Raw genomic sequence first — 101,247 nt, forward strand, 5'->3', positions numbered from 1 at the left:
GGGTGCATGGGGGCCCAGCCCTGGCGCAGGGTGCCGCCGGTGCGTCGAGCCGCCTGGGGGGCTCTTCAACTGGTGAGGGAGGTTGTCACATCTTGCAGCAGCTTTCCTCTCTCAGGAACTCTCTCTGCAGGAGGGGGAGATACAGGAGAGGTGGAGGAAGATCTCAGTCTGGGCGTCTATTGTCTTATGTAGTCTGGAAGATGAGTGGATGACGGGGTGGGTGCAGTTTTCTCTGTGGTGGGGTCAGGTGGGCTGTCCCGGGTTCTGCTGCACTGGGCCCCAGTCTGGATGGGCCTGGGCCCCCTTTCCTTGGCGGGTCGTATGGGGGTGCCTACTGGGGTCAGCGGGGGAGCTGGCCCCAGGGAGGGGTCACTTGCCCCTCCCTTCCTTCCCTCCCCATCTCCAGCTGCCTCCCTCTTCCCGCTCCACCACAACCACTCACCCACACATGCAGGGCCTTGGAGTAGGGGTGTGTCACCAGGGTGCAGAGGAGGCTACCCCCCCGTCCCCTTCTGGCTGCCTCAATTTTATTCCACAACTTAGACATTGACATTACTCACACTCTCATTACACATACATATAGGATCTTGGGGGTGGGCACGATACACGGAATCCAAATTACCATCAGGGTGTACACCTCACCCCTGGCGTCGCTGCCCACCAGGGGCAGAGCGTGGGGGTGGCTTACTGGGCTTAAGCCCGGGTTGTTTTGTCAGAAGCCTGGGGTATTTTGGAGTGTAATTTTTTCATAGTTAGATGCCTGGCTGACAACTGTATAAAACAAAAAGTACACACAATATTCGAAGCACATAGTGCACACTGTGGGAATTTACGACTGTGCGTGAATCCCCCCCTGATATTGGTATGATCCAAGCTCAGGCACTAAGCGACTGAGCGAGGGGGCGGGGCAGCTGCTGCCTGTGAGTGCGCTGTTGGAGAGACAGAGCCAGCCATACTAAGGAGAGCTTAAGTTTGACCAGGTACCAAAGCAAATCATTCGTACCGTACAAATAATGTAAATATGACGGTGCATCACGAAAGATTGATATCAAACTGATCACTTGACCAATATTACGTTACTTGCTCTTCAAGTGAATCAACAAATGGCGAAATGAAAAGCCGAACAAATGCTATTTTTTTTAGAGAGTCTTAGCTTACGTGTGTTTATTTCATATTTTCAGTTCTTACCCTCCCCGACTAAATCGGTTTCAGTAATGCACTGAAATATAAGAATGGACATTAGAGGGTTCTTTCAAAGAAAAAACTCAGGTAAATGTTATTTTATATATTATACTTTGTATGTTGTTCAGTATATTTCTATGCAAAACAAGAGGAATTTCAGTACACAGCAGGATATTCACATTTGTAACCAGATATTTACATACACTTTAGGGATAAAACATACAAACATTTTTACTGTACAACATCAATTTAGAGTAAACTTTTGTTTTAGATAAATATTGAAATATCTTTTGAATTAGTTAAATGTCAGAATAAAGAGAGACAGAGCTTTCTGTTTTTTATCACTTTCATCAAATTTAGGAGTACATGTACACTAAGTTTATTGTTAATTAATAAGAAAACTCCAGACGATTCCATTCTGAGCTGAAGAAGCTTCTGATAGGTTAGTAGAGTCCATGTGAGTAAATTGGTGGCACACCTGTGGATGCATATAAGGCAAAACACAGAGCCTGTTTCTTTGACATGGGGAAATCAAGAGATGTCAACCAAAACACCAGGAAAAGAACTGTGGAGCTCCATAAGTGTGGCTCAGTTTTGAATACAATTTGGTGCCATTTGCAATTAAGAAATACAGATAGTTTCTCTCTTTACTTTTAAAGTTAACAAATATGTTTTTTATATTTATCAATCTAAAAAAATAAACATTTAGTCTGATTTGATGTTACAATTAAAAAAGTGTTTGTGTTTTTATCTGAAGAGTTTGTAAATATCTGTATATTTGATGATTGTCAGCACAAAGAGAGAGAGAGGAACAGAGAGGGAGATGGAGAATGAGGACAGAACAGAGATGAACAAGAGCAGGTGAGACACACATGTTAGTCAAATGGTCGTTTGCCAAAAGTATCACCGTATCATAGGTACTCATGTACCTAGTACTTAGTGTTTCTTTTTAGGTTTGTTATTTTTCAAATTCTATATTTATTAAGTAATGCAGGCTTGTTTGCACAACAAGGCTAAATAATTATATAAACTTTTCTCAATCTAAATATTGTACTTTGGTAAAATTAAAAAATAAATGTAGCGCAAGTCTATGATGATTTTTAGTGCTACTATCATCTAGTTCTGATTCTGGTTCTGTCTTGGTTAAGTCCCAAGTAGTCCTGATTTTGAACTGTTGTAGTCCTGTTTTAATTCTGGATCAGTTCTGGGTCTGGTTGAATTGGGGCTTAGTCCTCGTGTCTTGATACGGCCCTGATTTTGTTCTGCCTTGCTGCTTAATTAAAAAACTAGTTTAAGGTGTCCTGCACATGTGATATATATTTTTCCCTATATGAAGTCATTCTTTTTTGAACAAAACTCAAAACAGAGCCAATTAATCTTTCAGTCATTTCTACCCCCCCCCCCCCCCCCCCCCCCCCCCCCAAGGGAAAAAAAAATTCTCACATGCATACTACCCTTTTGGGCTAAGCCCCGGGTGGTTCAAATGTCTGGCTCCGCCTCTGCTGGCCACCTCTCAATTTTAAATACACGTAGACATTGAGGGCTAGCAGGAGGGACTATGCGCTTACCTGTTGCTCTCTGGCAGGTAGCTCCATGCCCTCCTGGGTTTCAAATGCACCTTAGAACACACATGCATCAACACTACAATGAGCGGGTTGAGGGAGGTTTGGAGTCTTCTCTCACCCCCGTTCTCTGTGGCCTGCTGGAGCGGGTGGGCTAGGAGGAGGAGTTGGTCGTCCGACTGCGGTCTGGAGTGTGGGGCCTCCCTGCTGCTGTGGAGTCGGGGCGGTCTGCCTCTCCCCACCGCAGGGGAAAAGGGTAACACCACCTGGGTCTGGGTGCAATTCCCCCCTCCAGGGGCAAGGGTACTTAGACCCGGTTCGTAGAGTACGCTTGGGGAGTGTGATCGTGTGTACAGCGTCTCTTTTTTTTTTTTTTTTTTTTTTTTTTTTGTGTGTGTCCCGTTTGGATCTTTAGCCATCAGAATTGTTGTCTTAAGGCCAAGAAAGATGCCAAGCGGATTTATTTTACCAAGTGGATCATCATGGCCTTGCCATATTGGTCCATTTGATTGACCTTTATTATAATTATGAATTTATTTTATTTTCAGTTGCTACAAATGGGACAAACATGACTGGGGGATAGGACAGGGAGAAAGAATGAAAGAAAGAGAGGGAGAGAAAGAAAACCAAAGGGGAGAAGAGACGGTGAGAAGAGGGGGAAGAAAGAAAAAAAACAACAACAAAAAAACAAAACACCTGGGTCACCTGTATGGAGAAAAAAAACAGAAGAGAAAGCAAACAACAAAGAGCAACATAATAAAAAAAAAAAAACGGCACCATCACAATAAACTAGCTAGCAGTAGATATCAGTAGATACTAAATAATAAACGATATTGTGCAGCACGCAAGATAGACAGCGCTAGGGATGGGTACCGGTGTCCGGTGCCATGATGGCACCGGTTCTGACATAAACGGTAGTAACCAGACCGAAAAGCAGCGCACATTTCGGTGCTTTATTTCGGTGCTTTTTTTTCCTGAGCTGTGATACACTTCTAGCCAATCATTTTACGTTTCCCAGGATAGTAGGCGGGGCCAGGTACGTACGTTCAGTTAGAGCAGAGCTACAGATTAAAAATGTCCAAGGCGAAGCGGTCAAAAGTCTGGCTGTACTTCACAGCAAAATATGCAAACTCAGCAGCCTGCAACAAGTGCTTTAAGCTGATACTGTGATACTGTCAAAGGAGGTAACACCTCGAATCCGATGAAACACCTGGCGACGCATAGCGTTTTTTTTTAAAAGCCGAGAAATGCGCCGTATTTGATAGCTTGCTGCGAGACCTCACACTGTGCACGTTGGGTGGGTTGCCAGTTATCGGACCCGGAGCAACATCCCCCAAAAACCCGAAGAATAGAGTCCTGGCCCCTAGCCCTGCCAGTGTAGCAGGGATGATGATGGCAGCAGAAGCCGTTCTTCTCTGCGTGAGTCGCTTAATGTTGTTCGAGTGTAATTTACGTTGAGTAGGTGAACTAGCAAACATCATCATAGCTACATGCGGCTGTCTTCTTGTTTGATGGCAGATACTCCCTTCACCCTGGACAAAAAGGCTAAAATGACCAAAGAAAAAGTGGGAAACAGCTGAACATGAGAGGTTTTTGGACAAAGTTTGTGTTTTTTTTCCATTGATTAAGCACTGCTTCCAGCCAAGAGTGATACCATATATGCCCCATAGCTGCAGAAAAGGCTAACCTTGTTATCTTTTTACAAAAAAAAACAAAAAAAAACAGCTGAACATGAGAGGTTTTTGGACAAAGTTTGTGTTCTCCATTCTTTAAGCACCGGTTCGAGCACCGTTTAAGCTCCGGCACCTTTTCAAAAGTACCGATTTGGCACCGGTATCGGATAAAACCTAAACGATACCCATCCCTAGACAGCGCACAATGTGCTTTGAGGCAGCAGCCAAGAAAGCTGTAGTCCACGTCTGTGAATACCCGTGTGTACTAGGGGTGCAACGATACACAAAATTCACGGTTCGGTTCGGTTCGATACTTTGGTGTCACGGTTCGATATTTTTTCGATACAAAAAAATGTTCATGCATTTTTAATTTGTCATTTATTAAAATTATAAATATATATTTTAACTCAAAAGTACAGTTTTTAAATTTAACCCTAACCCTTGTGCGTGTTTTTTATTTTGACAGTGAATGCGCACCTGCGGACCACTTATGTGCAGCCCTGGTTATTTAGCTCATCATATTGCAGCCACAGAAATTCTTTTGTCCATGAAACCATAAAGCTCCACTTTCTTTTTGCCTTATAGTCTGATTTGTCATAACTTCTCCGTTTTGCGGTAAGCTTTTCTTTGGCTGTCACTTCTTCACCCTGACCTGTCTTATTTGGCTCAGCAGAACTGAAATGCTTTTACACATGCTTTTACACATAAGCTCAGCGATTCTCTGCGCGATCAACCTCTCACATGTTTAAGCTGCGGGAGATTTCACTTGTCATGTTTGCATAGTAAGCTAACGATTAATAAGACGATGTCAGAGGAATTGGTGCACAAATTATCATCACTCACAGATCAGTGCTGTCGCTCTCTATACACAGTTCGCACGATTGCAAAGTGAAAGCAAAAAAACAAGCGCAAATTCAAACGCGACTTCAATATGTCACATATTGACAGTGGCTCACCGATGCCAATGACATAATTACCCAGCTACATTTCTGAAAGAATGCAAAAGCATTGACATATATTTTTCCTACAATAGCCCGACGGGCAGGGCAGAGATAGATTTTGGTAGCCCGACTGAAAAAAATCGCTAGCTCCGGGACGTCGGGCTAGCGATATTGCGAGCCCTGTATCTGATTGAGGAATCACTCATCTTTGGAAAAGAGAGTTTATTACAGAGAAATGGCTCTTTCCAAAATAAAAGCTATACTATCCGCTTCTTCTGGGCTATATTCTCAGCAGCATAAGGAGAATCATGTGCTAACAGCTGTCTAAATGACTCGGCTAAAGTTAGTAGCATGCTTGTTGTTTTTGTCTTTGCACTAGGACAGGGGTGGGCAATCTCAGTCCACGAGGGCCGGTGTCCCTGCAGGTTTTAGATCTCACCTTGGGTCAACACACCTGAATCACATGATTAGTTCGTTACCAGGCCTCTGGAGAACTTCAGGACATGTTGAGGAGCTAATTTAGCCATTTAAATCTGCTGTGTTGGTTTGAGGACACATCTAAAACCTGCAGGGACACCGGCCCTCGTGGACTGAGATTGCCCACCCCTGCACTAGGATGATGTCGGCGTAAATGTGCAGTCATATTCGTTGTGTTCCCACTAGTGCTTTCAGGTTAATCTCGTTGAAATGACCTTAATGCCACAACACGGCAAATCTCTGTTAACGAGCTACCGCCGATCGCTCCGTGCATGGGGCTAGACGGCCAACACGTTAACGAGCTAACTGCGCTAACACACTAGTTCACACCAATGTAATTGAGCATTGCATGGCACATCCAACATACTGTTTTACTTTAGTCCATGACTCGCTTACCTTCAGGGTCATACGTCACATGAAAACCAAAATAATTCCAAACGCCAGATCTGAATGAGAGTGGGGGAGGTCCATGTTAAAAGGAGAGCTTAACTTCTGTCTCGCTAGCTTGCCCTGCTTCTCTTCCTTCTGACTATGCTGTCTGTGTTGAGCGCTCAGTGGATCTGCGCTGGACAGTGCAGCCTAGGCGGAGTAGTCGAACACAGATTCACTGAGCGCTCAACACAGACAGCATCGTCAGAAGGAAAATTGATAAAATGAATTACAAATGTTGTATTGTTCGATACATATGCGTACCGAACCGAAAGCACTGTATCGAACGGTTCAATATCGATACGAATATCGTTGCACCCCTAGTGTGTACACCTGTGTGCATACCTGTGTGGATCAGCATGCTTGCATTCCAAAGGTTTCTCCATGTAACAATCTGCTAGGGAGTGTGGGGAGCCACAGCCCTGTCCTCCAGGGTATGAAGCAGGTATGGAGGAGATCAAAACTCCAGACATCCAGAGGCCCCCAGAACACAAGAGACCAAGGAAGACCAACAGAGGGGCAGCCGCGCCACTGTCCCAGTAAGAGCTGAGGAGAGTCCCAGATGAGGGCTCACTCAGCAGCCGCGGAGCAGAAGCCAGGGGGAGTTGCAGTGACGCGCCCGTGAGCTCCGCCGGCAGCCAGCTGTGCCTGAGTGACCGAGCCCCAGGCCGAGAGGCCGGGGGCACCCCACCTCCGAAGTGGCCCGAGCGAGCCCCAGGCTCCAGGCCCCGATAAGCGGCCGCCAAGGAGTGAGCCGGTGTGTACCCGGGCGCCCACCCCCAGACACAAAGAACCACCAACGCACCGACACCTGAGGGAGTCCGCCACTGGCAGGGGAAGTGGTGGTGGGGGGAGATAGGCCTCCAAACCTTGGAGGGCCTGAGATGTCCCCAGAGAGGTGGCGTCTGATACCCAACCTGACATATAGACACAGACATACAGGCACACACAGACACAAACATCCATTCCCACCCTCATGCTCTCATATGCACTTACTCCACACTCAACCAACGTGGAGACAGACATAAAGAGACGCTGTACACACGATCACACTCCCCAAGCGTACTCTACGAACCGGGTCTAGGTACCCTTGCCCTTGGAGGGGGGAACTGCACCCAGACCCAGGTGGTGTTACCCTTTTCCCTGCGGTGGGGAGAGGCAGACCGCCCCGACTCCGCAGCAGCAGGGAGGCCCCACACTCCAGACCGCAGTTGGACGGCCAACTCCTCCTCCTAGCCCACCCGCTCCAGCAGGCCGCAGAGAACGGGGGTGAGAGAAGACTCCAAACCTCCCTCAACCCGCTCATTGTAGTGTTGATGCATGTGTGTTCTAAGGTGCAATTAAAACCCAGGAGGGCATGGAGCTACCTGCCAGAGAGCAGCAGGTAAGCGCATAGTCCCTCCTGCTAGCCCTCAATGTCTACGTGTATTCAAAATTGAGAGGTGGGCAACGACGCCAGGGGTGAGGTGTACACCCTGATGGTAATTTGGACTCCGTGTATCGTGCCCACCCCCAAGATCCTATATGTATGTGTAATGAGAGTGTGAGTAATGTGAATGTCTAAGTTGTGAGATAAAATTGAGGCAGAGGCAGCCAGAAGTGGACAGGGGGGGTAGCCTCCTCTGCACCCTGGTGACATACCCCTACTCCAAGGCCCTGCATGTGTGGGTGGTTGTGGTGGAGTGGGAAGAGGGAGGCAGCTGGAGATGGGGAGTGAAGGAAGGGAGGGGCAGGTGACCCCTCCCTGGGGCCAGCTCCCCCGCTGACCCCAGTAGGCACTCCTATACTCCGCGACCCGCCAGGGAAAGGGGGCCCAGGCCCATCCAAACCGGGGCCCAGCGCAGCAGCGCCCCCCGGCCCCACAGAGCCCGGGACAGTCCACCCAACCCCACCACAGAGAAAACTGCACCCACCCCACCATCCATTCATCTTCCAGACTACATGAAACAATAGACGCCCAGGCTGAGATCTTCCTCCACCTCTCCTGTATCTCCCCCTCCTTCAGAGAGTTCCTGAGGAGAGAGTGTGGAGTAAGTGCATATGAGAGCATGAGGGTGGGAATGGATGTTTGTGTCTGTGTGTGCCTGTATGTCTGCGTCTATATGTCAGGTTGGGTATCAAACGCCACCTCTCTGGGGACATCTCAGGCCCTCGAAGGTTTGGAGGCCTATCTCCCCCCACCACCACTTCCCCTGCCAGTGGCGGACTCCCTCAGACATCGGTGCATTGGTGGTTCTTTGTGTCTGGGGGTGGGCGTCCAGATACATATCGGCTCACTCCTTGGTGACCGCTTATCGGGGCCTGGAGCCTGGGGCTCGCTCGGGCAACTTCAGAGGTGGGGTGCCCCCGGCCTCTTGGCCTGGGGCTCGGTCACTCAGGCACAGCTGGCTGCCGGCGGAGCTCACGGGCGCGTCACTGCAACCCCCCCTGGCTTCTGCTCCACGGCTGCTAAGTGAGCCCTCATCTGGGACTCTCCTCAGCTCTTTTCAGCTGCCCCTCTGTTGGTCTTCCTTGGTTTCTTGTGTTCTGGGGGCCTCTGGATGTCTGGAGTTTTGATCTCCTCCATACCTGCTTCATGCCCTGGAGGATGGGGCAGTTGCTCCCCACACCCTCTAGCAGATCATTACATGAAGGAATCTTTTAAAAAAACAAGCGTGTCCATGCTCACAGGTGTACACACGGGTGATCACACCCACAAACTACACTCTTTTTGGCTCCTACCTCAAAGCACACTGTGTTCTGTTGATCTTATGTGCTTCACAATAATGTTTAATATTTAGTATTTACTGTCATATTCCCATATATCATTGTGATGTTGTTTATTCTATTTGTCATGGTCCGCGGCCCGGCGTCCGAGGTGCTGATGGGATGCCCACGCCCACGGGCGTGGCTGTTAACTCCACACCTGCACCCCATCCCAGGGGATCATCTGGTGAACTATTTGATCCAGCCCAGCCTGCTGCTCCACGCCAGTCCGTAGTCGTCTCACAGCGGTAACGTACACCTGGGGGAAAGCGATTGTGAAAACTCATCTGTCTGAACTAGCACTAATTCTGTCCTGTGCACTCAGATAACAACTCGGCGTGTTTTTTGAGCCACCTGTTTGTCCACCTGCCCGCCTGGAATTTGGATCGCCTTCAGTACTCGCCACCTCGACTTTCCTGGAGCTCCCCTGCGGACCCTCACCCCTCCCTCCGGCTCCCTCGGCCCCGCTGTCATCGTAAGACTCATACTCTTCCCCCACTTATGCTGCTATTTCCCCGCGCCCCAATAATTCTTTTCCTTTTTCTGTTGCAGCCTCCCACAGTTTTCGGCGTTCCTGCGTGACTCATCTCCCGGTCCCTTGGTTTCTCTAGTTTCACACGTGTTTTCCTTCTACCCTCCCGGGACACCTTCAGTTAAAATAAAGTTTATTTTCTCATACTCCGGTGTGTGTTGGCTCTGCTTCTGGGTCCAGCTTGTGCGCTGAACTTCGGTTTATGACACTATTACTCTTGTTCTCTTCTGCTTGTTTTCTTTTTTCTTTCTCAACAGGTGATCGATATATGCATTTTTTTCTTTTTTTTTTCTGCCCATTCTTTTGGTTTTTGTTATTTGCCCTTCTCCCCCGTCCCTTTTCTCAGCCGTTTCTCTTTCCCTCTTTCTTTCACCCCTTCTTTCCCTCAGTCAAGTCTGTCCCGTATTCAGCAAGTGAAAATAAAATAAACAATAAAAGGTGAATCAAATGGACCATTACGGCAAGGCTGGGATGGTGAATTTGGTAAAGTAAATCCGTTGGGCATCTTTTTTTGCCTTTAGACAATAATTCAGATGGCAAAAGAGCCAAACAGGACAGGCAAAAAAAAAAAAATCATGAAGCTAAAACAATCTCTCAATATACCTACAATATTGATTAGTTTCCCTGTGCGCAGTCGATCTAGGGCTTGATAAATTCTTCTATTAAACTCGCACCTGAGTGAATTAATTGTCTCTATTTTTTTTTCCACAGAAGAGCGCTGACTTCACCCTATACACCCACTACCCTTTCACAGCTCTTTAGCCAATCACCTGGCAAAGAGCAACAAACTGCCAGGTGACACTTGTTACATAATGTAGGGTGTACTCTACATTCTATTCTCTGGAGATAAGACAGATCTCTCAGAGAGATTATGCCCTAAAGAGTGGGCTGGGCCCTTGGCTGCCCAGGTGGGTTGGGTTGAAGTGGGTTGCTCCGTGTTAGGTTAGCTTGAACTGGCAATCCTGTTGGCTGTCAAGGTGACTGTTCAGTGGGGACCATTACACTTTGTCTAAGTCTTTTACCAAGCTACTCATAACTATTTAACATCTCCTGCAGCTCAGCGTTAGTGATATCAGGGATGGAGCTGGCTAGGCCAGTCTGACTAGTTGTACCTGCAGCCCCAACTGCAAGGTGGCCACGATCTTGGACGAGCCCCCAAGATTTGTTACGGGTCCCAAGGATGAAGACCATGATGACAAATATGTTACCTGTAAAAACAGGTGAAGAGCGGAGTAAGGAAACACAATGCGCCTCTGTTTTCCTCCAGAACGTGTCTGAGTGTGATTTATTTCACACAAACAAATACCATATAAACACTACCATAAGCTTTCAATATACTATTCAGGTGGTTCCTCATTCACATCAATTACATTTACTTATTTCACATCCTCAGTGAAATATACTCTCTTTACTGGTTCATTTTCTCTAATTAACATCTTCTTTCATAACAGTTGCATTCCTTACTCATATCAATAAACACATCACATTGTCTTCTACAGTGTCTTATTGGCTAAACAGTTATATTCAATACCAGCATCGGTAAATCTATCACATTTGTTCCCGTCAGTAATTTACTGGCAAAATCACTATTTAGTGCATATTGAAACCCAGCTTCAAAAGACCCTTATGAAAAGAATATCGAGGGAACAGTTTACCCTGCCCGGGATAGGGTTACCGGGGCCCCGCCCTGAAGCCAGGCCCGGGGAGGGTGCCCGAGGGCGAGCGTCTGGTGGCTGGGCCTTAGTCCATGGGGCCCGGCCGGGCACAGCCCGAAGAGGAGACATGGGCCCATCCTCCCGCAGACCCACCACCCGCAGGAGGCGCCATAGGGGTCGGGTGCATTGTGTGCCGGGTGGCGGCCAGGAGCGGAGGCCCTGGCAGACTGACCCCCGGCTGCCAAGACTGGCAATAGGGACATGGAATGTCACCTCTCTGGTGGGGAAGGAGCCTGAGTTAGTGCGTGAGGTTGAGAGATACCGGCTAGATATAGTAGGGCTCACCTCTACGCATTGCCTGGGCTCTGGAACCAGTCTCCTGGAAAGGGGCTGGACTCTGTCTCAGTCTGGAGTTGCCCCTGGTGAGAGGCGGCGGGCTGGGGTGGGTATTCTAATATCCCCTCGGCTTGCTGCCGGTACGTTGGGGTTTTTCCCGGTGGACGAGAGGGTTTGTTCCCTGCGCCTTAGGGTCGGGGAATGGGTCCTGACTGTCATCTGCGCTTATGCGCTGAGTGGCAGTTCGGAGTACCCAGCCTTCTTAGAGTCCCTGGGGGGGGGGGTGCTGGAAGGTGCTCCACCTGGAGACTCTGTTGTCCTGCTGGGAGACTTCAATGCTCACGTGGGTAACAACAGCGAGACCTGGAGGGGCGTGATTGGGAGGAACGGCCTCCCTGATCTGAACCCGAGCGGTGCTTTGTTATTGGACTTCTGTGCTAATCACAGTTTGGCCATAACGAACACCCTGTTCGAACATAAGAGTGTCCATAAGTGCACGTGGCACCAGGACGCTCTAGGCCGTAGGTCGATGATCGATTTTGTAATCGTATCACCAGACCTGCGACCATATGTTCTGGACACTCGGGTAAAGAGAGGGGCTGAGCTGTCAACTGATCACCACCTGGTGGTGAGTTGGATCAGGTGGCGGGGGAGGACGCTGGACAGACCTGGTGCACCTAAACGCGTAGTGAGGGTGTGCTGGGAACGTCTAGCAGAGGCCCCAGTCCGCGAGATCTTAAACGCACACCTCCGGCAGAGCTTCAACAGCATTCCGAGGGAGACTGGGGACATTGAGTCCGAATGGACCATGTTCAGCGTCTCCATTGCCGAAGCTGCTGCATTGAGCTGCAGCCGCAAGGTGGTTGGTGCCTGCCGTGGTGGTAATCCCCGAACCAAATGGTGGACACCAGAGGTGAAGGGAGCCAACAGGCTGAAAAAGGAGTCCTATCGGGCTTGGTTAGCCTGTGGGACTCCGGAGGCAGCCGACAGGTATCGACAGGCCAAGCGGAATGCGGCTCGGGCAGTTGCTGAAGCAAAAACTCGGGTGTGGGAGGAGTTTGGAGAGGCCATGGAAAAAGACTTTCGGACTGCCTCGAAGAGATTCTGGCAAACCGTCAGGCAAACCGTCAGGGGACAGGAAGAGACTGAACAGGGTGATCCGAAGGGCCAGCTCTGTTCTAGGATGCCCTCTGGACCCAGTGGAGGTGGTGAGTGACAGGAGAACGGCGGCTAAGCTGTCATCCCTGATGGACAACATCTCCCACCCCATGCAGCAGACTGTGACAGCACTGAGCAGCTCCTTCAGTGGGAGACTGCGGCACCCACGGTGTGGGACGGAGAGATTTCGCAGGTCTTTCCTCCCCACTGCTGTCAGACTCCATAATAAAGACTTTAACTGATCAAGCACACACATCCATACATATGCAATAATACTAAGTGCAATAATCCTTTCTGTCATCGTTGTATTTTTACTCAGTTGTATATAGTATTTGTATTTGTATTCTATTTTTATCTTATTGTATATTTATTTTATTTTATTCTACTGTATATAGTTTTATTCTATTCTGTACAGTTGTGTACTGTATTTATTCTTATTGTATTCTAATTTTTGCCTCATAACTTTTGCACTGTCCACTCCTGCTGTGACAAAACAAATTTCCCACGTGTGGGACTAATAAAGGTTATCTTATCTTATCTTATCTTATCTTATCTTATCTCAGGAGGGGAAAGCGGTGCTCTACCTGCGCTGCTGACGTCCACTGAGAAAATTGTCAGGTGGTGGAAGGAATACTTCGAGGACCTCCTTAATCCCACTGACACATCTTCCGAGGAGGAAGCAGAGTCTGGGGATGAGGGGAATGACCCGCCAATTTCCGGGGGTGAGGCCACTGAGGCAGTTAAACAACTCCGTGGTGGCAGAGCCCCTGGTGTTGATGAGGTCCGCCCCGAGTTCCTGAAGGCTCTGGACGTTGTAGGGCTGTCCTGGTTGACACGCCTCTGCAATGTTGCGTGGACATCAAGGGCAGTACCTGTGGACTGGCAGACCGGGGTGGTGGTCCCCATCATTAAGAAAGGTGTGTTCCAACTACAGGGGGATCACACTCCTCAGCCTCCCTGGGAAAGTCTATGCCAGGGTGCTGGAAAGGAGAGTTCGTCCGCTAGTCGAACCTCGGATACAGGAGGAACAATGCGGTTTTCGTCCTGGTCGCGGAACACTGGACCAGCTCTTTATCCTCTCGAGGATACTTGAGGGTGCATGGGAGTTTGCCTAACCAGTCTACATGTGTTTTGTGGACTTGGAGAAGGCATTCGACCGTGTCCCTCGGGGTGTCCTGTGGGAGGTGTTGCGGGAGTATGGGGTGTCTGGCCCATTGCTACGGGCCATTCGATCCCTATACAACCGTTGCAAGAGCTTGGTTCGCATTGCCGGCCTTAAGTCGGACTCGTTCCCGGTGGGTGATGGGCTCCGCCAGGGCTGCCCTTTGTCTCCGATTCTGTTCATAATTTTTATGGACAGGATTTCTAGGCGCAGCCAAGTGGCAGAGGGCTTTCGCTTTGGTGGCCTCAGAATCTCATCTCTGATTTTTGCGGATGATGTGGTTCTGTTGGTTTCATCGGGTGAGGGCCTCCAGCTCGCACTGGAACGGTTCGCAGCCGAGTGTGAAGCAGCGGGAATGAGGATCAGCACCTCCAAATCTGAGGCCATGGTTCTCAGCCGGAAAAGGGTGGAGTGCCCACTCCGGGTCGGGGATGAGTTCCTGCCCCAAGTGGAGGAGTTCAAGTATCTCGGGGTCTTGTTCGCGAGTGATGGGAGAAGGGAGCCGGAGATCAACAGACTGATTGGGGCTGCAGCTGCAGTAATGCGGACGCTGCACCGGTCCGTCGTGGTGAAGAGGGAGCTGAGTGTAAAAGCGAAGCTCTCAATTTACCGGTCGATCTACGTCCCTACCCTCACCTATGGCCACGAGCTGTGGGTAGTGACCGAAAGAACGAGATTGCGGATACAAGCGGCAGAAATGAGCTTCCTCCGAAGGGTGGCTGGCCTCTCCCTTAGAGATAGGGTGAGAAGTTCGGCCATCTGGGAGGGGCTCAGAGTAGAGCAGCTGCTGCTCCACATCGAAAGGAGCCAGCTGAGGTGGTTAGGGCATCTGACAAGGATGCCCCCTGGGCACCTCCTGGGTGAGGTGTTCCAGGCATGTCCCACTGGGAGGAGGCCCCGGGGCAGACCCAGGACACGCTGGAGAGATTATATCTCTCGGCTGGCCTGGGAACGCCTTGGTGTTCCCCCGGATAAGCTGGAGGAGGTGGGTGGGGAAAGGGAGCTCTGGGCCTCTTTGCTTAGGCTGCTGCCCCCGCGACCCGGCCTCGGATAAAGCGGATGAAGATGGATGGATGGATGAAACCCAGCTTGTTTAATTAACCTGCCATGCATCTGTTAGCTACACAGAGTTGCTCAGAGTGCTTGTGTTACACTAGCTAATCTACTTAGTCACTATTAACATTCACATCTCACAGAACTGATTTGATTGGAGCATTACAAAAAGTTTGCAAAGAGCATAGAAGCGCACTGACTCTGCTTCACGAGCGTTCCACCTAACGGGCGGGGCTCACGATGTGGCCGTGCGGGACATTCATCTGGTTTCTCCCCTGTTTATGGTAAATGGTAATGTTTACATATAAATAACTCTGGCGGACCTCCTTAAACTCTCCCATTCACATTAACGCGGTTAACCATGGTAACAATAAACAACATTTTCGGTACGAGCACCATTTACCGACCTGTATAAGCAGGTGAAGAGAAGAGTAAGGAAGGCGCGCTGCTTCTCTGTTTTCCTCCAGAATGTGTCTGAGGAAGCAGCGAAAGGTGGGCTGCACCCCAAAACCCTGGAGTAACCACCAGCGTTCCACCCTCACGGCTTTCTAACATAATATGACTCCCTTTTACAAGGATTTCGATTCTTTTAAAGAAACCGAATTCAAATGCATATAGTAATAAAAAATGTCCCATAATACAAATGTTTTACACAAAATGATATTAATGTGGCCATTCCCTCACAGGGGTACCACAACAACATCATCCAGGTAGGAAACAGCATATGCAATTTGAGGAAGCAGCTACCGCTCCATGAGGTGCTGAGAGGCTTCAAATAAGCCAAAGGTAAGTGTGACAAATTGGTACAAACCATACAGAGTGGAGAAGGCCGTTTTTGTCTTTGGACTCTGCAGACAAGGGAATCTGCCAGTAAGAGTTGGTTAAATCCAGCATCATAAAAAAAGACAAGCAGTGCAGGACAGATGGAACAAGTGACGAAAAATGTGTGGACTTTATACCAGTTTTTAAATTGTGTTGATAGGCCACGTAAAAAAAAGTTGTGATAAAAAAAAAAAAAATCTGCAATGTTTGGTTTTCTTCCAGAATACTATTGTTGCTTATATTTACTGGGGGAAGAAAAAAACTGCGTTTTATAAAGAAAATGCTCTAAAGCACTCTCCGGCTGTGAGCAAAGACAAAACCAAAACACCCCCACACTTTCCCATTGGTCAAAAAATGTACCATGTCAACCAATAAAACATGGCATTTGGTTGTTAAGAAACGGAAGTTATTAAGAAGAGGAAATTTTAGGAGTGACGGCAGTGTTTTGGGATGTGAGAGATTTGCGACGTTTAGTGCAAATCTTGTGTAGTTAGTGTGTAGTGTAGTCAATAGTTTTGTTGTGTGTGTCAGAACAATGAGGCGACTGCTAAATGTTACAGGAGTTATAGATCTCCTGTTGTCAGGCCTGCAGGTATCAGGCTTTTGATTTAGAAATTATTTTTTGGAGAGGCACAAATAATTTGTGTGGTATCAGATTTGATGCAGAACAGCTGATTGTTCTGTAAATAGTTTGAAAAGTTTGTTTTAAAAAAATGCCTTAGCAGCATTTTTAGGTAAACAGCTGCAAAAATCTTTGTTGTATGCAATACTCAGTAACTTTTTTGAAGAAGTAACTATATAATTAATTGCCCAGCATTGGATTTTATGTATTGTATTTTGTCATGGCGCAGTGGCCCGTGGAAATGGGATAGACTCAAGTGCAGTTCAAAACCCGGAGGCCAGAGGTGTGGTGTAACGAAAAGAGAATTTATTTACAATGCTCAGAGGCTAACAGAAATTGCAGACTAGAACTAATGAACATAAACTGGATGTCTGAGGCGAGAGAAAATACTGTGACGATAACTAGATGGCAGGGATAACTGGGTGCAGGTACTGGGCAGGGGAAACTGTGGCGGGCCAGGGCACTGAAACAGAGGGAAGAGCAGTCAGGGGAATCCCACAGAGGGCTGCGAGTGAATCTAAGGATAATACAGTCAAAGGAGCTTGCAAAGAAAAGCGTCTGGACTTCTTCTAAGGATAATACACTGAGCTGTCTTACAAGCTTGCAGGTGGGGGTTGCGTGGAGGGGGGAGGCAGGAGAGGTCCAGGTAGGTGCTGCATGCAATGCAGGGAGGCAGGCAGGAGAGAATGGCAGTTCCAAAATGGAGAGGGATTACCGGCGGCTGCAAACTGGTCTCCAGGAGAGCTTGGTAGGTGGGTTTCAGAGGCTGACGAGAAAAACAGAGGAAATAAGGTCAATACACACGATGAGTCACCAAGGAACAGACGTGAGGCCGAGAACTGACTAAAGTTGGCAGATAATCTGGCGAAGACCAGTTGAGTGCGCCGGTCATAAATACTGCTGGTACGATTGCCATCAGGTGAGGAACAACAAAGACTCCACCCAGTGGGGAGGAGCCGATGCTGTGGAAAACCACCCAGACCACGACAGTATTTTGCAGAAAGAGAGTTACAAAGTGGTACTCCATGAAAGTCCTGTAGACGAGCAGGGGGGAGAACGCAACTGCAAACCGCTGTTGCAATGTAGGAACATCTGCTTTATTGGAATGTGTGAGATGTTAACCACAATGACTCTTAAAAGCACTGTCTGAAAACTTCATGCCAACAGCACGTTTTTAAGGAAAATCAAACATATTTTCCTTAAAGATCATTTTAGAGTTTTTAATGAGCTGCAGGATCCTTCTTCAGTGTGAGTGGAGAACAGCCAAGTCGCCTCCTGTGATAAACCTCCACACGTACCACTGAAAACAGTTAAGTTAGTTTTAAATCATGGCTCAAACTACTTGTTCTGAGACCATTTCTTTATTTTTTACACCAAACTGTTTAATAAGATAAACTCTACACAGACTTCATCAAATATAAATAACGCTTTAACATTTTTAGGATTTCATAATACAAACTTCAAATCAACAAGAAAACAGCTGCAAACATGTGGATCAAAATTCATTAAAAAAACAACATGTGGACTTCAAGGACTTAATACACTAAAATGAAAGGAGGAGCAAAAAATAGAGGTTTAACAGAATTTGAATTAAGTAAAAGTAGTCACCTGTGATCTTTAAAATGGTCCTGATGTGTGCTGCTGTTTTTAACTTTCAACATTTCTTTGCTGCCACTGTGAATAAGATTGTGTTCTTTGCCTAATTGAATAAAGGTTACACTGACTTACTGCTCCATCCTCTGGTACAAACTGGTATTACATGGAAGTACAGCCCAAAACCAGTTTAGCTTGAGTTTATTTTTTCAGGACATAAAGTTTTTTCTTTAACATTCAAACGTTGTAATGAAGGGATATTTTAACAGGCTGTTCTCGTTTATATGACTTCCATAAAACAACAGGGTTAGAACACATTGTGACGAAGTAAGATGTTTGTTTTGTAGTCCATCTTCAGCACAATGTAGTTTCAACAGGCGGACATCCGGTGTCACATTGTTACAGAGAGACGAGTGTAAGGCTGTTCCAATTCTCAGCACCGCTCCTCTCTTTCCCTGAGTCCTTAGCAATTCTCCTTCCCACGATGACGTTTTCTTCGAGCCCAAGGAAAAGAGTTTGGGAAAATGAGATAGGCCCTAATTTTGAAATTTTAAATAACACCCACGTGGTTACGTTGTCCAGCTGAGTCACGTGGCCGCACAGCAACAAATCACAGCAGAGCCGGAAAAGGAGGCGGAGCAAAGTGTGTGTGCAGGAGAGGAGTCGAGCAGAGAGAGCTGCTTTTTCCATGAAACGGGAGTAAAGTAGTAAACGTACAGGAACATATACCACTACCAACGTTTGGATCGATATCTGCATCGATCAGCACACCCTTGTCTTCTGGATCGTAGCTGAGATCAGCGTGAACCACGTGGGTCTCTGCTCCCTTATCTGTTTCTTAAGACTTCCAGCTTCATCAAGGAGTTTCTCTTGGTTTGTGGGCTCATCTAAGGTAAGCACCGAGCTAACTTTAATGCAGGTTCAGTTTATGTTGATTTTAGCTCTGTTGAGAATAATAGATTGTTTGGTACGTTGGAGTTAGACAGACTGTAGAGTTTGTGATTGCTTGCAACATTATAATACGGCGGGTTTTAGGGGGTAAGAATAGATACAGAAATATAGTCTTTGAATATGAACAAAAGGATGGGGTGCAGGGCAGGACAGGACAACAACCAGCCTCCATCCCCAGGACAGAAAGCCACAGGTACAAGCGTGGGGGAGGACAATCAGCCTTTAGAATAGGACTTAATGGGACCGTCTCCAGATGCATCCAGGGCTGGACTGGGACAAAAAATCGGCCCGTGTTCGAGATTAACTGGCTTTGGTCGAACAGATGTGTGGTAGACTTGCGTTTCAGGAGCTGCTACCGACAAACCAGCAAAAAAAAAACGCCAAAATGTGTCATCTGTGACATGTGTGAGGTTAATTCAAACACACCCAGTCAGTCTTGATGCTGTTGAACAACAAAATGTTTAAACATGTCACGAGTTGGTGATAATGTCATGCGAGACGCGATCGCGAAAACACGACACGTCCACACGTAAACGCAAAAACGCCTGGCAGGCGTTTTTAGAAATCTCAGTAATACCGACAGCCCGCTAGCACTCTCTACCAAAAATAGTGCTTTGTTGTGTATCTAATGGACCAAAGCTAAATCAGTTCCACGCCACTGAAGTTGCTGCATTTTTACAAACCAATTCTGGTTCATCTCTTTCACTCAACGATCCACTTTCACCCTTCTCATTCTCCGTCACCGCTGTGCTTTTTCCAGCCATGTGCGTATGAAAACAAAGGCATTGCGCATGCGTGTTTTATCTATATTTTATCCATATATCTGTATTTCATTTTCTTATCATTGTCCAACATTATACCGGTATTAATGTGAGCGGTATGATATAGCCCAGCCCTACTTTTAAAAGTTTACTATTCGGCTGCCCCATATCAACCATCCGCTGTTGTTTTTTTTGTTTTTTTTGTCTTTTTTTTCCTCTAAAAAAAGTTTTCTCTAAAAAATTATCCACACCCACCACCACACCGCTCTGAATTTTGTAATGGGTTGAATTTGACCCATCCTTCAAACGCAGGGAAATAAAGGATGGATTTTCGGCCACATTTGGAGCAGCCTTTGAATTGGGACAGCCTTTGTCGTGTCGCTGTGACGTAATCGGCTGACGCAGCTCTTACTCCTCATTTTATGACTGGCAGACCCCCACTGTCATTCTTGTGAGATTTAGGGTGACACAAAATGCTTGGAGAACAAAAGTCAATTTTTGTCCTTTAAACAGGGGTTAAAAAAGTCATCCTAACAAAATACTAAGAATCGTAGTGGTGTTTCCACTTCCATTGCAAATTTTTTCTTTGATTCTTTGCAGTCTCTCTCCTAGTTCGTTAAAATGTCACATGTGTGAGTTGCTGAAGCATATGTCGCGGTTCCCCCTTTTTTGCAAACAAAAGAACGATGGGACTGAGGCAATTTTCCCCTCAGGATGGCCAGTCACCACGTGATTCATCAAAAGTCACCTGAGAAATCCTGCTCAACAAGGCAAAACTGTTATGGAAATTTTAGAAAATTAGCTGGGCAGTGTTGGGTAAGTTACTTTAAAAAAGTAATTAATTACTAATTACTTACCGTAGTAAATATTGTATTTAAAATATTTATCTAATTACTGTGTCAGAAAAGTAACTTAATTACTAAATAAGTAATTTAACTAAATACTTCTTAAAATCCCTATAAACCTTGAGTGGGCAAACAATAGAAATTAAACTCTTTAAAAAAATGTATTTATTATTTAAAGACAGAGACTCTACAGTACGCAGCGGTAGCATCTCTTCCACAATGTAGCCTGCAATCATTTTTTAAGCTCACCTTCAGATGCAAGTACATTGTAAGTAACTGTAATTAAAATACCTAAAAATGAACAGTATTTAGTTACTCTACTTTTTCAGTGGAAAAGTAATTTATTTATTTATTTATTTATTTATTTTTATTTATTTATTTATTTTTCCTCCTTTTTTTATTATTATCTCTTTTATTGGGACAGCTGTTGAACATAACAGTAGTTTGCCTTTTTACATTTTCTTTGCTGTCACATTTTAACTTATAATTGAAAAATAAAAAAGACAGAAAAAGAAGAGAAAAGAAAAACAAACAAAAACAACCCCCCCCCCAAAAAAAAACAACAACAACAACAAACAAAAAAAAAACTAGGGTTAGGAGGCAGCAGGGCAGGTAGGTTTACGTAGAACTCAGGGTTGTAACATCATATACAAAATCACACCTCATATGCTTAACATAGTCTGTCCATTTAGACCATATTCCGTAGAAGGTATCCCTCTGAAGTTTAAGAGAAAATGACACTTTTTCCATCGTATAGATCTCTTGTACAGAATGTATCCAGTCTTCTATCGTTGGTGGTTCAGGCTTAAGCCATCTTCTCGTAAGATGCTTTTTACTTGCGGCCAGAAGGATATACAGGAGTCTTCTGTCGTTGGAATTCAGTTTATCCACTGGTGCATTGCACAAAAACATGGTCTCAAAAGTTGAAGGAAAAACAAATGAAAAAACATTTTGTAAATGATCATGGATTAGAGACCAATACTGGCGAATATCTTTACAGTCCCAAAAGATGTGGAAATGGTTAGCTCCATCTCCCCCACATCTCCAACTAGAGCTGGGCGATATGAGATTTTTTCATATAACGATATGTTTTTTTTCATTTCAGGCGATAACGATATCTATCACGATATAAGCCAAATAACTATATTTGTAAGATTTAAATGTGCCGTTGCTCACAAGTAAAATGTGAAATAATCAGCAGCTTGTTTTTATTTAAATATTTATTTCCCATAATAAGTTCAACAGGGTAGATGTACTTAAGGAACATGAGACTTTTTCAGATAAATAAAGGCAAATATTGCAAACTACACAAAAGGCAGCCGCTAAAGCGTTTAAGTTTCAAAATAGAACAAACGAAACAGACTAAAATGTCAATTCCACTTAGAAACAAAATATTAATTCTAAAAATAAATCTTAGTTTGTTTTACAGAAGAACAGACAAAACTAATTAACTTTTGTCAATATCAAATAAACTGAGAACTAAAAGGAAATTCTCAATCTCTCCTTGTTGTATAGCTTAGCTTTTCAAACAGTTTTAACAGTTACTTTAGTCTGACAAAAGCCGAATGACGAATTAGCGCTTCCAGTCAGAGACTGAGGCTGCGTCCATACGTACACGGGTATTTTTGAAAACGGAGATTTTCCGTTTTCGTTTTAAAAAATAATCCCGTCCACACATAAAGGCAGAAATGAAGGAAAACGCTGCTATGAACATGCCAAAGCAGCAGGTGGAGCTAGATTCCTAACCGTGCAGAAATGTTGGCCAATCAGAAGTCTAGAAGCCTCGGTGGGAAAAAGTAAACAAAGCTGGGGCATAGAAGCAGAACCGAGTCGTATGTGTGGAGGGACAGTAACTGTGTGTATATGTAAGCATTTAAACACTGCAGAGAGTAGAATTAACAGTAACAGTATTGTAGAAATTCATTTCACCGAAACAATAACGTGGCACAGTGTGACGCATGCACCAGTTTATTGTATTTCCAGACTTGATTTCGGCACAATTTACAGTGCACGCTACTCTGTTTTTTGTCAGACTTGAAATAGCCAAAATACCTTCACACTACGGAACTTCTATGGCTCTTCCGTTCGACAATCTCTCCGGCATTGGAACCATCATCTGTTTTCTCTTCGGTCACGCTCGGTAGATTTTTCTAGTCGGCACACTCATTTCCTCCATTACGCGCTGGCTCCATTACCCGCTGGCTGTTTCCCAAACAAACACACGTGCGGCTTGGCACTTGTGCTGTACGTAACAAGTCACGCGACGTGACGCTGCGGCTGTGATTGGTTCGGCTCTGCGCTGCTTAATTTGGATTGGCTGACCTTTTTCTTTTTTTCTTTTTTTTTTTTTTTTTTTAAGAGGACAAGAGCGGCGAGGTCTATCGCGATAGCTTAATTTCTCTATCGAGTAAAAGTTATATCGCGATACATATCGTTATCGTTCTATCGCCCAGCTCTATCTCCAACATTTATCACCAGTTCCTCGATATCTTTGTTGAGCAGGGGTAATGAAAAATCTCATAATGCTTTTCCAGCAAAATTCACGCCAAACATTAGACCCAGTGGTAGCCCACTGTATCTTGCATGCGTGAGCCCAACACTTCTCTGTAATTGTCAAATTACCCTCCTTTTCCCACTTCGCTTTAATATACAGAGTGCTGTCGTTTTTACACCGCCGGATGCTGTTATATAATTTAGAAATTATTTTACTTTGCACTTCAGATTTGGTTAATAATAAGAATGTTTCTACAAATTGTAATTCGTTTAGGTTCACTTTTAAGTTTTGATTAAAATAATTTCTGATCTGTAGATATCTAAAAAAATCATCTGATCCCAAGTCATGTTTACTCCTTAAAGATTCAAAGCTTTGAAATGCACCCTTATGGACAAATGAATAATAATTGGTTATACCTTTTGAAATCCAGTTTTTGAATCTATTATCATATTGATTTGGAGTAAAATCTGAATCATATGCACACCATCTTAAAACCTTAGAGGCATTTTCCAAACCACCAATTTTTATTACTTCTTTCCAAGCTGATATCATTATTTGCAGTATAGGTTTATCTGCCATATGTATTTTATTCTGCAATTTTATGTCCGATATTAAAGCTGAAACTGGTATTTCTTTTACTATTGTTCCTTCAACATCTTTCCATCCGGCGGTGTAGTTTGGACAACAGAGACAAATCAGCGGTCTTAACTGAGCTGCACAATAATATTCTCGTAGACAGGGAAGCCCATGACCTCCCTTTTCTTTCTTTAATTGAAGCGTTTTATATTTAACTCTAGCTTTTTTCCCATTCCAGATATATTTTGACAATGTTCTATCCCATACCGCAAACTGTTTTTGTGGTATGGTAATCGGTAGAGACTGAAACAAATACAGCAGTCGGGGAAGAATATTTAATCTGATTGATTCCACCCTGGAGTGTAGGTCCTGAAATGGAATAGTGTTCCATCTTTGTATATCTGATTTTATGGATTAATTTAGAGGGGCATAGTTGGCATTGAACATTTTGGTGAAATCACAATGTATTACCACCCCTAAATACCTAATGCTATCTGCATCCCATTTCCATTTATAACGATTCTTGATTTCGACTGGTGGCTCATAATTTAAAGTTAATACCTGCGTTACCTGCGGAAAAGTAATTTAATTACAGTAACGGGTTACTTAGTAAGTCATTACAACCAACACTGGAGCTGGGTTGGAAGTGTGTTTAATAAACACATTAAAATTTGAATGGGAACATCCCAGTCAACACAAGGATCATCTCTGAAGTTTGGCCACCACCCTTACATCTTATATACACCCTCACAGACACTCTCAAACAAAGAACATCCACAGGACATCACGTATCCCTATACCTTCAGTCCAGCTCATCCTTGACCTCAGAGAAAAATTACAACCACCTGTCACCTCCCTTAAAGTAGGATTTCTGGAGATCTTCCAGTCTACGATGGGTCCACTGTGAAGGTGCAATAACATGGGGCCCACTTGTGATAACATTCTATGTGAATGCATACAACTGATGAACACTAAAGTGAGGAAATAATATTACTATTACTAATGTGATATGATTAATACATAGGAAAAGAAATCTGCCACCACATCATGAAAATAACATACTTGTGGTAAATACACATAGAAATGAACAATTACAAGATTAAGTCTGCATAGCCCACAAGTTCATGCGACCCTAGGATGTCGCTGTCATCTTCCTGCTCCTGAAAAAAACATACATGCATCAACCCTTTCCTTGTCTGCTTGGAGTAGGGACAATCTTGCATATCAGTGTCAAGTCAGTTAACCATTTGTTCCCATTATCAGTCCAGTCAGTCCCTGTATGTTTATTGGTGAAAGCACAACTTCTTCTGTCGACTTAAGTTTCTACTGCCAGTAGTGATGTGTCGGTCGCGAACGAAATGAATCTCAGAGCCGGATCTTTGAAGTGAGTGTCACGAGTTGTAGGGTTTCTTTTTTTCTTTCTCTCACCCTCTCTGTCGCACTTTTTTTCCCGCTTCACTCCGCACGTGAGCCTTGTGCTTTGCGCTGGGAAGAGGGGCAGTAGTTACGCTCGCAGTAGCACATGAACAGAGCGAGACAGAAAGAGAGCCAGGGACAACAACATCACTTTAGAAAGGTATAGGAATCAACCACAACTATTTTCAGTTGCGGATGATAAAGGATTCAGAAAGTTTATTCACGCAGGCCCATATGACAGAGAATATGCATCTTCTTTTTGTTTTCATATTTTAATTTATATTTAATTGTGTTGTGGTTTGCAGCGTTTTGTTTTGTTTCACTTTAAATTTGTTTAAAAGGAAAAAGATGAAAATTTAAATAGTTAAAAGTTGAAATGTAAAAAGGTGGGTTTTGTCCATCCATCCATCCATTCGCTTCCGCTTATCCTTTTCAGGGTCGCGGGGGGCGCTGGAGCCTATCCCAGCTGTCATAGGGCGAAAGGCGGGGTACAACCTGGACAGGTGGGTTTTGTATCATATGATTAATTTATTACAGTTTATGTGGAGTGAATAAATAAAAGTATAGTTACAGTGGTCCCTAGAGACAAAGCACGTACGAACTCTAAAACACGTACAAAACATAACAGAAGTGCTCCGGGATGCTAGGCGCAGTGTAAATACATTAGTTCAATTCAATTCAATTTTATTTATATAGCGCCAAATCACAACAAAAGTCGCCTCAAGGCGCTTCATAGATACAGAGAAAAACCCAACAATCATATGACCCCCTATGAGCAAGCACTTTGGCGACAGTAGTAATTCCTTTTGTGCATAATTTTATATTGTTGTTAATAATAAATTAATTAAAGCAACAAAACAACCTCAAGAGCTGGCTGGGAGACGAAAGAGCCGGTTCTCTAAAAAGAGCAGGAAATCCCATCACTAACTGCCAGCAACATGACATCATTTCAAAGAAGAAAAAAGACAAATTCAGAATTGATTACCTTGCTGATTCCTTTTAGACAAGGGACTTGGGACTTACTATCTAATCGTGTCCCACATAGGTGACTTTCTCCAGAACCCATTGTAATGTGGAGAAGCTCACTTTACCATCGTTTTTAAAGCAACAGTGTTGTATAGCACTTTTAGTTCCAATCATGCAGGCCTGCTTGAAGGAGAGCAGATTTTCAAACCTAACTTTCAGTGCACTCCTCAAACATAAATAAAATAAAATAAAATAAAATTCTACAAAATGTAAAAATATGAAAGCCTAGTTTTAGGACTTTTCACTTCCACTTGGTAACAAAAATGTAAGTTTCATCCCATGTAACACGGTGTATGTCATGGTAAAACCTCCCCTACACATCAGGAACAAGAAACTAAGAATCTACTAGTCTCACTCATTTAATCCCTCTGCTGCATTCTGTTCACCCCTGCTATAATTCAATCATCTTTCCTAATATAATATTAGTCCAATAGTTCATATATTGCTTCTCATCCCACTAAGTGAACCGAACAACATGATAAAATCAGAAACACAGGCTTAAAATACTATCTGGTCTTCTTGAGCTTCATTACATGCGTGTATGTGTTAGTAGGATTAATACATTTTGTGCTCCTTAAAGGTTAAAATATCAATACTACAGTCTAAATATCAGGAGAGCAAATCAATATGTCCTTCTTGTTTCAGAAACATCTAAAGTCAGGTTCAGCTAAATCCTAAGCGTTTGCAAGTTCACCAAGTGAATGTAAAGGTGTTGTTAACACCGTCAACATGTACCCCCGTGTGATGTGTGCCACTTCCAATGTGATTTTTGACACCCCCATATGGAGGACAACAAGAGCCACGCACATCGAAATAAAGAACTCTGTGCTTGAATAATGAATTGTAGAATAAATTCTTCATTTGTGAAATTTTTCAATCCCTCATTAACAAAGTGATTTTTTAAATGTTTTTTAAACTCCTAGGATGGTAATGAGGTGCAGTATAAACTTAGTTGGCTGAGTTTATACTGCTACCGATGAGTCTGAGCGGGACTCTTTTGTGGATCTATGGAAGTCCATATTTACTTATTTAATTTTTTGTTTCACACATGGTACAGCAGTAATTCATTTCTTATACACAACCTTCCTGTTAATTAAAGTAACACTGTTTCCATGCATGAACAGGAACAGGAAGAAGAATAAATTCTCATTGACACCTGCACCCCATCTGTGATGATACAAGTAGGCAACCAAAATTACACTCTGACAATATTTTACACAAAACAAGACAAAACAAACAGAACAATATAATCAACAGTGAGCAATACCACTAAATATCAAACAGAAAGGATAATTTTTTCTACAGTTAAATTCTGTTATTTTCAACTTCTTCATATTTATCGTTTTATTGCTATAGCAGATTTTAAATTGAGAAACCTTTGTACAACACATGCTATACCTATTATAAAGACACATCTCCTGGATGCACTGGTACGCAACTTCATTGATGTATCCTAAGGTCATCAGGTGTTTCGGGTCTCACAACATCATACACCCTCGCCCAGGCGACCCAGCCGGGGGTGATCAGGCCCCGAATTGCGTACCAGTAGCTACCCACGGATCAGCCCTCTTGATCCACAGCCACCTTGTGGCTTTCTCTGCCGCTTCACTCACAGCCTGGATGGCCCTCTTCTTGGCTGCCCCAGCCACGCCCAGCCACACTTTGCAGAGTGATCGTCCTGCAAAGCCCCTACAACCCACTTCTATGGGCTCATAGAAAGTCTTCCAGCCCCTTCCCCTGCACTCCTGCACTAGTTCCTGGTACTTTCCTCGTTTCCTTTCATTGGCCTCCTCAATCCGCTCTTCCCAGGGCACTGTGAGTTCCAGCATGATCAGCTGTTTTGAGGCCTCAGAAATAATTATCATGTCTGGCCGGAGTGATGTTTTTGCAATGTTCTGAGGGAACTTTAGTTGTTTACCCAGGTCAGCCTGTAGCTGCCAATCAGAGGCTGTGTTGAGGAGGCCAGTTGTCAAATGTGGGCGCACCTGGGGGTTCTCTCCAGCCTTAATAAAAGAGATTGCCTTCCTCGGAGCATGATGATGCTTGCTGGTGCTGATTGCTGAGGCAATCTTTCCAGCAACTACTCTGAGCACCTGGTCGTGCCGCCAACGATACCGACCATCGGCCAGGGCCCTTGGGCAGCTGCTAAGGAGGTGTTCTAGGGTCCCTCTTCCAAAGCACAGGGGACAGGCAGGTGTCTCGCTCTTTCCCCACAGATGGAGGTTTGCTGGGCTTGGCAGAGTGTCGTAAACTGCCTGCACTAGGAATCGGATCCGGTGGAAGTCTGCCTGCATGATGTTTGCCCAGGTGACCTTGCGCTGCAAGGTGCTCTCCCACCTTGTCCATGCTCCCTGCCGCTTAAGGCCTACAGCTCTACTTACTCGCTCCTCCTCCACACCTGCTCGGACCTCTTCCTGGAGTAGCAGGTGTCTCTCCTTTCCCTGTGCCCTGCTGACCTGGGCCTTTGGGACGTACCCCAAGCCTGCTCCCCCTGTTGCTAAGACCCCCATCAGTGTTTTCTGCCTTAGGCGTGACTCCGCCACCTCAACTGCCTTCTCAGCCTTCCACTTTCTTCCTGTCCTTACCTCAATACCTGCTGATGCCACCTTGCAGTCTTTAGAATCTCTGTACTGTAGGGCTTCTCGTGTACGAGCCACCTTGAACTCTTCTTTGAGACCACTGAAGGGTAACTGCACGCTGTTGCTTGCCCCATACAAGGCAGCGCTGGTGAGACTCCGGGGAAGTCCCAGCCACTTACGAAGAAAGCCACTGATCTTTCTTTCAAGGGATTCCACAGTAGTTATTGGAACTGTATAGACAAGCAAGGGCCACAGGATTCGGTTTATGTTTATGTTTTTCGAATCCTCCTCTTTGGGAATCCAGACTCCCTCTGCGCACCTCCACTGATCAGCAACTCTCCCTCTCCGCCATATCACCTTTAAGATCTTCCACAGGTGGCGAAGCAGCTCTGGGCAGCGCTTATAGACAAGGTAGGGTACGCCACTGGGACCTGGGGAGGATGCAGAGCGGGCTGCTTTGATGACCTCACACACCGCCTTCAAACTTGGCTCCGTCAACTTGAACTCTACTGATGGTGGGGCAGAGTTGATGAGAGCTTTGTTTGGTCCCAAGTCTTGTTCCCTCAGTGGGTCACTCATGGTCTCATGAAGGAAGTTATTCACCTCCTCTGCTGAGCACTCCAACTGCCCGCTTCGCTTAACTCCAAGCAATTGTTTGGAAAAGCGAAAGGGATCAGCAATAAAAGCTGCACGTTTCCTGGCTATCTTTCTTCCTCGCCTCCTGTGCCATTCTGCTCTACGGAGGGTAATCAGCTTCTTCCGCAAGATGTTATGCAGTTCCTCTAAAGCTTGCTTCTCCTCCGCATCAGCGTTCTTGAACTGCTTCTTAAGGCTCCTGAGCTCCTGGCGCAGTTGATGAATCTTCATGGCCCTGCGGTTCATGGTGTAAGGGGTCTTGTTGTAACACTTCTCAATCAGGCCGAACCTTTCTGAGGCGTAGCTGACTATGATGGTGGTCATTGTTTTAAGCCTGCTGTCGGCATCTCTTTTGGCCACAGCTTGTATGATGTTGGAGACATCCTCATCAAACTTCTGCCACTCGCTCTGGCTGCTGGCTGGGGGCCACTTAATCCGCTGTTTTGGAACTACACTGCTTGGATTGGAAGAGTCCAGTGCGTGGAGGGACTAGGCTCTGTGGGGTGCCTCCTGGCCGGGCTCCTCCTGCGTCTCACCAGGTTCTCACCAGGTTCAGGACCTGTGCGTTGCACCTTACTCTCCCGCTCCAAACATTTCATTCTAGCCTGATGGACCTTTAGGCCACGCTGGTTCTTACACAGCTTGCCGCAGATACATGTCTTACTCGTAGTCCTTTCCATTGCATTGGTCGTTAACCTTGAGTCCGTACGATTGGAGACCTCATCCTCCCCCCCTCTCGGGATCTCCTGGGGGTATCTTTCTTTAGGGCTTTCCGTAGCTTTTTGGGGTGCTTTCTCACGAAAACTGCAGACCGGGATGCTAGCCCACCCTGCCCCTGGAGCTGTCTTTCCGAGCTGTCATCTGTCTCTCCAGTAGTCGCCAAACTTTCTTGGTTGTCACCTAGACTCTTAGATGATGAATGAGATGATCATTGAGAGAATTTCTTATGCCTATGACTGTTGGACACATTTGCCTTTGTGTGGTTCGAGCAAACCGATGCTTAAAATAAAACTTCCTTCTTCCCTCCCCATGTTCTGAACACAATACAAATACACTTTGTAACTTAAGAGGTAGTGTTTTATTTTTTGCCCTAAATATAATAATTTATGTCTGTAATTTCATTATATCTTCTAGTTTTCATAATTTTGATTTTATATACAAACTGTTACTGTCTTCTCTATACTTAACGTTATGCATAACGTTCAAAGCGCTCTGCCACACACTCTATTAAATCATTAATAGCCACAGACATATATTCAACCTGCTTACATTTCAAATCGCTATCAACAAAAAGTGCCATACCTCCTGCCTTCTTATTAGATCTATTTATATGATATAATTCATACCCATCAATGTGAAAGTCCCAACCCCTTTCCTCATCTATCCATATTTCGGATAGTGCTATAACTTTAAACTTGCCTTTCAGATTATTCAAAAAATCATTGATCAGAACAAAGCTTTTGTAGAGGCTTCTACAGTTGAAATGAATTCATGAAAATTTATCGCCTATGTAAACATTATCCCTAAATAATGTTGACATATATACAGGGTGTAGCATTCCCTGGGTAAAGGCGGTGATATACAGGACAGTCAGTGGTTTTTCCCTTTCCAGTTCTTGTAGCCAACTGATGACTTTCTTTTTGTAGTTGTTTCTGGGGTTTTACCTTGAAGCTTTATAGGTATTGTTGTCACTGAGGAGTTTAGTCATGTTTATTTGCTCTGCTTCTTTTTGTCAGGGATAAAATACAAATATATACTTTTGTGTCCCAGCTGAGTAACAGGAGGACAAGAGTCTGGTGGTGCAGCATAGGAACAAGCCATTTGGACTCAGCTCAGCCACTACAGAGGAAACAATGACTTCAACACAAAAGGTGAGAAAAATATCACAGTTACACTGTTATTGAAACTGTGTGCACAGCTGGTTGGTTTTTAAAAAACAATTAACAGCAGCTTTATCTTTTCCATCCTGGGCTCCTCCATATATACAGAATCTACATTCACAACCAAAAACCACAGAAGTTAGAAGAAAATACAAAGATCATATTTTAACAGCACATATTGAAACAACAATATCATCACTTGAACTCAAAATAATTTATGAAGTAAAAGATTTTCTCCTCTTATATATTTCTTCAATAATGTCATTTTCATTACAACTCCCATTGTAGGACATCATTGTAATGCGATACTATCACCACAAGGTGGTGGTAACACACCAACAATGTGTTTGTTGACATGTTTGATTCCACCAATGGAAGGAGTTTTAGTTTGTTCCATGACTGCATTTCACTCACTGCCTCTGTTTGTATCTGTCACTGCAGGACCAACATGGAGCAAGAAGTCAGCGCTCTCAGGAGGCCGACAAATCTCAAAGAAGAAAGGGAGAGACAACCTACAGCTGTGATGAGTGTGGGAAGGATTTTACCCGGACTGGCAACCTAAAAACACACCAACTCTTCCACAGTGGAGTTAAAGCGTACAGCTGTGAGTTGTGTGGAAAGTCTTTTACCCTGGCTCAAACCTTAAAAACACACCAATTCATCCACAGTGGAGTTAAACCTTACAGCTGTGAGTTGTGTGGAAAGTCTTTTACCCAGGCTGGAAACTTAAAAAATCACCAACTCATCCACAGTGGAGTTAAAGCACACAGCTGTGAGTTGTGTGGGAAGGATTTTGCCCGGGCTAGAGGCTTAAAAATACACCAACTTATCCACAGTGGATTTAAAGCACACAGCTGTGAGTTGTGTGGTAAGGCTTTTGCTCAAAATGGCGACTTACAGAGGCATCTAGTTACCCACTCTGGAATTAAGGCGTACAGCTGCGACTTTTGTGGTAAAAGTTTCAGCGACAAACGGTACCGAAATATTCACCTACGGATTCACACTGGAAATGATGTTTCCTGCTGTGATCAGTGTGGGAAACTGTTTACAACAGACACACAGTTAAAAATACACATGTTTAGCCACACTGAGGAGAGACTTTACAAATGTGACCTGTGTGAGAAGACTTTTAAATATCCACATCACCTGAGAAACCACCGACACATCCACACCAGAAAATAACTCTACAAATGCAGTTACTGTCAGGATGTATTGATTTTTTTATCTTGTAATTTTAACCTGATCAAGTCTGATCAGTAAACTTATGGAGTTATACTGAATAAACTTTTTGGAAAAATGAAGTGTCATTTTCGCCCAGTAAGCTGAGTGTTATAATGTAAACAGTAAAATGTAATTGGACGTTGGCAGAGATGCTTTTTATTTTAGGCGACGTTCAGGATAAAAATAAAAAAGCAGAGCGACGCACATGGATCCACTTCCCAGCCCTGTCGTCACTGTGGTGGTGGGAAAGTTTCTCTGTGTCCTTTGTGGAAAAACTTCCAATCATCAATGGGACCTAAAACCACATCAACGTAGACACACTGGAGCCAAAATGAACTACTTCCAATAATGTGGGAGAGGCTTCCACACACCAAGTACATTAAAAATACATGAACTCTTCCACAGTGGGGTGAAAAAGCACATCTGTGACCAGTGTGGGTCATCCTTCACCACTGGACATGAGCTTAACGAAAAAGCATAAGTGAATCCACACAGGAGAGACATCATACAAGTGCAGACACTGTGACAAAAGCTTCTCACAATCAGGTCATCGTAACAAACATGAACGTACACACATGGAAGTGAACTTCAGCTGTGACCAGTGTGACAAGAGCTTCAGGAATGTCAGTTCATACTCCGAACACAAACGATCCCACACTGTAAATAAACCTGTTTCAGGCTCAGACTTAAAAACCTTGAGATCAGGCTCCACAGAGTTCAGATGGAATCTCCTGTGTCAGCTGATGTCACACTTGGATCTGATGAGGTAGCTCTGATTTCTGGACCTGCAGTGAATAATTCTGAATGTTACATTTAGGAAGCTGTAGATGCCCTACCTGCATGTATAGATATGTATATCAAGTTTATGTTTTTTCCTTTGAGGGATTTTAATTCTCTAAAATGTTTTCCTTATTATATTTTGATCTTTGTTCCCTTAGGACACAGTAGTGTTTAGTAATTGTACTTGTTACTGTATTATTAAAGTTATAGGTATGTTTTGTTTTTTTTTACAAAACTGATATTGTATCAAAATTGCAGATATGGATATATATTTCAATTTCTTTCATTTGAACTTTGTTTACAAAATTAACTTTTTTTATGTATTCATTTAATGTGTTAAATCATTGTGTTAATCAGTTAAATTTCAATCCTTCATTCATATTTAATCTTTTGCTGAGGTAAAATCTTCTCTTAGAAAATTTTCTCCCAAAACTGCAAATAATTTCACAGCAGTTGTTCTTAAAACTTCCAAAATGAACTAAATCTGTCCACCAGCTTTGAAACAACACCTGCTGTGACTTTATGTCCAGAAAGAATAAACTCAAGCTAAACTGGTTTTGGGCTGTACTTCCACGTAATACCAGTTTGTACCAGAAGATGAAGCAGTGAGTCAGTGTAACCTTTATTCAATTGGCAAATTGGCAAAGACCACTGATAGGTTTGTAGCTTGAACCTATCCGCTGGAACGTTGAGGACAATATAATTACATTCTTTCAATCTACAACTGATTATACACCTCTAAGCATATATGGTTAAATATTTCTAAGCATAAATGGCAATGAACAATACAAAACCTAACATCCACATTCATATTCACAGTGGCAGCAAAGAAATGGTGAAAGTTCAAAAATTCCAATTCTTTTAAACCTCTATTTTTGGCTCCTCCTTTCACTTTAGTGTGTTTACTGTGTTCTTGAAGTCCACATGTTGTTTCTAATGAATTCATTTTGATCCACATGTTCTGCAGCTGTTTTCTTGTTGATTTGAAGTTTGTATTATGAAATCGTGATTTGATTTGATCCTATATTTGATGAACTGTGAAAAATAAAGAAATGGTCTCACAACAAGTAGTTCGAGCCCTGATTTCAGATTCAAAGTAATTTAACTGTTTTCAGTGGTACATGTGGAGGTTTATCACTGGAGGAACCTTGGCTGTTCTCCACTAACATTGAACAGGGTTCCTGCAGCTCATTAAAAACTCTGAAATGATCTTCAAGGACAAAGATATTTGATTTTTCTTAAAAACAAGATGTGGGCATGAGTTTTCAGAGAGTGTGTTTAAGATTCATTGTAATGAACATCTCACACAAAGCAGATGTTCCTGCATTGCAACAGCGGTTTGCAGATGTGTTCTCCCCCCTGCCCGTCTGCATGACTCTCATGCAGCACCACTTTGAAACGCAGCCTGGCGTGAAAGTCTGTTCATGACCTAACATGTTGCCTGAGCACAAGAGACCAATTGTACAAAAGGAATTGGCTGAAATGGTGAAAATGCTATTATCATAGGATGAAATGAGGATTTGTTCCTCAGTGTTTGGTCTCCTGTGCTTACCTTTTCTCCAGGTGATTTGTCGCAGCTGTTGAGAGGGGCCGGTTGTCTTTAAGGTGCTTCCAGGTAATTAAGAAGTGAGCGCACGGTTTTATACGGTTCTGTGATGATCATCACAAAGTCAAAAAGGTCTCATGGTTTGATGCCTATCCCATGCCCCAGGTTGACCTGGACTGGTTAAGCACTGCTTATCTTTTTATCATGCTGGATTTAACCAACGCCTACAGGCAGATTCCCTTGTCTGCAGAGTCCAAAGACAAAAACGACCTTCTCCACTCTGTATGGTTCGTACCATTCGTCACTCTTCTGTTTGGCTTGTTTTTTTTTTTCCCAACTTTGTTTTATTAATTTCAACAATGACATACAAAGTTAGCAACAGCTAAGTCAATCTTGATTTCAGAACAGTGGTATGTCCATTATACCATCCTACCTCCCAACCCAAATTCTCCCCCTACCAGATCCACAATAGACAAAACACCGCAGAGAACCAGTCTCTGCACACACACACACACACACACACACACACACACACACACACCAAAAAATAAATAAATAAATAAAAAAAATAAAAAACAACACCTCAGGACCCATACACATAACAAGCATAACCCCCAAAAAACAACAACAACCACAGCTCCTCCCCCCCCCCGTAGCCAAACAAACAAACAAAAACAAACAAAACAAAAACAGAGAAAACAATAGCAGAGAAAGGACCAAACAGAACAAAAGGAAAAACAAATAGATAAGGTATAAATAAGATTTAAAAAAAAAAATAAACATTATAATGTAGCTTCGCTCAGTTCACTTCAGACTCAGGAAGTAAAGTAATGGTGTCGACCAGCAAGAGAAATGATTTCCAGATTTTGTTAAATTCCCTAATAGAGCCTTTTAGAGAGAATCTAAGTTTTTCCAGCTTTAAGTTAAAGAGTACATCTCTCACCCAATGATCATGAGTTGGGGGGTGGGGAAGCTTCAACTTCAACAGAATAAGCCTCCGGGCCAGTAAAGTGGTAAAGGCTAGGGCCTGTTTGAGGGGACCAGATAAGTTCAAGTCGGGAGGAATGCCAAAAATTGCAGAGAGTGGGTTAGGAAGGACAGTCTGGCCATATGCTTGGCTAAGTGTGTCGAATATATTCCTCCAAAATTTACTCAGTTTCGAACAAGACCAAAACATGTGGACATGGTTGGCAGGCGATAGTCCACATCTGCTACAGGCATCACTGATGGTTGGATAGATTTTAGATAATTTTGCGTTTGTATAGTATACTTTATAGACCACCTTGCACTGAATCAAAGCATGACGAGCACAAATTGAAGACGAGTGAATCAATTTCAAAGCACAATTCCACTGCTGTTCTGGCAGGGTTGTCTGAAGCTCTTCCTCCCATCTCAGCTTAATATGAGAAATGGATTTGGGGACCAAAGCACCTAGTATTTTATACAAGGCTGATATCAGTCTGTTTTGATGAGGGTTCGTCTGCAGGATGATATCCAGATTTGTTTCTGGAGGCCGATTGGGAAAGTGAGGGAACTGCGTTTTTACAAAATTTCTAGCCTGAAGATAGCGAAAAAAGTTGGAATTAGGCAGGTCGTATTTAGACGATAGGTCAGCAAATGATAGAAGGGTGTCCTGACTGTACAAGTCCTTAACAGTCCTAAGTCCGTTATCTTTCCAACTACTAAAGGCCGCATCAGTGTTTGAAGGTGCAAAATTGCAATTTTTTGATAAAGGTGTTAGCAAAGACGGTCCAAGTAGCCCGAAGTATTTTCTGAACTGTCGCCAAATAGTTACTGTTTCCTTAGCTATTGGATTATCCCCAACAAAGGTTGGAGAAAAAGGGAGTGGTGAGCTGAGTATTGATGATAATGAGTAACAGCTAGATGCAGTTTCCATTTGTACCCAGGCTGTTACAGGGGGGTCATTATGAACCCATTGTAAAAGTTTTTGTATGTTAGCTGCCCAATAGTAGTGTCTAAAATTGGGCAGACCAAGACCACCATCACTTTTAGAGGACTGAAGAATAGACTTGCGAATTCTAGCTTGTTTCCCTCTGTGACAAAGTGGGTGAGAAGTAGTGATGGGACGTTCTGTATCGAGGCTTCGGAGCGTGTGTCGAGTAATGGAGGGGGCGTTTCCGTGAAGCGCGTATCGAGGCTTGCTTCATTTATGGGAGGAGCTGAAAATGATGACGTCCGAAGCCTCGCTGCCCGGCTGTACCACGTGACTGGTTCATGAAGTGGTTCGAACTTTGCCGCGAGATATGACAGCAATATAAACCCCTCAGACTTCATTCAAAAATGTGGGTGTTTGATGGAGAGTTGCGGTTAGTGAGAGTTTGGAGACCGTATGGAGGTTTATGAGAGTGAGGAAAGTCAGGAGAGAATGGAGCCAGCTAAGAAGAGGAGGATGTCCTCCCCTGTGTGGGAACATTTTGATCTTATTCCTCCCAACAAGGTATGTAAATTTCTACAGAAGATGTATTTTCATGATACTGATGGTGCAATACAATTTATGTTGAGCTGTCTTGACTTTTGTACAAGGTGAAGTGTTTGCTATGTGCCAGGGAGCTGGGATATAACAGCAACACCTCATCCATGCTTAGGCACTACAGAGCTTTGCATGAGAATAAGGGGGACACCGATCGTGGAGCAAGACCAGGTGAGCCATCAAATGCAATGATAATATAGGATGCAGTAATGTTACTAAATGATATAACAATATTATACAACTGTTATAAGTTACGTGTGTGATATTTATATTTGTGCTTTATCTTTATTGTCTTTCCTCAGGAGAACAATCTCAAATAGATGAAGACCTGGTCAGCATGGTGATTGAGGACTCCCAGCCATTTAGCATTGTGGAGGACAAAGGATTCAAAAGATTTGTTAAATCATTAAATCCTAGCTATGTTCTCCCCACTAAAAAGGTCATAAAAGCAGTGAAAATTTAGTTTTTACAGAATAAAATGTGAACAGGCAGTGTGTAGCTGTCCATACCTCAACGTTACAAAAGCACAACCACTGTCCACACCCCAACCACACCTCACCTCACAGTAAATGATCATTTCCATTTCAAGCATTTCCAAATAATCATTTCCCATACTGCCACTATAAATATACACAGTATACTGCCATCACTACAATATACATGTTTTACACACTCCTTTTGTTGTTGACATTTACAGGCTGTGTGCAAAATGCCACACTCTTCAAATTCATGCCAGCTATTATTTTTACGTCCAGTAGGTGTCCTGCTAGAGCAAATGAAGCTTCATGAAGCTTCGCGTTGGGGTGAACCAATTGGATGAAAAGCTTCAGTGCTTCATGGGGCTTCATCTGCCCATCACTAGTGAGAAGACCATTTGTCTACATTCTTAGTTAACATTCTTGTTTTGATTTAACCATATTTCACATGTAATCTGCAATAGGCAAACATCTACTATCCCGGGTTTGTTTATGTTCTGCACTTTTACAGATTATATAATATAACATCTTGGTTTAAATCAATTCATGCAAGTTTGTTAAGTTAACATGTTATTTATTTCAACTGTTAATTTGTATTGTTTGAACTTACCTTTACCTACCTGTCTTCCAGAAGCAAAAGGAGGAAATGTAGTTCTACTTCCTGCTTTATACCTTCTGGGTTCATCTGAGGTCACAGGAAGAGACCAAGTGCAGGAGGGGAAGAATTCTTATAATTTAATAAAGTTGATTTTAAAGGGTTTATAAAGAAATAGATTTAATGTTGTGATATGTATTGATTACACCAGAGTTTATGTTGCCAGTCAAGAGGAGTAGTAGAGGATGAATATAATCATGTTCATCTCACCTACCTACTGAATGGAATAGTCCAGAGGAGAAAGTGTTTGATTAAGGGGACTATTTAAGCAGACGAACTCAGGTGTTTCAGAAGAAGGGTTCAGGTCAGTGTAGCTGTGTGCAGTTTGACCTTAATTTAAGTTCAGTTATGTTTATTTGAATTGAGTTTATTATAGAGTTGAGTTTCTTATTTGTTTCTTTGTAAATATTCTTGGGCCACAGAATGGTGAATAAATCACTTGCTACACTGGACAGCATCAGTCTCCTGCACTTCTTTGACCGCTTAAGTCGAGTCCTACCACACCCTCCCCATATGAAATGTGACAGAATCTTTTCTAACTTGTCAAAAAATGCCTTGGTAAGAAAAATCGGGACATGTTGAAAAAGATACAAGAATTTTGGGAGGACACTCATCTTTATCAGGTTAACTCTCCCTGCCACTGACAATGGTAGAGAAGTCCAACGGTCACAATCTTTCCCAACATTTTCTAGTAGGGATAGAAAATTCTCCCTCATCATTTTATGTATAGAAGAGGAAATAAAAAACCCCAAATATCTAAATCCGGTTTCTGCCCACTTAAAAGGCACTATTGAGTGGGGAAGAGCTCTGGCCAGGGAATTGAGGGGTTGCAACTCGCTTTTTTGATAATTGACCTTATATCCTGACAGTGTACCATATTGGTCCAGTATGTCAAAAAACACCGGGAATGAGTTTAGAGGGTCAGAAATGTACAGGAGCAAGTCATCTGCATAAAGGGAGAGTTTGTGAGTCACACCGAACCTTGTAATGCCTTTAAATCTATCCTCTGAACGCAGCCATATTGCAAGAGGCTCGATAGCAATGGCGAATAGGAGGGGTGAGAGAGGGCACCCTTGCCTAGTGCCCCGCTCAAGTGGAAAAGGCAAAGACAAGTTGTTGTTAGTACGAATACAGGTGGATGGCGAGGAATATAGTAGCTTAACCCAGAGAATAAAGTCAGCCCCCAAGCCAAACCTATCCATCACCTCATAGAGAAAGCTCCACTCGACGCGGTCGAAAGCTTTCTCCGCGTCAAGAGATACCACAACCTCTGGAATTGAGTTGCACGATGTATGGATAATATTCAAGAGGCGTCTTGAATTGTCATATGAGTGCCTGCCGGCCATAAATCCCGTCTGGTCAGAGGCGATAATTTGTGACAGAACACGTTGTAGCCTAAGTGCAAGGATTTTAGATAGTATTTTAAAATCAATATTTAAAAGAGAAATTGGTCTGTAACTGCTGCACCACAGAGGATCCTTATCCTTTTTCAAGATTAAACAAATAGTAGCTTCGGACAAAGTCTTGGGTAATTGACATTTTGAAAAGGCTTCATTATACATATCTTTCAACAACGGTGCCATAAGATCAGAATTGACTTTATAGTATTCTGCAGAGTAACCGTCAGGGCCCGGCGATTTACCTGTGTTTAAGGATTTAATGGCTTCTTGTACCTCTACTACAGTAATAGGTCCCCCTAATCCCTTCGTCAGATCTCTATCTATTCTTGGAAAATGTATATTTTGGAGAGTTTCTTCTGATAGAGGGGGAGAGCTTGAAGTGTACAGATTGGAATAGAAACTCACAAATACTTCATTAATTCCCTCTGGGTCCGGTATTATGTCACCAACAGCAGACTGGACCTTTGGGATTAGCTTGGAGGTTGCTTCGGCACGGGCTTGATAAGCCAGAAGTTTCCCTGCCTTGTCGCCCGATTCAAAAAAGCGTTGCTTAGTCTTAATTAATTGAACCATAGCTGTTGCGGTGGTGGTTAAATTGAGGCTGGCTTGAACTTTCACACGTTCTGTATAGAGGTTAGGATCTGGGTTTGATGCATATCTGCCATCTAGATCTTTGATCTTATTCAATAAACTGGACGTGTAAGTTAACTCTTTCTTCTTTAAATTTGACACAAATCCTATAAGCTGGCCTCTCATGTAGGCTTTCGACGTTTCCCATAATACACCTCTTGACACTTTAGTAGAATCGTTCAACTCAAGGAAAAGTGAGAACTGTGATCTCAAAAAATGTGTGTAGTCATCCCTTATCAACAGGCTAGAGTTAAATCTCCAATGTTTAATGGGTCGAGACGGGGTGGCTAATGCCACATCAAAAGAAACTGGTGAGTGATCTGAAATGGCGATAGCATGATACTGACAATGGCTAATTTTACAGAGAAACCTAATATCAACAAGAAAAAAGTCTATACGTGTATATGTACGGTGGGGATGAGAGAAAAAGGAAAATGCCTTAGTAGTGGGATTCGTATGTCGCCATGGATCCACAATCCCCAGCTGAGTTTTGAAAAATTCTAGGGTTTTAGCAGATTTATTCAGGGAACAGGCCTTAGTTGACGATCTATCCAGCAGAGTGTCCTGAACCAAGTTAAAGTCACCTCCAATAATAAGATGATAATTTTCCAAATTTGGAAGTGAAGAGAAAAGTTTAGCTATAAAAGAGTCGTCGTCCCAGTTCGGCCCGTACACGCTAGCCAGTATCACAAGTGAGCCCTGCAAGTTTCCTGACACAAATGTGAAACGGCCATCTGGATCAGCAATAACTTTATGTTGCTCAAACAGAATATTATTACGAATAAGTATGGCTGTCCCTCTAGCCTTGGCGTTAAATTTGGAATGATATATATTGCCGATCCAGTTTCTCTTGAGTCGCCTCACTTCTTTGTTGCAGAGATGTGTCTCTTGAAGAAAAAACACATCTCCTTTAAGCTGCTGTAAATGCGCCATAACTTTGTTAACTTTGGTTGCATTCCCCACCCCTCTCACATTCCAGGATACAATTCTAAGACCATTGATTGTGCTCGACATACCTTACTGTATTCAGACAGGTCTTTGATTTGACAAGTTGACAGTGGCCAGGGGAAAACTGGTGTCTGTATTTGAGGTAGTAGACTGTGAACAGAACAGGGGGAAAAAAACAGAAAAAAAAAAAAGATAAAAAATAAAATAAAATAAGTAAAACACAACAACAACAACAACAACAACAACAACAGAAAAAACATAAAACAAGGCAATACATACATGCAGATCGAACAACATAAATGACATAAACATAAGCAACACTGTTTGGCTTGTTTGAAGCCGCGGCCATTTTTCAGCACGTGCTGGAGCGATAGCTGTGTCCTCACACTGCATATGCTAATTCCTACCTGGATGATGTTGTCATTCATAGTTATACCTCGGTGGATCATGTGCAGTGGTTGGTCACGGTCCTGGAGTCCGTGAGGCAGGCAGGGCTGATGGCAAACCCAAAGAAGTGTGTGGTTGGATGGAGGGAGGTACAGTATGATAAAATTGGCACAGAGCTTCCCCCATGTATTACGAAAGATTCACATCAAACTTATCCCATTCTTGGTTACTTTAATGAACATTTTTTATTGTCACAGTTTGATACTGATGATTTCTTGTGAACACTCCTTCAGTTTGAACCCAGTGACAGTATCAAGTTATTATGTTTATTTTCATGTCAGTGTTTTCATTTCCAACCTTAAAGTATCTCCACGTGATGTTCCTCTTTCATATTTTCTTCCGCCAAAATAACTGTTCCAATTCAAGATCTGCATCCTTGAAGACCCAATTTGAAGGCTGATTACGTCACGGCAACATAATGAAGCCTGTCCCAATTCCAAATGCAGCCGAAAATGCGCCCTTCTTTTCCCCGGATTTGAAGAATGGGTCCGGTGTATCATTTGTGGCCCAACATATCCCAGAATTCATGGCGCAGTGGCTGTGGCCAATTTTTTCTAATAAAAGCGGCGGATGGCAGAAGTGGGGTGAAGAAACTTTTCAAAAAAATTATTAAATATTATGTCACTTATTTATGTGCAAATGTTAAATATGGAAGAACATTACATCATTACTGTTGGCCAGTGATGGCCAAATAAAGCTTTCTATCTGGAGACCCAAAATATGAAGCACAGTTTGAATTTTCAAATGAAAGTGTACTGCTTCATTATGACTGCCCACTCTACAGAGTGACGTTCACAATTTTGTTTGACATTGGCCCACTGTTGTGTTGCTTTGAACAGATTTGAAAATTGTTATGTTTATTTTTGAAATAATTTTTATCAATACTTTCCTTTTTAAACATTTACCATGGTGTGGTCGTTCTTTGCTTGTGACTTCTTGGTGTTGGCAAATGCAATAGATGAATAATACATTTAATTTACATATAATAATGTATAACACACTGTGACGTGCTCGCACTTCTCCGTTGGTGTATGGGGCCCGCCCCTTGCTAGCCACGCTGCATGGTGGGCCACGCCTCCCCAACTTGCCTTGAGTGTGGCATTCCTATGCCTTTGGAGGATGGGCACAAGCACTGAGTGCTGTGTCTACGTCCTGGGCATGCTTTGCTGACTAGAGAAGCCCCTGCCTCGTGCATGAATTGTTTGATTCTGCCCGAATGGACTAGGGAAGCTCGTGCTAGGTTTTTTTCTGTCAAGCGACCCGCACCTCCCTCATCTCAGGAATCTCAGGCGAAAGTGAGGAAAATAGCTGCTGCTGACATAGAATCTAGTCCCGCAGCTCCATGGGCCAGGTCCCCTTCCTCATTTGTCGAACTGCTGGGCCCCTCCCATGCCTTTCCCTCCTGTGGCCCAGCCCCTGAGCCTGTGCTGTTGGATGTGGACTATGGTGTCGGCGTCTTCTCGGTTTGACTACGCTTCACGGCCTCAGCGCTACTTATCTCAGGTGCCGCTGCTGCCTGATTTTCAGGACCTGGTGTGCAAACAGTTTGAGGCCCTGCACCGTTGGTCCCCTGCCTGTAAGCGCTTTTCGGCCATGCATGGCCGGGAGCGCATTGACGGCCGGCCCCTTCCCCCGGTTGATCCGTCCCTGGCCCCCCTGGTTGCCCTTTGGGCTCCATCCTGGGGCGGGCTGCGTGCCCTAATAGGGATGTGAAAACCATGGACGGGCTCTTGGCTCGGCTACATAGCTGTATGGCGACCCAGGCCTGCCTGTCTAATTCATCGGCAATATTGTCACTTCATCTTCGGCATTTGGCCCGTCGGTTGCAGGCTACCTCAGGTGATCTGGAGGGCATGGGTGAGTTGCTGTCCACGTCCTCTCTCCTAGCCTCGCTCATGAAACATCAGGCTATTGCCACGAGCTCTTCCTAGGCTATTGCCACAGGCTTCACCACCTCTGGCTGTCTCAGTCCCGGGTCCGTTCGGGTGACCAGGATTGCCTCATGAGGCTCCCGGTCGACCCTGCGGCCATGTTTGGCCCCGGTGCGGCTCAGCTCCTCCAGCAGGCTACGGAGACTCGCCGTGCTTGCGCAAGCGTCCTGCCAGGGTGGGGTGGGCTCGTGCTTCTGTGCCTCCGCCTGCCCCTGCTGCTCCTACTTGGGGTCCTGAAGATCTCTGGACCCAGCTGGAGGCCTTTTGTAGGCGCAGCGGCCACGCTCAGGCTCGGTGAGGGGGCCGGGGTGCCAAGGGACAGTCGTTCTCCAGCCGTCCCCCTCCTTCCTGACGTCTCCCTGGGCCAGGCCGCCCTGCCCGCCTCCCTGGCTACAGAACAGCGCAGGGTTGCCTGGTCGGCCCTGGGGGCGGACCCTTGGGTGGTATCTACCATGGCCCAGGGTTATCGCCTTCAGTTTTGCCGCAGACCTCCCCTGACTTCCACTCCGACCTTCACCTGCGTGGCCGACCCGGGTCAGGGTCGGGTGCCGGTAGGAACTGGCGTCCCTTCTATCGAAGGGCGCCATACGGGAGGTGGACGCCAGGGACCGCCGGGTGGGGTTCTTCTCCCGTTACTTTTTGGTCCCAAAGCGGGATGGGGGTCTCCGTCCTATTCTGGACCTCAGGGGCCTCAATCGCTATCTCCGGCCCCTGAAGTGCCAAATGCCCACGGTCCCCAGGGTGCGTCAGGCCATTGTTGCGGGGGACTGGTTCGCCACCATCGACCTGAAGGACGCCTACTTCCAGATCCCTTTCTGGCAGGGTCACTGGCAGTTTCCTCACAGCTGTCCTGTGCCAGAAGTTCTGTTGACCCACTGAAAGAGGCATCATTTAAGAAACACCAGGAACACTTAAGCTCATCACATTGATCAAGCAGGACTCATGCTCTTCACCAGCAGCTCCCTCACAGGGAAATCTTCAGCACTCCTCTGTAGGCCCGCCCCAGAAGATGGATAAACCCAGCATTTCATGAACACTGTGATGGAGACCTTTGGTTTGTGTAATGTTATAAATACTCGGATACTCCCCAAACTCCTCAAGCGTGCTCTTCATGGTAAATGGCCTGCATTTGTATAGCGCTTTTCTAGTCCCTAAGGACCCGAAAGCGCTTCACACTACATTCAGTCATTCACCCATTCACACACACATTCACATACTGGTGATGGCAAGCTACATTGTAGCCACAGCCCACTGACAGAGGCGAGGCTGCCGGACACTGGCGCCACCGGGCCCTCTGACCACCACCAGTAGGCAAAATGGGGTTAGTATCTTGCCCAAGGATATTTGGCATGCAGTCAGGAGGCAGCCTGGGATCGAACCACCGACCTTCTGATTAGTGGCTGATCTGCTCTGCCACCTGAGCTACAGCCACCCATGCAGCTGAGTACATCAAGTGTTTAGAACGGAAGCATGCAGGTCTGAGATCAGCAGCTTTCTGAAACACCAAACTGAGGTCCTGTTAATGCTGATATATAGTGACACAGTTACATGAGTGATTAATCCTTTTGGTTTTTTGCCTTTAACTTTATCAATAAAACAGCTGCAGCTTTCACTACAGCACATGTGGTACTGACCAGATTCAGTTCAGAACTGAAGAAGCTTCTCGGATGAGAGGTGAAACGTCTTCAAGTAACTTAAAGAAGTCCAGACGCTTTTCTTTGCAAGCTCCTTTGACTCCTTCTAGCAAGGAAATATAGGTGCAGCAGTCAGAGTATTGCTGAAAGGGATCTCCTGAGAAATCTTCAGAGGCCCAGTGAGGAGCGAGAACCATTCCAGGCATAGCTGACAGCCCAGGCAGTGGTTGAGGTCAAAGGTCGAGCTGGTTGGGGCCCATCATGAGATCAGATTTTGGAGCCACAGCAAGGACCACAAATCTGCGTTAGAATGAGAGCTGTGCCAAGGGGGATTTCCAGAGGCCAACAGAGGAGATTGTGGACAATGGACGGGCACCTGAAGGATGAGGGGAGCGTGCCAAGCTCCATCGACAACGGAGAGGGAGTCTAAGGATGGCATCATGATTCTGTGAAAGCACAGGAACCAGAAGCTATGGTGGTGATGACAGCAGTTTCCTATGAACATCACCTAATGCTGTGTCACTATGCTGTGCATACAATGGCATACTGAAGACTGCTGGGATCATAACAGCAGTAAGATAACTGGACCCAGCACCCTTTCCACAGAGGGGTTTTTCTGCAGAGGATGGACAGCAGAAGAGTCACAAGTATTCCTATCGCAGGACAAAGGCCTAAAGTGAGGTGATGGGGGTTGATAGAGGCCATTTCAAGTGCTTCTGACCACTCCAACTGCCTGAAAAATAGCGGAGAGACCCTCCTGGATACATCAGAGGCACTGCAAAAAGGTTGAGGTCCCAGAGGATTCCACTTCCTCCACAGAAATCAACTAGTATCAGAATCAGAATCAGAATACTTTATTAATCCCGAGGGAAATTAGGGTTACAGCAGGCAGCACACTAATGGCGCATGCGCACTTACAAAGGAACCTTCTGACCAACTTTACACAAACATCACATTGGGGAGACATGTCAGAAAGGTAGGCTGATAGGAAAAAACAACGAAAATACACTACATGAGGTAAGAGGAGGAGAAAAAAAACTCCACTCAGACTGAGCTCCTAATGGGAGAACAGTTTGATAACAGAAAAAACACCTCAGCACAAAAGCACATGACTATCAATACACCACAGAAACACAAGACAAGCAACAGGGGCGGGTAAGGGTAAGAGAGAGCCGGTGTAGACAGCACATCCGGTCCTGCAGCATATCTGCGCTGGTCCAGTTGACTGCCATCTTCCCCGGTAGGGCACAAGCATCGAAGGCGTTGGAAAGGGAGGGGGGATGAGTGAGTGCTTATCAGTGTAAGTGTATGTGTGTGCATGTCCATAGTTTAGCTGAGACAGTGTCCTTCGGCCTATCAGGCTAAGTAAACAGTCCTCCAGCCAATCCAGGTGTCCTTGCATGGGACGGGAAGAATAGCCGTAACACAGTCATTATCAGGGAGTGATTGTTCGGCTCCAGCCTTGGGCCTGCAGCTGGCGCCGTTATGTGGGTCCGCAATCTCAATGTTGATTTTGTAAATTTCCATGCGAGCAGCCCAGGAGAATTTTCAGGCTGCCCTAACATTCCGACACTGGTCTCTCAATCTCCCGTTGGAGAGCCGCGAGCCTCCCCATGATGGTATCAAACTTCTGTACCATGGTGTTGTCATTCTTTTGATTCTGAGACCTCACAACTGCAGTGATCCATTCCGCGATGTCTTCCAACTGTCGCTCAAGGGTCCCATTTTGAGCAGGCCTCTCTCTGATGTATCCCCCCATACGCTCAATGTTGTTGCTTTGAGCCTTCACAGCCGATGCAAATGTCTCCAAGGTGTTGACCATATTACGTTCGTTGTGAGGGGTCGCGCCTCGTCCCATCGCTTCGATTCCAGCGGGCAGCCTTGGGGGGGTTTGAACAGCCGGTTCCGCTCTCTTATTTCTCCGATAAACCAGGGCTAAGCCAACTCCGATCAGCATGAACCCTGTTATCACGGTTCCGAATAGATAGATATCTTCAGCGTCCTCGATCGACAGTCCCGCCAGGCACATGACCCTCCAGTTCTGCCACCCGTGCATCGTGTATCCGGCAGGGAAAGTCCCTCCAGGGCACTCAGGCTCTCCCAAGCCCAGACTTCTCGTTAAGAAAAGGGTGCCAATAGCATTCAGAGACCAGTTGATCAAATCCATAATTCTTTTAGGTTTTAGAGAACGACCGTGTGAGTCTATTCCAGGGAAAGTAATTCAAACGAGACAAGACAAGGACATAGAGGCTAAGCAGGAAAGATAAGGGTGAGGAGGAGAGGAGAAAAGTGCGACCGCCTTCGCTGAGAGCCAAGAGATTAGATAGTAGAGGAAAGTTTCACCCTCACTTGGTTGCTTCAGTGGCGAGGGGGAAGTGCTGATTGGGCGCCCGTAGGGAATTGCTCGCACTTCAATCTCCAGCCATTGGCCAACTTTAGAGTAACCAGGTAGTAGGTTGTGACAGACCCCTACGTAGCCATGGGAAGGTGGACCCTCCTGGTTACCTTGACTACGACACTCACCTTTACAGGACAGAGACAGAATCGGCAAATACAGACTATTATGTCTGTTCCCATATGCCCAGCATGTCAACACACCCCACACTATATGTGTTCCTGGACCAACTCCCAGGGAAGAACCACTCCATGATACTAGCAGAGGAAGGGGGACTTTGCGTCCTCTTCAACAACACCTGCTGCACTTACATACCAGACGATGTACATTCATCAAACATGACTGACGCCCTGAATGCTTTGAGACAGATCCAGCAGGCCCAAAATCAGGGCTATGTAAGTGATACAAGTGACTGGTTTTCTTGGCTTTACACTGGCTCCTGGTTACAGGTGCTAAAAGGACGACTCATCGGAGTTGGGATATTTTTACTTTTATTTTATGTCTTTGTAACGTGTATATTGCCATGTCTAAAACTCATGATTAACCGCATAATATTTGCCACTGTTGCTGCATATACAGCCGTGACAAATGATGATGATGACTCTGACCTGTTGAAACATGAAGATTTTGTGTGATTAATGACGATGTGACAGAAAATGTACAACAAGATGTTACATACTGATGTCTCATTGAAGGTTTTACTGACAACAGGAGGGAATGTCAATGGAAAATTGTACTTAGTAGTCAGTATAATCTTTTAATGATATAAGTTTGCATATGGTAGAATACTGCATGTAATCATTTGTGTTTAGAAGTATATAGTTGGTGGCATATTGAAAGAATGTCTCATCCTAGGAGGTCTGTAACATTCCAGGGTGTTCTGGCGTTCACCCCCACATCCTGGGAGTATGGGAGAGGTCGTACCTTCTCTTATTGTTTTATGGTAGGATAAATGTGGCTATGTCTGTTTTAGTCTAAGTGCCTTTTGTTTAGATGAACTGCTGGACGTCCAGACCAGCAGGTTTAGGGAAGGTTCGTGCATGTAGGAGATGTGCCGCGGTCCCGTTCCTTGATAAAAGTAATAGTTCCACGGCCACCAGAAGAACAAAAACTCTCTCAATCCACATGATTGAGTAAAAGATAATAAACGGATGAAAATACAAGTCAGAAAAAAAAGAATAAGTAAGAAAACAGAGCTAAACTAAGAGAAAAAGCAGGAGCGACTGTAACAGCCTGCACACTGGTTGGCGCATGAGCACTGATAGATTTTTGGTGATTCGAAACGCCGTTTACCTGTGGACGAAACAGCTGCGTTTTCAAAAATACCCATGTAGGTGTGGACGTAGCATAAAAGAGTTTATTTCGTTACTACCTGTAATTTATTGCAGATTACTTGTATTTGCTCAATTGCTTACTAAATGTTTGAGGTGTGAAATAAACCGCAATGGAGCAAAATATGGGTGTGTGTGGTTGGAGGATGCTTGCGCGCGTGTGCACGCGGGGGGGGGGGGGGGGGGGGGGGCAATTTTCTTGTAAAACATAGGGGGTCTAGCAAAAAGAGTTTGGGAACCACTGCTCTAGCAGACCATTACATGGGGAAACCTTTTGGATACAAGCGCGCTGATCCACACAAGTGTGCACACGGGTGTTCACTAGTGATGTGTCCTGTGTGTCGAAGCGTCGAACCGTGTGTTGGGTAATCTCGGGGGCGTTTTTGTGAAGCGCGTATCGAGGCTTGCCTTGATTACGTATGCAGTGACGTTCGAGGCCTAGCGGGCAGTCCGTACCACGTGACTGATTCAGGGACTGGTTCACCGGTTCACGCCAGATTCGAAATAAAATGGGCCGAAAAACAGCTGATTCCCCATCACACTGTGTTGTGGAATTGGATTACGTACGTGCTACATAGTTACTTGAGCATTTCTTCTTCGATGGAACCAGCAAGGAAGACATGTTTTTTTTTTAAATTTGTCTCTCCTAATAAAGTATGCACACAGTAATAAATATCACAAATGATAAACACCACAATATAAATAAACAACACTACACGTCCTATAATCTGATTTCTGTCTTTTAGTTTATTAAAAAGTGAAGCACCAAACACTAGTTTGTGTCATTATCCAGATGCACATAAGCATGATTACACAGGTACTAGGAGCGGGTTTTGATTAGAGATGGCACGATACCACTTTTTTATGTCCGATACCGATACCGATATCATAAATTTGGATATCTGCCGATACCAATATGAATCCGATATAGTGTTTTTTAATCAACAAAACTGTTTTTTTTAAATATCTTGCTGCATTTTGTATAAGTTCATACTCAAGTTTAAAACAACAACTACACTAAAGCTATTCTGTTATACCTGTATGCAAAAAAATATATTTCATAGTTCAGCAATACTGATCAATCTAATAAACTTAAACCTACACCATCCTCCCTATTCTGGTATTTTAAAGAGTACTTAGCATAAATATTAAGCAACCTAACTAATAGGGTTCCAACTCCCAGCAACAACAAAAATAAATAAATAAAAAATAGGGAACCACCCCTCACGCGCCACCTCATGATGCTTAATCGACGTAATCAACCTTAATTTGATGCAGTGTGAAAAAAATGCACAGAAATCAATTATTTTTCAAGAAATATTAAATAGATTCAACATCTTTCTTCAACAAAATTGCAGACTGCACAGATGGTACCTTCCCAAAGGAAAAAGTACTATAGCTTACTAGGGTATATATATATAAAAAACACCCAGCACGCCCCTGCGGGCGGTTTATCCTTCAAGCTCGGGTCCTCTACCAGAGGCCTGGGAGCTTGAGGGTCCTGCGCAGTATCTTAGCTGTTCCCAGGACTGCGCTCTTCTGGACAGAGATCTCCGATGTTATTCCCGGGATCTGCTGGAGCCACTCGCCTAGCTTGGGAGTCACCGCACCTAGTGCTCCGATTACCACGGGGACCACCGTTACCTTCACCCTCCACATCCTCTCGAGCTCTTCTCTGAGCCCTTGGTATTTCTCCAGCTTCTCGTGTTCCTTCTTCCTGATATTGCTGTCATTCGGAACCGCTACATCGATCACTACGGCCGTCTTCTTCTGTTTGTCTACCACCACTATGTCCGGTTGGTTAGCCACATATATATATATATATATATATATATATATATATATATATATATATTAGACTTAATAGTTAATGTATACAGTAATGGACTTCTATTCATTTTGCATCAAATTAAAACTTTGGGTGTCAGATAATTATTTATTAAAAGCTAGACATTTTAAATGAGAATAAGAAAGAAAAGTATGTCTTTGTGCCCCCTTTTCCCTGTTAATGCCCTATCGGCCCCCCTGGCTAAACTTTGCTAGATCCGCCCCTGCACAGTTACCAGCCGTCAGCTGCATAGAAAAAAGATCCTCGAGTAGAAAGTAATATTAAATAAATTCTAACAACAGCTTATCAAGCTTAAACGTGCTGCTGTTGTTCAGCCGCTGGTTTCCTCTTTCTGGTGCAAAGTGGGCCAAAAGCAAACTAGAGAGATGGACTCGCGACAGAAAAGCCGATCAGCTGATCGTTAAGCAGTTTCATGATTGAAGTAGCAGCAAGAAGAGGCAGTTGTTTGTTAAGCTTAACGCAGGAATGCTTTACAAACATTCAGAGATGGACTTACACACTTGCTTTACTTCTCTCGGGATAACTTTGTCGGAGATGAAATGCCAGGTTGCTAGCGAAGCTCCAAATGCTATCCAGACCACTGACAGCCACAGCCGCTCTATCACGTGATGCATACTGCTCCGACGTGCTAACGTTCTGAGGTGAGTTACGGCGTGTTGCAAGTTTTGTGAGGTGCTTTCGTGATATTTAATGGATCGGATTACATTTTTTATTTTTCTCTGATATCCGATCCAGTAATCTAGGTCAGTATCGGACCGATACCGATACGTAATATCGGATCGGTCCATCTCTAGTTTTGATTATCGATTAAAATCGATTCTAGCTTGGATAACGTGATATCGATTCATTAAAATCCTGAATTGATTTTTAATATAAATATTACTACATTTCAACAACCACCAAACAGCTAAAAATGTAAATGAGAGGAGGTACACCGATTCTGCACAAAGACGTAAACACAAGGCGTGGACCGCTGACGGATCAGAATCAGTGAGATGTCGCCTTTCTCACCAGACAGCACGGACACGGTCGGGGCTGAAAGCCGACAGTTCACTGATTCTGATCCGTCGGCGGGTCCGTGCTTCGTGTTTACGCCTTTTTGCGCTGATTCTGAAGCTGCAGGTTTTATTTCTCTTCAAACAATATTGACCGAACCAGCAGAAAAAAAGAACTACGCTTCACATAAACATTGTCATGAATTTCCTCTGACTTTTGCTGTTTTGCTTTCACCAGGATAAAATCCCACTTCATGCACAGCTTTCTCTCTCTCACTCTCTCTCACTCACACACACACACACACACACACACACACACACACACACACACACACACACACACACACACACACACACACACACACACACACACAGTATACTTCAAGAACAGTTTCCCGTCTAAAAATCTGTTTTCAGCATTATTCGCTTGTTTGTTACGCATAAGACCTCTGTTGTTTGTCAGCCGCTGTTCTTTCCCATTTAAATACTTCCGAAAAGAAAACCTAATTTCTGCCGTTCAATACCCAGATAGCAAGGAGACATTGAACAGATGTTAATTTTCTATCTGAACCATCAGAATCGTCAGGATTGAAATGTCAACACAAAACTAATGTTGAAACAACATTGAAATACTGATGAAACCTGACACTGACATTGAAATAACATTGATTCACTGTTGTTCTGTCATCGTTGATTGTTGATCTATTTATAGTTGACAAGGTGACACCAATCGCGTTGAAAAACCATCGATTTATGGTTGAGCGGGAAATTAAAGCTGCTGCCACTTGGACTATTCCGCAGCACCCCTATCACATTGGTACATCCCTCCAGGTAACCATTGTCTTGTACAGTAGAGCGGGACATTAGATTTACTCTCAGCGGAATTGACCGGAGAAGGCATCAGTTCATGCACTGCACTGGCCTGCACCACGATTAGTATAAGGAAAGAATGAATGACTTTTGTTCTATTCGTTATTTCCACGGTTGTATTTGAATAACAGTAAAAAAAACAAAACAAACTTGTTAATGTAAAGTTTCGGATAAAATGTGGGAGCCCGAAATTGTGTCTACTTTCATCTTACAATCCGGCAACAAATAAATTGCACTGCAAACAAAGTCTATCAACAAAGAAAACATTTTCGTTTCATACTTTTCCGTTATATTCCCTTACAAAGCTAGCTTTAACGCTTCGAGGGTTCCTTTGTTCTTGCCGTCACCTCGGCGCTTGACCCAGACTTTCGCTCTGTAGTTGCTTTTTAGCATAGTACTACAAAAAATTGTAAATCTGTGATATATGATTGATAAACGTAAAGGTAAATGTATAAATGTGTTCAATGACTTTGTTACTTTTAATGATTGGAGAGCACCCGCTTCGATTCGCACTCAATTCAAACTTTACGTTGCACGCTCACCTAACTTTACGCTGCACGCTCACCTAACTTGCGTTTGCACCTTTTGTCCACACGTAAACTGCGTTTAGCATTTACGTGTGGACGAGGAAGACGGAGAAAACGCAGCGTCAAAGGTGTGCGCCTATTTTGACGCCACACTGTGCGCCAAGTTTTTGTCTCGGTGCCATGAATTCCTACAATGGCAGACTTAGACAAAATACTGTTAATTTTATTATCTTCAGTGTTTAAATGCTTACATATACAGGTTTGCTTGTAATTGTTGCCTATATACATTTTAAGCTATTATTTATTATTTAGTTCAATCAATAGATCAAGTTTTGTAGTGACTCCACTTTTATGACCATTTGGGACTTTAACCCACAAAATGACCAATTCCCTATCAAACTAATTGGGACTCTAACCCAATTTCACTGTTTTACTTTACCTTGGGACTCTAACCCAGTATTTTAACTTACAAACTTCAACTTGAATTAGTCTCTCAGCAGTCCAACTGCTTTAACTTCAATCAGCAGTCCAACTGCTTTAAATCTCTCAGCTGTCCAACTGCTTTAAATACTCAGTACTGTCACTTTCAACGTTTCATTATCATTACTTCAGCTTCAGTTCTCATGAGATTTTTTCATCAAAATCAAAACAGACATCTACCAGTAATTTCAGTGAGTAGACTTTAATTTTATCATGTCCAATTTGGCACACTTTGGAAATAGATTCAACAGGTAGTCCCTTACCTTTGTATAAGCCGGCTTATGCCCACTCACGTCAGACCACTGGCTTGTGCCTGTCCGTTCGACAACCTCGGACCGTCCAAACCTCCAACTTCCACCCCAATACCACAGGACGAGCCCCCAAACTGTTACGGATTCAAATATTGGGGATGGATACAAGAGGAAAAACCAAAATAACAACACTGGTCCGGCCGGGTTGAGTCAAACGATGATTTTAATGATCACACGCGTGGGAGATGGACACCGTACGCAGACAGCATCAGATCTCAAAATGGTGGAGCATTGATCAAACTCTTATAGCCTCTAGTGGCCCCCACCTAATCATAAAAGCCTAAACATTCATATTCTTTCTCTCACACAGCGCCTAAGCTACGACCTTGGCTCCCTGTTTATCTGCTCCTGCTGAGATGGGGCAGAAAACCTCTCCAGTATACAGTGGGGCAAAAAAGTATTTAGTCAGCCACCGATTGTGCAAGTACCCCCACCTAAAATGATGACAGAGGTCAGTAATTTGCACCAGAGGTACACTTCAACTGTGAGAGACAGAATGTGAAAAAAAAATCCATGAATCCACATGGTAGGATTTGTAAAGAATTTATTCGTAAATCAGGGTGGAAAATAAGTATTTGGTCAATAACAAAAATACAACTCAATACTTTGTAACATAACCTTTGTTGGCAATAACAGAGGTCAAACGTTTACTATAGGTCTTTACCAGGTTTGCACACACAGTAGCTGGTATTTTGGCCCATTCCTCCATGCAGATCTTCTCGAGAGCAGTGATGTTTTGGGGCTGTCGCCGAGCAACACGGACTTTCAACTCCCGCCACAGATTTTCTATGGGGTTGAGGTCTGGAGACTGGCTAGGCCACTCCAGGACTTTCAAATGCTTCTTACGGAGCCACTCCTTTGTTGCCCGGGCGGTGTGTTTTGGATCATCATCATGTTGGAAGACCCAGCCTCGTTTCATCTTCAAAGTTCTCACTGATGGAAGGAGGTTTTGGCTCAAAATCTCATGATACATGGCCCCATTCATTCTGTCCTTAACACGGATCAGTCGTCCTGTCCCCTTGGCAGAAAAACAGCCCCATAGCATGATGTTTCCACCCCCATGCTTCACAGTAGGTATGGTGTTCTTGGGATGCAACTCAGTATTCTTCTTCCTCCAAACACGACGAGTTGAGTTTATACCAAAAAGTTCTACTTTGGTTTCATCTGACCACATGACATTCTCCCAATCCTCTGCTGTATCATCCATGTGCTCTCTGGCAAACTTCAGATGGGCCTGGACATGCACTGGCTTCAGCAGCGGAACACGTCTGGCACTGCGGGATTTGATTCCCTGCCGTTGTAGTGTGTTACTGATGGTGACCTTTGTTACTTTGGTCCCAGCTCTCTGCAGGTCATTCACCAGGTCCCCCCGTGTGGTTCTGGGATCTTTGCTCACCGTTCTCATGATCATTTTGACCCCACGGGATGAGATCTTGCATGGAGCCCCAGATCGAGGGAGATTATCAGTGGTCTTGTATGTCTTCCATTTTCTGATGATTGCTCCCACAGTTGATTTTTTCACACCAAGCTGCTTGCCTATTGTAGATTCACTCTTCCCAGTCTGGTGCAGGTCTACAATACTTTTCCTGGTGACCTTCGAAAGCTCTTTGGTCTTGGCCATGGCGGAGTTTGGAGTCTGACTGTTTGAGGCTGTGGACAAGTGTCTTTTATACAGATGATGAGTTCAAATAGGTGCCATTCATACAGGTAACGAGTGGGGGACAGAAAAGCTTCTTACAGAAGACGTTACAGGTCTGTGAGAGCCAGAGATTTTCCTTGTTTGAGGTGACCAAATACTTATTTTCCACCCTAATTTACGAATAAATTCTTTACAAATCCTACCATGTGAATTCATGGATTTTTTTTCCACATTCTGTCTCTCACAGTTGAAGTGTACCTCTGGTGCAAATTACTGACCTCTGTCATCATTTTAAGTGGGGGAACTTGCACAATCGGTGGCTGACTAAATACTTTTTTGCCCCACTGTAGTTTTAGTTTGCATTATTCTCCTGAATTGACTGAAGGTGATAACTATTGCATTTGTTAAACTGATTTGCATTACATTAGCCTGCTGATTTATTGTGAATGAATGATATTGTTTTATGATGCATTATACTGCTGAGTTATAAGAAATACTGTTCGCAGAAAGTCATCGCCTTATTTGTCTGATTAGAAGAGAACAGAATACAGTGGGGCAAAAAAGTATTTAGTCAGCCACCGATTGTGCAAGTTCCCCCACTTAAAATGATGACAGAGGTCAGTAATTTGCACCAGAGGTACACTTCAACTGTGAGAGACAGAATGTGAAAAAAAATCCATGAATCCACATGGTAGGATTTGTAAAGAATTTATTCATAAATCAGGGTGGAAAATAAGTATTTGGTCAATAACAAAAATACAACTCAATACTTTGTAACATAACCTTTGTTGGCAATAACAGAGGTCAAACGTTTACTATAGGTCTTTACCAGGTTTGCACACACAGTAGCTGGTATTTTGGCCCATTCCTCCATGCAGATCTTCTCGAGAGCAGTGATGTTTTGGGGCTGTCGCCGAGCAACACGGACTTTCAACTCCCGCCACAGATTTTCTATGGGGTTGAGGTCTGGAGACTGGCTAGGCCACTCCAGGACTTTCAAATGCTTCTTACGGAGCCACTCCTTTGTTGCCCGGGTGGTGTGTTTTGGATCATTGTCATGTTGGAAGACCCAGCCTCGTTTCATCTTCAAAGTTCTCACTGATGGAAGGAGGTTTTGGCTCAAAATCTCACGATACATGGCCCCATTCATTCTGTCCTTAACACGGATCAGTCGTCTTGTCCCCTTGGCAGAAAAACAGCCCCATAGCATGATGTTTCCACCCCCATGCTTCACAGTAGGTATGGTGTTCTTGGGATGCAACTCAGTATTCTTCTTGAGTTTATACCAAAAAGTTCTACTTTGGTTTCATCTGACCACATGACATTCTCCCAATCCTCTGCTGTATCATCCATGTGCTCTCTGGCAAACTTCAGACGGGCCTGGACATGCACTGGCTTCAGCAGCGGAACACGTCTGGCACTGCGGGATTTGATTCCCTGCCGTTGTAGTGTGTTACTGATGGTGACCTTTGTCTGTGAAGGTTCTCAGTCATCCAGGTCATCGTAGTCAAAGGAGCTTGCAAAGAAAAGCGTCTGGACTTCTTTAAGTTGCTTGAAGACGTTTCACCTCTCATCTGAGAAGCTTCTTCAGTTCTAAGGTTAAATGGTGGAGAGTCCCAGATATAAACCTAGTGGGAGAAGAAGGAACACACACATGTAAAGGAAGCACTCAAAACGTGCGGCTATCCTAAATGGGTGTTCTTAAAGTCAGCAAAGAGGCACAGAAAAGAAGACCAGACACCAGCGAGGGAGGATAAGAAGGATAGACGCAACAACATTGTCATCCCCTATGTAGCCGGTGTATCAGAGAAACTCAGGAGAGTTTTCTCCAAGCATGACATCCCAGTGTATTTCAGACCCAGCAACATGCTCAGACAGAAACTGGTTCACCCGAAAGACAAAACGCCAAAACACAAACTTAACAATGTGGTGTATGCTGTACAGTGCAGCGAGGAATGCTCAGACCTCTACATTGGAGAGACCAAACAGCCACTTCACAAGTGCATGGCACAACACAGAAGAGCCACCTCCACAGGACAAGACTCAGCAGTCCATCTGCATCTTAAGGATAAAGGACACTCTTTCGAGGATGCCAATGTTCACATTTTGGACAGAGAGGACAGATGGTTTGAAAGAGGAGTGAAAGAAGCCATCTATGTCCACTGTGAGCGACCATCTTTGAACAGAGGCGGGGGTTTACGACACCAACTCTCTGCCATCTATGATCCAGTTTTGAGATCCCTTCCCAGACGCCTTAACGCCCACTCACATCCTGGGCCATCTGACCTCAGGAATTCGCATGATAAGGTGGGGCCAGGTTTCACAATGAACACACCCGAAACTCTGGCTGATTGGGACCCACGCCCAGTTTCCCACCTTGGCTCAGGCGATTAGAGGATCATCAGGGGGTCCTTTTGTCCCTCTGTGGGGGGTCACTCCCACTAGGTTTATATCTGGGACTCTCCACCATTTGACCTTAGAACTGAAGAAGTTTCTCGGATGAGAGGTGAAACGTCTTCAAGCAACTTAAAGAAGTCCAGACGCTTTTCTTTGCAAGCTCCTTTGACGATGGTGACCTTTGTTACTTTGGTCCCAGCTCTCTGCAGGTCATTCACCAGGTCCCCCCGTGTGGTTCTGGGATCTTTGCTCACCGTTCTCATGATCATTTTGACCCCACGGGATGAGATCTTGCGTGGAGCCCCAGATCGAGGGAGATTATCAGTGGTCTTGTATGTCTTCCATTTTCTGATGATTGCTCTCACAGTTGATTTTTTCACACCAAGCTGCTTGCCTATTGTAGATTCACTCTTCCCAGTCTGGTGCAGGTCTACAATACTTTTCCTGGTGTCCTTCGAAAGCTCTTTGGTCTTGGCCATGGCAGAGTTTGGAGTCTGACTGTTTGAGGCTGTGGACAGGTGTCTTTTATACAGATGATGAGTTCAAACAGGTGCCATTCATACAGGTAACGAGTGGGGGACAGAAAAGCTTCTTACAGAAGACGTTACAGGTCTGTGAGAGCCAGAGATTTTCCTTGTTTGAGGTGACCAAATACTTATTTTCCACCCTAATTTACGAATAAATTCTTTACAAATCCTACCATGTGAATTCATGGATTTTTTTTCACATTCTGTCTCTCACAGTTGAAGTGTACCTCTGGTGCAAATTACTGACCTCTGTCATCATTTTAAGTGGGGGAACTTGCACAATCGGTGGCTGACTAAATACTTTTTTGCCCCACTGTATACCGTATTTCCCGGACTACAGAGCGCACCTGAATATTAGCCGCACAAGCTAAAATCAGGGGGAAATCCTGTTTTTTACATACATTAGCCGCACCTGACCAAAAGCCGCAGGTGTTTCAATGTTGACTTATCATATGTAAGAGAATGTGCACAAAGCGAATTGTCAGGAAAGAGATGGCTGTTTGGAGACATCACTTTTATTAATATTTTGAAAAACAAGTTATGGGTACATATTTGCATAACTTTTTAGGGTTGTGATGGCATGCCACACATGGTAAGCTCCACACCTCACCACCCGTTGATTCACTTTAGTTTAATTTACAGTCACTACTTTAAAATATTCTACTTATTGTTCAATATCGTTTCTTTATTAAATGTATTCATTTTTCCATCACACCTTCCAATGTTTATATGGTGTGCACACACATTGCAAGGTCAAAGTTCTGTTTTATGTTATATTAATACATCTTTCTTTGTTTGAGTTACCTGGGGGTTGGCTTCTCCTCCTGTCTGGCAAAAGGTGTGGCAAAGGGCTGGGAGACCTGAAATACTGCTGACAGCCTAATTGGATTGCACCACATGCTTCATTGCCTGGGGGGTGTTTCATGTTTGTTTAAATGTTTTGTATTAGTTGGTTATATGGCAGCCGTCTTGTTTTCCCCCGTGTGTGTCATTTGGTTTAGCTAAACCAGTATTTAAGTCCCCCTGTGTGTCATTTCAGCAGGTCAGTTTACCATATGTTTGTTTGAGGTTTTGTTAATTATTATCTTGAGTTTAGTCTATTGAGTTGACCTCTTTTATTGGTCTGCCTGTTTAAGTTTTGGCTTTGTTAAATATATTTTCATATTTTTGGGTCAATAAAACCCGTTTTTTGAATTAAACAACCTGTGTCCTTTATGCTTTACTGCTTGGTCCCTGACAAGGGTATATGTACAAGTAGCGGTAATTACAAGTACGAAACATGTACTGTGCTTCATAAATGAGTAACAAATGTAGTACATAACAATAACCTACAACACACCAGAAAAATAGATTCGGACTACCTTTTAGGCTCAGGTGCAGTGACAGGGCTTTAACAAGAAGAAAAGTCAGTCATTCAGCACCATCTTTCTCTTCTTCCTGCGCACTAAAACCACCAAAGTCCTCTTCTCCAGTGTCGGAAACGAACAGGCTCAGGATGGCTTCGTCATCCACTCTCCGCTTCTCTCCTTCGTTGTCACTTTCAAAACCAAAGAAATTCTCGTTGTCAGTGTCAGAGTCGAACACCCTCTGAAGGGCCGTGGCAGTGTCCTCCTCTCCATTATGCAGCAGTCCAGCCCTTCGAAATCCGTTGGTGATCGTGGATGTTTTCACGCTTTTCCACGCTGTCAGAATCCAATGGTGGAGTTGGGCATAACTTGCTTTTCGCAAGTTTATCGCCGCTCATCATCCACGCCTCCAGCTGAACGCGTAGTGCTACTTTGAAGTTTGTTTTTCGCGCTACTTCGTACGGCACTACGTTGCCTGGCAGATGGACACGTGACCAACATACCACTCTTGAACCCCGATCCTTCCGCCAGGCAACGTAGTGCCGTACAACAGCGGAACAAACAAAACAAATCCGCTCATGGACAATCCATAGAAAAGCCGCACCTGACTAAAAGCCGCAGGGTTCAAAGCTTGTGCAAAAAGTAGCGGCTTATAGCCCGACAATTACGGTATATATATAAAATGTACAATATACAAGACGTAAGTAATATGTAATAAATAGTGTTGTGTATATACAGTTGAGTTGTTGCACATAGAATTGGTATTGCACAGTGGTGGTCCATAGAGGAAGTGGGAAGTGGGGGGCTGTGTTATCTGTGCATGTGTGAGTTCAGGGTGGTTATCGCTTTGGGGAAGAAACTGTTTTTGAGTCTGTGGGTTTTTGTGCTGATGCACCTGTAGCGCTTCCCTGAGGGAAGCAGGCTGAACATGTTGAAGCCAGGGTGGGAGCTGTCCTTGATAATGTTTGCTGCTCTGGTGAGGCAGCGGGAGGAATAAATGTCCATCAGGGAGGGGAGAGGGCAGCCGATGATCTTTTGTGCTGTCTTGACCACACTCTGAAGCCTCACTCTATCTGCTTTGGTGCAGCAGCCGTACCATACCGTGATGCAGTAGGTTAGCAGGCTCTCAATGGACGAGCGGTAGAAGGTCAGCAGCAGGTTGGAGTTCAGCTTGTACTTCCTGAGGACTCTCAGGAAGTGCAGCCGCTGTTGGGCCTTCTTGATGACCGCTGAGATGTTTCCTGTCCAGGAGATGTCAGCAGAGATGAGGACACCGAGGAACCGGAAAGTGTGGACCCTCTCCACACATTCCCCGTTGATGTAGAGGGGGTCCAAGTCAGTGCTGTGTCTCCTGAAGTCAACAATGAGCTCTTTGGTTTTCTTAGTGTTCAGTGCCAGGTTGTTTTCTGAACACCATGCTGCCAGCTTCAGGACTTCCTCTCTGTAGTCTGCCTCGTCTCCCTTCGAGATGAGTCCGACTACCGTGGTGTCATCAGCAAACTTGATGATGAGAGTGTTGTTGTGGGTTGAACTGCAGTCGTGGGTGTAGAGAGAATACAGGAAGGGGCTCAGCACACAGCCCTGTGGGGAGCCGGTGCTCAGTGTGCGAGTGGAGGAGAGATGAGGGCCGAGTCTTACAGTCTGGGGTCGGTTTGTGAGGAAATCCTTTATCCAGGCACATGTGAGAGGAGGGAGGCCAAGAGTGACCAGTTTAGTGATGAGGATGTCCGGGATGATTGTATTAAAGGCTGAGCTGTAGTCCACAAAGGTGACTCAGCACAGCGTGGAGGGCTGTGGCGATGGGGTCTTCTGTGGATCTGTTTGCACAGTATGCAAACTGGTGGGGGTCGAATTCTGGGGGGAGGTAATCCTTGATGTGCTGAAGGACTAGTCTCTCAAAGCATTTCATGATTACCGGTGTGAGGGCCACAGGGCGGTAATCATTCAGGCTGGAGATGGGAGACTTCTTCGGCACTGGGATGATTGTGGCTGATTTTAGACAGGATGGGATGGCTGCCTGATCCAGTGAGAGGTTGAAGAGTCTGGTGAAGATGAGGGTGAGCTGGTGTGCGCATGCTCTTAGTACCTTGCCAGGTACTCCATCTGGACCGGCCGCCTTCCTGGGGTTCACTGCTAGGAGCACACGTCTGACATCATGCTCTGTTACAGTGAGTGGGGCGGTGCAGGAACCAGGTGAGGATGAGGATGGGAGCAGGGCTGAAGCAGATGAGTGTTGCTGTTGTGGTGTTTCAAAGCGGGCGAAGAAGCTGTTTATTTCCTCTGCCAGCTGCCCACTCGGGTTTTCTATTTTCGCAGTGCTGCCTCTGTGGTTGACGATGTCTTGCATTCCCTGCCACACCTCTCGTGTGTTGTTGCTGGACAGGTGGGACTCGATGTTCCTTTTGTGGTCTGACTTGGCTTTTTTAATCCCCCTTTTCAGGTCAGCTCGAGCAGCCCTGTACAGAGCTCTGTCACCTGACCTGACGGCGGCATCACGGGCTTTGAGGAGTGAGCGGACCTCGCTGGTCATCCAGGGTTTTTGATTTGGGAAAACCCGAATGCTTTTGTCCACTGTCACATTTGCAGTACAGAACTTGATGTAGTCCAGTACTGATCCTGTGAATGTTTCTAGGTCCTGGTGTTCAAATATATCCCAGTCTGTCTCTGTGAAGCAGTCCTGTAGTTTGGAGAGAGCATTTTCCGGCCAGGTTGTAACAGTCTTTGTGGTGGGCCTGGCACTGCGCCTGAGGGGGGTGTAGGCTGGGGAGAGCAGGAGGGAGAGATGGTCGGACTGACCGAGGTGGGGGAGGGGTATGGCTCTATATGCATGCTTGATGTTGGAGTAAACATGATCTAGAGTGTTTTCTCCTCTGGTGGGACATTTGACATGCTGATAGAAGTTTATTCTCCACCTCTCGTCTCTCCCCCACCTGCAGAGTGGACTCCTGCAAGGATGGAACAACCTCCCCAGCAGTTGGAGAGCCCCCCAGTTAGGCCGATGCACAAGAGGCCCCCTGCGCCAGGGCTGAGCCCCCGTGCACCTACCCGCCCACAACCTCGGCGACACACCGACGAGGACCGGAGCCCCCAAGGCCCAGCTAGAGCCCCAGCACGGAGGCGAAGCACCCCCGAACCCCCACGCCTGCCCCGGATCCACTCAGGGGCAGCCAGGCCACCAGGCCACCAGTACAGTCCATCCTCCAGCCCCGCTGCACGCAGCCATGAGGAGAACAACCTCTAAGAGCGACCAGAGCCACTAACCAGGTTATGAACATAACCCCCGGGTTAAGCCCTCCAGGGATAACGTCTCTAGGGGTCCTCCAGGCGCCCTAAGCCCGTCCCAACTCCACATCAACCACAATAGCTAAGGCGGGACCAAACCACGACCCCCTACCCCCGCTAGGTGATGGAGACGATCAAAGGAGCCCAGAGGGATTGATCTAATGTGGTGGCAGAGGCTATATCGAGACTAATGTGATCCATCCATTCGCTTCCGCTTATCCTTTTCAGGGTCGCGGGGGGTGCTGGAGCCTATCCCAGCTGTCATAGGGCGAGAGGCTGGGTACACCCTGGACAGGTCGCCAGTCTGTCACAGGGCCAACACACAGGGACAGACAACCATTCATTCACACATTCACACCTAGTGACAATTTGGATTAGCCAATCAACCTATCCCCACAAGCTGCATGTCTTTGGACGGTGGGAGGAAGCCGGAGTACCCGGAGGGAACCCACGCAAACACGGGGAGAACATGCAAACTCCACACAGAAAGACCACGGTCTGATGTTGGAATTGAACTCAGGACCTTCTTTTTTTCTATGGATTGAATTTGTTGATATTCTAAAAATCTTTTCTTGTTGATCCCATATTGTGCAACTAGTCTGTCAAATGGAATAAATTCTGTTCCCTCTAATATATGTTCTAAGTATTTAATTCCTTTACAACTCCATTCTGGGAAATTAATCATATTATTGTTTTGTAATATGTCAGGGTTGTTCCAGATAGGTGTACGTTTGCATGGGATTAATGAAGACTCCGTTATTTTTAGAAACTCCCACCATGCTGTCAGAGAAAAGCTGATGTTGATGCTTTTAAAGCATTCATGTCTTTTGATGTTTGAGCTAATAAATGGTAGGTCTGAAAGACACTTTTTTGCCTGTGTCCAGACTGTCCCACTGTTTCAATACCTTGGAAATGTTTGCCATTTTCCCAAATGATTCCCTTATCGATTCCAATCGCCCCGAATGACGTCACCACGTTGCAGAGCGTCATTTACCTGGATGGAAACACGACGCCTAAGCGGGTCAAACACTCAAAAGTTTGGTTATACTTTACGTGAATGGATGACAACAGGGCAACTTGCAATACTTGCAAAGTAGATATTTCATTTAAGGGAGGAAACACTATGAATACGCAAAAGCATTTGCTCACAAAATACGCGATGACCTTAAATGAATGTCGTGTTTTTAATTCCGCTCCGGACTCGTGAATCTCAACCCAGCAGCAGCGGTAACGTTTGCACGTCCTCTCCCCTTAATGCGACAGGTAAATAATCAACTAACAGTGCATATTATGTTAGCGCAATCTGCCTTATTACAAAACCTGCCATTACTGTGCATTTAGGTGACTATGATGAGAGAGACAGACAGAGTCTGGCTGGCTCAGATGCTGGCAGTTCTCGCTGCAGTCTACCGGTAGCGTCTCCTTTTAGGCCAGGATAGATGAATGTCACAGAGCAGTGACTAAGTTTGTGGTAAAAGGCTTGCACCCATTTGCCACAGCAGATTCCCCGATTTGCGGTAATTGAATGTGTTTAATTGTAGACAGGGACATTACTGGATATTCTTGTGTAATTGCTAGAGAATAATTTATGTTATACTTTGTTATTGCTACAGATGAATATTTATTTTATTATTTTACATTAAAAAATTTTTTCCTGGGGACCCTGTGACACCCCATTGAAGAGCCGTAGGCTGTGGATCTCTTAAGATCTCACTGTTGGGTTTGTAAGGCCATGTTACTCCTAAATTTCTATCTTGTTCAAAGAGAAGATATAAAACAAAGTTCTAAGCTAATCGACCTTCGTGTTCTCCTTTTTTTAAAAAGAATCGATAAAGAATCGAATCGTTAAACAGAATCGAAAATGGAATCGGAATAGTGAAAATCGTATTAATGCCCATCCCTAATCATCAGTATCAAACTGTGACAATAAAAAAATCTTCATTAAAGCAACCAAGAATGGGATAAGTTTGATGTGAATCTTTGGTAATGCATGGCGGAAGCTCTGTGCCAATTTTATCAACAAAATAAGGATTTTATCATCTTCTGGATGCAGTACCTTGGCCTCCATTAACATTATGAGGAATCTTTAACATTTCGACCAAGATTCGTTCGTCAATGGAAATATTAAGCAAGTATTTAAGACTCTTATCTCTTGGCCTATGACTGCTGGGATTGGCTCCAGTGCCCCAGCGACCCTTAAAAAGATAAGCAGAAGCAAATCGATGAATCTTTACTTTCTTCCATTTCTGCAATATTATTAAGAGTAGAAATATCCTGTCTGAGTGATGCTGAAAAACTCATTCATGCATTTATTACTTCAAGTCTGGACTATTGCAATTGGTTATTATCAGGATGTTCTTGTTTGCGTTGGGACACAGGTAGGATGGGATTGCTGCTGTTTTATCCATGTGTGGATGCACATGCCCAGCTCCCAAACTGTACCCAAATACTGTACCTCCCTCCATCCAACCATACACTTCTTTGGGTTTGCCATCAGCCCAGCCTGCCAAAGGGTCTCTGGGACCGTGACCAACCACTGCACGTGCTCCACCACTATGAATCACTATGAATGATAACATCATCCAGGTAGCAAACAGCATAAGCAGTGTGAGGATGCAGCTGTAGCTCCAGCACGTGCTGGAAAATGGCCGCGGCTTCAAACAAGCCAAACGGAAGTGTGACAAATTGGTACAAACCATAAAGAGTGGAGAAGGCCGTTTTTAATAATAATAATAATAATGATAATGATGATGATGATAATAATAATGGATTGCATTCATACAGCACTTTTTCCTCAGACCCTCAAAGTGGTTTACAATTCCACTATTCATTCACGCTCACATTCACACACTGGTGGAGGAAAGCTACAGTTGTAGCCACAGCTGCCCTGGGGCAGACTGACTGCGAGGCTGCCATTACGCACCATCGGCCCCTCTGGCCATCACCAGTTTGTGTCTTTGGACTGTGCAGACAAGGGAATCTGCCAGTAGGCGTTGGTTAAATCCAGCATCAGAAACAACCAAGGAGTGCTTATAAAGTCCAGGTCAACCTTGGGCATGGGATAAGCATCAAACCATGAGACCTTGCTCACTTTGTGACAATCATCACTGAACCGTATAAAACCCTGCACTCACTCCTTAATTCCCTTGAAGTACCTTAAAGACAACCGGCCTCTCTCAACAGCTGGGACAAATCATCTGGCAAACAGATAAGCATAGGAGATCAAACACTGAGGAACAAATCCTCACTTCATCCTATGATCCTACATCCATTTTCACCATTTCATCCAAATCCTTTTGCACAATTTGTCTCTTCTGCTCAGGCAACCTGTTAGGCCATGAACACACTTTCATGCCAGGCTGCGTTTCAAAAAGGTGCACAACACATCTGCAAACTCCTGTTGCAATGCAGGAACATCAGCTTTATTGGAATGTGTGAGATGTTAATCACAATGTATCTTAAACACACTCTCTGTTCAGTGTGAGTCTCCTCCTCTGACAAACCTCCACATGTACCACTGAAAACAGTTAAATTAGTTTGAATCGGAAACAAACTACCGTATTTCCCGGACTACAAAGCGCACCTGAATATTAGCCGCACAAGCTAAAATCAGGGGAAAATCCTGTTTTGTACATACATTAGCCGCACCTGACCAAAAGCCGCAGGTGTTTCAATGTTGACTTATCATATGTAAGAGAATATGCACAAAGCGAATTGTCAGGAAAGAGATGGCTGTTTGGAGACACACCCCTTTTATTAATATTTTGAAAAACAAGTTATGGGTACATATTTGCACATGTGCTGTGCTTCATAAATGAGTAACAAATGTAGTACATAACAATAACCTACAGCACACCAGAAAAATAGATTCGGACTACCTTTTAGGATCAGGTGCAGTGACACGGCTTTAACAAGGAGAAAAGTCAGTCATTCACCACCATCTTCCTGCGCACTAAAACCACCAAAATCCTCTTCTCCAGTGTCGGATACGAACAGGCTCAGGATGGCTTCGTCATCCACTCTCAGCTTCTTTCCTTCGTTGTCACTTTCAAAACAAAAGAAGTCCTCGTTGTCAGTGTCAGAGTCGAACACCCTCTGAAGGGCCGTGGCAGTGTCCTCCTCTTCATCATGCAGCAGTCCAGCCCTTCGAAAACTGTTGGTGATCGTGGATGTTTTCACACTTTTCCACGCTGTCAGAATCCACCGGTGGAGTTGAGCATTACTTGCTTTTCGCAAGTTTATCGCCGCTGGTCATCCACGACTCCGGCTGAACGCGTAGCGCTACTTTGAAGTTTGTTTTTCGCGCTACTTGTACGGCACTATGTTGCCTTGCGGATGGACATGTGACCAACATACCACTCTTGAACCCCGATCCTTCCACCAGGCAACGTAGTGCCGTACAACAGCGGAACAAACAAAACAAATCGTCTTACGATATCACAAAAATCATGGACAATCCATAGAAAAGCCGCACCTGACTAAAAGCCGCAGGGTTCAAAGCTTGTGCAAAAAGTAGCGGCTTATAGCCCGACAATTACGGTACTTGTTCTGCGACCAATTCTTTATTTTTCACACCAAACTATTTAATAAGACAAACTTTACACAGAGTTAATCAAATATAACTAATGCTTTAACATTATCAGGATTTCATAATAAAAACTACAGATTCCATCTGAACTCTGTGGAGCCTGATCTCAAGTCCAACTCTGAAACCAGAAGAGGATCTTTCTCTCTCTTCAGAGTCATTGTGATCCAGTGATTTCAGTCCTGCATGATCAGGCTGATGTTTGCACAGAGCAGATAATGAAGTGAAGGTTTTTGCACATTGGTAACAGTGAAACAGTTTATTTACAGCGTGGGATCGTTTGTGTTCGGAGTATGAACTGAGATTCCTAAAGCTCTTGTCACACTGGTCACAGCTGAAGTTCACTTCCATGTGTGTACGTTCATGTTTGTTACGATGACCTGATTGTGAGAAGCTTTTGTCACAGTGTCTGCACTTGTATGGTGTCTCTCTTCTGTGGATTCACTTATGATTGTTCTTTAAGCTCACGTGCAGTGGTGAAGGATGACCCACACTAGTCACAGGTGTGCTTTTTGACCCCAATGTGGAAGAGTTCGTGTATTTTTAATGTACTTGGTGTGTGGAAGCCTCTTCCACATTCTTTGCAGTAGTTCATTTTGTCTCCAGTGTGTCTACGTTGATGTGGTTTTAGGTCCCGTTGATGATTGAAGTTTTTCCACAAAGGTCACAGAGAAACTCTTTCCCACCACCACAGTGAACGATAAGGCTGAGAACAGGATCCATCTGTGTTGCTCTACTTCTAAACAAAGACAGTGTAAGTCAGGTTACAAGTAAGTCTTCTAAGTCAGACTTGTTCCAAACAATCAGGTTAAAATTACAAGATAAAACATAAATACATCCTCACAGTAACTGCACTTGTAGAGTTACTTTCTGGTGTGGCTCTGTTGGTGTCTTTTCAGGTGATATGGAGTTTTAAAAGTCTTCTGACACAGGTCACATTTGAAAGGTCTCTCCTCAGTGTGGCTAAACATGTGTTGTTGTAACTGTGCATCTGTTGTAAACGGTTTCCCACACTGATCACAGCAGTAAACATCATTTCCAGTGTGAATCAGTAGGTGAATATTTCGGTACTGTATGTTTTTGAAAGTTTTTCCACAAAAGTCGCAGCTGTTCATTTCGAGCAAAAGCTTTTGCACACAAGCCACAGATGTACTCTTTAACTCCACTGTGGATGAGTTGGTGTGTTTTTAAGCCTCCAGCCCGTAAAAAAGACTTTCCACACAAGTCACAGCTGTACGCTATAACTCCACTGTGGATGAGTTTGTGGTTTTTTAAACCTCCAGCCTGGGTAAAAGACTTTCCACACTCATCACAGCTATAAGGTTTAACTCCATTGTGGATGAGTTGGTGAGTTTTTAAGCTTCCAGCCCAGTTAAAAGACTTTCCACACAAGTCACAGCTGTAAGTTTCCTCTCCCTTTCTTCTGTGAGGTTTGTCGGCCTCCTGAGAGCCCTGACTTCTCGCTTCACGTTGGTCCTGCATTGACAGAGATACAAACAGAGGCAGTGAGTGAAATGCAGTCATGGAACATGACTGCATTTCTGTAACTGTAACTCCCTCCATTAGTGGAATTTAATGTGACAAAAAACACATTGTTGGTGTGTTACCACCACCTTGTGGTCCGCATGTGCACATGTAGTGTCACATTACAATGATGTGCAATGAGAGTTGTACTGAAAATGACATTCTTGAAGAAATACTGATAAGTGGAGAAAATCTTTTACTTCTTAAAAATTTTTGAGTTCAACAGATGATATTGTTGTTTCAATATGTGCTGATAAAATATGATTTTTGTATTTTCTTCTAACTTCTGTGGTTTTTGGTTGTGAATGTAGATTCTGTATATATGGAGGAGCCCAGGATGGAAAAGATAAAGCTGCTGTTAACGTGTTATTAAAAACCAACCAGCTGTGCACACAGTTTCAATAACAGTGTAACTGTGATATTTTTCTCACCTTCTGTATTGAAGTCATTGTTTCCTCTGTAGTGGCTGAGCTGAGTCCAAATGGCTGAAATTGTTCCTCTGCTGCACCACCAGACCCTTCTCCTCCTGTTACTCAGCTGGGACACAAAAACTATATAGACGTATTTTATCCCTGACAAAAAGAAGCAGAGCAAATAAAAATTACTACACTCCTCAGTGACAAAAAATACCCATGAAGCTTCAAGGTAAAACCCCAGAAGCAACTACAAAAAGAAAGTCATCAGTTGCCTACAAGAACCTGAAAGGTAAAAAGCCACTGACTGTCCTGTATGTCACCGCCTTTACCCAGGGGATGCGACACCCTGTATATATGGACTTCCATAGTTCCACCGCCTTTACCCAGGGGATGCGACACCCTGTATATATGGATTACCATAGTTCCACAAAGGAGTCCAGCTTGGAAATGTTGTAGCAGTATAAACTCAGCCAACTACAACATTTCCAAGCACCTCATTACCATCCTAGCTCCCCTAGGATGGTAATGAGGTTTTTAAAAAACATTTAAAAAATCACTTTGTTAATGTGGAATTCAAAAAGTATTTCACAAATGGAGAATGTATTCTACAATTCATTATTTAAGCACAGAATTCTTTATTTTGGTGTGCGTGGCTGTTGTGGTCCTCCATATGGGGCTAAGGTAAGGCAAGGCAAGGCAAATTTATTTGTATAGCACAATTCAACAACAAGGTGATTCAAAGTGCTTTACAGAGACATTAGAAACAAAAACAAATAAAAAGCATGATTTAAAATTGATTAAAACAAGCAAACAAACAAACTAACTAAACACACACATTTCACACCTGTTCGCGCGATCTGAACCCTTATCGTAAGGGGAGCTACCAGTCCTTCTGTGGACGAGCTACTTTCTATTTTAAATTCCCTGAATTTAAAATACTCTCTAGACCCAGTCTAGACCCAGCTGGGGAGCTACCCAGAGCTCTAAACCCACTTAACAAACAAACAAACAAACAAACAAAACAGTATATAAAATCAAAACAGATAAAATCAGAACAGTAGATAAAATCAGTAGTTAATGTAAGTTTTGAAATTTAAGCTTAACAAACAAACAAAACAGTATATAAAATCAAAAGAGATAAAATCAGAACAGTAGATAAAATCTGTAGTTAGTGTAAGTTTTGAAATTTAAGCTTAAAAGTGTGGATTTGGTGCTTTATTCAAATGCAGCTGAGAATAGGTGAGTCTTCAACCTGGATTTAAATAAACTGAGTGTTTCAGCTGATCTGAGGCTTTCTGGGAGTTTGTTCCAGATATAAGGAGCATAAAAGCTGAATGCAGCTTCTCCGTGTCTGGTTCTGACTCTGGGAACTGATAAAAGACCGGATCCAGATGACCTGAGGGATCTGGAAGGTTCATACTGGGTCAGGAGGTCACTGATGTATTTTGGTCCTAAACCATTCAGAGCTTTATAGGCCAGCATCAGAACTTTAAAGTCTATCCTCTGACGGACAGGCAGCCAGTGTAAAGACCTCAGAGCTGGACTGATGTGGTCCACTTTTTTGGTCTTAGTGAGGACTCGAGCAGCAGAGTTCTGAATGAGCTGTAGTTGTCTGACTGATTTTTTAGGTAGACCTGTAAAGATGCTGTTACAGTAATCAAGCCTACTAAAGATGAATGCATGGACTAGTTTTTCCAGGTCCTGTTGAGACATCAGATCTTTTATCCTTGAAATATTCTTGAGGTGATAGTAAGCTGATTTTGTTATTGTCTTAATGTGTTTTTCTAAGTTTAGGTCTGCATCCATCACTACACCCAAATTTCTCACCTGGTTGGTGGTTTTTAGGTGTATAGATTGAAGTTCTCTGGTGACCTGTAATCATTTTTCTTTGGCGCCAAAGACTATTACCTCAGTTTTGTTTTTGTTTAGTTGGAGGAAATTGTGGCACAACCAGTCATTAATTTCCTCAATGCATTTACCAAGAGCCTGTACAGTGCCTCGGTCTCCTGGTGACATTGTGATATATATTTGTGTGTCATCTGCATAGCTGTGGTAGTTTATTTTGTTGTTCTTTATAATCTGTGCCAGTGGGAGCATGTAAATGTTAAACAGAGGGGGTCCCAAGATGGAACCTTGGGGAACTCCACATGTGATACTTGTCTGCTCGGATGTGAAGTTACCTATTGATACAAAGTATTTCCTGTTTTCTAAGTATGTTTTGAACCAGTTTGTTACAGTTCCTGAAAGACCTGCCCAGTTCTCCAGTCGTTTGAGTAATATGTTGTGATCAACTGTATCAAATGCTGCACTGAGATCCAGTAAAACTAGGACTGACATTTTTCCACTGTCTGTGTTCAGACATATGTCATTAAACACTTTTGTCAGAGCGGTTTCAGTGCTGTGGTTCTGTCTAAAACCTGACTGGAAGGCATCGTAGCAGTTATTCTGTTTTAAGAAGTAATTGAGCTGTTGAGAAACTGCTTTTTCAATGATCTTACTTAAAAATGGGAGATTTGAGATCGGCCTGTAGTTTTTCATTTGTGTCTTGTCAAGATTGTCCTTTTTTAGTATAGGTTTGAATATACAGCAGTTTTTAGTGGTTCTGGAAACACACCTGACATTAAGGAAAAGTTGACGATCTGTAACAGGTCTGACTCTAAAGTCTTTGAGACCTTTTTGAAAAAACTTGTTGGCAGGACATCTAAACAGCAAGAGGAGGAGTTCAGTTGACCTAAGATGTCCTCCAGGTCTTTGCTGTTAATCGGGTGAAACTGTTTGATGGTGTTTAAACAGTTTTTCGGTGGACACAGTACATATCCTGGATCTGCTGTTGATGTACCAACTGCTTGTCTAATCTTTTGGATTTTGTCTGTGAAGAATTTGGCAAAGTCATTGCAGGCCATGGTTGAATGAAGTTCAGCTGCCACTGGCACAGGAGGGTTTGTTAGCCTGTCAACTGTAGAAAATAAGACCCGAGCATTATGGCTGTTTTTAGTGATGATGTCAGAGAAGTAGGACCTTCTTGCACTCCTCAGTTGTAAATTATAATTGTGAAGTTTCTCTTTATAGATGTCATAATGAACCTGGAGGTTTGTTTTTCTCCATCTGTGCTCAGCTTTCCTACACTCTCTTTTTTCATTTTTCACTAGTGTGGAGTTTCTCCATGGAGACTTTTTCCTTCCAGAGATAACCTTCACCTTAATGGGGGCAATAGTGTCCATTACATTTAACATTTTTGCATTAAAGCTATTGACGAGCTCATTGACTGAACCTTTGGACAGGTCAGGTGTTAATGGGAAGACCTGGTTAAAGATCTCACTACTGTCTTCAGTTATACACCGTTTTGTGATCACTGCTGTTGATATATTTGTGTGGGCTGAGATTTTACTTTCAAAGAAAACACAGTAATGATCAGATAAGCCCACATCAGACACAGTAATGTTTGAAATGCTCAGGCCCTTGGAGATCAGTAGATCAAGAGTGTGTCCTCTATTATGTGTGGCCTCTGTTACATGCTGAGTCAGCCCAAAGTTGCCCAGAGTGTTACTCAGGTCTTTAGTCCCTTTGTCTTGAGGGTTGTCCACATGGATGTTAAAATCCCCAACAATAATTACACAGTCGAAATCAACACAGATCACAGACAGCAGTTCACTGAGGTCATTAAAAAAGTCTGTGCAGTATTTGGGAGGCCTGTAAACATTAAGAAACACAACTTTGGATGGGGCCTTCAGCTGTAAAGCCACATATTCAAAAGACTGAAAACTTCCAGGAGATAGCTGCTTACATTGAAATGATTCATTAAATAACAAAAATCATAGAAGTGGCACACATCACATCACCTGTTGAAGGTGTTAACAACACCTTTACATCCACTTGGTGAACTCGCAAACGCTTAGGATTTAGCTGAACCTGACTTTAGATGTTTCTGAAACAAGAAGGACATATTGATTTGCTCTCCTGATATTGAGAGTGTAGTATTGATATTTTAACCTTCAAGGAGCACAAAATGTATTAATCCTACTAACACATACACGCATGTAATGAAGCTCAAGAAGACCAGATAGTATTTTAAGCCTGTGTTTCTGATTTCATGGTTCACTTAGAGGGATGAGAAGCAATATATGAACTAGTGGACTAATATTATATTAGGAAAGATGATTGAATTATAGCAGGGGTGAACAGAATGCAGCAGAGGGATTAAATGAGTGAGACTAGTAGATTCTTAGTTTCTTGTTCCTGATGTGTAGGGGAAGTTTTACCATGACATACACCGTGTTACATGGGATGAAACTTGCATTTTTGTTACCAAGTGGAAGTGAAAAATCCTAAAACTAGGCTTTCATATTTTTACATTTTGTAGAATTTTATTTTATTTTATTTATGTTTGAGGAGTGCACTGAAAGTTAGGTTTGAAAATCTGCTCTCCTTCAAGCAGGCCTGCATGATTGGAACTAAAAGTGCTATACAAAACTGTTGCTTTAAAAACGATGGTAAAGTGAGCTTCTCCACCTTACAATGGGCTCTGGAGAAAGTCACCTATGTGGGACACGATTAGATAGTAAGTCCTAAGTCCCTTGTCTAAAAGGAATCAGCAAGGTAATCCATTCTGAATTCATCTTTTTTCTTTTTTGAAATGATGTCATGTTGCTGGCAGTTAGTGATGGGATTTCCGGCTCTTTTTAGAGAACCGGCTCTTTCGTCTTGGCTCACTAAAAAGAGCTGGCTCTTTCGCCTCCTAGCCAGCTCTTGAGGTTGTTTTGTTGCTTTAATTAATTTATTATTAACAACAATATAAAATTATGCACAAAAGGAATTACTAATGTAATTACACTGCGCCTAGCATCCTGGAGCACTTCTGTTGTGTTTTGTACGTGTTTTGGAGTTTGTGTGTGCCTCAGGGTTTATACGTGCTTTGTCTCTAGGGACCACCGTAAATATACTTTTATTTATTCACTCCACATAAAATGTATGAATAAACTTTCTGAATCCTTTATCATCCGCAACTGAAAATTGTTGTGGTTGATTCCTATACCTTTCTAAAGTGATGTTGTTGTCCCTGGCTCTCTTTCTGTCTTGCTCTCTTCATGTGCTACTGCGAGCGTAACTACTGCCCCTCCCCCCTCTTCCCAGCGCAAAGCACAAGGCTCGCGTGTGGAGCGAAGCGGAAAAAAGTGCGACAGAGAAGGTGAGAGAAAGAAAATAAACCCTACAGCTCGTGACGCTCACTTCAAAGATCCGGCTCTGAGATTCATTTCGTTTGCGACGACACATCACTACTGGCAGTAGAAACTTAAGTCGACAGAAGAAGTTGTGCTTTCACCAATAAACATACGGGGACTGACTGGACTGATAATGGGAACAAATGGTTAACTGACTTGACACTGATATGCAAGATTGTACCTACTCCAAGCAGACAAGGAAAGGGTTGATGTATGTATGTTTTTTTCAGGAACAGGAAGATGACAGCGACATCCTAGGGTCGCATGAACTTGTGGGCTATGCAGACTTAATATTGTAATTGTTCATTTCTATGTGTATTTACCACCGGTATGTTATTTTCATGATGTGGTGGCAGATTTCTTTTCCTATGTTTTAATCATATCACATTAGTAATAGTAATATTATTTCCTCACTTTAGTGTTCATCAGTTGTATGGATTCACATAGAATGTTATCACAAGTGGGCCCCATGTTATTGCACCTTCACAGTGGACCCATCGTAGACTGGAAGATCTCCAGACAGCCTACTTTAAGGGAGGTGACAGGTGGTTGTAATTTTTCTCTGAGGTCAAGGATGAGCTGGACTGAAGGTATAGGGATACGTGATGTCCTGTGGAATGTTCTTTGTTTGAGAGTGTCTGTGAGGGTGGCGGCAAAACTTCAGAGATGATCCTTGTGTTGACTGGGATGTTCCCACCCAAATTGTAATGTGTTTATTAAACACACTTCAAACCCAGCTCACAGGGTATGTTGCAGCGAGTTTTCTAAAATTTCCATAACAGTTCGGCCTTGATGAGCAGGATTTCTCAGGTGAGTTTTGATGAATCACAGGCACGTGGTGACTGGCCATCCTGAGTTTGCACAAAAGGGGGAACCGCGACATGTGCTTCAGTGACTCACACATGTAGGACGTTTTAACGAACTAGGAGAGAGACTGCAAAGAATTTGCAATGGAAGTGGAAACACCACTATGATTCTTAGTGTTTTGTTAACCCCTGTTTAACCCTTTACAGCCGATCGGAGCGGGCACGCTCTGTTTTGCGTAACTATTTTTAAATCCCAGTAGCACTGCAACCACGTAAGCTAGCGCAAAATTTTTTTTTGCATATGAAACCGGAGGAGTTGTACTTACATCTTATGCCATCAGCTTGTCCTAGGTCACGGTTTCCTTCCACATAAAGCTTTGCAAAAACTGCATAAAAAGCGCTTGCAGGAACAAAAACATAATATTCCAGAAACACGCTGTGTCGGTCCGATCAGCTGTTCATAACACTTCCTACGTTGGAATAGACGTCAGCGCGAACTTTTGCATTTCCGCCATTACCTGCCCGAAACCGGAAGTGACGTCATTTTCGCGGAAATGTAATCTTTTTTACTATCAGGCCCTCAGAGCCTATACTCGTCTTTTTAAAAGTTATCTTTGACTTTATGACTTTCTGTGTCGTTTCTGGGATGCTTAGGACTCATATTGCACTGCTGGAAATAGTTTATTTTGATGCATATGCTGCTTTTTTGCAAATTTGCAGTATAATATTTATTTTCGTTTTTCCTGCAGTGTATAAAAATTGGTGTATTTCAAAAATAAAACTATGAAGACACTCAAAATAAATTTCCTGTTGGGAAACTATTTTGTGCAACTTTTTTGTATTTACAGTTTTGAGGGATAAGCCTCTTAAATTTCTCTAACTAGAAATATATGTTAAAAAAGAAAAATGATTTTCAATTTTTTTTGTAGTTTATTGCACTTTTTTGCAATTTATGTAATTACTATGCACTTAATGAATACATATTATTAAAATCTGGGCTATAATGGTTGTATTGATGTATAGCAACTTGAAATGCTCCCAAAAATGGCTCCACAGCAGGTAAAAATATAATATAAGCTCTGGCGGACTTGGTTCTATGGTAGGTCTTAAAGGGTTAAAGGACAGAAATTGAGTTTTGTTCTCCAAGCATTTTGTGTCGCCTTAAATCTCACAAGAATGACAGTGGAGGTCTGCCTGTCTTTAAATGAGGAGTAAGAGCTGCCTCAGCCAGATCCTGCCCCCCACTCTATGGCTGTATTCCAATTCAGAAGAGGTGTCAAAATCCATAGGATGCGTCCTCTTGAGGACACATCCTACAAATGTACTTCAAATGCAGCCTCAAGAGGATGCAGCCCATGAATTTGGACATCCCCAGAGTCTGCAGCTTTGAAAGCGGGATTTGAAGGCCGATTATGTCACGTGATGAAGGGTTTCCAAATTCAAAGCCTGCTCCAAATGTGGCCGAAAATCCGTCCTTCATTTACCTGCATTTGAAGGATGGGTCATATTCAACCTATTACAAAATTCATAGCACAGTGGTAAGAAAAACAGCGAATGGTTGATGTGGGGCACCCAAAGAGTAAACTTTTAAAAGTGAAGAAGCAAGCTCTGTAAGCAATTACTTTGGTGTTCCTCCACCGCAAAAGAAGCGCATATTCTCAGAATTTCTGGGAATACTTTTTTTTTGACAGCCAATGTGCACCTGCAGACCATTAATGTGCAGCCCTAGCTATAAATCATATATGTTACTGTGTAAAAATCAATTCCTGATCCTTTAGAAGTGTAAGTCAGAGTTGCTTAGAATGAAAGTTTCCATGCACATTAATGGTCATATCATACCGTTCACGGTAATACCGGTATAATGTTGGGCAGCGATAAAAAAAAAAAATGAAATACTGCGATAAAATATGGGTAAAACATGCATGCGCATTGCCTTTGTTTTCATATTCACATCGCTGGAAAAAGCACAGCGGTGACGGAGGATGAGAAGGGCGAAAGCGGATTGTTGAATGAAACGGATGAACCAGAATTGGTTTGTAAAAATGTTGCAACTTCACTGGTGTGGAACTGGTTTAGCTTTCGTCCATTAGATACACAACAAAGCACTATTTTTGGTAGAGTGTGCTAGCGGACCGTCGTTATTACCGTGTTTTTTGGAAAATACAACACAACACTGAAATCAATCCTTTGATTTTTCTGAAAATCGAATGTGCCCCTTATAATCCCTTATGTATGAATTCTGATTGTGTTTACTGACCTTGAAATGATTTTATGTGGTAAGACTCCCCAAAGCTGGTGCCAGGAGTCCAGCAGTCCACCTAAACGATATCGCTAACGATAGCGTAAAATGAAACGATAGACGTTTTTATATCGTCATCCGATATATATCGTTATATCGAACAGCCCTACCTCCACCTCCAAAGAAATTTCAGAAAGAGTCCGAACCACAAAAGAAGCACGTATTCTCGGAAAATTGGTTCCAGGAGGTGAGCTGGCTTCAAACAAATGATGAACGCACAGAGATGTGGTGCAGAATGTGCCCTGAAAATCCCACTCTAGCGGACAAAAACACTGCCTTTTATATGGACGCAAACGTGCGTTGCAACTTCTTATCTGGTGCACGTCTTAGCGAATGTGCACATGCGGACCACTTATGTGCACCCGTGTAAATAACATAATGTTCTGCCGGGTGTGTTGTTGGTTTTTCCTTGATTTCTGAGTCGACAAGCGCCTTTGTTACTGGGACCAGTAATTTTAAGAAAGGCCCCCATTAGAACCCATGAGAAATGCAAGAAATCCATTATTGCACAGTCTGCAATATCTTTCCCAGAACAAACACCAATTGCAAATAACATGCTAAAAATAAACCTGAAAAATCTGTTTAGAACAGCGTACTATGTTGGAAAGAGTGAACTACCACTGGCACGATTTAGCAGTCTTTGCAAACTTCACAAAAGCAAATGGCCTAGATCTTGGTTCCACTTGCCTCTTACCCGTGACTTCAGTGGAAATTTCAAATTCAGGATCTGACACAGACTGATTAATGTTCTACAGTTCTTACAAGTTCATAGGTGATGATTGTAATTTTTATACAATGTTGTAATTTGGGTTTCAAAAATGTTTTGATTAATGTTTCTGTTACAATATTATACTTTAATGTATAATATTGTAAAGGAAACAAAACAGGAAACAAAACATCAATCAAAAAATTGCTCTCTTTTTTATTCGGGCTACTTAAATTTATTCTGGGCTACCAAAAATGGAAGAGTCCCTGCCCGAAGGGCTACCAGGGATTTTGAAATTTTGCGAGCCCTGATGTCACCTAAAAGGTAAACCTGTTTCTCCATCACCTGTTCAGCTCTGATGATTCAGTAAGGACATCTCCTGGTTTCAGCTTCATGTTTCCCTCTCACCACATATCCAAACCGATGTCATGACCAGCTTTTACAGCTGTGGCGCCAGCAAACATCAACTGATACTAGAAAGTAATATTAAATAAATTCTAACAACAGCTGATCAAGCTTAACCCTTAGATGCACCCCCACGGGTTGTTTTTCTTCAAAATCTTTCAAATGAAAAGTTGTAATATATTCATATTCCAGGTATTCCTCATAAAATCTGTTTGTAACATGAGGCCATTTGCATTTTTTTTTCATTAATTTAAAGAAAAGGCTGTTTTTGTATCACTACCCCACTCTTCCACAAGTGGGGTCAAAAATGACCCCAAGCAGTTCCTATGGAAACTTTCATTCTAAGCAACTCTGACTTACACTTCTAAAGGATCAGGAATTAATTTTTACACAATAACATATATGATTTATAGCTAGGGCTGCACATTAATGGTCTGCAAGTGCACATTGGCTGTAAAAAAAAAAGTATTCCCAGAAATTCTGAGAATATGCGCTTCTTTTGCGGTGGAGGAACACCAAAGTAATTGCCTACAGAGCTTGCTTCTTCAACATCTTTAAGAGTTCTGACCAAATGTCTGTCCTCCTCCAGAACATCTTATGTACGCAAACGAGCATTCCAACTTCTTATCTGGTATGCGTCTTTTATTTTGACACCGAATGCGCACCTGCGGACCATTTAAGTGCAGCCCTGTTTATAGTTTTCTGTGCATTTCAAACATTGTCCTTTATGATATATATATTTTTTTACATTTAAAGTAACATGGCTGCTATGAGGCCAGCTAGCATCCCTGTGGACCTTTCCCTACAAATGATCCAAGATGGATGGGATGAAGAGCCCATCGGAGGCATTGACTCGGCCATCTCAGATATAGAGGACCCAGACTATTGTCCCCCCCACTGAACAAGGCCAGTCAGACACAGAGGAGTCCTCAGATGAGTCCTCTGAAGAGGAAATGGATATTGAGTCCAACAGAATGAGCTCCTCTTACTGCTCTAGCCACAATATTCTGAATTAGTCAGCCAGGGCTTGCACCTGGGTTTAGTACTGTCTCCCCAATAGATGTATGGAAGATGTTCATGTCTGATAATATAATAGAAGAGGTGCTGACATGCACAAACATGGAGGCACAAAGAGTAGCCACAGACAGGGGAAAACAGTGGAAAAATGTAATCAAACATAAGCTGGCTTCAAAGATTTGAAGATGTTCGTCCGTCTTGCACTTTGATGACAAGAGGACCAGAGCCTACCGACTGAAAACAAACCACGTGGCAGCTTTCCTTTCTACATACAGTGGGGCAAAAAAGTATTTAGTCAGCCACCGATTGTGCAAGTTCCCCCACCTAAAATGATGACAGAGGTCAGTAATTTGCACCAGAGGTACACTTCAACTGTGAGAGACAGAATGTGAAAAAAAAATCCATGAATTCACATGGTAGGATTTGTAAAGAATTTATTCGTAAATTAGGGTGGAAAATAAGTATTTGGTCACCTCAAACAAGGGAAATCTCTGGCTCTCACAGACCTGTAACGTCTTCTGTAAGAAGCTTTTCTGTCCCCCACTCGTTACCTGTATGAATGGCACCTGTTTGAACTCATCATCTGTATAAAAGACACCTGTCCACAGCCTCAAACAGTCAGACTCCAAACTCCGCCATGGCCAAGACCAAAGAGCTTTCGAAGGACACCAGGAAAAGTATTGTAGACCTGCACCAGACTGGGAAGAGTGAATCTACAATAGGCAAGCAGCTTGGTGTGAAAAAAATCAACTGTGGGAGCAATCATCAGAAAATGGAAGACATACAAGACCACTGATAATCTCCCTCGATCTGGGGCTCCACGCAAGATCTCATCCCGTGGGGTCAAAATGATCATGAGAACGGTGAGCAAAGATCCCAGAACCACACGGGGGGACCTGGTGAATGACCTGCAGAGAGCTGGGACCAAAGGAACAAAGGTCACCATCAGTAACACACTACAACGGCAGGGAATCAAATCCCGCAGTGCCAGACGTGTTCCGCTGCTGAAGCCAGTGCATGTCCAGGCCCGTCTGAAGTTTGCCAGAGAGCACATGGATGATACAGCAGAGGATTGGGAGAATGTCATGTGGTCAGATGAAACCAAAGTAGAACTTTTTGGTATAAACTCAACTCGTCGTGTTTGGAGGAAGAAGAATACTGAGTTGCATCCCAAGAACACCATACCTACTGTGAAGCATGGGGGTGGAAACATCATGCTATGGGGCTGTTTTTCTGCCAAGGGGACAGGACGACTGATCCGTGTTAAGGACAGAATGAATGGGGCCATGTATCGTGAGATTTTGAGCCAAAACCTCCTTCCATCAGTGAGAACTTTGAAGATGAAACGAGGCTGGGTCTTCCAACATGACAATGATCCAAAACACACCGCCCGGGCAACAAAGGAGTGGCTCCGTAAGAAGCATTTGAAAGTCCTGGAGTGGCCTAGCCAGTCTCCAGACCTCAACCCCATAGAAAATCTGTGGCGGGAGTTGAAAGTCCGTGTTGCTCGGCGACAGCCCCAAAACATCACTGCTCTCGAGAAGATCTGCATGGAGGAATGGGCCAAAATACCAGCTACTGTGTGTGCAAACCTGGTAAAGACCTATAGTAAACGTTTGACCTCTGTTATTGCCAACAAAGGTTATGTTACAAAGTATTGACTTGTATTTTTGTTATTGACCAAATACTTATTTTCCACCCTGATTTACGAATAAATTCTTTACAAATCCTACCATGTGGATTCATGGATTTTTTTTTTCACATTCTGTCTCTCACAGTTGAAGTGTACCTCTGGTGCAAATTACTGACCTCTGTCATCATTTTAGGTGGGGGTACTTGCACAATCGGTGGCTGACTAAATACTTTTTTGCCCCACTGTATGGGGCCTGTTCCTGGTCAACTGCAGGCAGAAATTCATGCTCAGTGATTGTGTTACAGCGGATGAACAACTTGTGCCTTTCAGAGGGAAGACCCAGCTTCTGCAGTATATGCAGAGCAAGCATACAAAAGTGATAGAAGTGATACAAAAACTCCAATTTCTTAAAATTAATGAAAAAATAAATAAAAATGAAACGGGACTCATGTCACAAACATGTTTTATGAGGAATACCTCAAATATGAAAATATTACAACTCTTCGTTTTAAAGATTTTGAAGAATAACAACCGAGTTTATAGCAAAATGCATTGATTTTATTTGGGGTTATTTTTGACCCCACTCGTGGAAGAGTGTAGGTATTGGTAGGTTATGCATCCAAGGGTTAAACGTGCTGCTGTTGTTTAATGCGACCTCGCTGGTTTTCTCTTTCTGGCGCAGAGAAAAGCCGATCAGCTGGTCACTGATCAGTTTCATAACTGAATTAGCAGCTTTCTAGCTGAAGTAGTACGGGACAAACCGCCTTGCTTTTCACCTCAACTTTAGTTCGACTTCCTCGGCTGTAATTGGTCCAGCCCAATTCAGTTGATCATAACCAACTGGCCAATCCCCCACCGTTCATTTATACCGTAAAAAAGAGAAAGGAAATAAAACCCCATCGGCCCATAAAAACGAAAAAACAAGGGCGGCCCACTGGGCAAATGCTGGGTATGCCCGATGGCCAGTCCAGCCCTGCCCGTGCTGCCACACATTTGTTCGTCCAAAGCCAGTTAATCTGCGACGCCAGTTAAACTGGAACACTGGTCTCAGTCAAAATGCCCGGGTCGATTTTTTTTATCCCAGGCCAGCCCTGGATGCATCTGGAGATCGTCCTATGAAGTCCTATTTCAATGACTGATTGCCCTCCCCCACGCTTGTACCCGTGGCTTCCTGTCCTGGGGGTTGGTTGTTCTCCTGCCCTGCACCCCATCCTTTTGTTCTTACCCCCTAGCAACCGCCATATTCTAACGTTGCAAGCAATCACAAACTCTACATTTTGTCTAACTCCAATGCATAGCAAGCAATCTATTATTTCTCAACAGAGCTAAACTCAACATAAACTGAACCCACATTAAATTTAGCTCGGTGCTTACCTTTAGATGAGCCCACAAACCGAGAGAAACTCCGTGATGAAGCTGGAAGTCTTAAGAAACAGATCAGGGAGCAGAGACCCACGTGGTTCACGCTGATCTGAGCTACGATCCAGGAGACAAGGGTGTGCTGATCGATGCAGATATCGATCCAAACGTTGTTAGTGGTATATGTTCCTGTACGTTTACTACTTTACTCCCGTTTCATGGAAAAAGCAGCTCTCTCTGCTCGACTCCTCTCCTGCACACACACTTTGCTCCGCCTCCTTTTCCGGCTCTGCTGTGATTTGTTGCTGTGCGGCCACGTGACTCAGCTGGACAACGTAACCACGTGGGTGTTATTTAAAATTTCAAAATTAGGGCCTATCTCCTTTTCCCAAACTCTTTTCCTTGGCCTCGAAGAAAACGTCATCGTGGGAAGGAGAATTGCTAAGGACTCAGGGAAAGAGAGGAGCGGTGCTGAGAATTGGAACAGCCTTACACTCGTCTCTCTGTAACAATGTGACACCGGATGTCCGCCTGTTGAAACTACATTGTGCTGAAGATGGACTACAAAACAAACATCTTACTTCGTCACAATGTGTTCTAACCCTGTTGTTTTATGGAAGTCATATAAACGAGAATAGCCTGTTAAAATATCCCTTCATTACAACGTTTGAATGTTAAAGAAAAAGGAACATTTAGGGTCAGATTTACTAACATCTGCAGCAGCTCAAACACGTCTTTTGATCGTTGCTGCTGTATTTACTAAAGAGACTCTTAACTTTTTAAAATTCAGTGACAGAAAGACTGAAGTCATAGCTGGACTTGCCATCGGGCATTTGCCCGGTGGGCCGATGGTTATTTTTCGTTTTTCTTTAATGGTATAAACAATGAAAGGTGGTGGATTGGCCAGATGCTGGCCGATGTGTAAAAATAACCCCGTTGTTTGGTGCTGATAGTGGCGGAGCTTCCACAGAGGCCAGGAGTTGGATGAGGGAAAGGGGAGGCAGGAGGAGGAGAGATCAATGACGATAGAGCATGTGTCCAAATTCATGGGCTGCATCCTCCTGAGGACCCGGCCTTCGCGGTCTACGTGGGCCGGGTCCTCAGAAGGTCGGGTAGGCCGGAAGTAAACGGCTGGGGAAATTGGACGGTCTAGCCTTCTGATTAGCGTCACCGCTATCTCGGTGGAGTTTAATAAACTCGGCCATCTGCTCCTTGCTATCTAAAATATAACAGGACACTGGCGTAAATTCTCAACCGTCTCACACTTCTGTTTAATCAGTTTTCTGCTTGACGTTTATTCAGCTGTATGAAAATCCTGGGGGATGAATAAATTTTTATTTTATCTAATCTAATCTAATAACTTTAATCTCAGCCAAACCGATTTACTCACGAACAAATAAAACACTGAAAAAAGCCCAACAATAACATTTTTAGGTTATTGTTGGGCTGGTGGGTAGCAGATGCTCCGAAAACGTCGAAGCACTTTTGCAAATATGCGATATCTTGATAAACCGAGCAGATATTTGATGTTTACACAGCTACTTTCTTGCCTGAAAATATGTTAAAAGTTTATTTTGTGACCCAGAAAGATTAGTAACAGTAATTTTAAAACTTAGTAGCGGCCGCCATTATTGGAAACTGGAGTTTGGCTGGGCCGCGCTATGAATTCTGGGATATGGTAGGCCACGAAGGACACACCCGACCCACCCTTCAAATTTGGGGAAAAGGAGTTTCTGTCTACGAATTTGGACAGTCTTCGGCGCATCGCTGTGACGTAATCGGTCTACAAATGCGGCCTCAGGAAGATGCAGCCCATGAATTTAGCAGATGGAAATTAATTAATTCTCCTTAGATAATTTTTCTTTTCTTTTCAATAGTTCTCATCACGCTGATTTATGTCCAAGGGGTCTCCTTTCCCATAAGTCTGATTCTAATTTCTAGTGCGGTGATGTTAAATTGGGGTGTAACGCAAGGGCGTACATTTGGCATGGATGGAAGGGACATGTCCCCACCAATAATTTGATCTTCTCAAGTAAAGACAGTAAATTAAAACAAAAACGATAGAAAGAAGAAGAAAAAAACAGCGATCAATCAACGTCTCATTCACCCAGCGGTGCAGAAAGAGTTAAATTATGTTCTCTACTGGAGTCCTACCTCATGTGACAAATATGGACAATGTGATTGGCTGCGCCTTACAGGGAGCTCCGTTTAGTTTTAGCAGCGGCAAGCCTGCACTGCGAGGACCTGCAGGGAGGAGAGGAGGATGGCAGCAAAAAGGTAGAACCTGGATATAAGAAAGTATTTTTCAAAAAGAAACCTGTAAGTCACTTAAAGTCAAGTTTCACTCATAAAATGTGTCCGTCATAAAAACGTTACAGGCTATGCTAGGCCATACATGTGAACCCTCCCGATTTTTCTGTGAGAATCCCGAATTTCAGTGCCCTTCCCGAAAATCTCCCACAGCCACACCATTCTCCCCATTTTCTCCTGAATTCCACCCGGACAACAAAATTGAAAAACCATATCCCAGCTTGGCCCAGCCAATTCCAGTTTCAATCAATAGCTACTACTACTACTACAGCTACTTAGTTTTGATATTACTCTTATTACTCTTTTCCGGTCACAAAATAAACTTTTAACATATTTTCAGGCGAGAATGTAGCTGAGTAAACTTCAAATATCTGTGTTATTGTACTTACATTATAATCAATCAGCTTCCTTTTGTCCGCTTAAAACATGTTTACAGATGGAAGATGTTATGTTCTTTTTAAAATGGAGAAAATAAAATTTAGACTCAGAGGAAATGTTAATAAGTTCTCACAGATGTGGCAGCCTTTTATCATTTACTTTAACTCATTGAAAACACTTACAACAGACTAAACTTTTGAACCATGGGGTTCCCTTTTGTTATGGTTTTGGGAGGGAGTTGATTTTTTAATAATTTTTTTATTTTGTTTGTTTTTTGTTGTTGTTTTCTGTGTGTGGGTTGTTGTTTTTTTTTTCTCTTTCTTTTTTCTGTTTTATTGTTATCATCCGAATTTTAATGGCCTAATTTGTTTTGATATATGTCTTTATATCGGTTGGTACTTGCTGTATTGGGCCTGATATGTCAAATTACATATGCAAAACTTTATAAATAAAGAGGGGAAAAAAACATGTTTACAGAACTATTTTTTGCATTTGTTGCAATCTCAGCTGTCCTCTTGGCCAGATTAAAAGTGTCTCTCTTAAGAGTTAAGTAAACAATATATTTTTTTAACTGCATAAATACAGGATACATAAAAGTGTGGTGGCTGTGGCTGTGGCTCAGGTGGTAGAGCAGATCAGCTACTGATGGGAAGGTTTGTGGTTTGATCCTTTGCTTCCCCAGTCTACATGTCAAATATCCTTGGGCAAGATACTAATCTCAAGTTGCCCTCCGATGCGTTCATCGGAGTGTGAATGTAGTTTAGTTTGCACTTGACTTTAGAAGTGCTTGTATGAATGGGTGAATGAGGCATTATTGTATAGAGCGCTTTGAGTACTCCAGGAGAGTAGAAAAGCACTATATATGAATCCGTCCATTTACCATTTAAAAGTCACTGCCAAAAACTGATTGCGGCGTCTACCTTGTTACACGAATGTTGTTTGTTGCTCAAGATGACTTGGTAAAATTCATAAGGGATAAATTTGACATATTTTTCACATATTATAGACCAACAAGTTATTTATAGCAGTTTAAATACAAGCAATCAGTTTTTGGCAGACACTCACTTTTTGGCACAACACCTGGTCCTCAGGTGGACGCAGCCTCTGAAATTGGACAATAATAACGGTGACATTTAAATGTCTCCCTAATTCTAAGGTCTCAAGGTTGACAAGTATGTTCTAGGCTTTAGCCCACATCAGTCTAAAATTGTATGTAACCATGAATAACATGTTGCCATGTCCACCAGGTGAGACTGGACAGTATAGATGTGAAACAAATATGCCAGCAGTTTATCTCAGTTAATGAGAGGAGAAGGCATGTGTTTTGCTCCTTCACATAGTGGACATTGAGTTGTTGTGTGGGGCACCAGTAATATTAATGTCTGTTGCTGTAACAGTAGTTCATGTTTAGAAGAAAAAAAATTCCAGCTCACTGATTTGATAGGGCAATAGTGTGGCTAAAATGCTGCATAACTTTGCTTTCAGCGCCGGGTTAAGTAGCTCTTCAGGTAATCACCCCGATGGAGAGCAGGTGTGCCGGTGATGGCCAAGCCTGGGGCTGTGGTCCTGTGTGTGTGTGGAATGTGTGATGCGCGGGTAGCGCATCACACATTCCACACACACACAGGACCACATTCCTGTCAAGGTCTGCGGAGGCAGACCGTGCGGAAAGGTGTGTGGTGGACCCACAACGAGGATGCAGGAGTGGATTCCAACCAAAACGAGCCTTTTATTATGGCTGATGAAAAGAACAAAAACAGAATGAGGGCAGCATACGTGTAGTACTCAACAGAAAACCTAAACTGGACAAAACTAAGGAAAGACTATGGCTGGAGGTACAGAACACAGGAGGTGGTAACACAGACGACGCGAGACAGACTGTATGAAACACAGAGACTAAATACACATGAGGGATGATCAGGGGAAGTGGCCACACATGGGAACACAGCTGACACACATGAACTTAACGACAGGACAGAAGGAGTGAAACTGAATACACTGACCGTGAATACAGACTTTCAAAGTAAAACAGGAAACATGGAGATTAGACAAGACACATGAACCGGGGAGACGTAGTACAGGGGAGATGACATAACCGACAGCATGGACTTGACAATATAAGACACGCAGACATAAACACACGAAGGGCAAGGGAGACTTAATACACGGGTAATATGTACAAATGGCTGGACTGCCTTAGTGACCCTAAACAAAGAATAAACATCAAAATAGGCTAAAACACAAAACACTGGGTCGCACGACCCAGGACCATGACAATTCCACACACACAGGACCACGGACCATGACAGTCTTGATGTGAGCTTCTACTCAGGGTTTTTTCTTCCAGTTCAGAGAAGAAATATTTTTGTTAAGATGCTGGAGGTTGTTTTCCCCCCACAATTTTAATTATGAGCTAGATATATTTCTACTAATGAAATTCGTTTGCTAACAGCAACAGGGATGAGTCAGTGAGTCAGCTGGGCTTGTGAATCATGATTCACGAGTCAGTAAAGTGATTCTCGAGTATTGAACGATTCGTTCATGATTCGCACAGCACTACTGAGGTGTTCTTCAGTAAACTGGATTACCCGACAGAAGGACCCGAGGCCCCGCTACACTTTTTCGGCAAGGTAAATGTGTTTTTAAGCTACTCTGTAACTACTGTCCTTAGCTAGGTCCTGAAACCTAGCTAGCTAAGATGAGCACTCGGCTGTCGGGGAAACTTGTTTTGTAAAGCTCGTTTAGCTAATCCGTGCAGGCGAATGAAGTTACAGTGTGTTCACACTGAACGCGATAGACGTCACCATAGCGTCAGGTTTACATGTAAAGTCAATGAAGAAGCTTGAAGACATGCGATTGCGGGTCCCGCGAAAATTCAGAAGCAGATTTGCGTTGCGAAATCGCATCAAACACATGTCAAAGTAGCACGTTTGACGTGCAAATAAAAATACGCGCGTCAGTTTTTGTGTTGCATTTTGTTCATTCGTGCGTATCGCGTCTACCTCTCGAGTTGGAAAAATCTGAACTCCAGCGTCAATTCGCGCCACAACAACCAATCAGGAGCCTGGTGACGTGGCTCTGACCTAGGTCAAATGGGCAGGTGCAGCCAAAGCCCTTCATACTTCATTCAAAATGGAGGAAAGGCTCATCAACGCCGTAGCAAACCACCCGGAGCTGTACAACACCTGCTGCTTTCTGTACCAAGACAGGAATAAAATGTTGTCATATAGGAATATATTTTAGGAATATATTTTATCTTTTTTTTTTTTCGCTGATTTTTTTTATTGCACAGTACAGCTTTCAACAATGCACATTGCATTCTGCAGCCTGATTGACAAATCTCCTTCGTGTCGTGTCTCCTGCGCTTGCCAAATTGATCATGTTTTGTTTTGATAACCATCACGTCCAATAGAAAAAACAGCACAAAAACACCCATAACTATGACCCTCATTCGGAAATAGACACCTGCACTGCGAGGGAAAAGGCGCACACAAGTGGCCGGCAGACAAAGAAAAAACGTGGCATAATAATACTTTTACGTTTTAAAATCTACAAAGGTTTGCACTTTGAGAATCAACTTGTGAGAACTGTGACTAATGTTCAGGAGTGTTTGGAAAAAAAAGAGTATAACGTGCGTGGCAAGGGGCTAGTTATTCTGAGAACCCCTGCTGCAATAAATGAGGGACCACTGTATATACTTTCTCTATGACTACTGTTTTCTACCTGTTAACATTTAATATTGTCTTGACAGAGCCAAGTGATTCTGCAGCAGAACCATCACTTGTTGCTTCTCCTGGCGCCCCAGTCCCTGGTCCCTCCACTCCTGCTGCTCCACCCACAGGTATGTAATTGTAGCATCAGATGTACAGCAAGCAGTGATAACTATTTACTCTGTTGGATTCCCTTGTGATTACCTTCACTAAATATCTACAACCATTCTGATTATGTCCTGGGTTTTTTTTTTCAATGTTGAAAATGGAAACATAGTAGCAGCCTTCTCATTTCTTTGTGTTGTTTTGTGCTGTGTTTTACAGGCCCACAGAGGAGGACAGCTCCGAGGCGGATGAGTGATGGGTCTCAGGACGGTCCATCGGCGATGGAGCTGGCCATCCTGGAGTCCCTGAAGAGACCACACCTTCTCCAACGGAGCATTTCCTCGTCAGCCTTGTTCCTGCTCTGGAGAGCATGCCGAGATGAGAGTATTAGTGAAATTTCAAATTAATAAATTCGTTTTTGAAAACAGCACAGCTGTGTTAAATTTGGAAACATTGGACCCGAGCAATCAGTAGTTTTCTGATGAGGCAGCAGGCTCTCCAGTGCAGAAACAATGGTGTTATTTTTCTCTTCCTTCTCCCTGAGGCTCTTCCACTTTAAGCTGGTCCTTTTTATTCCTGTCTCTCTGTAAATAGTTATATTTTATATATTTATGTTTAATGTTTTTCTGTTTGAGAATTTTAATATTATTTGAAATTGGCACACAACTTGACACATGTAGAATTTATTTCATATTATTCTAATGACAAAATATGCTAATAAAGTGGGATGCAAAAGTTTGGGCAACCTTGTTCATGGCCATTATTTTCCTGTATAAATAATTGGTTGTTACAATAAAAATGTCAGTTAAATATATCATATAGGAGTCACACACAGTGATATTTGAGATGTGAAATGAAGTTTATTGGAATTACAGAACGTGTGCAATAATTGTTTAAACAAAATCAAGCAGGTGCATAAATTTGGGCACCACAAAAAAAGAAATGAAATAAATATTTAGTGTATATCAATGTGTGTGTCTCCTATATGATATATGGGGTGCCTTTGTGTGGACGTGCTTCACATCCAGCAGTAGCGGCTTTTGATACGGGTGACACGGGCGGTAGCCTGGGGCGGCATCACAGGCATCGGCGGGAAAAAAAAATGCGCGTACTCATGCTGCCCCGACATCAGCCAGCTCATGGCTCAGAATGGCATAGGCACCGATCGGTTTTCTATCGCCCATTTGCTGGGAGTAAGGGCGCCCTCCATTTGCGAGGTGCGCCTGCTGCTTGCGGCAAAGGGAGGAGAGGGCAGGTCGGCGGGGGATTCACTTGCTGGCTGGAGCAGCATCTAATTACCAACTCGCAAAATAAAACAAAATAAAAACAAAACAACAAACACAAAAACACCAGAGATTATGATACAGACTTACACCAATGTTTTTTTGAAACGTGAAAAGTGAGCGAGAGAGCCCTTGGTGCGCTTAATTGCTGCTTAAGTCAAAGTAAACTTTGTCGTCTCCGCTATAGTATACAGAGAGTATACAGAGAGAAGAGACGACGAGGCTCCAGTTACAGCAGTGCAAGTAAACAAACAATAAATATAAGAAGAGTAAGACAATAAACATACACAATTTATAATTTTCAGTTTTATGATTTAAAGTCTCACACACAACCCGTCGAAAGGGGAGGGAGACCTGCTGCTTCCAAATAGAGCACATTTCATTCATAATGTTGTAAATCCAAACCCATTATGTATTCATGATCTGAATCCTGGGTTGTGCAAAATCCCAGAAATACACCTTAGACAAAGTGAATCTGTGAACTAAGGTGTAGGTCTATTATGGCCTGCTTTTGTGTAGCGCTTTTACTCAGTCCCTAAGGACCCCAAAGCGCTTTACACTACATTCAGTCATTCACCCATTCACACACACATTCACACACTGGCAATGGCAAGCTACGTTGTAGCCACAGCTGCCCTGGGGCGCACTGACAGAGGCGAGGCTGCCGGACACTGGCGCCACCGGGCCACCGGGCCACTAGACAGTCCCAGATAGCCGTTGCTACCTGGGGGATGATCTGGCTCACTGTGGACACACCAACTCTGAAACTGAATGCGATGGTCATAAAGGAGCCCCCGGTGGCAATGAACCTGGACAAAATTGTTCAAAATTAGTATTATGTGTACTGCAGTTACAAAATACATTATTCAAAGTCCAAAATACTTTTGTGATGTCAGGTTTAAATTACAAAACATAAACCTTATATAAAACATTTTGTAATTATAAGTATAATTACATGATATATATTAGATATAATATAAAACAGTCAGTTGTGTTTTGTTTTAACTTTAACATGTCATAATTTGATTTGTAGCAACTTTTACCCCTACAGTGAGCCAATCACTCATAATTCCTACACATGTCAATCAGGTAGGAATGAAGTAAGACATTAATAGAAATAAAGAGTTGTATGTTGACATATAGCCCTTTCCTTGCTTAAATCATTGTTAATATTTTTTGAAAAGTTAACCTGTGATAAGACATAGCATATCAAGATAGAATATGCTAGCACTGATAACATAACATAAATCGAATTAAATCAGGACTTGATGAGACCTTTTGATGATGAGATATTCACTGTTAGCATACCACATCCATGTTAGCAGTGTATAAACGGACAGTTTAGCATATATTAGCACAGGTATCACACAGCGTCGAGGTGCAAATTTGCCCGCGTCAAGTTAGGGGCGTCTGCCGCGTTTTTGGTCGTGTCTATCGCATTCGGTGTGAAAACACAGTTACCCTGACTAAAGAAATCAAGCGAAACGCCCCGGGTTGCTCAGTCACTAATTATCGTTACTGTACTTTTATTACAACTATTGTACTTTTAATGCAACAGGCTGCACTCTGCTTCAGCTCCTGTGCAGAACTGATTATTAAGTATCTTCAAACAGCAGCATGTTTTCAGTCCCTTGCCAAATCTTTAAAGACAGTAACACCATTTAAAAAAAAAAGCTTGTACTTTAGTAACTCCTCATCAATAACTATGGACATCAAGAGAAAACTGTGGAACTGAAAAAAATGTAAGAGAAGAGCTTCAGATCCTGGGTGGGTGAGGACAGAGAAGGATCAGTGTTTTTTTTTTTGTTTGTTTGTTTTTTATTTCAGATTTGAGAGAAACTTTATATTTGAGTTTGTGATGGTTCTGTCCTCTTGGTGATTACAGGAGCTGCCCTCATATTCAGACCTCAGCACCACCTGTTAGGGTCCATGGGTCGTCAACCCAGTGTTTTGTGTTTTTGGTTCTTTGATTTTTGTTATTTCATTACAGGGAGTGCAGAATTATTAGGCAAATGAGTATTTTGTCCACATCATCCTCTTCATGCATGTTGTCTTACTCCAAGCTGTATAGGCTCGAAAGCCTACTACCAATTAAGCATATTAGGTGATGTACATCTCTGTAATGAGAAGGGGTGTGGTCTAATGACATCAACACCCTATATCAGGTGTGCATAATTATTAGGCAACGTCCTTTCCTTTGGCAAAATGGGTCAAAAGAAGGACTTGACAGGCTCAGAAAAGTCAAAAATAGTGAGATATCTTGCAGAGGGATGCAGCAGTCTCAAAATTGCAAAGCTTCTGCAGCGTGATCATCGAACAATCAAGCGTTTCATTCAAAATAGTCAACAGGGTCGCAAGAAGCGTGTGGAAAAACCAAGGCGCAAAATAACTGCCCATGAACTGAGAAAAGTCAAGCGTGCAGCTGCCAAGATGCCACTTGCCAACAGTTTGGCCATATTTCAGAGCTGCAACATCACTGGAGTGCCCAAAACCACAAGGTGTGCAATACTCAGAGACATGGCCAAGGTAAGAAAGGCTGAAAGACGACCACCACTGAACAAGACACACAAGCTGAAACGTCAAGACTGGGCCAAGAAATATCTCAAGACTGATTTTTCTAAGGTTTTATGGACTGATGAAATGAGAGTGAGTCTTGATGGGCCAGATGGATGGGCCCGTGGCTGGATTGGTAAAGGGCAGAGAGCTCCAGTCCGACTCAGACGCCAGCAAGGTGGAGGTGGAGTACTGGTTTGGGCTGGTATCATCAAAGATGAGCTTGTGGGGCCTTTTCGGGTTGAGGATGGAGTCAAGCTCAACTCCCAGTCCTACTGCCAGTTTCTGGAAGACACCTTCTTCAAGCAGTGGTACAGGAAGAAGTCTGCATCCTTCAAGAAAAACATGATTTTCATGCAGGACAATGCTCCATCACACGCGTCCAAGTACTCCACAGCGTGGCTGGCAAGAAAGGGTATAAAAGAAGAAAAACTAATGACATGGCCACCTTGTTCACCTGATCTGAACCCCATTGAGAACCTGTGGTCCATCATCAAATGTGAGATTTACAAGGAGGGAAAACAGTACACCTCTCTGAACAGTGTCTGGGAGGCTGTGGTTGCTGCTGCACGCAATGTTGATGGTGAACAGATCAAAACACTGACAGAATCCATGGATGGCAGGCTTTTGAGTGTCCTTGCAAAGAAATGTGGCTATATTGGTCGCTGATTTGTTTTTATTTTGTTTTTGAATGTCAGAAATGTATATTTGTGAATGTGGAGATGTTATATTGGTTTCACTGGTAAAAATAAATAATTGAAATGGGTATATATTCGTTTTTTGTTAAGTTGCCTAATAATTATGCACAGTAATAGTCACCTGCACACACAGATATCCCCCTAAAATATCTAAAACTAAAAACTACTTCCAAAAACATTCAGCTTTGATATTAATGAGTTTTTTGGGTTCATTGAGAACATGGTTGTTGTTCAATAATAAAATTATTCCTCAAAAATACAACTTGCCTAATAATTCTGCACTCCCTATATATTCTAGCTTTGCTTTATGGGTTTTAGGATTATTCTTAGTTTAGGTTCTCTGGGTGGGGTTTGGTTAGAGTTTTAGTGTTCTGGTTTTCTGTCTGTGTTCCATAGTTGCTGTCTCCCCTGTCTGCTATATCCCCACGTCCAGTCAGTGTCTGTCCTGGTCCCACGTCTCTGTTCCATTTGTTATAGTGCCTGCCTGAGTCTGTGTTATGTTTCCTGTTTTACTTTGAAAGTCCATGTCTGATGTTATTGTGTCTGGTTTTGCTTCCCCTTGTCTCGTTAGGCCTGATTTGCCCCAGCTGTGTTTCCCTCCTGTTACCCATTCCCTGATTGCTCCCTCTGTGTATTTAAGCCCTGTGTTTCTTTGTGTCTGTGTCGTGATCTACTCTCATTTATGCTGTGTGTGCCGTCTGCCTGGTCATGTAAGTTTATTTGGATTTTTGTTACGTTTTGCCATCTAGCAATAAAAGCTGAGTTTTGAGTTACTTTCCGCCTCCGAGTGTCTGCACATTGGGTCCTTCTACTTCCGTTCCTGCCTGCACACAGCCCTAACCTGACACCACCCAGTGACAGCAGACAGATCATCCAACATGCTCACATGTTAACAGCAAAATTAACTGATGAAAACAGTACAAAGGTTAAAGTACCACATGTGCTGTCAGTGAAAGCTGCAGCTGTTTTACTGATAAAGTTAAAGACAAAGTTCATTCATCGCCCATTTAACTTTGTCACTATATATCAGCATCAACAGGATCTCAGTTTGGTGTTTCACAAAGCTGCTGATCTCAGACCTGCACAGCTTCTGTTTTAAACACTTGATGTACTCAGCTGCAGGAAGAGCACAAGCTGATTTTCTCTGACACAGTTAAATAAAATCTGATGAAGGTCAAAGGTTGTCACTTGTATGTTGAACTACAAACTTGTGATCTGGAATTCTTTCAGTTTTTTTGCAGATAATCACTTTATGGTAAATAACAGACTAAGAGGTATTCGTACCAGAGTAACCAGAGTGTTCATGAAATGCTGGGTTTATCCATCTTCTGGGGTGGGCCTACAGAGGAGTGCTGAAGATTTCCCGGTGAGGGAGCTGCTGGTGAAGATCATGAGTCCTACTTGATCAATGCCATGAGCTTCAGTCTTCCTGGTGTTTCTTAAATAAAGCCTCTCTCAGTGGGTCAACAGAACATCTGGCACAGGATAGCTGTGATGAAAGAAAGGGAAGAAGTTTCTCCAAACCTCTGGACCCAGGAAACCCAGCTTAGTCCTCATGGTCTCCCTCACTAGTTTCTCCCCAGCGTGAATGTAGCTATTCATATAATATGGACTCTATTATTAAATGAAAAGAACAAATTAGACTACACCACTGAAAGCTGCTGCTGTTTTTAAAGTTTACATGTTACCAGGATGTAGAGGGCTCTGAAGATTTAAACAGTTTCAGATCCATTACACTCACATCCTTATGTTAAAATCTCAAAGGACAGCATTATATTTTTGATATTAACTCTGGGCCTCTGTGGAGTGTGCAGCTGATCTCATCGCTGTCTAAAAATGGATAAAAAAACATAAGGAGTGCTGAATAGTTTAATCATACAGACTACTAGAGTAACAGATGTGTAGCAAAGCTAACTAGCTAGCAACAAGCCTCCAACCCATTGCGTATGCTAGTGGCTAATCTAGCAAACAAATTAATAACAGTGATTTTGGATGTTTTAGAACCATGAGATGATAAGGTGTGTGTCTTTTTCATAACAGTTACATGGTTGTATTTACCTTAATTGAACGAGTCATCAGTCACGGTAAACCCATCAGCAAATAAACTGGAGCAGCCGGGCTATGTAAAAAGTGTAGGGGGGTGTATTTGCGGTCACGTCCAGTGCGTGGGTGGGCGTGCACAGTCGCTCCACCTCAAGACACTAATGCGGAGACTCTGGCTCCAAAAATGTAAGATGGCAGCCTCCACAAGCGGGATATTTTGGCTTCATTTTTACACAATGGGAGGAGGCGCTGTTGTCGTTAATGTTTGCTACAGTCATTGAAAAGGGGAAGGCAGGAGGAGACACCAGAGGCGGCAGCTCCTAGTGTCAGGTGAACTAAACTTCAGGTAAGAAGTTATGACCTGCAGTCTATCTGGGTCAGATATAAACCAAGTTAAGGTATAGTTTATTTTCGTTGTGCTGATGTTTTACTGTCAGTTACAATAACTGCGTGCTAGTTAGCATGACTAAGTTTATATACAGCTGGGCGGGTGCTATGATGTTATTGATAGTGAACTTTATTCATTAAGGTTAGTTAGTAGAGTTGCCAACCGTCCTGTAAAAAACTGAATTGTCTCGTATTCAGAGAAAATATTAGTCGTTTCGTGTTGAGGCGAAAAGGAACAGTTTGTCCAGGACTTCAGTTAGAATGGAAAAAGACACAATGCTGGAGTTATTCTGCATCTTTATGCCGTCAGCTGCCTCTTCTCTTATTCTCTCCCCCCCTCTCCTGTTGCTACTTCAATCATGAAACTGATCAGTTATCACCTGATTGGCTTTTCTCTCTTGTTTGTTTATCGCCCAGTTTGCGCTCGAAAGAGGAAACCAGCGGATGTCGCGCTAAACAACAGCAACACGTTTATGCAGCTTGATCAGCTGATGTTTGCTGGAGCCACAATTGTAAAAGCTGCTGTTGATGATATTGGTTTGATATGTGGTGAGACGGAAAGATAAAGATGGAACCAGGAGATGTCCTTACTGAATCATCAGAGCTGAACAGGTTTCTGAGAGACAAATAACACCAGGATCCTTTTCTACGTAGCTGACAGCTGGTAAATGTGCAGGGGTGGGTCTAGGAAAGTTTTGCCAGGGGGCCAGGTAGGGCATTAACAGGGAAAGGGGCCACAAAGAAATACTTTTCTTTTTTATTTGATGTAAAATGTATAGAAATCATACATATACCAGGAAGAAAGTGTACATCAGTGTTTGTTCATTCACTGCATTTTGTTGATTGATTCAAATATGGTGATTTTCAGCTAGCAGGGCTCAAATTAGAACAGAGGTCAGTCGTATTTGTAGGTTATTGCCAATAACCTTTAACTATTTAAATACATTTTGCTAAAGTGACTTTAATGTCTCCTGTTTTAGAACAAAATAAGAGAAAACATAACTGCTGTTGTGATACCCTTTACCTCTCGCCTGGGTTTGTTGGTTTTGTCAGGTCAAGTAATACAAAGGACTGGCTTTGTTGAGCTTCCTCAGTAAAAACACTCACACAAGTACACACTTGTATTTTTTGTAGTAAATTTACATTCTGGCAACTTAAGCTCACCATCTGCAAACTTAACAAGTGAAGTTCAAGGTTACAGGAAACAAACTGAAGCAGAATTAAGAGCTAAAAGTATATATTTGTTTTTTTATCAAAACCCGTGAGAACACTGTTTATACTTTGTTGTTGTCTCTGCAAAGGTTTCTGTTGGGTCTAAACTCAGACCCCGCTGTATCCAGGACTTATTCCCATGAAAGAAAAACAAGGCAACAGTGTTCGATCGATTTCTTGCACAAGGGAGGCCTCTCATCTGTGTCCAGCACGACAAATGACCACAATGGTGGCCTCCTCTCGCTGCCTTTTATTGACAAACTTCAAACAATGGTTTACAAAACACCTCCCCCTGCAACCCCCTTTGGTTACATAGACAAGGACTGTGTGTGTGTGTGTGTGTGTGTGTGTGTGTGTGTGTGTGTGTGTGTGTGTGTGTGTGTGTGTGTGTGTGTGTGTGTGTGTTTGTTCCTGCTGATCAAAGGGTCATAAAACCTAAAAGCAGGAACAACATCCTTGGTCATAAAGAGGGTAGTCTCCCCCACACCCAATGTATGGTTTACCATAGATAACACAGTCAAACCATACAAAGGGTGGGAAGTTCTACCAAACATCAAACAGACCTTCAAAAGGATGTTCCTGTGATAAAACACTTCAACCTCGCACCCAGAACCTCGAGAATCTGGGGATGGGAGGAAAGAAAGAATTCCTTTCACAGAGTTAAAACAATGGACAAATGGTAAATATAAAAATGACAAATGTTTAACTATTTACTCTAACAGTTTCTATCAATACATCTCAGAAAGACACAGCAAACATTTACTGTAAGGGAGTGATGGGAATAACGGTGTACTGTACAAGTACTAATGGCAGGCAGCAGCAAACGGGAAGAGGCCAAGATGATGACTAAGTTTAACAACAATATTGGTAAATGGTAAATGGCCTGTATTTTGTATTGCGCTTTACTAGTCCCTAAGGACCCCAAAGCGCTTTACACATCCAGTCATACACCCATGCACACTCTGGTTTTGCCAAAGAGTGCCAAAGCACTTTAACCACAAGCATTTGTGAACTAACTTATCTTTCTTGTAGAATTGTGCTCCAAATACACAACTTTGTGCTGACAAAATCGTTAGTTATTCATTTACAAATCAATATTGTCTGTAAGGAGGGCAATCCTCCCTGTCTACAGCCCTGCATGTGTGACTCCTGTGATTAAAGCATCTTTCTTTCAGCTTAACGAGTGAACCATCAGCTCGTTCAAACACACGTTAAAGTTTGTTTGGCTTGAGACCACCGAACAGAGGCAGCAATATAACATAGCTAACATTAACAGTGCAGTGAATCCTGCTTGTGCCATGATATTCAGGACTGCAAACCGAGCAGCATTCACTGACTTTCAGCTTAATGTGTTTGTGGATATATGACTGACTTTAATTATCCATAATATCATTATATTCTCTGTAAGATTAAGATCAACTTTTGAACAGTGTCTATTTTAAAGTCAAGGCTTTAAAACCAAGTTAACGCAGAAAGTATAAACATCACTGATGTCACATAACTTTGCTGACATGTGGCCAACAATAGTGATGGCCAACTTGAACCTGAGGCTCCAGTGTGTGTGTCGGAAAAAACAACACATTGCTTCAGAAGCACTGTGTCGAGGCTTGATTCGTATAACCAGAGGAAGGTGATCAGTGACATTCGAAGCTTCATTTAGAAAGTAACTGATTCAGTGATTTATAAGAAAGTCAAACGTGGGATTTATGTAGTGTTTTGATGGTGAGAGACAGCAAACCACTGATTACTCTATAAAGAGATATGGAGCCAGCGAGGAAGATACTGTCACTGCGTTGATTGATACTGTCACTGGGATCAAACTAAAGGAGTGTTCACAAGAAATCATCAGTATCAAACTGTGACAATAAAAAAATCTTCATTAAAGCAGCCAAGAATGGGATAAGTTTGATGTGAATCTTTGGTAATGCATGGCAGAAACTCTGTGCCAATTTTATCAACAAAATAAGGATTTTATCATCTTCTGGATGCAGTACCTTGGCCTCCATTAACATTATGAGGAATCTTTAATCAAGATTCATTCATCAATGGAAATATTAAGCAAGTATTAAAGACTCTTGTCTCTCGGCCTATGACTGCTGGGATTGGCTCCAGTGCCCTCGCGATCCCAAAAAGGATAAGCAGAAGCAAATCGATGAATCTTTACTTTCTTCCATTTCTGCAATATTATTAAGAGTAGAAATATCCTGTCTGAGTGATGCTGAAAAACTCGTTCATGCATTTATTACTTCAAGTCTGGACTATTGCAATTGGTTATTATCAGGATGTTCTTTTTTGCCTTGGGACATAGGTAGGATGTGATTGCTGCTGTTTTATCCATGTGTGGATGCACATGCCCAGCTCCCAAATTGTACCCAAATACTGTACCTCCCTCCATCCAACCATACACTTCTTTGGGTTTGCCATCAGCCCTGCCTGCCTAAGGTTCTCTGGGACCGTGACCAACCACTGCACATGCTCCACCACTATGAATCACTATGAATGACAACATCATCGAGGTAGGAAACAGCATATGCAGTGTGAGGACGCAGCTGTCACTCCAGCACGTGCTGGAAAATGGCCGCGGCTTCAAACAAGCCAAACGGAAGTGTGACAAATTGGTACAAACCATAAAGAGTGGAGAAAGACGTTTTTGATGATAATAATAATAGAGGCAGCACGGTGGCACGATAGTTAGCACTGTTGCCGCACAGCAAGAAGGTCCTGAGTTCAATTCCAACATCAGGCCGGGGTCTTTCTGTGTGGAGTTTGCATGTTCTCCCCGTGTTTGCGTGGGTTCCCTCCGGGTACTCCGGCTTCCTCCCACCGTCCAAAGACATGCAGCTTGTGGGGATAGGTTAATTGGAAAATCCAAATTGCCATTAGGTGTGAATGTGCGAGTGAATGTGAGTGCGAATGGTTGTCTGTCCCTGTGTGTTGGCCCTGCGACAGACTGGCGACCTGTCCAGGGTGTACCCCGCCTCTCGCCCTATGACAGCTGGGATAGGCTGCAGCGCCCCCCGCGACCCTGAAAAGGATAAGCGAATGGATGGATGGATGGATAATAATAATAATAATAATAAATGCATTTATACAGTGCTTTTGAGATTCACACACTGGTGGAGGTAAGCTACAGTTGTAGCCACAGCTGCCCTGCGGCAGACTGACTGCGAGGCTGCCATTACACGCCATCGGCCCCTCTGGCCATCACCAGTTTTTGTCTTTGGACTGTGCAGACAAGGGAATCTGCCAGTAGGCATTGGTTAAATCCAGCATCATAAACAACCAAGGAGTGCTTATAAAGTCCAGGTCAACCTTTGGCATGGGATAAGCATCAAACCATGAGACCTTGTTCACTTTGTGATAATCATCAAAGAACCGTATAAAA

General features: G+C 43.5%; 3 protein-coding genes and 1 long non-coding RNA gene across 7 annotated transcripts; 2 read left to right on the forward strand and 2 right to left on the reverse strand.

Annotated features, from left to right (window-relative positions):
* Nucleotides 1-18,544: 18,544 nt before the first annotated feature.
* LOC146673282 (uncharacterized) lies at nucleotides 18,545-34,174 on the forward strand. Of its 4 annotated transcripts, XM_085401924.1 has the most exons (5): nucleotides 18,545-18,834; nucleotides 25,422-25,488; nucleotides 27,136-27,192; nucleotides 30,997-31,097; nucleotides 31,548-34,174. In XM_085401924.1, the coding sequence occupies exons 4-5, from the start codon at nucleotides 31,080-31,082 to the stop codon at nucleotides 32,286-32,288; spliced, it is 759 nt and encodes a 252-aa protein (XP_085258050.1). In that variant the 5' UTR covers nucleotides 18,545-18,834; nucleotides 25,422-25,488; nucleotides 27,136-27,192; nucleotides 30,997-31,079; the 3' UTR covers nucleotides 32,289-34,174. The 4 variants fall into 4 exon arrangements, with proteins under 4 accessions (XP_085258050.1, XP_085258049.1, XP_085258048.1 ...); XM_085401923.1 differs by lacking the exon at nucleotides 27,136-27,192 and having other exon boundaries at nucleotides 30,963-31,097; XM_085401922.1 differs by lacking the exon at nucleotides 27,136-27,192.
* Nucleotides 22,152-62,761, reverse strand: LOC146673283 (uncharacterized). The gene is made up of 4 exons (XM_085402640.1): nucleotides 62,729-62,761; nucleotides 61,848-62,609; nucleotides 60,364-61,597; nucleotides 22,152-22,958 (listed from the first exon to the last, which is right to left on the reverse strand). Exons 1-3 carry the CDS (start codon nucleotides 62,759-62,761, stop codon nucleotides 60,743-60,745), a joined length of 1,650 nt encoding a protein of 549 aa, XP_085258766.1. The 3' UTR covers nucleotides 22,152-22,958; nucleotides 60,364-60,742.
* On the forward strand, nucleotides 36,943-38,018 carry LOC146673284 (uncharacterized). The gene is made up of 3 exons (XM_085402071.1): nucleotides 36,943-37,111; nucleotides 37,198-37,315; nucleotides 37,447-38,018. Exons 1-3 carry the CDS (start codon nucleotides 37,004-37,006, stop codon nucleotides 37,605-37,607), a joined length of 387 nt encoding a protein of 128 aa, XP_085258197.1. The 5' UTR covers nucleotides 36,943-37,003; the 3' UTR covers nucleotides 37,608-38,018.
* A 3,894-nt stretch (nucleotides 62,762-66,655) lies between the features above and the next one.
* On the reverse strand, nucleotides 66,656-84,475 carry LOC146673285 (uncharacterized). Its single transcript, XR_014910488.1, has 3 exons — nucleotides 83,199-84,475; nucleotides 69,755-69,895; nucleotides 66,656-69,275 (listed from the first exon to the last, which is right to left on the reverse strand). It is a non-coding gene; the product is annotated as an uncharacterized LOC146673285 (long non-coding RNA).
* Nucleotides 84,476-101,247: the final 16,772 nt, after the last annotated feature.

Source organism: Rhamphochromis longiceps, linkage group LG3, assembly GCF_057381845.1.
Source record: "Rhamphochromis longiceps isolate RC_006_pf linkage group LG3, R_longiceps_female_GT1.1, whole genome shotgun sequence".
Taxonomy (NCBI): domain Eukaryota; kingdom Metazoa; phylum Chordata; class Actinopteri; order Cichliformes; family Cichlidae; genus Rhamphochromis; species Rhamphochromis longiceps.

Coding starts and splice junctions, on each gene's coding strand:
- LOC146673284 (XM_085402071.1), top strand. CDS start 37,004: ATGGAGGTTTATGAGAGTGAGGAAAGTCAGGAGAGAATGGAGCCAGCT. Junction 37,112..37,197: donor ATCTTATTCCTCCCAACAAG/GTATGTAAATTT, acceptor CTTTTGTACAAG/GTGAAGTGTTTGCTATGTGC. Junction 37,316..37,446: donor CGATCGTGGAGCAAGACCAG/GTGAGCCATCAA, acceptor GTCTTTCCTCAG/GAGAACAATCTCAAATAGAT.
- LOC146673283 (XM_085402640.1), bottom strand. CDS start 62,761: ATGCATATAGAGCCATACCCCTCCCCCACCTCG. Junction 62,610..62,728: donor CATACCCCTCCCCCACCTCG/GTCAGTCCGACC, acceptor TCCAAACTACAG/GACTGCTTCACAGAGACAGA. Junction 61,598..61,847: donor GCCCTGTGGCCCTCACACCG/GTAATCATGAAA, acceptor GCCTGGATAAAG/GATTTCCTCACAAACCGACC.